At 37.6% G+C, this 144,179-nt stretch overlaps 1 protein-coding gene across 2 annotated transcripts; it reads left to right on the top strand.

Annotated features, from left to right (window-relative positions):
- Positions 1–3,512: 3,512 nt before the first annotated feature.
- Positions 3,513–45,428, top strand: PAPSS1 (3'-phosphoadenosine 5'-phosphosulfate synthase 1). Of its 2 annotated transcripts, none has more exons than XM_057379078.1 (12): positions 3,513–3,810; positions 11,268–11,382; positions 14,441–14,676; positions 16,018–16,156; positions 18,212–18,330; positions 23,045–23,158; positions 25,057–25,168; positions 28,096–28,301; positions 30,399–30,534; positions 31,921–32,189; positions 34,582–34,811; positions 42,735–45,428. In XM_057379078.1, exons 1-12 carry the CDS (start codon positions 3,751–3,753, stop codon positions 42,871–42,873), a joined length of 1,875 nt encoding a protein of 624 aa, XP_057235061.1. In that variant the 5' UTR covers positions 3,513–3,750; the 3' UTR covers positions 42,874–45,428. The 2 variants fall into 2 exon arrangements, with proteins under 2 accessions (XP_057235061.1, XP_057235060.1); XM_057379077.1 differs by lacking the exon at positions 3,513–3,810 and adding an exon at positions 3,822–3,841.
- The last annotated feature ends 98,751 nt before the right edge of the window (positions 45,429–144,179 follow it).

Consider the following 144,179-nt stretch of genomic DNA (forward strand, 5'->3'; position numbering starts at 1 on the left):
TTTTAACTGTGCCACCATGAAGATTCTAATACTTTCTTTTAAAGAAATAATTCCATTTTAATGTAATTTCCCTTTTTGAAACTAAGCCCAAAATTAGTGGATATTTTGGTGTTGTTGCTCCTGCAAGACATTAAATCCAAATTTATTACTGTCATTTTAGACAGTAGCTCTTTGACAGAAGTATTCAGCATCAAAATCAACTCAAGGATACTAAAACCTGGTGGTTCTTTCAGAGGCTGAGTAGGTCTTTTGGGGGGTTCAGACTAGCCAAAAATTTAGCTCAAGGTCTTTTAGTTCAATTCTSCCTTCGTTCTCTGAGCAAAATTTAAAATTTAGCAAGGGTACAGCCTTAGCTCCATAGGGTATTAGCTCCATAGAGAGGCATTGCAAGGRCACTGTCATGAGAAGAGTTTTTTAATTCAGCTTGGATGCAGATTAAGAAATAGCAGCAATTCATATTGACTTGAATTTCACWAAGGGCTCTCACAGAAAATTGCTTTTGAAGTTCAGAAAACACCTAACTTGGATATCAAAATCAATCCATCATGAAAGATTTCAGGAAAGTGGAATTGGAAATTACCCCTTAATAGTCCGGCAGAATTGACATATTACCTTACAAAGAATTAATGGGCAAAGAATGAATTCACCAAATCTTTGTATAAATGAACATATATTTGCTTCCTATGTTTAAAGAAAGCTTTTCTCATCTCTCTCTTTAATAGTTTGAGGAGGTTAAGAAGTTAAAGAGGAAAATATGTGGGCAGCATTGGGTGGACTTATATGTCAAACTTCTGTACAATAATATTATATTTCCATTTCCACTGGAACAGCTTTGACTAAAACTGTTTAAATGTGACCTGTGCTTGTGACATTAGCCTCTGTAAAACATGTAAAGGTTGGTTATTGTTGGATGTATTGCATTAGGAAGATCACTGCCAGCAGGTCAAGGATGTGMCTCTCTCCCTCTGCTCAGCCCTGGTGAGACACATCTGTGCTATGTCCAGTTCCAGACTCTAAAGCACAAGAAAGAGATGGAGCTCCTGGAGCAGGTCCAGCAGAGGCCACAAGGGTGAGGAGGGAACTGGAGCATCTCTTACRACCAAAGGCTGAGGGAGCTGGGCCTGTTCAACCTCGAGAAGACTCAGAGGAGATCTCATCAGAGTCTGGAGGAAGRGTGCCAAGAGGATGGAGCCAGGCTTTTCTCAGTGGTGTCAAGCAATAGGACACAAGGCAATAGGCAAAAACTGATGCACAGGAAGTTCCACTTAAATATGAACAACTTGGTTCCTGAAAGGTATCTGCCCATGGCAGGAGGCTTGGAAGTAGATGCTCTTTAAGATCCCTTCCAATCCAAGTCATTCTATGATTCTGTGATTCTATGATTCTACGGTTCTGCTTGTATGAGGAAAAATTTCTTTTCTGTGCAGGTGAATGAACAGTGAACTCCCAGGTTGCTCCAGTGAGGGCATTGTGGGGTCTCCCTCACTGGAGATACTCAAGAACTGTGTGGATGSAATCCTGTGCCATGTGCTCTAGGATGACCCTGCTTGAGCAGGGTGGCTGGTCCCATTGAACCACTGTGGTCCGTTCCAGACTTAGTGATTCTGTGATACACCTCATCCACCATGTGTGTCTTTACTATAATATTTACTGTACTATATAAGCATATATATGTATACATAATTTTAGAATGTTTGTTTAATCATAAAAGTTTTAGAAAGTGCTGTTCAGAAATGTTTTTTTATTATCTCTAAGATTATCTGTCTGACCCACTTCATGTTTCACTAGTACACAGTTTGTTCATTAGGGTTTTTTTAACAGTTTCTGGAGGGAGTCACGCAGCTCCCTGCCTTCAGTTTGTTTGGGCGGTATTGTGTATACATGCTGACCAATACAACTGCATTTTCTTCTCTAGAGGTTTTTCAAACTGTAAATACCATTGCCTAAAACCTCACCCGTATTCAACACCTTGTTTTCTCAACTTTCAAATCAGAATGCATTTCTTTAGAAAGTATAAAGCAAGACAGATCCTGTGAAGGGATGGGGCTCCTTGCTGTCAAACAGCTGACCAAGGCTAAACTCTATGCAGACCATTAAAAAAAATCCAAAGTGTTTTGTTCCTAGCCAATGTGTGAGTATTACAGAGGAGACAAATGGATCTGTAAGAAATCACTGCTGCATAGTTAAGTGGGCTGCCTTTGTTTTTGGATTTAATTAACAACTCTTGCAAACTACTGTCTTCCCATATTGTCTCTCAGACTGCAGAATGAACAGTACCAATTTATATCAATACAATCAGAATAAAATAACAGTAGAATTTTAAAAAGAATGTGACCACAGATAACACTGAGAATTACTTTAAGCCATGTAAAACAATGTTGTGCAAAGCACAGTAATAAAAATGCACCCTAGATATAACTGAATAGTCAACAGGGGGAAGCTCTCGACTCAGTGTTCCACAGCAGTGTGACTGTTGTCTTTTCATGCTTGGGACAGCATTGCATGGGAGATTTCACCCTGGCTCAGAATGCAGCCAGGGATCACCTGTTGAAGTTACTTGCAGGGCAACATGTGGTATAACATTCAAGTCAAGCCTAAATAAATAACTGCAATTTTAAAATTTCTCAATTATGTTGTATTAATTTCATCAGACCTTCAAATTGGCTGAGAGCATTTCTAACTATTTCTCTTTATTTCAGAGATATCATCTACTTTGCGTAAGGATTTTAAGCTCGTAATCAGAAAATCAATATATGCATTTAAGCCAACACCTTCGTTTCCTTGGAAGAATGTCTTTCTGTTATAGTAGAAGTAAATATTGACCCACAAAGAGGGCCTTTTTATTTCCTATTTAAATTGTCAGTGAACAAACATGCTCCAGATGCTGAATAGCCTAATGTTTTACAGTAAATGCAACTCCTGTGATTACAGCACTATTTCCACCTATAACACTTAAGTGCTAAGTACTTTCTTTCTTGAACTATTATAATGAACTAATATTTATACAGTAAACGCCACTCCTGTTAGCATGGCATCGTCTCCCCCTTGAGATTAGAACCCAACTGTTAAAGCAGTTCTGTGCTGGAAATAAGAACTCAAGAGCTTCTGGTTCTAAATTCACAGTAAGAGAAAYTTGCTAGAGCGCAGCACAGGATTAKCTTTGTTTGTTKGGGAAAWCGCTGTGACAGAATAATGCKGCARCCCCTTCGCACCTTYCCCCGGGGCCCAGCTTTCCCTGAGGGGCGTAGCARCCTCTCCCCTGCGCGTTAAGTGGAGCGGGTGGGAGCACCACACTCGAGAGAACATCTCCGCTATGTCGGCCGAGCGTAACGTTGCAGTGCAGAGTGGGTGGGCGCACATCATCAGTGAGGCTGGAAAAGATCTGCGGGATSTGGACAAGAGACAGGGACACAGCCACCGCTGGAGCCAAGACCAGGATCGGCGGCGGAAGTGCGGCCACCGCCCCCTCGCGCACGTCACGGCGCGGCGCAGGCGCGTGGCGGGGCTGCCGCGGCTCCTCTCCCCTCAGCCGCCTCCCTCTCCCCTTCCCTCCCTCCGTCCCTCCGTCCGTCCCTCCGTCCCTCCCTCCGGCCGCCGGGCCGCGGCTCCTCCCCGCACCACCTTTGGCCGAGTCGCGGGAGTGCGCAGACGGCACAGCTCTTCGGCGGCAGCGGCTTCATCCGCGCCGAGCATCAGTCGGGAAAGGCGCGTCCTCCTCCCCTTCCTCCTCTTGTCGCTGYCCCCGCGGCCATGGAGCTGCCCGAGAGCCAGTGCAAGAAAGTCAAGCTGAGCAACAGGGTGCCGAGCTGGGTGAGCGAGCGGGCGGTGCGCCGGCGGGCAGGTGGGCGTGCGGGGGCAGAGCGGAGGGGAGGAAGAAGCGGCCGAGCGCCGTGCTGATGTGGCAGCGGCAGCCGCGACGGGGGGCTCCGTGTCCGGCTCCGTGTCCCGCTCCCCGCCCGGGCCGGCAGGGATGCGGGGCGGGGGCGCTGCGCTGCGAGCCGGTCACGGAGCGGCAGCGCCGGGGCCCCGAGGGCAGCGCGGCCGGGGAGCCCCGCGGGCCGGCCCGGAGCGGCGGTGAGGGAGCGGGGAAGGGCGGGAAGCCCCTCCGGAGAGGAGCCGGCGTCTGGAGGTTTCATCCTTGCCTCTTCCGTCGGGAGCCCTCTGCTTCCAGCGTTTTGGAAGAAGGAAGGCTTAAGAATGCGATGTACAATGTGGCCATTCATAAATCTGGGTTGGCAAAAGACTGGGGTTCTTTGTATGGCGGGTGTTATGTGGAAAACTGTCGAGACGGGGCTTAAAAAAAAAAATCTAACCAAAGCCTTCATTCTTGTTCATAAAGATGGGGGAAGATCGGTTTACAGCAAAGACCGAAATGCAGCTATTTAGAAGAGACATTGCAGGCCTTTGAGAACATTTGATACCTCTGATGATGCAAGACAAGTGAAAAAAAAAAAAAAGAAAGTATGATTTCTTTCAACCCATGCTGAGTTGAAACAGGCAAGACATAAGATCGAGAAAGCATTTGATATGAATGTAAGAGTGTAAATCTGTCTTTGAAGTCTTGCTGTGAGTAGTGCAGGCCACAGTTTTCCTGATAAAAACAGCTGTTGCCTGAAAAACGGGGAAATTGGTATTATACTGTTTGATATATGTTGTGCCGGTCCAAGCCTCTTCCGATGTGTACAAGCTCAAACTTGCTTACATAAGAGAGTATAAGGAAAGTTACATTCTTTCAATTTCCACTAGGAAAAARCAAAATCGGATGTTTAGAAGATAGTGAAATAGACGATGCTGGGTGGGGTTAACAAAGTGTGTGCAAAAGTTACTCTGTATCACTTCCTTTGTCATCAGCAAAGCCAAGATAGATTTGTCCCAACCAGGGAAGTTCCTTAACAGACATTAAGTGTTTGCTGAGTTCAGTTGAGGTTGGCAACCCCCTCTATGCTACGTGGCAAGCAGAGGAAGTCTTCCGCTTCTCCTTTTTGCTTCAGAAGACCTCAACTGAAATGCTCTTTATAAACCAATAAGCTTCACCAGCTTCACTGGTGCTGATTCACATGCTCCACAGGCAAATATTCTGGCACTTCTGGCTCTGCATCTGTTCAGCTGAGRGCAAATTCAAAGCGACTTACCCTGATGGAATTGGCAGCCCCTAGAAGAGTAGGCAGTCTTGTCTTTCAGAATTTCTCTGTGGTTCCAGCACTACTCAAAATACACCTCTGCCTGTGGAAATGCCCTTGCCAAGCCCACCTCTGAGCACAGCACACTTCCCAGTTACAGAGCACAGCGTAGCCGCAGATGCTGCCATTACACTGGCTGGATAAGGAGATGTGTGGAATGCTTTCTCTAAAGTGGCTTGAATTCCTAGCACAGCTGAGCTGTTGTGACGATTGCAGGTGACTCCAGATGAGAACTTGCTCCAATTCTTGTTTCTGAGAGCATATTCAATGGAGTAATTCTGGCTTTGTTTTTTATCCAACCCCTCTGATGCCAACAAGTGAGTCCTCTCCAGCACTGGTCAATAAATTGTCTCTGCCTTTGGTCATGCTGATACTGCAGTGGGTGGCAAGCGAAGACACACTCCTTRTTGTATCTTTAGCACTGAATTGCTTGTATCCACAGTACTGCAGAAGATTCTGGGAGATTTCTGCTGCTGTGATCCTTCAAACTGTYCCAGCTTTAGAGCACCCAGGGGAGTTGGTGTAAGTGGCAGGGGAGCATGCATTTGGCAGATCAGGTGGTGCTACATACAGAGGTGTTTAAATGCCTTATTGTATTGGTATCACTGTGGCAAACTGCTTTCTGGTGGGCAGTTGTAAGGTTCCAAGTGAGAATTTTTGTTGTAGGTGGGAGAAAATGTAACGCTGGAGGCTATTTCAGAATATGGATTGGGGAATTGTTAAGTTTTTTAAAGACTGAAGGATGTTATTGCCCAGGTGTATTTTCTGGGCTTGCCATTCTTTCCCAAGCACAGTTATCCAAATCAAAGCACAGATTTTTCAAACCAGAATTTGAGAAAGTAACTAATGGAAGGTATTCCTGACAAATCTTTTGGTCCTGAAATCTCACCTAAATATGTGAGTTTAGCCTCTGTGGTAGCTGAATTTTTGTGTTATGTCTGTTTTGCTTGCTTGTATATGTATGTAGACAAGAAAAATGGGCTATGTTCCATCTGCTTGAGTTGCTGTTTGGCTATTGAGCGGAAGTTTGCAGGGGAAAAAAAGAAAACTATTGTTTGGTTATCAGTGCTGAAGAATAAATGTCATAAAAATGTGTTGTTATCAGGGTACCTGATTTATAAGAGGTAGACCGTGAGCAAGTTAACAAATGACCTAAAGATGGATATGGGAAATGGGAAAGGCTTTGAAAGTAAGGCAGCAGTTCAGAGGGGAGGGTGCATGTGTTGCTTTTGCTAGTTTGTGGGAGTTCTTAGCTTGGGGAACCAGCACACATCTTAGAGCAGAAGGATATGGAATAAGTTGCAGTTTCTTTGGTATATATGGTTTGTATGGAAACCAMATCTGTTGTTTTCTGATATTTCCAGCTTCAAGCTGTCCCAAGATGGTGCTGCAGCTTGGGGAGTCTCTGCTGGTCATGGAAAGACTTATTTCCTTCCCCAAAGGTCTTGCTTTGTGGAAACTTAAATTTGATATTGATTGTAAAAGCACAATACTTCATTGCTGCTTGGAAGTATGAGGAATAAATTCATATTATGCCAGAGTATATGCCATCTCCCTGTTAACCATAAAACAATTTAGCAAATCTCTTCCTTTGGCAGTCTTTTGATCTTGGCATTGCCACTTGGGCTTGCCTTGCATCATCTGGATGCCTGTCTGTGTCCTTGCATCAAATGTGTTTGGCACTGATAGTCTGATTTGGCTTTGTCAAAAAAAAAAAAAAAATAGATGTAACTGGACAAAACATCAAGAAAGATAAGAAAAGAAAAAAGCTCATCTATCTCAGGTAGTCTACATAGAGAAATTGACAGAGTTAGTATTTCCTTTTGGCCCCCCATGGTCTTTCTTTCTTTTGTTCCAGTAGTTCCTAGATGTCTGTAGTAATTAATTTCCTTGGTCAACTACCTGCAAAGCTAAAATTTTACCTTTATGCCAGAAAAAGTAAACAGCAGAGTTATCCTTCCTTGCTTTATCATTCCAGCTCTCTAGTGCTATCTATGCAATGATTTCTGTAATACCCCTTTTTTTTACTTCAATTCAAAGATATTTGCCTGTTAGAGCAATTTTGATTTCATGTGAGAAATGAMCCAATATAGTGGGGGAGAAGAAAGGAAGGCTATGTCAGCATACACAGCTCACATTACTGTTATAATGAAACTCAGTGGACTGAAGCATTATTTCTGTTTAATGTGGTGAAGTAGGAGGGAAAATATAAGATGCAGTGTTTCTCTACATAATGCAGAAGCAGTGTGTTGCAAAGTGGCAAACATATTTTTTTTAGGTATGCCAGATTGGAAATAACCTATAGTTTTGTTAAAAAAAACAACAGATAAACTGTGGTGATTAATGCCGTTTTTTTCATTAGCCCCTTTACAAAATGTATTTTGTCCTTTCAGCAGTGACTATTACAGTGAAAGWAATTAGGCTTAGAGTTTTAAAATAGCTTTTTCAAAGAGTACTTTCTCATCACATTGAGTTTATCTATTGCATGTTTTCTTATGTTTCATTTCTTTTAACATCATCAATACAGATCACCAAGGTGAGTGATGCTTTGATATAGTGTAAAAGAAAATGACTGTTAATTTTATCTGGTATCATTTTGGATGGCCTTTTAATTTCATCAGTTGATAGTAATCAAATTTTATGTACAAGAATTTGAAGACTGGCTAAATAATTTAAGAGCACAAAGCATTATGTGCCAGTGAGTATTTTTTTGGTGCCGCATCAATTATTTATAGTATATGTCAGGGATAGTAATTAAAAACCTGGGTTGTTGAAGATCCAATGTTCAGCTTGTTCAGCTTTTTATGCTCAGTGGTGTAGGCAAATCATATGGAAGCAAATTTTTTAATAGAGAGTGGACATAACTAGGGAANTTTTTTTTTTTTTTTTTTTTTTTTTTTTAGCAACAGAGAATGACTTGCTAAATTATTAACTTTTTAGAGCACCTCTGTAAAAAGTGGGCTTCTGTCAGAAGATTAAGGGGATTTGGGTACTGCTTTGCCCAGGATTAGTGCTCAGYTGTCTTGTTTGTGTACCTGTGTACAGATAGAAAAGGTGGGGCAGCTGGTGACCAGTGGTTTTTGTGTGCATGCAGTCTCTTTGGGCGCTTTAACCTTTAGTCTTAGATGCCTGCTTCTGAAGTACAGGTGAATTATTGTCCCTCTGCTCAACTTGCTGGCTGCTCCACTGCACTTTTGTGCCTTGTCCTCTAGCACTCAATTGGTCTTGTCCTTGCTGAGATTTCTCATGTCTGCTAAGTATTAATACTTTTTTTCATAAAARTTTTTTTTTTAATAAAAGTGTCTTTTTATCATGTTAAGAATCCCTTCAGCCTGCTTCCTCAGAGTTTCATGCGTTTTGTAAACTTAGTGTAATAACTTGATCAGTTTCATTGCTGCTTTCCTAGTTCTGGAAAAGAGAGAAAAGTGTTGTAATTTATGGAATATGGACTGGAAGAGGTCTCCTGAGATGAGATATTGACCTGCAATGTACAATTCTGATAATAGACTGTTGCCAGGGATCAAAAGYGAAGCATGTGTGGGTTTATGTCTTAATGTAAGAGAGCTTACTAAGACAGTGGCATGGGATTTGTGCTTTGAGACTRCTGTTTATCCAGTGCCTGGTACAATACAGTACAACTGGAATTAATGACAGAGAATGTAGCTATTACTGTGTTACTGTGAATGGCTGTGTACATTCATTWTACACTATATATCTTTTAATTGAAGCACTTCAATTACTAGGCTGGTTTTAATTCCACAATTTTTTCATTTGCTCACTAGGATCTCCAATTTTATGTAGTGCATAATTGTTCTTACTATAAGAAGACTATGTTTTTTGGCTTTTGCACTTTTGGTTTTCGTTAGCTGTACTGCAATGACTTTGCACACAAAACAGCTTTGTTTTAGGAGATAACATAATCATCAAGGATAGCTTCATTTTGTATGGTTATAACCTGTTYGCAGGTTTCTTCTTGATTGTCTTGGTTTAGTCTTCATTTAATTTTAGTTGCTGGACTCTCACCACTGAATTACAGAGTTATTGCATTAAAAAATTTGAACATAGGTTCTTACCTTGAGTTTCTGTTTTTATTAACTATGAACCCAGCTGTGTATAGAAGTGGGGACATACAATCACACAATTTCATMATTTCCAATTAAGTTATAGATAAACCTTGGAATAGAAGAATGATATAGCAGCAGCCCTTGAAGCCACAAGTAGATATAATTTTATGTTAATTCTACTTTGCAGTATCTCTGTCTGAAAGTGTGAACAACTCTCTGCTGGTACTCCATAGAGAAATATGCTCCTTCTTTTTATATTATATATTTTACATGTTTTCATTTTCAACTAGCACTGGTACAATGATGAAAGATAAGGTTGTGCAATATGTTTGTTGCAAGGGAAGCCAAAGCAGCATTACAGATATCACTAATCCCCTCCTTCCCCACCCCCCATCTTTTTTTTTAAAGCCTTCTGTGTGATTGTTCATGCGTTGTCTGCCAATCTTGATCTTTTGCAAAGTACATATAGCCAGATACCATTAAAGTCTAAGATGATGCCAAGATTGATCTTGCTGTGGGCTCTCTCACTTTAGATTGTGAAATGTGTCTAACAGCAGTGTCATGTTACCGAAGATATTTGTTGAGCAGGTTATTATGATGAATTGTTTTAAGGTACTTGGCAACCAATTTTATTTTAATTAAAATGATAAGAAAAAAATCCCATCTTTTAAAATCAATTCTTTAAAATGTTCTTTGAAATGGTACTTTCTTTAAACATRTAGAATCTATGATAACTGTCACTGGTCTGGATACTGATGATAGCATATATGAGGGCAGAGTGGCTTGGAGGTGTCTGCTCAACTGAGAATTGGTAGAGTCATGCATGGTTTGCAATGGAAAGGTCTCTTGAGAGTTAAAAATGAGCCAAAGAGCCAATGCCACCAAATTTGTCAGACAYGATTTKCCCTTAGCGAAGCCATGTTGGTCTCCTATTTTTCTGTGTCTTAAGATAGTTTCCAGGAGCTTCTGCTCCGTGATCTTGGTGGGCAGAGAAGTGAGACTGATRGGTTTGTAATTGCCCAGGTCTTCCTTATTTTCCTTTTTAAAAAATGGGCTTATGTTCCTCTTTTTCCAACATCACCASACTGCTGTGACTTCTGAAATATGATGGATCATGGCTTATGCACATCCTCCACCAATTCTTTCAGGAGCTGTAGCTGCATCTCATCAGGTCCCATGGACCTGTGCACCTTTAGGCTCCTTAGAGGGCCTCAAACCTGGTGTTCTCCTACCTTGAGCAATGGTTCTTCCTTCTTCCAGTCCCTGCATTTGGCTTTCTTGACTTGGATGGTGTGAATGGAGCAGTTGTCAGTGAAAACGGAGGCAGAAAATGTCCTTGACTTCCTCAGCCTTCTCCATGTCTTGGGTAACCGTGTCTCCCTTTTTCTTCTGGAGAGGGCCCACATTTTCCCTAGTCTTTTGAGTCTGCCCAGGAGTTCCTTGTTTATCTATGCAGGTTAAGAGGGGTTTTTTTTTGTTTTGTTTTGTTTTTTTTTTTTTTTTTTTTTTTTTTTTTTTTTTTTTTTTTTTTTTTTTTTTTTTTTTTTTTTTTTTACCTGATTTCCTCTTTGTTAGGATGCATCATTCCTGAGCTTGGAGGAGGTGATCCTGGAATATTCACCAGTTTTCTTGGGCCCCTCTTCCATTCAGGTTTTTATCCCATGGTACTCTACTGAGCAGATCCCTAAAATTACTTGAATAGAAGTCAAGTCAAGCAGCTTCAGTAGTTTGTCTGTCTTTTTTATATTTGATTTTTCTTAAACAAATTTTATTTGAAACCAGTAGTTGATTAACCTGTCAGTCCCAAGCGTCACTGAAGGAGCACAAGGGATATGTTTTGCCATAGGTGACTTTTCTAATTTCCCATGTCTCCCTCAGTCCATGCTGGAGCTTATGGAATTGGTATTGGTTTTACTTCCATTTTTGTCTCCAAGTCTTCCTTTGTGCCTGTGAATGAATTTGTTTGCTTTGCCAACTCACTTTTTGTCAATCAAAGACCTAAACARCTTCTCTTCTTTTACAGGGAATGCAAAGGGCAACCAATGTTACCTACCAAGCTCATCATGTCAGCAGAAATAAGAGAGGCCAAGTGGTAGGAACAAGGAGTGGTTTTCGTGGATGCACAGTCTGGTTAACAGGTACAGCCATGGATTTCTGAGGGTCCTTGTGTTTTACTTACTCTTTTGAAAAGCGACATAGCTGTGGCTCGTTTTTGTGTGCAAAGTTGAATGTTTGTGAATCTAAGACCTAGATGGAATTTTATTACTATTTTTAGGTAGACTAGCAGGAAATTGCTTTGGGACAGATAGTAACTTGAGAATGTATTTTGTTCAGTACTCCAAGAGGGTTGTTTATTTGGTACTTTCGGCTGTCTAATTCTGGTTGAGTTTTGGAGTGTACAGGGCTTTTTGTTCTCTTTGCGTGTGTGTTGCCTTTTTAAAAATTTCCCTTTTGTTTTAACCCATTCTGACTCTTTGTACTGTCCATTTTGTCTATTTAGAAATGAATTATAACTTTTTTTTTGTGAGAGTCTGTGTTTCTGAATCTTTTCTGTAAAATCCTCTTCTCTTTGGATTTGTTCTCGTCTTCTTGGTTTGAAATAACATTTCAGCACAAACCTGTGCCTTTGGAMAGAGCTTGCATGTTGAGGCAGTGCATACTGGGAGTTATTTTTGAAATCAGCTCTGTGGGTTTTGGGTTCTTTTTTTGTAACTAGAGGAGGTTTAAACATTCTGGAAGATATTGTTTCACAACAGTGAGGGACTTTTTTCCTTCTGTCTTTCAAAGTTTTGGGAAGCTTTTTGGAAGCTTTCCTTGAAAGTTTATTTTTTTGTTAAAACTGATAATAAAAAATATGGCAAAATATGTAATTTRATTGGTTTGTAAACCATTTAGAACACTGCGACACATAAGATTTTCATAGAGTATTAGAGAAAATTACTACATTGAGTAAAACTGGTTTCCACCAGTGTTAGTAAACGTGTGTGCAATATAAAGCAGTCGTTGATAACAAACTGCTGAAAGCCACTCCAAACAGATTTGATACAGTGGCCTGCTGTCATGTATTTCTTTAAGAAAAGAATGGAGCCCTTTTTCTCCCTGTTTACATCACATAACTCCAGCCTCGCTCTCAATGCTTGAATGATCTGGTGGGCTGCCTTTCTGTTTCTACTGGTAATTCATTAATCTAATATTGAAAAAAGTCATGATAAAAATGTTTTCTCARTTATCTACATGGAACATTTTCCAGTCAATGTTCTTTCTAAATAAGTGTAATCTTAATGCTCAGTTTCCTTTTTTCATGAAGGAGGGTGGTGGTAAGATATCAAGAATGTGTGTGGGAAGTTGGTTATTGAAGATGTTTGAGCAGTAATGTGAAAGAGGTGAAAAGGACTGTAGGCATTAAGCAAGCAATATTAACCATTCTAGAACTGTGGAAACATGAGTTTCAAAATTCTGATAGATACTAGAATAAAAGCTGAAATATTGGTACACTGCAAGTTTCTCTCACTTTGTCAGCACACATGGAGTGGGAGTGTATGGAAAGATATTTCAGGSATCACTTTTCATTTTTCAAGGTAACCTTTGTTTGAGAGGTCTGTTTTAACGAGTGTTGAATCAGAGGGTCCTAGTAAAGAAAACTGTGGAATGTAGCAAAAATACAGAAAACATTGCTTTCATGTGTAAAATAATACGCAATTTTGAGAATGTGAGTTATGTTAAAGACTTGTCAACTCCAYGGCAGTTTTTAAATTCATTAATGTATGTAATGACATGTTAGACACCAAATGATGTGTGAAAATCTAGTGTGTTTGAGCAAATAGCAAGCTAGATGTGGGGACGGAAATGGCAAGTCAAAAACTGCATCAATGAGAAGTAAATGATGAAGTTGCTGAAATCTTAGTTTGGACTGTCATGCCTATTTTCTGTCATGGGGGTGTACTTCATTGCTGCCAAAAGAACACTGTTCTGTTTCCTGCCTTGTGTTCCTTCTCTTGCCTTGCACATGCTGTACTGCTTGCCCAGCTCAACACTGAGCTGATTCAGCTTGGGAAATCTGACCACAGCCTCCACACACACACATACAAAAGGGAGAAAAAGTAAAAGGGAAAAAGAAAACCATAGGGAGTGGGGGGAGGCGAGTTGGCTAATAGGCACCAGAGGCAGCAGTGCAATTACTCCTTTTATTTAAGTTACCCTTAACACCCTAAGCTATCAAGGTTTCCTTTGCACTTTGTGTTTTCTTAGGATGTGCATCTGAGCATGATTGCAATCCTTTGCCATTAATGGCTTGGAAGCAATACCAGGCTGTTGTCTTGTGTGATCTTTTTTTTTTTTTTAAGTTAGAATGAATCTTAATCACCACTAATAAAACCATTTTTCTTCACCCAGGAGTGYTACTTTTTTATACTACCATTACCCCTTTCTTTCTCTCACTCAAAATGTAAATGTCATGAAATCTGAGTTTSTGTTCCATTTGCAAATTGACTTCTTGGTATAAGCAGAAGCATGTGCTCCAGATAATTTGAAATCTAGTCTGGAAAAAATTATATTTAAATGAATTTCCWAATTAAAGTGAAAGGTGGAATTTTTAGGGCCAGCAAGTCTTCTGAATTGTTTAAAGGTTTGTTGTCAAAGATTCTGAATTAGACCATAGTTTGCCAGTATGATTTTCTCTTGTTGCTAACACATGCCAGTTATTGGAGCATCACTGCTGTAAGTTTTGAGTGGGCMAGGCTGTTTTTTTCCAGTGGTGTCTAATTCAGTGCTGTTATTCTGCAAGGAGTCAGAACAGAGTATGGGTTTGGCCTGATCTCATTTCTTTTGTTAACTGAAATTCACTTCAGTGTGAGATCTTCCTCTTCTCATATAACATCTTAACTGTGTTTGGTTTCTGAATTTAGTTTGCTCAGGTAGTAACAATTGCCAGCAGCAGCAGAAGGGAAAGTGTATCACTGCTTAAGCAGCAGCAGCAGAGCTCAAGGCCAAAGTCTTACCTGCTTCAAATTGCACACTTAGGCCTTACTCTCTCATTGCCTATTGTCTGTGTGAAAGTCTCTTGGCTTACATTCCAAGTAAGCCTATCCAAAAGGCATTGCTGCTTATGCTGTCACTTTGGGATTTTCATAATACACGAGCACTAGAACTTGCCTTAACTATTTTCTATGCTTATATATTTATTATTGAATATTTTAGGTTTATCTGGTGCTGGGAAGACTACAGTGAGCATGGCACTGGAGGAGTATTTAGTATGCCATGGTATTCCATGCTACACATTGGATGGTGACAATATTCGCCAAGGCCTTAATAAGAATCTGGGTTTCACACCAGAAGATAGAGAAGAAAATGTCCGTCGTATTGCTGAAGTTGCTAAATTGTTTGCAGATGCTGGYTTGGTGTGCATTACTAGTTTCATCTCTCCTTATGCTCAGGTAAGTGTGAAAAACCTCTAGATGAAATGTAGGRAAAATACAAAATGCAAAATGTCACTCAGAACTAGTTACAGAAATTCCTTTCTGAACTTAGCCAGAATCAAATACTTACTTGTGTTTTTTTTGATGAAATTTGTGCTTTTAGAGATGATTACTCAAAACTGAAATATTAATCTTAAATGAAAAATGTTTACATTAGTTCTGTAATTGGAACTGTCCTTCAGTCTATTAGGCAGAATTATTACTCTAATACCATGAACAAGCTCAAATGATGCTCCAGGAAAGACTCTTAAAATTGAAATGTTTGGCTTGATTGGTGTAGATTCCAGTACTTTTTAAATMTGAAGATTCAGTAAAYGYTTAACTTGAAGAATCAGTTAAATTRTTTTTAAAAGCAATTTTTCCTTTAGTGATTGAAGAGTGAGAGCTTTATTTGTATCAAGTTGCTTAAGGGTAAAGTGTTTTAATTACCTGTAGGTTTTTTTAACTTTATTTTGTGTTTGGTATACAACATGACATTGTATAATAATGAAAATTAACATAAATCCATTTTCACATTGTTTTGTGGAGACTGTTTTTATCCATGCCTGAGAAACTGGAAGGGAGAGACAAAAAGGATGTGTGAGCACCCAAGTATCTTGAAGAATGACCCAGGGACTTTAAGCTTAGATGTTTCACAGCACRAGAAATGTGTTATTTCTTCAGTTAYAGTAATAATAACTTGGGGAACTCAAATCCTACAGTAAAACAGAAGTTTCTAGGTAKGAGGAAAATAACTAATAAAATAAATAGTATTTAGTAAGAGATGATTTTAGTGGATTTTGGAAGGCTTTTGTTTTTTTTCTCCGAATGAAAGTCACCAATATTGTTCCGATGCTTGGAAAGCCGTAAAAATAATACATTATTTTAAGTGCACAAGTCTTGTCAGACTAAGGAATATAGGGAAAACTGGTGCTCAGAAGAGAAGGGTATTTATATCATGACCAGCAGGTAACAACTCTTTCTGGCTGTACTCAGCTAGGCAGATATRATTCCTCAGATATATATGTATAGGCATAGAGAATTTTGCACTCTGTTGGCTGGGTTTGGTTTTGTTTCTTTCTTATAAATCAAGATAATCAAATTATCTCACATCTTCCTGACAGCTTTTACTATGTAATGTACTGTAGCCAAAGTGATGCAGCTTGCAGGACATCAATTAATAAATCACTTTTATTTTTTCAAACTTTGAAAGCTTTTTTACATTTTGCTGTCAGTTTCTTTAAAATGAACTTCAAAAGCAAAAAACAGTAATAATATGTCAGTTCAACCTTTTAGGATTTTTCTTCTGTTTTCTTTCAGGATCGTAATAATGCCAGACGAATTCATGAAGGGGCAAGTTTGCCTTTTTTTGAAGTATTTGTGGATGCTCCATTGCATGTCTGTGAGCAGAGAGATGTTAAAGGACTCTACAAGAAAGCCAGGGCTGGAGAAATTAAAGGTGAAGCTAGATGTAATCACATCCTTTCTAAATCAGTGAAACATTGGTGTAATTTGACTCCATGTTAGCAAATGTGCTCAAGTCTGAGAGTACCACCCATAAAAAAGAGCATAGATTTGGAACAGGACTGAGAAATGAATTGGAATTGACTTCTAACTCATGGAACTSACTAGTTAAGTGTGTAGGACAGTAAAAGGACAAAAATGGCTAACSTCACACAGAAAAAAACTTGAGCACATTAGAAACCACGTAATGATTGAGGATTAATCTCTATCTATTGAGTAGTTTAAAAAGAGCTTGATTCTTTCTAAATTCTTTGAAGAACTGCATTAATAAAAGTTACTAGTTTCTTCCAAAAAGTAAARCATGACCACTGTCTCCCTGTAGAAACTGTTATGAACACTTCTGAAGATAATAACTTTTAAATCATTGTTCTATTCTAGTGTCCATGAAAATTATTTCATATTCCCAGACACAGGTTAAGATTTAACTATAGCCTGCAATAAAAAAGCTTAGCTCTGCAATCATTAATTGCAAGTATTGTTTCAAGTGCTGCTTTGCTCTGTTAGATTATTGTTTGCAGAGGCTGATGCTTTGTAGCTCTGTATTTAGTAGCAAAGCAGTTTTTAAAGTAATCACTTTTGGGGGTTGAGTTTGCAGATGCTGTATGAATTCACTGTTAACCAAAAGTAATATAAAATTGAACCAGTAAGACATTCAATATGAGTGGTTGCTTGATACTTCTAGTACTACAGAATGTACCATGTGAACACCAGGAATAAATAAAGCTGAGCTMAGATTTGTTCAAAATCAAAGCAAGATGGCTTGAGCAGACATGATACAAAGATACAGTTCTGTACAGAATCCTTATTTGTGTCGTAGAACATCACTATTAGGTTATTTTACAAGCCCCGTAATGGAATTGTGTTCCTGTAGAAGACGTGAAGAAAACAGTGCCTGAGCCTTACAAGTGGGTGTAGCAGTGGCTGTATGATATGACCTATCTGATTCCTGAAGGATAAAAATTAAACAAACTTGCCAGTTCACAAGGAATATCAGCACCTCTTATCTTCCTTTTCTCTGGCAGTGATAATAGGACACTTTATTTGCCTCCTGTTCCCACTCATCCAGTAATCAGATCCTTCTAAAGTTTTGGAAAAGATCCAGCCTTTTTATCATATGGGGTACTGCATGAATTGATGTTTTTCTTAGATGAGGAACTAAACTCATTTTGAGGGTATTTAAATCTGAAGTGGAAAGTAGGCATTCTAATGTTCATATTTGCACATGTGGAGGATGCAGATATTCTGTTGTAGCCCAGCTGATATTCCTGATCCTGCAGATCTGACTTGTAGTGCTTATACTCTGCCTTTGGGCTTGATTTTTTTTCTCCTTTTTTATGCATGGGTGGTTGGAATTTCTGTGATTTAAAAGCAGATTGCAAACTAAGTAGGCCAGAGCAACTGTCGCTGGTAGCTTGCACAGTCTGTGACAGCTGTTATAACTGTAATAAACACACTCATCACTCTTACATTAGCAGCTATCTTGAGATGAATATATTAGCTAAACTAACGTAATAGGTGTTAAAATTCCTTACTTCAGAGTACTGGTCTTGGTAATATGAGTGTAAATTTACATATATACTGGCTGTTCATAATATATTTTCATATTTTATTTTTTGTTTTAAAGAGCAACAATAGCTGATAATAAAGGACAGTGGTTGGATGACTGACTCTGAGTTGATGTGCACATTTCCTCTGCCGGTGCTCTTTTCTTTATTCACAGTAAAAATCTAATAGCTTCACCAACAAAAAARTGCTATGTATATACTGTGGAATGCTGAAGTTTGAGGCAGTCAGTTAGTACAATTAGCAAAGAGTCTGATAAAGAAAAAACCTGCTGATTTCCCTAAGAAATCCTGTATTAAGGAAGCTAAAGCTCCGTGTTCTTGCCTGTTGTATTGGTTTATATATAGAACGTGTAAATGTGAACTGCGTTAAAATGGAGTAATCTTTTGGAAGGAGTCACCTAATATTTTTGTCTTACGTTCTGTAGGTTTTACTGGGATTGACTCTGAGTATGAAAAACCAGAAGCCCCAGAACTTGTGCTGAAAACTGATTCCTGTGATGTGAATGATTGTATACAACAAGTTGTAGAACTTCTTCAAGAGAGAGTAAGCAGAAATGAAGACATGTATTAGTAACATTTTCAAAGTATTTGTACCTGAATCTGAATCTATGTGCTGTGAAAAAGAAAGACATTTTTTGAGAGTTAAAGGCTTATGCATCTTTCAGTTCAAACTAGTCTTATTGTGTGTTTTCTTTTAAACCTAAACATTGCACAACATTGTTCTCCAAKTGAAGTAAGATTTGGACAAGTGGAAAATTAATTGATATCAAGGAGAGAGAGGGCAGGGAAGAGATATATATACCGGAAGGGAGAGAAGGCTGTCTCAATTGTTATGGAACGAACAGTGAATGCTGACTCATTAAAATTGGTTGCTAGCATTTTTGAGTCTGAATTTTTTTACGTTGTCTCCATAGTGTACAAATTATACTGCAGATATGAAGAGACAGGGGTGCACTTATACAGTGATTTGATCTCACTTAAATAGGGGCTGCTGTGCTTGTGTCTGCTTTCCTTTGTTTCCACTGTTTTTCTTGCACTAGTAAAAGTGGTCCTGCAATTGTTTAATGACTGGTTCAGGAAGCTGATCTTCTTGACATGGCTGAGTTGAGTTTATGGTTCATAGCTTCTGAAAAGGTAGGTCTCTTTCCTTGTTCATGCYTGCAATCTACACCATCCCTTTTGAAGTCTCCGGGTCTTCTCTTGTTGCCTGATAAGTGGATTCGGTTCACTACCCAACCTAAAAAAAACACTCCCAGCGAACCCCACATGGAAAACAAACAGACAAAAAACCTYCCAACTCAACACTAAAAGTGAAGGSAGCCRAACAATGGCTTTATCCTCTWGAAACCATACCCCCAGAATTTACTAATCCTCATGTACAAGAAATGTACTTCCTTACATTTTTTTCTATAGTCAGTGGGTAGTGGATGACATTCCAGACAACTATTTTTTTTAATTGAGATACTCTTTCAGACAATTACTCATGATTTTTTATGTGAGTTGGTTGCACTGGAAATTTAGGTTATAAACATAACTATAATTTAGTTTGAGCAAAGCTCCACCAAGTGTTGAAGTTAAAACAAGCAAAAGACCTCATCATGTAGCCTTCAAGGAGTTTATTTTAACTCTCTGTGTAAGTACAACTCTGGAGAGATTTAGTCTCTTGTATTGACATTTTAAGGAAAACACCTCATGGATGACTGGTTGCTCAGGGTTGCTTAGGAGATAAGATAGGGCAGAAAACTATAAGTTAATTCTAGATTTTGAATCCCCATCTGAATATTTTTTTGAAAGAAAAAARGAGAGCTGTGTAGGAGTCCTACCTATGGGAGGTGTCAGTTCCTGACTGTGAGGTCCCTATGTCTTCTGCTCAGAACTATTCAGTGTGTTTCATAGTTGTAGAAACCAGTGYCACATGTGCCAAAATAGTGATCCCTCAAGTCGTGCATTGGTACACAGTACTGACTGTTGGCTCTTAGCACAGTCACCTTTGTTTAAGGCACATTTAGCACTTTTTTCCTTTCTTTAAAGGTAAAAGTATCATGAATGGCAAGATATTTTAGTGAYTGCTTATCTCAATGAAATCAAGACAAGGCACATCATGTCCTTAGACCATATTAATGCAGTGCTACCTTGAGAAGATAATTCCTGTAGATTTCCTGTAGTTTGAACAAGAGGGTTTATAAGAAGGCTGAAGAAGGACTTTTTATAAGGGTATTTAGGAATAGGACAAGGCTTTAAGCTGACAGAAGGTAGTTTAGAATAGATATTAGGAAGAAATTAATTCCTTTGAGCCTGGTGAAACACTGGAGCAAGTTGCCCAGAGAAGCTTGTATGCCTCATCCCTGGAGGTGTTGAAGGCCAAGTTGGATGGGGCTCTGATCAACCTGGTCCTGTGGAAGGTGACCCTGCCCGTGGCAAGGGGTTGGTACTAGGTGATCCTTAAGGTTCCTGCCAACCCCAACCATTCTGTGCTTCTATGATTCTATGAAATAAATTGTTCAGCACTCTAAAAACATTTGTCAGCATTATGAAAACATGTGCCTGGGCTGCAGAGAATACTATCTGCATACTCTACTCTGAATAATAAGAACATAGCCAGMAGCTTGAGAGAAGCAATTCTGCAATTTTATGTTGCATTTGTAAGACTGTATCTGGATRCTTTGTCCAGGTTTGTGCCCTTCTTCACCCAGAGGAAAACAGACATTGATGTGCTTCTGTGAGTTGAGTCTGTGAGTCACCAATATGGTCAGAGGCTGCAGTATGTCACTGCACATGCACAGGGAGACGCTGAGGGGAGGTGGAGAAGAGAAGGCTAGAGTTCTTGTTGCTCTGTCATCCAAATGGGAGGTTATAGGGAAGACTGGTGAACTCTTTTCTTAGAGTTGCACAAGGGTAGGATGAAGGGCAGCAGACATGAGATGAAATTACAGGAGTTTAAAACATAGGGGGAAAAAACATTTTCTCTATAAGGATGATCAATTATTAGAATACGATGAGTGTTAGTGGATGCTCTCCCCTTAGAGATATTAAATGCTTGGTTGGCCAAGGTCCGGAGCAGCCTGCTGTAGTGGGACCAGTTTTGAGCAGGAGGCTGAACTAGATGATCTCCAGAGGCAATCAGCATCAGCAAAGAGCCCACTACCCCAGTGTGAGGAGGCACATTCCCATAGAGCATCTGTTTTATTATTTGGCCATTTTTATATGAATGCACTGAGAAATAAGAAATATTGAGGAATATTCTGTAGCTTGTCCTTTGGTAGAATTAAGCTTTTGAGTAATATTGATGCCTTCAAATGGTCACTAGATGGCTTGCTAGCCTAACATTTTCCTAATTCCTAAAATTCATGCATTTTAAAGATGCATTAATTCCTTTTGTTGATGGTTTTGTTGTTTTGTTGTTGGTTATTTTTTAATCTAAGTTGTTGTTTTAAGTACCACTTTCATGTGTGCAAATGAGTCTAGGTTTACTAATACTGTGAGTTCTCTAAATGTCAGACTCAATATTTCTAGACCTGGCTTCSAGCTGTTTACATTTGTATCATGAAGTAGGTTGTTGAGAGAAACTGCACTGTGAAACCTTTGTTTTGCCTGTTAGTGGGACACTAAAACCAGGATAACACTTGAAGAGGTCTCTTTAATAGGCATGTTTATTTTAAGCTATTATTGGTTCATAAAATTAGGACATCCTAGTCTGGTAATGAGCTAGGGTCCAGAGGGAAATCTTCTGTGAAGCAGCATAATGTGCACACCATCATTATAGTGTTCCTTACAGGAGGCAATATCTGCATTTGATTCTGGGCTTGTTGCTGTGGCAGGAGTSTGCTGCTGCTCTCCTGGGCTGTACTGCTGCTGCTCAGGCAGAGAAAACAAAAGGCAGGTTTTGCTCAACTTAGGATGTAATAAAAGCTTCCAAAACAATGCCTGATATGTAATGGACCAAGCTTTTCCTTAAAAACACCGTTTCTAAATGCTAGTTTAATTTGTCTTCTTTTGATGTGTCGTTCAGGTAATAAATTATGCAACAGCCAGTGACACTCATCACATCTTTTTACTCCCATAGTCATTTTATCTTTCACTTGTCAGCATTCTGCTGCCTTTATTTCACTTTCCATGGAGGTAGTGCCTAAGGTCTAAAAAATGCATTAAAATTCCTGAGCTAACTTGGTGTTCTCTACAAGCATACCTATTTATTCTGGCCTACATATACTGGAAAAGTAAAGATAATTTATTTATTGTTGTGATTCTGTGTATACTTTGCTGTAAGGGTGAGCTTTTTTTCTCAAAAAGTAAAGCACTACTTTACAAAGGTTTCTCAAACACTAAAAGATGTGTTATAAAAAGAACAGTCAGCCTCTTTTCACTGATTTTTTGCTACTGAACATCCCTGTAACATTTGACTGAATTTTGACATATTACACCTGACATATTACACCATTTTTTGTTGGAGGAGATTCTGCAGTTTTATCATGATGACCTCCTCTATTTTTTTTAATTATATTTTTATTTTTGTGTTGATATCTTCTAAAAAGTTTAAGGTCTTGAGTTTTGAGCATTGTGGAGTGAGAATATCTTTTTTAATACACATGTAGGAAAACGGCATTTTTTTTAAAATAAAAAATTGATGTTGGTTATAGAGCTAGATTTCAGTTCATTGCATATATATCCGCAAATGTCATAGATTATATCACATTTAAATATTCTAAGAGTGTATAGATGAAAATACTGGTGTTAGGTCATTAGCTGTAGGAAATACATTTAATTTGTACTTCTGTATAACTTTTCGGTAGAGAATGAGCTTTTATTTTAACCTTCATGTTATCATTTCTTGCGTATCTTGTATAGTGAATGACTTAAATTTATAAATGATCAGTCTCTAAATATTTTTATACTGCTTCAGCATGTGTAAAAGCATAGAGTCTTCATTTCTGCTGTAAATAACGTAGGCATTAATAAGTCATAAAAACTTCAGTCTATTCAGTAGTTAAATATTTACTAGTAAATGTAATATGGGTTACTTTAGGTCTAGAAAAAATCTCTTGTTAGAATGCTTCACTTGAGGCAATCTGCTGGTTTGAGTAACTAGCAATATGTCATGATCTTGCAACAGTGCTGGCTTTTAAATGAGTAAAAATTGCATAATGAATAAACTCTTGCTACTGTGTAGTGCAACATTAGAATTTTACTTCTTGATGTGTGTTCTATGCCCAAGAGGCATTCTGAGCAAACATTAACTTCTGTTTATTCATTTTATACAGGACATTGTACCAGTGGATGCTTCTTATGAGGTGAAAGAACTTTATGTGCCAGAAAACAAACTACAGTTGGCCAAAACTGATGCGGAGTCTCTGTTAACCTTGGAAATAAATAAGGTATTGTGCGTTCAGGAGTCTCATTGCTGAAACTGAAAGACAGTCTGATCCGTTGCTTAGTGTAAGTAAACGTAGTTGAAATACCTGTACTGGTTACAGAATACAGCTTGATATGCTGTCTCCCTCTTTCCTTGAGAGAAAGCACAGCATCTGTGTTTTCTTTGTTTGCTTACCAGAGATAATTGACTCTTCATAATTTCATGAATAGTGTCTGGTATAGTTTTACTTAGTTTATCCCTAGCTTGGAGATTAAATTTACAGTGATTTCCTCCCACAGTCCCTCCACATCCATGGATTAAACCATGCCTGGAATGTCTTGTATGAGAATTTTTTTTTTAGTTGACTTACAGAAAACATTTTATTTTGAATTGTAATTGCCTAGAAATATGGGGGAAATCGGTTACTACTTCTTGATTCTTCTTGTTTGTAAACTTCATCTGAACAACAGTAAACTTTTATATAGATACACCAAGCTCAAGCAGTTGCAAAGATATGATCAGATCTACTTTGTTTCTTTGTTTTCTGATAACAGCATACTCGTACTACTTTTCTGGTTTCCAGCAGAGACAATGTGGAAAAACCTGGATCAGCATGATTAATCCTGTTCTTATTTTGGTTAAATGCATTGTTTTTCAACTCAGATCAATTAGATAAGGCTGCTTCTGTCTGTGTTTCTGTTCTACTTCATTCATTTTTCTGAAGAACTAAGCCTAAACACAGATACAATGCATGAGTTTTTTTCAGTGGCTTTTTTACACTATTACTAGAACTTAAAGCTATGCATWTGATCTAGGAGCTGACTAAGCTCCCAGTTCAGCATCTGTGATGAGTAGACTTTGAAGGATTGGGGTGACTAAATTAAATAGTTTCAAAATTTGCCTGATCTTCTACTAGCAATGAATATTAATACTTTCTTTCACCACTTTTAACTAATTCCTTTTCACGTATGKCTGTATAAAGCTATTCATTGCTTTGTTGAGGAGTACTTAAAGTTCATCATTATTAAATTGCTGTAATGTTCCATTCTAAATTGCTCCCTRYCTAGAGAAACAAATMATTTYTTCCTCYACCCCCAWCCAGTGGCTTGTTAAATAYCAAACAAGTATATARTGTAAGCTTGGGAAGAAACTGTGTWTTGTACTTGCCTCAGTATAAATKAAACAGTAAAATAAAAATTAGTCATGCTCTTTGCACAAGAGACACTTGCACGAGCAAAGCCTGTCCTTGTCAAAAACAACCTAGTCTTAGTAATGCACACACAGAAGTAACAGAGGCCACACACCAAGTCACAGTGTGACTGAGTGCTAAGGAAGGAAATTCTGTGTAAACTGATATCTCATACCAAAATAAGTAGTAGTCCAGAGAGAATTTTACTTCTGGATTGTCTCACTAGCTGATAAAAGAAAAAAGATTTCTCATTTGTTTTAAGATTAGAACTCTCAATATTTACACCGATAATTCTGGTATTTTTTSTGGTATTTGTGTGTGTTATTCTGTTGTTTTTTCTTTTATTTTCTTTTTAACATCTTGGTTATCTTGTTTTGTTAAATAAAGGTAAATGGGATTCTCTAATTTTGTTAAGATGAACTTTATCAAGATTTGCAAATAAAGTTTGTTGTGTGTTTGTTGTTTTGGCTCTTTTAACACATGGAAATTTGATCCAGTGTAAAAACTGGAAAATAGCCAAAAATATGAAGTGTGAAACAAGTTGTTCTTTTTTCCTTACTTGTAGAAACTTTGAATTATTTGTGATTGAAACAGTAGTATTAAGAAATTTTCCATTTATACTGTCCTGCATTTTAGAATTAAATCATGATCTACTGTGATTAAAACTTGATGCCGGTAGTTAAGCAGCAGCTTTTATCTGCTCTAAGTCTATTTCTTCATTTYTTTACAAGGTGGATATGCAGTGGGTACAAGTGCTAGCAGAAGGTTGGGCAACACCCCTGAATGGCTTTATGAGAGAGAGAGAATACCTCCAGTGCCTTCACTTTGACTGTCTCCTTGATGGTAGGGTAAAACACACCATTTGTAAAACTGAGCAAACTAATCCTACTTCTAAAATATTTTTGACGCTTTGCTTCTTAGTGGTGGTGTGGTAACACATCAGGCTTGTGCACAACTTGAGTCTGTGATAAGAGAATAGAATATTATAATAGCCAATTTTAAACTTGAGTTTATTCTTTTGATACCTACCATCATATTAGGATTTGAATATTTTGTCTTTTTGCCTTTACAAATTCTATCTTTTTCAAATGTTGTAATTTTTGAAAAAAAGTTTAATTCTAAAATGCACACTTCTAATTTGTTTTGAAGAAATTGATTTTAGATTTTGGAATTGCAATTATATGCTGCTTAGCTCTATGTACCAAAAGATTTGCTCCGTATTAGTAATGAAGGAAAAGATGACAAACTAAYGGGTGCTGGAGCTGTTGCAAGTGTGAAATCAGAATTTGAGTATGTGGCTTGAGTATGAACTATTGTCTCATGTAATTGAATTACCATGAATTAGTAATTATCCTGTGATGATTTAAATGAATATCACTTAGTTAAGGTAGTGAATAAGTCATAGCATCCTCAGATTTTGGAGAAACTGGTTGTGATCCTCTGTCAGTTTTCATTTATTCTTCTTTGAAGACTCTGTTTTACTCCAGCCTTTTTCCCATCTCCACACTTCATTTTGCATTAGTCTTCTCTTGCAAGAGACCAAATAGCAGAACAAAAAGGAGTCTCTTGTCTTTCAGTCCTATGATACAGACATCTGTTGTCCTTCTTGTATTTCCTAATTCCGTTTTCTCTAAGTCTCTCGGGTGCTATCCTAGGTAGCATAATGCCATCCTGTTATTTTGGAGTATCTTAAATTTGCAGTATTATTTTGAATTGCTAGTTTTGTTTTCATTCCATTTGCCTTGTGTACATCCATCCAGGTGAAGAGTACTGTGCAGATGACAGACAATGCATTCAACTGCTAAAATAGCTTGTAGATCCTAGTTTTGTCCTGTACTTTTCATAAATTAGAATTTTTATAAGGTGTTTAAGACCTTATATAGGTGAGTCTTTCAGATATAACAATATAACAATTTTTAAAATTTCTTTTGCARTTGTTTTGAGTATCTCATCTATGCTACAAAAAATAAGAGTAATGAAAAATAACAACTTATTGATGGAAACAGTTTTTCAGTCCTAAGTTTGAACAAAGCAGTCATGTTCCCCTAGATTTCTTATTACTGATTTCCTCTTTGTAGATATCTATACAACACTCACATGTGAAAATATTTTTAGAAAAATATGATTGCCTTAAAGCTGCATTGCTACTTGCACCAATAGCAACAGTTAAGTCAAAACAACATCCTGAAATTTTCATCCTCGCTTAATATGCTAGTTCTGGATCTTACACCAGCAGTCATTTTGCAGGGCTTTGATTCTGAAGAAAGAATGGTTTATTATCTGCAGTGCATCTCATTCTTTGGGCTTTAAATGCAGTGTTCATACTGACTGACTTCTAAGCTATGGAGATCAGTGCAGGTGTGTTGATAATCTCCCTTTAAGGATTAAGTTGTCTTATCCTGACACTCATCTGTGATTTAACACACTTGCTTCACTACCTTGCCTCAGTTTATTTGTGCAGGGGCTGAAGAAAAATGTAGAAGATAGCATGGCCATGGATAAAATTCTAATAATCAGCAGGTTTGAGATCTCTTCATAGTTTGAAATATTTATTTGTTTGCAAAGCAAAATGGTTTTTAAAATTACCAATTTCAGGGTGTCAAACCACTCTCTGACTGCTACCAAACTCAATTTTATAAACTAGTTGCTTTGAAAATAACTCTGGGTCAAGACTGAACGTAGGAGATGCACAGCATGCATTATACATTTTGCATTATGAAAGAAGKGGGAATCTATTTTTCTCTTAAAATTTTCATCCAGCTTTATAATTTTTAATTTCCTAAGAAAATGAATTTCTTAATAAAAATTTATTGCTTAAATAATAGCAAAATTAGCCTTATTTTAGAGTCTTGGCAAATGCCAAAACCTTTATTGACTTTAAAGGGTCCATGACTTTTTTCCTGGAGGCCACCCAAAAGATCTGCACTGAAGCATATGCTTATTAGAATCCAAGCCTTTGTAGAAGACTTAGGATATTTACTCTGCTGGATTTTTCAAATCTCACTCTTGTAGTTAAGAAAAACAAGACTTCCAGCATCTGGCAGTGAAGTAGAGGCTTAAAAATTAGGACCACACATAACCTTAAAATTCAGCTACATTGGCTTAGTTTTAGAAGTAAAGTAGCTGGTAAACTTCCAGCTGAACAAACTGAGCAAAATGTTTGCATGACTCAGCAGTTTTTTTCTGGAAGGTAGRTGCTTGAATCTGAATACAGTTTAAGTAAACAACAAAAGTCACCTTTTGAAATAGTTGAATTATGTGTGTAAACTGCTTGGGTACTTTTGTCTGCTCCAATTGCATTGACCTTTTTCTTAGGGGCCAAAAGGATGTCTACTGAGAATCCTATTTCCTTTTTATTGATTATCCACTCTGATAGCAATCTTGCCTAATATTTTTAGGTGATCCATTTTAAGATGTTATTTGTGTATTTCTACTTTCTATATAGATTCTTCAGAAAGGTATTAATTTGAGATTCCCAAAAAGTAGTCTCGCAGTTTAAATATTTRTGTGCAGCTCTAAGTACTTGCTATTTTCAGTAATGTGTTCACTCTTTCTCAAACCTCAGTGTTTGCTCAATTTTATAGCACATGTATYTTATGGAAGCATGAGTTCATTCTAAAAGTTGCTTTAGTCCCTATTAAAAGAAGTCCTTCAAATACCTGTCATGTAAAACACTTGCAGCCTTAAAAGCAATCTGTTAATTAGGTAGATTTTCATAAGAACATTGATGACTGTTAGTAAGGATAAAGGACATTTTTTTCCCTTTGCAGGGGGAGTTATTAATCTGTCAGTGCCTATAGTGCTAACAGCTACTCAAGAAGACAAAGAAAGGCTCGATGGATGTACAGCAATTGCACTGGTGTATGAAGGTCGCCGCGTTGCCATTCTCCGTAATCCCGAATTCTACGAGCACAGGAAAGAGGAACGCTGTGCTAGGCAATGGGGAACGACATGCAAGGAACATCCCTACATCAAGGTGTGTGTTTAAAAGTTGAAAATCTAGTCCTATTCGCTGTGCTGTTATGGAGCTACAAATTAAGTGAAGTCCATGTCTGTGACTGATTTATTTTGTCAAAAAACTACTTTGAAACTAATTAAATTATCTGAGAAGAAACAAAGGTAATTTTTTTCTATGTGGCCATTGAATAGTCTGTACGTAGTGTGAAAATCTAATATCAATATGTACATATGAAAGGAATTATATGAAAGGAATTTAGAATATACTGTAGAATCTGTGCTACAGAAGAGGAAACCTTGCCCTCCAGTATGCCGTGGAAGCACATCCCTCTATGTCACCAGATGGATCATCAAAGCTCCTTAGTCAGTGGATATATGCATTGTGAAGGATAGAAAACTTCTTTTCTGCCTGCATGTGGAGCACGTGAGACCTGCCTGCTTTAGATGTTTTTGAAACTGGCCCTGTTCCTGGGRAGTTCATCATTTAACCCTCTGGGGAGTAATTTCCCATCTGCTGTGTTTGTTATATTATCTTGGCCTTGTRTATGTCATACTGAAATGTTCTAATTGTAACATACTCATCACAGTGCTGTGTTGGGTTATGCAACCTGATACAAATGTTGCATCTTAGCTCTGCAGAGCCAAAATATGTTTATTTCCCCATTTGTTTCTGTAGTGGTTTTTTTTTGTTTGAGGTATGTCTTAAAACTAGATAAAGAGAAATCAAACAAACCTCAAATTATGAGCTTGCTCTTGAAAAGGGAAAGCCTTTGAAGTATTGTACAAGTATCAGTATGACTGATACAAGATTTTCAAAGCCCTTGATGTGTTCTATGATGTTGAACATCAGATTGCCCCTTTATCAAAAGCTTAACATGGATTTAATGAATTCTAAGAAAATCTCATGCAGACAAAATTTGAAAGACTTCTTATGTAGAAGATGAGGAGCTATGTTCTTATGCCTGTACTGGGGTGTATAGTAGTAATATAAAAGCATGTGAATTTGGTGGCCCTTCTTAATTAATCAGAAATATCGGGGTACTCRAGAGTTTCTGTAGTGCGGCGGTTTCTCATCTTCGCATCATTATTACACTTTGCATCCATCTTGGTAATATGTCAAAGTCTGGCATTTTCTTCMGGAAGGGGGTGGTTACTGTGGCATGATTTAGTACCAGCAGGTCAAAGCAAAAATAAATTRAAAATTTCACACTTAATTTTCACATCTTGATTTTTGGGTTTARTATGTAGTGTCTTCTGTTATATTGACATTTGTTGTCTTCTCTAAATTGTATGAGGCTAAAAAAGTTATCAGAAATGTGTATGAAACCTGAAAGCATTTTATGATTTCATCTTTAAAAGAAAATGCAATCTTAGAAAATAAGAATTTCAGAGTATRACCATTTGTAGAGCACATTAAGCAGCTTGTCGTAATTATTTTTTGATAATGGGTGAGCTGATATTTAAAGATATAAAAAGAAGTGTAGTGACTGTCCAACATCTGTTACTTGGATAAACTGCTACCATGAAACAAATCCAAAAGATATTCTATYTCAAAGATTTTTATTTTATTCATAGATTAAAGTGAATGAGTAGTTCATCAGAACTGTTTTGTTTGTTACTTTATTGCTGACCAGAATCTTGTAAACTAGAGAGTGATACTGCAAAGGAATTTGCTTTGACCAATAATTATGAAGTGTGGAACTTCATTGTATTAATATATTGTAATTAAWTTTTTTAAATGTTCTAATTAAAATATGTATTAATGTGTACTATATAACTAAGTAAACTTTAATATACAAGGCTTTCCAGACAYTATCTTTGTCATGCAGTGTTGGTTAGAATATTGGCTATTTGCATTTCTATTATCTCAATTTAGAAAGAAAGGCATATGCCTACTGAAGGTTTGTGCATTTCTCTTACATCATGGTATGACACGTCTRGACTACGTTCCAGTGAAATTTTTTCATTTTTTTAACATTGATGCTTTCTTACGACTGCCAAATAAATTTAACTTGGAACACATTCCTTGGTGAAGGTGTGCCCCATTGCAATGCTCTAGATGCTGAGGAGAAGCTGATAACTAATCYTGACAGGGATTTTCCTTTCTTTTTCTTAGATGGTTATGGAACAAGGGAACTGGCTTGTAGGTGGAGATCTACAGGTCCTTGATCGTATTTATTGGAATGATGGACTTGATCAATACCGCCTTACTCCAGCTGAACTAAGGCAGAAATTCAAGGAAATGAATGCTGGTGAGTAAATTTTTCTTGCTTTCTTTCTTGCTGCAGAAGCTAATAGAAATGTCTGCTGCCACCACTTAGGCTGCATTGTTTCAAGGATGATTGCTTTGATAAACTTTGCATGCTCTTGTAGGTGGCATTCTTTGCTTTTAATAGTAGTAACATTTATGATCCCAGACATTGGATCACCTAAATACATAAGAGAAGCTAGTAAGGCCTGAGGTTCTGAATTTTGTCTTTCCATGCACTCTAGACATGTCACTGATGTAAGAAAATATAATKTTAAAATGTGGTAAAATGTGATTTAAATACTATCATGTTTGGCTAAAACTATGGAGATATGGTTGAATGCTGAGCTTTCATGCTCTGCTATTTTTACATCTGTTCCATGCTGYTTCTGGGCAGCAAGGCTGATGAAAGTAGTGCAAGTAGGCTGGGGCCAAGTTTATTTTCTGTTCAAGAAACAAAACAGTTTTTCTCAGAAAAGTAGTTTGTTAGGCAGGTAAGTAAGAGGTTGAGGAATACCAAAAAGTAGAAAACAAACATGCAGCTTTCACTGTGGCAGTGACTGGCAGGCAGCTGCACTTGTAAATGTGAGGAGAGAGATTAACATCAAGAATGCAAACCGCAATTGGTCCTGAGCTTCTGTCTTGGTTCTTTGTGGTCAACATATCCAGGATCTGTAGGTCTGGGGTCTGAGTCTTTCAGCTAACCTCCAAACAAACACATCCATAATATCCGAAAAATATCTGAAAAAAAAAAACCTGTTCTCTAGATTTCATTGGTTCCATATTGGAAGACCTCTCAGTTACAGTGATTTTGCTGTCTTGCAGGGTACTTTAGTTCATCTGAATTTGCAGAAGAGAGAAATCCTGGTTGTGGCATTTTCATTGAAGAGTTTGTAATATTCTGGAATGGCAGTTAGTCTTACTTTGCTCTTACCATGTGTAAAATCTACTAAACTAAGGTGAAGGAAACTTAGTAAGGAACATTAAATCCCCTTTTATTAGTTTTGTTGCAAACAGGTCCATTTGTTCTCTTGATGATATACTCAGCCTTTAAGACAGGTAGCAGAGTTTGATTTCCTCTTAGAATACAATATACTTATGCAAGTGAAAAATCCAAATAGAAGATTTTAGCTATTAGAGAAAACAAAGTAATTCTGCAGAAAATTCAGAAKTTACAGAAGCTGATTTTTTTTAGTATGGTTGTTTTTTATTAGTTTTGCTTATTAAGTACAATTATTTTGTAATAATTCCTAATTCTTTAATGACCTGTGATGGCTCTTATGCCCTTTTAATAGAGTTGAGAGGAAAGCATGTACTGAAGATTTTTCTGTAAAACTCCTGATCAAATAACTTGCTCTCCTTATATCTTTTGTCTTGTTTTCTTCCACAGATGCTGTCTTTGCATTCCAGTTACGCAACCCGGTGCACAATGGCCACGCTCTTTTAATGCAGGATACTCATAAGCAACTTTTGGAACGTGGCTACCGACGCCCAGTTTTACTCTTGCACCCACTTGGAGGCTGGACAAAGGAGGATGATGTTCCTCTCATGTGGCGCATGAAGCAGCACGCTGCTGTGCTGGAGGAGGGGATCCTGAATCCAGAAACAACAGTGGTAGCTATATTCCCTTCCCCCATGATGTATGCAGGACCAACTGAGGTAAATACAGCAAGAGTTTAAAGCAAAACAAAACAAACCCCTTTTGATAGTGCACTGAAGTATTTTGTGCTGTGTCTGATGTTTGTGTGTTGGGTTGTTTTAATAGAGAGAGAGAGAAGACTAATTTTCCTTGCAAAAGCAGATTATCAAGTCTCTATTACCAACCAAAACATTCCCTTATGAAGAACCTTCTATATTGGAGGGTTTTGCTGGAAATGGTGGGAGAAAATACTGGGTTTTAGATTCCTTTCTTTACAGTTACAAGGATATGATAATAAATTAATCCTTCCTCCTTTTTTACAGTCTTTTTCAGAAGGAATTATAAGAACTGTTAACATACCAGATAGTTGCCCCAAATATTAAGACACTTAAGTTTTATGACTGTTAAGCAAAAAGATTGTAGGTTGGAGGACTATACACATATTAAGAAAGAAACAGTCTATTTTTTGGCAAACTTAATTCAGAAGAATTGTTTCAAGGCTTTTGTATGAAATAATTCTTTGGCAACACTTTATTTAGGAGCGAGTCTTGGGTTGGAGTCCCTAGAGGTTTGTGGGAAGCAGCAGAAAGAATAAATGTTCTCATTTGAGGGCAGTTCCTCTAGGGGATATTGATTCTCCATCTTATTCCTTTTTTTTTTCCTCTCTCATCTTCCCTCCACCTTGAGTCACAGAAGTGACTCACTTCTGACCAGGCTCTGAGGTAGCTTTTCCAATAAATAGGAGATCTTAATAGTTAAGTTAAATCAGACTGATGACACTTGTTTGTTGCTGGCCAGTTGACTGATCAAATAGAGCTTGCACTGCCTTTCAGTGCAGAGAAAAAACTGCAGTCCAGATCTAGTTGAGGCGTATGTGTRAGTTACTGTAGGGAATGTCCTGCTGTTCCATACAGGCCTTTTGTGAGAATTAACAGATTATCTTCTACCTCATTCTTGTATGTGTGAGGAGAAACAAAATCCACAATCCCTATTCTGAACAGGGGAAAGTTTTTCTCCTTACCTATATGGCATTTCCAGTGACCTCAGAGTACGATCTGACAGTAATGTTTGTTCAAGTAATAAAAGAGATTCTTTCTTCAATTATTTTCCCTAGTTTATTTAAAAGTCATTGGTACTAGATCTATTTGTACAGCACAAGTGCTTTACAGAACAACAAGCAGCTGGTAATAGGGTTATCTACAAGGTGCATGTGGCCTTCCAGTCTGTAAAACTCTTAATGGACAAGTTTCATAAACATTAATTTAGCATTTTTTTGTATTTTTAACATCCTGATAAGTGCCTTGAAAGAAAAGAAACAGTTATATAATGCAAAGCTATATCAAAATGCAATAAATCCACTGCTTAGGAAAGTAAATATATTCTGAAGTAGTGTGGTTGTAYAGAAATAGACAAGAGCAGTGTGCCCYGGTGGCCAAGAAGGTTGATGGTATCCTGGGATGCATTAGGAAGASCATTGCCAGGAGGTCAAGGGAGGTGTTCCTGCCCCTTTATTCAGCCTTGGTGAGGCACATCTGGAGTGCTGTGTCCAGTTCTAGGCTCCTCAGCACAGRAGAGACCGGGAGCTCCTGGAGCAGGTCCAGCAGGGGCCACAAGGAGCATCTCTTATGAGGGGRCTGGAGCATCTCTTAGRAGGAAAGGCTGAGGGAACTGGGCCTGTTCAGCRTCGAGAAGWCACAACAGAGAGGGGAACTCATCARTGTCTATCAGTATCTGAAAGGAGGGTGACCAGAGGATGGAGCCAAGCTCTTCTYGGTGATGCACATACTAAGCTATATAGATTTTATGTGAGTGCTTTAAGGGGAAAATTCCCAGTATGAGAGCACATTGACATTTTCTGAAGTGGTGTCATCATTATTCACCTAAAGTAAAATAATAGTTATTTTAGCTTTCCTGTATAGTAGTTAAATCTTGTATTGAAAATAATGCATATAAAAATTAATTACTACCTTCAGTAGTAACTGAACTATAAAAAAAAAAGTTAAAAATGCCATAAATAGTCAGTGCTCCGAAAGCCTATTACAAGCATTCATGTGCTGTGTGTATCTAGTTTTTGTCCTTTATGTCTTAATGTTCATGCAGACTAAGTGCTAGTTCTGCTTTGAACCACATCCTTGCCACATGTACAAGTTGAAAATGCTGAGCGTGTGTGATTTTTCTTTCTGAATGTGTAGGTTGTGCAGAAGTAACTTTTGGAGCACCACTGTACAAACAAAATGGGAATAGTGCATTTTAGCTGAAAGTTTAATGGGGATCAAAATAATTATTTCTTTATTATAGTAAAATCTCACATCTGATTGAGAAAAACGTGGTAATTACAGAGTGCATGCCCATTTTGAGGGTTGCATTTTTCATCATTTTCTTCTCTTAACCATTTTCCTGTCTCTCTTGTAGGTTCAGTGGCACTGCAGATCACGGATGGTYGCAGGAGCTAACTTCTACATTGTAGGGCGAGATCCAGCAGGGATGCCACACCCTGACACTGGGAAAGATCTCTATGAGCCAACCCATGGAGCCAAAGTGCTGACAATGGCTCCAGGCCTCCGAGCACTGGAAATTGTACCCTTCAGGGTTGCAGCTTATAATAAAAAAAAGAAGTGCATGGATTATTATGACTCTGATCAGTAAGTGGTATTTTCATTTTAAGAACGTTTTGAGCAATAACTGCCTCTTACCCCTGCCCACATTAAAAAAAGTTGTTTGCAATTAAATTCATATTGCTCAAATATGGCAGCGTTTAGATGTGGTTTTAGATCAATGTAGCTTTTAGACAAATGTAGCTTGATTTCAGAATGATTTGGTTCACAGTGCATCTACCTGATCTAACTTTAGTTGCCACATGAAGACTCCTCAGGTACTGAGGTTTCTCTGATTCTGGAACATAGTGGCACAGATAGGCAAATCCAGAGAAAGATATTACTATTTATTATAATGGTAATATTAGTTTTCTGCTGCTTTGTCTTTCAAAATAAGCTTCTCAGGTGTCAGGTGTGCATCAGATTGGAGAGAAGAGAAACAATGASAGTGTGCAGCATGGAGAAGAAAGTGGACAAGATGGGGTGAAAAAYAGCTATTTTCTCTGTTAGTAATAATGCAAAATGATGCCCTAAGAATATTCTGTGTCCCGGGGTTTTCACCTGTATGGTTTCTTTTTTTTTTAATCCAATTACAGCACAGTTCATTTCACCTTCTCCATGCATATACCAATGTTATTTTTCCGTTGTGTGGGATAGGAGTCCAAAACTTAGTGTATGTGTTGCTCTTGTGACAATTAATGATATTGGGAAGATGACTTGTCATAGTTTAATCCTCTTTGTTCAGGTTACTGAAATGTACTTTTATTTTACATCAAACTGCAGTTGAAGTTGGTACTGAAATGCAAACTTCTCTGGTCAACCAACCTGTTCCAGTGCCTCACCACCTTTACAGGAATGAATTTCTTYCTAATATCTAATCTAAACCTACATTCTTTCAGTTTAAAGTCATTCCTCCTTCTCCTATCACTAYATGCCCYTGCAAAAAGTCCCTCTCCAGCTCTCCTGTAGCTTCCTTTAGGTACAGGAAGGTTCTATGAAATCTCCCCAGAGCCTTCTCTTCTACACACTTATCAACTCCAACTCTTTCACCCTGTCTGCAGGGGAGAGGTGCTCCAGCCCTCACATCAAATTTTTTGCCCTCCTCTGGACTCACTCCATCAGATCCTTGGACTTYCTTTGTTGATGTCCCTGGGTCTGGATGCAGTACTCCAGGTGGCCTGTCACAAGTGTGGAGTAGAGGGGGAGAATCATCTTCCTGAGCCTGCTGGTCATGCTTYCATGCAGGAAGATTAAAGTGAAGTAGTATAATTATTGGTGTGTCAATTCTTAATTAATTAGAATAGTAAAGGAGTAGCAATGTGACAGGCCAAAATTCAGAACACTGATTCTCTGATCATTGATATTGTACTCTTTGCAGGATAGATGTGATTTGGATCAAGGGGAGTAAAATTGTACCTCTGTCATTARCCAGTTCATATGAGGAAGAAAAACCCCAAACAACTCTTTGAGATTTTTAATGAAAACCTGTGGGAACAGATTTTGACTTCTGCCACWGGTGTAATCATTTGCACCTTTTTATCCTTTCATTGTGTCTGTGAGGCTGTGGTTTGGGGCACTTTTTTTCCTGTTTCTATAACTCCAAGGGAAAAAAGCTATGCAGCTACTGAGGTGCAGTTCTGCCCTGCTGCTGTCAGGATGTAAGACCATTTGTCCTGTCTGTCCCTAGATACTGTTTGCAGATGGACTGGAGCGGGGCAGCAATCCTCTAGATGGCAATGCAGACACATGCAGGCTCCCATTACTGCTCCTGCTTGCCAGAGACAGAACACTGTGGTAGGCTCCAGACAGAGTTAGAGCTTGGGTGGGTGCGTCTGGCTGCCTTTCAAGATAGTCTGTGTAATGCTGAAAATGTGGCAGATTCCWGGACCATGTGGTGTTTGACTCCACAAGGAGGATGGCAGGGAAGAGAGGGTTGCCTGGAAATATGAGAGGATCACTGCTGRTGGAAGGCCCTTGGATGTGAAACAGTGATGTCTGTGGAAATATTTCCTGAGCTCATTTAGTGAAAACCACAGCATGAAAATGTGGGGAGGAGGTTTGTATGCATAGAAGCATTGCTGTGATTTGTTTTAGAAAAGGGTGATTTGGTTTCTCTTGCACCKTTCTCAGTTCTTTGAGGCCTGGAGACCTGACAGCCAAGTAGGCAATTCCAGAATTTACATCACCAATGAGTGCGTGGAAGGTTAGGGCAAGTGAGTTTCCCTTGGACGGAGCTGTAGCTGAGCCATGTGTCCTAGCTGCTGGGTGTAGTTAATCTTTCCCCACATGGTCATCTCTCCTATTCTTTCAGACCTCCTGGATTCCTCTGTTTGGGGGAGGTGCTTGTGAGAAGCCTACACCTGCCCCGCCTCCAATGAATACCTCACTTCTCTGGTGCTGTGTGTAGTTCCAAGAAGTTATTGTGCTTTAAGTCTTCTGCTCCCAAAGGTGTCCCTGCAACTGTAGTTTCGTGGAGTTCATACAGAATTCAGTTTTTTTCTCACTTCCATTAGTATCCTCCAGAACATGTGCTGCCCTTGGAGTTTCAGCTGACCCAGTATCTGCTAGGGGACAGTCTGAGACAGTTTACTTTGCGTGTCAGGGCCTCGTGCTGCTGGTCAACAATGTTGAGCTGTTATGGTGCTGCGTTGGATCTGAAGTGACCTGACCCCTGTTAGTAAGAAAAGGCAGAAATATCCTGTTTGCACTCAGGATAATGGAGCATTGTCTGTGAGGAAAGGGGGTAAGAAAAGACTGATGTGAAAGCCTTTATAACAGCTGCACAACAACTGTCATTGCAGAGTAATGCACAAAGCTTAACTTGCATAAATTGTTATCCTTTAGAATATAAAGACATATGAAGAACCAATGACTTGGAATTGTACTTGTATTTTACCTCATGAAGCCAGCACAATTTTTAATTTGKTTCTTGGGCATCTTAGAAATAGGTTTAGCACCTCATGAAACTGAACTCTTGAAACATATTTTTGAAAAAAAGGTGCCTAAAACTAAGATCTAGGAAAAGGATTTGAGGAGTGCATTTGAAGTGATGTAAAGCAGCACAGGTAGAGTTAATTTAATTTTATTTTCCCTTTGCTCTAAGTGAGGATAATAAAAATACAATTGCTCTTTTTGCTTTTTGTCAAGGCAGATGGTAAGCCTAATCTAARTTTCTGTGGGAAGCTTGAGCATTTCCACTTGCATAGAATTCTGAAGTAATGCATATAAAAACTATTATGAATATTGTTACAGTCCTTATCAAACTTTTTACACTTTTAGATTTCATAGAATTTTGAAACTATTATTGAGTACGTCCACATGTGTTTTGGAAAAGTTTATAGTAAGAATCCTAGTTATAATGGAGTAATTCAAAATGAATGTCTGACCTGTAAACCACTGGTAGAGTGAAGTACAAAGGAAACAACCAAAGAACCGAGAAACCAACAAATAAACCCACTACTTCCCCGCCCCCCAGAAAAGCTTACCCAATGCTGAAATCCCTTCAGAAAAACAATTAGCRTGTTTCTTCAGCCAAAAAGGCCTTGTAAACAGTTACCAGAGACAAGTGCAAGTTGGGATTGGTGGCATAATAATAGCAGCTGGTTTTGTGAGCWGAGATTCCCAATTCTTTATGGAAGATCAGTCCTATAAAATGCAGCCACAGACTGCTGCTGAGAAAAAATTCAATTAAGGAAGGAAATTAGCCTGGCAATTAAAAAAGCCACAGCAGTGTCTGGAAATAAATAACTATTTTCTCTTCCAGAAGGAAAACCAAAGAGGACATTTTGGCTAAAAGAAACTGGTAAGTAAGGTGACTGGAGCAGATTGTTCGTGCTGTCTATAAAATGTGAATCAAGCGTGGGTATCTGTGAAGAAGGGAGATTTTAAATTTATATGGTTCGTTCCCAGGACCTTTAATACGGTTGCCATGACTGCTTTAATATTATCAAATTATACTTACAAGACAGCTCCTTCAACTAAGTACAAACTGTTCTCAAATTTGTTTGTTTGTTGAAGTGATAGTAAGAGGCTATCAAGTAAGTAATAAGCACACTTGATTGTTCTCCTTAATTTAGTTATGAGAAATATGATTTCTCCATTCCATTAGTACATAATTTAGGATACASTGAAACACTACAACAGCCCARGAAATTCAAACCCTCCTGCCAGYCAGAAAGGAATTAGTAAAGGATGCWGGTGTTGATATTAATCACATAATTGTGTTTTAATTTCACAGTYTGTTTGTGGCTGGTTGGGATTAGAACCTAGCTGGCACTAGTTTGTTCATTCAGCATCAAGGGACATTCATTCCCAAGGCATAATATAGTCTTCCTGAGGGAATTATGGTGTAAGTCATGACTTGATCCTGCAAAGGCAAGCTTAAATTCAGGAAAAAAATCCTTCTAAAAACGGTTTAAGGTTAGAATTGGACCCCAGATAAGGAGGCTGTGACTTGTCCCAGAAATTAGTCTGAAGCTGAATAGAACATCATAGTTGTTTTGAAGACAGACCAGGGTGAATAAGTAATGTTATTTTTTTTTATTTCCCTATATTAATTTAAAAACAAGGCAAAACTATGAATGAGTCTATACTCTTATCATGAGTCTTTTATTTAAGAGTCATTCCTTAAGACCTTGAGAATGCCAGACATTGCCCTCCACAGAGAATGGGAATTCCAAGAAGGTCATTCGCACARTGCTAAATACCTAACAGGAGGTCAGGGTTCCCAAGATTATGACTGATCTTTAGTGCTCCCAGATCAAAAATCTGTGTAATGTGATCTATACTTAGATTAAATTTGTAAGGAATAATTTTGAAGCAGRAAAAATATTCTCTTCARTTACTGCATTAATGTGCTRTATTGACACTTCAAAGGTGCAACACCAGAGATTTCCTGTAGGCCTGTTGCAGTTGCTTCCTACTTGCAAACTAGTGATGTCCTTGTTTTGTCACAGGAACTGTAAGGTCTGAAATCCCTGTCCTCCATAAGTAAGTCTGAAATCTCCCATCCTCCAGGAAATTTCATCATGTGTGTAGGTATTTTTTTTTTCGTACACTGTGAGGGTAGTAGAGTTCTAGGATGCTATGCCACAGAACACATACCAGTCCTCAATGAAATGTTTCAAGACTGTTTTTCTGTTGAAAATTTTTTGTTGCCTTCTTTTCCTCTTTCTTTTGGAAAATACTTTTAATTGCAGTTTTACGAAGTATTGTGTAAGTACCAGTCAAGCTCAATTGGCAGTAAAAAGTCAAGTCCACATTACAAGTATTTAGTAGCATCCARTGTGGCTAAAAGAAAGCTGATTCCAGCGGCTACTGAGTAAAATTTTCAAAGGCACTTAAATCCTGTACTCAGAAAAGGCTTGTATTAAGTTTCATTAARAGTAATTTCAAATCTGACAAGAATGGAATTTGAATGGCTTTGACATTTATATTTTATGGCATCTTTAATGGTCAAAAGTTTCCCCTTCTCATATTCCACTGAAAACCATCTTATATAGAGTAACTCCTAATATCCTCAAAATTTACTCTGAAAAAAATTACTTGATGACTCTTTTTATTATCGCCGTCTACTAAAGCAAATTACTCATACTGGTRTGTTTTATTTCAAAATGCTTGTGGGTCACATCATGACAAGTGATGACAGTACTGATACAGTCTTTCTCCTTAGCAGAAATCTCTGTTTCTGAAATTTGATTTTTACCATKAGTAAAGACAATGAGCATTAAGTGGTTATTCAAACATTCTGTTTTATGTATGAAAGTAGACTGAACCGAAAAATTGTAAATGCAGTAATTTTTAAAAAGAAAAAAATATTGTATTGTTGTGTATATATTACCAAGGTTCAATTTGAGTCACTTTAGTGATTACTAATGAAGGTATTTTTTAAATAAAGAAAACCCCTTTCAAAATAGATGTTCAAGATAATGAGAGGGCATCATTACTAGTTTTGTACTTTTTAGGGGTATTTTGAAAGCATTTCTAGAAATGCTATGAGATGTTGAGTGTCCTATGTGCTATGAAATAATCCTCACTGTTTTTCTTTAATTTTTTTAATTATTTCTGTAGATCTCCTTCGCTTCTTTTTGTGTGTACCTTACCTCTTCCTTGATATCCCCAATTCTTAGTTGCTTTTTGTGCAGCTAGGGATAAGAAGCAGCTAAAGGAGTTGTATGTGTTAATTGAAACCAACTTCTATGACATATCTAAATGTAGAGGTGTAGTACCATTATTTCACTTATAGGGCTTGGGAGGAAATTGAGTGTTTCTCTGAAAACTTAAGAGGAGGGGATAAAGCAACTTTTTTTTTTTTTTTAATGCTCTAACTTTGGAATTGCTACCACAGTGTGAAGAAAACACACACGGAGAAACTTTATAGTACTTGCTTTACTCTTCTCTTCCTGATTATCTGAAGACATGGTAYTTTTTTGACAGAATTAACCAGGCTTGTCACTTCTGCACATATATTTTGTAGAAATAGTTCTTTGCAAAGAGCTCAAGTTACTGTTAGACAGTGTTAGTGAACAGCAGACATCTCTGCTAAGGAATAAAATTTTCAAATATTATAATTAGCAGTGCCAAATTTTTCTCCCATGGAACTGCATCAACTTTAAATTTTCATTTTTGTGTGATTTATATTTTGCACGATTAAAGCACAGTAGGGTTTKKTTTTTTTTTGCCTTGTGACACTTCAGGAGCCCGCAGTCCCAAATTTAGAGCAACAAGAAAAGAGCATGTGTGACAATGCTGCTGTGTAAATGTATACAGTCCAAACCAAAAAGTTATGAGGTCTAGTGTTGTTGTGAAAGGGAACTGTGGAATGCTTTCTGCATCTTGCTAAGTTCCATATCCTACTGAGCATAAACCAATGCTTAGAGCCAAGTTTTGCCCTCTGGTGTGCACAGTTGGCTCTTGTTTCTATGTAAGGCATGTGCATCTGAGATCAATACTTGGTTTTTATTTCAAACAGACAAGTAAAGAGTGAGTAATCCATATATGTTGCAAGTTGAGCAAATGGCATAAGTAAAATTGCGTATTTAATTTAGAAATACATAATTTTTCTTTTAGAGCATTTGATGGAACTCTGGCATTCTTGTCTTGCTTTTACTCTTTCAGTCCTGTGAGGAGTAATTTAATTTGTGTAGCTTTTGCTGTTTAGGACCACATACCTGAAAGGTAATATTAATTTAGATTCTTATGTTAAACAATGGTAAACAATCCTGATCTGTGTTCWATATTGCATTTGTACAACTGAATTCTACTTTTTAGGGAAAATATCTGTAGGGGTAGATGTTTGTATTATTCCTSTTCTTTTCTTTTTATTTTGAGGTGTACATATGCCACGTTATTGGTATGCATATGTGTGTATACACGTGCTCAGTGTCTCGCAATGGCACAGCTGTGAAGCTTGCCTCTGGATACTAGGCTTTTACTATTTTCCAAAGAGTCTCTCACTAAGATTTTGTGTAATGAAYTTTTACACATTCTCTAGTGGCACTGGAATGGCCTTCTTGACCCAGTACAGAAACATTCAACCWCTTCATCAGGATGGTGTCTTGCTCTGGCAAGGCAAGGTGTAAATCAGGATGGCTGCTGTTGCTTTGGCAGAGGGCTCAGATAGTAGGTATAGTAATGGTTTTCCCTCAAGAGGAGTTTGTTTCCTCACAGAGAACAAGCCAGGCTTAATGGAATCACACACTGAATTCAGTACGCAGGGGCTGAGTTGGACCAATCTGCTAAAACCTCAGGAGTTACCAACGCTAAATATTGTAGAGRATGTATATTCTTGAGATTTACTGGCATTGCTGGCTAGATGTCTGAAATAGCAGTGGCTATACAGCATTGTACTCCCAAGAAGAAATGTTTTAAGTAGCAAGAAAATAGAAGGAATATTAACAACTTTGCCTGTTTCTAAAGTATGTTCTCTCCCCCCACCCCCACCCTCCCTTTGCCTCCCTCCTACTGTCTCAGCCATGAAGACTTTGATTTTATATCGGGGACCCGCATGCGCAAGCTGGCTCGGGAAGGACAGAACCCACCGGAAGGCTTCATGGCTCCGAAGGCTTGGACTGTGCTGACAGAATACTACAAATCCTTGGAGAAGGCTTAGACCTCTTATTAACTGCAGATCAACCTTTGACGCCTGATTTATTTACGAGAAGGGGACCACACAGTCACCATTCATGTTGCTTTGTTGTGGTGTCTGTCAGGAAGTTCTCTGAAAACAGACTCTTTCTTCCTAACTTAGCATCATTCTTTGCCTGCCCTTATGGGTTCTATTATGTCCTGGCACCTAACTAGCTGCTGGTTTTAATGTCTTCTCTTTTATTACAGTTAATATTCTTGCTGTAGGATTTTTAACTCTTGTATTTTTTTATATTTTATTGCCTCTGTCCTGAGTTTTGCAGCTGTTAAATAGATGCAGCTTTTTCATATGTTATTTAAGCTGCTGGGTAGTGTCTGGTTTTTGTAGTTCATAGGAGAAAATGTAACGGTTAGTCCCTTAACTATGGATAGATTATCTATAAATCAAAAGAGTAAAGAATGTTTCAAAACATCTGTAAAAGTGCCCTCATCTTTATCTCATCATTATCATCTCCAGAAGCACTTAAAATTTATTTCTGACTATATGTAATCAAAAAGCAGATTTTTTTTTATGTAGCATTATTAAAATTTTGCTTTCTTTGTTTAATTTTTGAGTTTGAGTTCTATGGTGATTCTCTTCTGTTGTGGACCTGTAAAGATGGACAAGTAATGAATAAAAGAAAATAYCTAGTTTTCACATTGAATTGTTAACAAATTCACATATTGTTTTTGTAAAYGCTTGCTGCCATAGGTGTCAGTATGTTTTATTTCATTTAATGTAACTTGTTGGTTTTTTGATTCCAGATATCCTTGATCAGCCTACTACAACTTTTTTAAAAGCATGACARACCAAGCGTAAATTCATGTTTAATTATTACAAGAAAAATAAAGAAAAACCTTAGATCTTGGCATTTACTGTGGTAAAAATGCTTAGTTCAGATATTAATTTTCCATTTATTTTTCAAAGCCTCCAAAGAGTAATCTTCTCGTTAGTCARCTTTGTTTGTTTTAAAGGCAAAGCACGTGTTCTTTTAGGATTCTCCCAAAGTCCTGAAGAAATGTAAAAAATGAGAAGCAAAACCCTTCTTCAAGTGTAAGGTAACACCAGCCTGTTGTTATATTTTCAAGGATTTGCAGGTAATCAGTGGGACAGTCATAACCTTTCTTAGGTAGAAACAACCTCATATTCTTGTCACAGAAACTTATCTTGTTAAACAGTGTATAGAGGAAAAACCAGCTCAAAACTGTTTTTAGAACGGTGATGCTGGATGAAGCATGTGTCCATCTAGATGTTTTGGATGCCAGGAAGGTGGTGTGAAGGAATCTGTGTAATGAATGGGATGAATGCTACTTGCAGTCTTTTTGCATGTTCACAGTAGCATTTAAGACAAATTCTTTGAGACTGACTTCCTCTTTTCTTACTCTGTCTCTGAAGAGATATAGAATATATCTTTTAGTGGGATTCTTTCCTCTAGAAAGAATAGACAGTAAGGTGGAATTGGGAAAAAACAAGTGGCTTGTGTATCACCCAATCACAACAGTTACTTGAGACTGTGTTTTGGTAGTGCCARGCTTATTTCTTCAGAATCACTGAACAGATTTTCTTCAAGCTTGGCTTTCTTTTTAGATTGTATCAATATAGGATGTACAAAATTCAGAAGACAGAGYCCATTCCTCTGCGTGCAGCTGTTTATACAAAACTTCAAGTTTAACATGAAGATGAACTAGACTTGTCAGCTGCTAAAATGGAATTTGCTGATGGAAGTTGCAGTTTGGACTCTTTCCTGTCAGGTTTGATTCTTTTGCTAGCTGMGATGAAAGATAAAAATTATTTTGACAGAATAGAAAATGCAGGTGAATGTCTACAGAGGTTAATATTTTTAAAATGCTATATGAAGCCTGGAAAAGAAGTGGGAGTGATGAATGTGAATCATCCCGTGAAGTTAATTTAGAAGTAGGAATGCCTTCAAGCAAGTGATGACAAGTGGATCTAGTTTTCTAGACTTAACCCATTTTGTTGTTATCTTGCTTCTGCAAAGCATTTTTTTGCAGGACTCTGTATTGAAGAAGCTGCAAGCTTTTCTAACTTAAAGCCACAGCATTCCCAGCATAATGCTAATTGGAAACAGGAGCATCTGATCAATTTGTGAGCAGGACTTGCTTTATAGAACAGCATTTTCTGAGCAGTGACCTCAGGAACATGTCATGCAACAGAAGAAATGTCATCCATGGACCACTATGTGATCCAATATGAGGACAGGACCTAACATTTGATCAATGTAAGCCAGACCTAATTTTGCAGCTGGAAAAATAAAAAGCTACATTGTCTCACTCCTTCATTTCCTAAAACATCTTTTTTAAACTGGTAAAATACTGGTATGTACATGAGTCATGAATCTAAGCATTTGTATAGGTGGGTTGTTACAAAGAGCAATAAAATCAAACTWCCAAGCACATAGTCTTTCCAGAGACTGTTTAACAGTCAAGAGGAGTTTTACTCTGTTCATTAGGATGAGAAATGTCAAAAAGTGTTCCCCCTGCATCATATTGTCTACCTCTACATTGATCAACCTTATAAATGGTTCTTTACCYTKTACWRYWGTAMARGGTATTTTATGGCAATTAACCTGTAATTTTTGTATAGTCTCARGATGATTATTCACTTCTAGAGGATCATTCTRTTGTATTGGGCATGTGATATATGGAAGTAGTAACATCCTTGATCTGTATGGCTGATACAAACACAGTTTTTCAAATTACAAGATGAACGAGGCAGGTGGAGATTACCAAAYCCTAATCCTTGGAGTTAAATAAATGATACTAAATTACTGCATCTCCAAGGTGAAATAATTCCTGCAGTACCCATGAGCAATTTAAGAAAATGGRAGCTTTTTGTGAAAGATTTCATGGTTGAGAATTCATTTTTTCCTTCGTGAGTTCCTTTATGCATTTTTTTTTACTAACATGAATATTCAGGATAACTTTACAAACAAGGATCTACATGTTGTGATGTAAAAATAGCAGATAAATGCTAAGGATGCTGACTTCTGTCTGATTTTTTTCTTTCAATAGGGAATCTGAGCACTAGCAACTCAGTGATCAGAGATGGAAAATGGAGAATGTAGACTAGATCAAAGGTAATTTTTTAGATGCAGTTTGGAGGTAATCAAGCTTCTGTATCTGGAATAATGCAGCAGAAATCAGGAGTGGGAGGAAATGAGAGGCTGTCCCGGCATAGTGGTTGTGGAAATAGAACAAGGCTACAATGACCTGTGTAGCCAATACTGTAACTTGCCTCAGTTTGAACCTCTCTTCCATTTCATATTTACTTAATTTTAAAAAATTTTGAAAGTGGGTCATTCAGAGTGTTAAACTTATTGTCTTCCCATGCTAGGAAAATAATAGAAGTTACTTCGAACATCCTAAACAAATATTAAGTAGTCCAGATTCTTTTCCCTTCCCAACAATTTAAAGGTGCTAACCAGTGTATTACACCCTTTCCCTGGAGGTGCTGACAGTGTGTGTGTGACTTTCAGCTTTTCTTTTATCTCTACTCATGAACCTTTAAGTTGTTGTGCTAGGCATTGTAGGAACGTGGAAAAAACCTCTCATCTCTGCTTTCCTGTGAGTCAGATATCTAACTGCATTTATGGCACCATCTCTTAAAGACAGAGAAAGGAAAAACTAATCCTTCACTTAATATGGGACAATTGATAGGCAAAAATGATGGAAACTGGATCTTCATTTAACTTTGCATGTACRTCTGTTTATCCTTTGCATATATGCCTATAGGAATGAGATTCGCTGTGGTGTTAGAACATTAGTAAGAAATGTGTGGAGATGATATTCTACTCAAACCAGACACAGAATCCCTTCATCACCCATAAAAAGCCAAGGACTTCAGCCTGGAGTGAGTTGGCCAAATTAAATGCTGSAATGAAAGCAACTGATAGCTCAGAATAAGTATTTTGTTTGTCTTTAGGATTGGTCTTGGAAACTTGCTTACCAAAATTCTTGATTTAGATGCTATTGAAGAGAGGGAGTGACTCTGGTTCCATTTTTTTTTTTTTTTTTCATGCTTAGTTTTTTTACAGATGGAACTGAGAGGCTAGATTGCTRAGGGGAAATTTAAAGCCTCCAGTGGCCAATTTGATGGATATGAGAGTTCCTTGCCAGCAGCCGAAAAAGTGCCAGGTAAACATGTGATTTAAAGGAAGACTGTGCAGACATTCTGCTCGTTTGTGTTGATTTTACCTTGAAGAAAGCCTGAGGGCTGGAATACCAGTGCCTCTTTTAAATTAGCTTTTTCATTCACAAAAAACTTTTTGATTAGGAATATAGCTGGATTTTTACTAGGCTTTTGAAGTGTCCATTGAAGGGTTTTCTTTGTTTCTCTGGCAAGCTCTGTGTCTGTTCTTGTGGAATTAATTTTTTTTAACCTGCATCCCTTTTCATTATTTAGACTTTATTAAAATCACTTTTTTTTTCCTTCTTGATGGAGGTTATATATGCTCATGAGCCAGAATCATGCGTTCAGTATTTCCAGAGCTGTTTGCCCTAGAAACCTCATCTTGATATAATTTTGAAGATGAGGGGGCAAGTCAACTACACTGAAAGCTAGAAAACACAGCTTTAAAGTCACATCTGGAATCCTTAGACTGTTAGTGGCTCCAGCTTATAACAGAGAATACAGAGATTTTATATGCCATAAAACTGAAGTAGCCTTGGATTCAGTATAAGAGTAGTCACCCGACTGTCACGTTAAAATCCATCTACACAATGCTTTGAAGTATGATTGTAGTCAGAATGATACCTGTCTATGTATAAAATGAGAGAAAAAAACCAGTTTCAGTATAAAGTTTAGTGGACTGGAAGTAGTGCCCAAATCTTGATTTTATCCTCTGCAAGCAAAGCTGTTTTGTCTGTGGAGTCCTACATTCATCACTCTAAATTTCATCATATGAGAAGAATACAAGCATTTTGGCCATATCTATCTATTTTGCTCTCATAACAGCAGTTATGATGCACATAAAAAAAAMCCTTCAGTCTAAGCTGTGAGTTGGGTTTTTTTCTGAACACCTGCAGATCTCCAGGGTTTCTACCCAGATGACTTTTGTCTGAATTGTTGTGGTTGAAAGCGATAATTTTTGTAAAGATTGACAGTAAAGTTCATTGCAATAATTGTGATGAGACAGATGAGAGACACCAGTATCCGTGTGTTAATATTCTCAGAACAGAGTTAATACATTTTGTTCATTATGAAACTTGACATTTTTTTCAGGACAAACCCACTCTAACATGGAAACATTTCTTTGATTTCAACAGTGCTCCTCGGAGAATGAGAAATTATTTAGGCTTTTGTTTTATTAATTTGGTTTCATCAACAGCTTTCTCAAAGACTTAAGTGGAAGCAGGAGAAACTCCTTCACCCTTAAATATTGGACTCAAATGCTGCCTGCTGTAGAATGGAAAACTGCAGTTGATTAGTCAATGGAAGGTTATTTGCAGGATTGCTCATGTGTCATTGAGTTCTGCCTTGTTTATAGTTCATCTACGACCTGTGAAAAACAATATTTTAATGATTTGATTCAATTGTTTCCAGACAATGAAGACAATTATGAGACAAGTTCATGTTTAACTTTCCACTAGGAAAAAGTTTAGTGTTATTACTGCATCCTAGTTTAAATATAAACTGTCTCAAAGATACAGAGTTGTAGTTATATGAGCAAAAATTTCCTATGATACTATGTGACAGCCGAGCAATAAACATACCGTCAGAGCCAAGATCATAAGTACAGTGCAAAATGCTAAAAGTATTATTGACACTTCTTCATAGAGACAGATATTTATAACTCCTTTGTTCCTAATTTCTTCAAGGAAAAATAGTGCTTTCTGGAAACGGAAAATGTGTGTTCCTTACTTGGTAGCTGGGGACGTTCAGAATAGCAGTGATTCTTTATAGTTTTTCTGATTTACTCTGAGTATTTTTAAATACATGGACACTTCTGAGGTCTGCCAAGAAATGGATTTGCAAAGAGCATTTAGGTTCYAAAGCTTTTCTTTGTAAACACTCTTGGCTATTTTGCTTATTATAGTTTGACCATTTTCTCCTCTGTACAAAGAAGTCATCATGCAAACATCAATCTTATGTAGAGATTGATGAGTTTTCATCAACTATTAAAATTACTCTAGCTCTTTTCTTTTTCATATTAGCCTTTGGTTCAGGGATTAATTTGTGTTATGAGGATTTCTTGTCAAATACTTTATGGGGTGGAGAAAAGTGTCTTTAAATAAAGTGATGTAGTGGTGGAGAATTTCAGGATAACCTAATTCAAGCATGGACAATAAAACCCCACATCTTGTAATAAATGGTTTAACCCCAGCTGGCAGCTGATCCCCACACAGGTGCTCACTCCCTGCATATCCGGATGGGGGAGAGGATCAGAAGGGTAAAAGTGAGAAAATCCATGCACTGAGATAAAGRCAGTTTAATAGCTAAAGCAAAAGCCTCACACACAACTAAAGAAAACAAGGAATTCATTCACTTCTTCTTATGGGCAGGCAGGTCTTCAGCCATCCCCAGGAAAGCAAGTCTCCATCCTGTCYAGTGGCTTCTTGATAAGAGAAATGCCATCACTCTGAATGGAAACCTCCTTCCTTTTTCTTCCCCCAGCTCTTTAGGCTAAGCATGCTGCCGTATGGAATGGGACATCCTTTGGATCTGTTGGGGTCAGCTGTTCTGGCTGTGTCTGCTYACAGCTTTTTGAGCACCCCCAGCCTCCCTGCCGGTGGAGTGATATGAGAGGCAGAAAAGGCCTTGACACTTACAGAGTAAAGCACTGCTCAGCAATAAGTAAAACATCTCTCTGTTACCAGAGCTCTGTTTTCAGCACAAATCCAAACATAGCTCCATACTAGCCACTGTGAAGAAAATTAACTCTATGCCAGCCAAAATCACCACAACTTTAAAAGAATGTTATGCCTTTTCTAGAATCACAGTTAAGGTTCAAATGCAAATTTAAAGCATGTTCTGCCTAAAAGAAGTGCAGAAAGAAATCATAGGAACCTGGATTCCTTTTGGTTGAAAGGGACCTTAAAGAGCACCTAATTTCAACTCTTACCATGTGCAGGGACACCACCCAAGATATCAGATTGCTTGAAGTCCCATCCAACTGACCTTGAACACTTCCAAGGATGGGGCATCCACAACTTTGGGCAATCTGTCCCAGTGCCTCACCACCCTCACTGTGAAGAACTTCTTCCTAATATCTAACCTRAATATATTCTCTTTTAATTTTAAACCATGCTCATGTAAAAAATCACTTTCTCTATTTTCTGTAAATACTGAAAGGTGACAATAAGGTCCCCCTGGAGCCTTCTCTTCTTCAGACTGAACACCCCCAATTCTTTCAGCCTCTCTGCAGAGGAGAGGCTCCCATCCTCTAATCATCTTGGTGGGTCCCCTYTGGACTTATTCCAAGAGGCCCACATCTGTGCTGGGGTTTCCAGATGTAGATGCAGTACTCCAGGGCAGAGGAGAGGGGAAGGATCACCCCCTTGACCTGCTACCTTCTTTTGATGCAGCCCAGGATACTGTTGGCTTTCTGGGCTGTGAGCACACATTGCTAGCTCRTGTCCAGCTTTCCATCTACCAGAATCCCCAAGTCCTTCTCCACAGGGCTGCTCTCAATTTCTTCTCSCCATCTGGACTCGTGTCTGGGATTGCCCCAATCCAGGTACAGTRTTTTACACTTGGTCTTGTTGAACCTCACGTGCTTCTCATGGGCCMACTTCTGCAGCTTGTCCAYGTCCCCCAGGATGTCATCCTTCTGCTGTGTCTGCTGCACTGCGCAGTTCGTGTCATCTACAAACCTGCTAGGCTGGCCTCAATCTCACTGTGCATTGTTAAAGATATTACATAGCACCAGTCCCAAGACTCCTGAAGGACACCACTCGTTACCGGCCTCCATACAGAGCCATTAAATACAACATGAATGAACGTTCTTCAGTCAGTAGTTTTTTGGGAAAAAAAAAGCAGCTCCCTTTTCACATTTTTAATGTGCTTGAAAAATTAAACAAAAATGTCCTCATTTATGCAAAGGTCCCCCCTTGATAGGAGACCAATGTGTTTTCTCTCTCTTATTCAACCAGTTGCATTGTCTTTGGTTTGAGGTTTGAGGATTTGCTCAATGAAAATTGGCAAAGAACTGAAAATCGTGGTYGATCTAGACCAATCCTGCATTAGACTGTTTCAAGTGAGCAAACTCACATTTTCATTTGTATGCAATAACTCCTCATTTGAGATTTTCCTGCATAAAAATGTAAGTAATGAAAGAAAATTCAGCCTCTTTATGCATTCTTGGTTTGATCATTATCCTACATGTCTGTGGACCTTGAAGCTAGTTCTAAGGAAGTAGGTTCTTTTCCATGTTGACTTTCTGACTTTAAATGTGGAAGACTTCTTTGATGTTCATCAGTGTGAATTTGAAAATAGATCTGTCTGCCTCTGGAGAAATAAAACTGACTGTATATTGAGAGCCWCCCAAGCTTCTCTCTTTCAGTCTACAACAGAGCATTGGACTACACAGAGCTTTTATTTTGATAGAAAAGGAGTAAGCCACTATTTTTTAAAAATGTGACACAATTGGGTTTTCCAAAGAAACAGACTTATCTTAACAAGCCAAATAAAGAAAAAAATGTGGCTTACAAAATGATCAGTACAAATTAAAGAAGGTCTGCCCACTAAAACCCAGATTTTTGTGACTGCGTATACTCCCCAGGGAGACTACCACTAATGTCAAGAATTCCAGAATTGAAGAGGATCTTTTTTTCAGTATGAATTTATTACGCATTTCATGATTCCTRTGGAATTTTCAATGTCTGCTCCATGTCCATGTGCAATTTTAATAAAACATCATATTCACATGAAATCGTAACAATGTGCATTCTCCTCTTGAACATTTGTCTTCCTTTTCTCATAAAATGCTATCATTTTTCAGGCTGAAAATTTTCTTGGCTTGGATGTTCTGAGGGAAACCTCAGTTTAAAAGGGAACTCATGCAGTTTACGATTTCATCAGTCAGCTGTGCAAACTGAGAGAAAGAACTGGAGAGTGTTSTCTGACAATGGAATTTCTAATGTTGTTCAGGGTCAATAGCATACAGTCTTCTTTAGTTTGTTTTATTTGCAGACTGTTACAGATATGTAGGGTGTTTTTTCTTGTTTGGGGGCTTTTGTTTAAGTAAACATTGGTCAGCCTGTTATCTTTTAGTGGAAGTCTGTGAGCCTTTCTGGGAAGCACAGCTCACATTTMAAACCATTGCTCTAGAAGAACAGTTAACAAGTCTTCTTTTAGTTTGTCTATATAAAATTGCAAAATACAAATGCATTCAAAGAAGCAAGAATAAATAAAAGAAAAAAAAAATGGAGTAGGCAGTATTTGAAGGGATAGCATGTTCCTCTTTAGGCCAAACTCCATTTTACCTCTGCCACATACAAGAATGTTGCTGGTATATATTGACTTTTTGCATTTGCACAAATGCTGGTAAGAGCCAAGTGAAAGCTAAGATAGCAACTCTGAGCCCATCAAGCCTTGGCAAACATCTGAAGGAAAGACACTTCTTATCCTCTAGTTAAAGAGTTGGAGTAAAGAGGAACCTTGAACTCTGGGATTGGATCTCTTGTACACTACTTACCAAGCTGGAGACAGAGCAAATATCACTATTTGTCTGGCAGCATGTTCATCTAGAATAGTCTTATCTACACAACATGTTGAGCCTTGTCTGTGTATCATATAGAGTATTAATGTTCTTTTATTTGCCTTTCTCTTTAGAAAAGCAGGCATTGTCTGCCACGTGTTTGTGCCTTAAGCTTGGCTGCTTTGAGATTATTGGTCTTGGACCTCATGGCTTTCACCTTTCATACTTTGGGTTTACCTGGACTGTAGTTATCACCATGGGGTGCTAGGAGCTGGCTGTCTTTGGGCTCAGCTGCTTCCTAACTGGCAGATGCTGAATCTCTCTCACAGCCAGAATTTTTGGGTTTCCTGAGCATGCTTTTCAGTGAGCTTTGCTATTTTTATTATTTCTGGAGCATGTTTTTGTGGTCTGTGGTTTTGGGCATGTTTCCCCCTCTCCCTCATATATGTGGAGCTGAAAACAACAGTTAATGTGGTATAAACCAGTGTCCTGCTTCACCATCTCTCTCTGCTTCTGCTGCTGCTTTTTATGTCACAGCTTCCATCAACAACCTACTTGCTGAGAAGCAGTGAAAGCACACAATATCCAGTAATATCTCAAATACTGGTATATTACAAATGCTAYTAAAGTTGCAAATACAAAATGCCATGTCATAAGAGCTACTCCCAAAAACACCAATAAGCCTTTTCTTCCTCATGAGAGCTGTGAAGATTGGGAGAGCTTCAGCTCCAGATATCCTGGGATATTTCCATATTTGGCAGAAACTGCTCTTTTGATGTAGCCAGGTAGTGAAGACACTTGCAGTGCTTGTGACTGCTCTGCTTCCATATGTTTCTAGCTCTAGTTATAAAAGCTTCTGTCTGTGGAACACCAAGTGGCGTGGGTGAAACCTGCTGAAAGAACTTGTGCCTGATCTGGAACACTGCATTTCTTCGTAGTTTTTTTTTCTTGCCATGTTATATTCACTTTGTTAGTACAGTCAGAATGATTTCTCCTCAAAAATGAATAAACATAGTACAAGCTCAAAGTGACATGGAAGCAGCAGAACTGAAGAAAGTGAGGAACTCTGAATTATCTTTTTCTTTAAATGTCTCTTGATAATACTACCTTCATCTTTTGGCCTCATCTTTACATTTTTCTAGATTTTGTTCTCTCTAATGCTTCCCTGATGGGCAATATAGATTAAAGAGATTAAACATTATTTGCTACTAACCTGACATAAAGGCCACGATTCCCCATTATTTCAAGGTAAGATGATAAATAACCTTGGTAAAGGAAAACCTTTTTGTCTGCAGTATGACGTAATTAAGGTGTGTCTGGTAGCACTTCACTTGCAGTGTTCACAGAATTGTTCTAACACTATCTGTGGTGCTGATGCACAACCTGGGAAATAGTCAAAAATACTTTATTTTTACAGGCTTCATTGGAAATAAAGAGCAAAAGAAAAGCCCATTCTTCACCAAGCAGAAGTATGCCAATCCTTGCAGTGAGTTCATGGGATGGGAGAACATCAAAATTTCAAATCGATGCAGACAAAATACTAAAGGAATTTAGTCTTGATCTTGATCAGATTTCTTTGTTAAGTAACTGATTGCATACAAGCTGAAAGATTAGGTTTGTTCAAGGAATTGAGTATCGCCATTTTTTATTCTTAAACTGATTTTTCAGTTATCCAGGRGCTGCTAAATTTGTTTTAATTAATAGCATTTCTAAATTGAAGTAGGACAGAAAAGTGTACTTGTAAATAAATTTCTCAATAAATTTCTCAATGTTTCAGATTTTTCCTTTGTCTCTGGTACCATGACTGTTTTCAACCCAGCCTGAAAATATAACACTTAATCTGCACATTGGTGACTATTACACATGAGCATGTCTCTGGGCTCTGTCAGAGCCTCTCTGTGGGCCAGTTGTCCTCGCACTAATTAGAAGATGTCATTCCCAGTGGGCTARCAGCATATCTGCCCTTAACACTCAGGCTCTGGGATTAATTTAATGGGTGAAGTGCAAAATGCTACATAGATTTCTTTGAAAACAGGCTACTATGGGAACAGCTGTTTTAGCATGTTCTTGCCTTCATAGACATTCAAGCCATTTGAACTTCCTTTCTGTGGCAGTCCRTGCTGGCAGATGCTCTCTTACATTCAGAGGTGAGTTTTGTCCCTGGAAAAGTAATTTTGTAAGTGCAAAGAGAGGGCATTGTAGTGTCACTGCAGGAGTCAGTACTTGATCTTTTCCTGACACTGCTGAGCATGCYGTATTGTCTTGTATGTTAGACTGACTTAACTGGAAGATTAGAATGTTGTGGAAAACTTAGTGTTTGCTGAGGTATTTCTTTTCCCTTTTCTGTCTTGTTTTGTAAAATTGAACATTCTCTGTAAGTACATGCAGTGGAATATAACTCTTCCCTTTGCAGAATTCTGCTGAGTAAGCAGGACTGTATTGGTCTTCCTCAAAATTAAATACCAGCCAGACCTGCTGATCATATGTGACATGCTTATTTGCATTTGCTCTGATCTTTTGCCCAARTGAAAAAGCAGGAACTGAATAGGATTTAATTATGGCCTTATTTAAGCTTTGTTTTATGGAGATAGTCATGGAGTGTGTATATTCATCTGAGCAGAACTTTTGAAACATGGTCCTTTCTCCTCTCCATTTACTCTTCTTAAAAAGGAGATATCGGATGTGTACTTTTTTGTTTGATATCCTTCTGTTTTGTGTGATTTCCTTTTGACAGATGCATACATTTAGTACAATGACATTAGGGTACTTCTGTCACAAAGAAAATAATGAATTAAATTAATAAATTTTTTCTCATTGTAAGTCCTAAGCAAAAATATTTGCATTTAAGTTTTTAGGGTATGTAGTGTGACAGGGTTCTATTCCATCAAAGCATGAGGAGGATAATATTAGATTCAATTCATCTTTCTGTAGTTTGTTACTGCTTTTCATTGCTTCTCAGAAGAATTTGCCAAATCTAACTTCTGTCACTTTTGGTTTATTGGTTTCTCTGGATTTCTACTATATTATAGTTTTCACCCATGAACCAAACTGCTTTACTGGCTTAATCATTTCAGTTAACATTAAAACCAGAYGTAAATGTTCAGCCATTTTTAGATGCAATTTATTTTTCAAACTAAGTTTGCATTTTTTTTTCATGTTGTGGTGTTTTACATATTTACTAGAAATGTGCACTAGACTAGCTGGTCTKATAGGTGAGCGAGGTGTAGTCAGTGTGGTGAAATCATGTTACTAGATGAGTTTTATCCTAACTTATACTCAAGAGGTGAGTTTGTTACTGATGCTTTTTGGCTTGCATAATTGGTTCTGTAGAGTTCTAGTGCTAATGGTTATTTATTAGGAATCCCATAATGAGAAATACAAGAGACCTTTTAAAATAAAAGCTCTGCCTGTAAGACAAAGTTTATATATATATATATATGGAGTGACAATTAAGCAGCATTTTTTTAAATGTTTTTCACATTCAGTGGATACCAAGGTATTTTAAAGTGTTTGTGTGTACATGTAGAGACATAGAGAGGGAGGGAGAGATGGGAAAAGAGAGAGTGTCTTAACCACAACATATGTTTCTCTGGAGATTCATTTGTTTTCTTCACTGACAAAGCCACTTGATTATCCCTTTTGGGATTGCAGGCTAATACAACTATGGAAAAATGAGCTGGATGCCATATTGCTTAATCAGCCAAGTGGTTGGCTAGTCTAGTTATTTTGTGCAGAGGACTAATGCCATCGCCTCTGGCAGAAATAATAAAATATGAATTTTCAGATCTTGTTGTTCTTTGCTAACAGTTGGGGAAAAGATATTTGCTAGACAACTTAGCTTGGAGTATTCAAAACTGGCGGCATGAAAATTAGTGACCAAGGACAAACAGTATCTTTTCCAAGGTTAGAATGTTTCTTACATATTAAGGGATTATGCAGAATATTGTTTTAAGCACTTTCAGGTTATTCACTTCAACTGTCAAAGTTACTTTGACAAACCCCCTWGGCCTCTTAATATGGCCACCAAAGAGCAAAGTCAGTATTTGACACATAAGGGAAAATTTTTAGAATTCAGGATAGCATTGTCCCTGCTCAGGGGAGCACATTGCAATAGTTTGTTTTAGCTTCATGGTGCATGTACAATGACATAGAGAGAATGGGTAATATCACTGAGAAAAGCTTTCCTACTAAGCCAAAAGTAAAAAAAAAAACCAAACTTTTGCCACTGTAAGATTTTATTATTGCTCAGGCTTTCATAAAGACTTCAAGCAAAGCTTTTAACACTTTTCTCTTCTACATAGAAGAATCCAGATATGAATTAGCTTGATATTCACTGAGTGTATAGTAAGGAAAACATATACACTTGTTATAATTAATTTTGGTGTCATTAAAGAGATTAATTCTAGTCTAATACACAGAGGAATTCTGCAGGAATTTATCCACTGAAAGGGTTGTCAAGCATTGAAATGGGCTGCCCAAGGAAGTRGTGGAGTCACCATTCCTGGAAGTGTTTGATAAACAACAGGATGTGGCACTTACTCCWGTGGTTTAGTTGACATGATGGTGTTCAGTCAAAAGTCRGACTTGATGATCTTGGAGGTTTTTTCCAACCTTAATGATTCTGTGATTCTATAATTGACTTTCCAAGTACATGTATCTTTGTCTTATGCTTAGAAATGGAAAATATTGAAGACATTGTGTCCCAGTTGATACAAGGGTATTTTCCTCCATGTCCAGTTTTTTAACTGAGTTGYAGCACAAATGAATGTTCAGGATTTCATAGGGCTGGATTGCTCTTTTCTCATATGCTAGACAATACATCGGCAATATTAATGAGAAATGTTTTATGCCAGGAAATGGTAGTAAAGGAGGAAATGAGAGACTGATATGAAAGAAAACTCATGAATATATGCATTTGTGCATACAAAAAAAAGCCTGTTCTATTGTTATGTTATATAAATGCCATGAATTTAAAATTATCTATTAACTGAAATGGAAGGTCATTATGAAAAGTCACGTAGAATAGTCTGTAACTTCTTGAAAAAGAATTCAATGTGGTTTCCAGGATTAGTTTATTTTAGGATCCCATTAACACCTCTGAATAAACCCATCCATGACTTTTCAATCATCTTTTTGCTGTTACTRTTCTGTCAATCACATTTGACTCTCTGATTTGATCTTTTTGTGCTTTGTTCTGATGTGTTCTTATGATTGTGTGTTCAGGACTATTGTGGTTAGGACCTACRAAGCTTGTTATTTTGCGCAAACTAACTATGAACTGAAATAAAGCATTCTGTACTTGACTATGTGCTAGCATTTAATGTCCTTGACTTTATTTAATGCTTTAGACTRTTAGAACATGTCCTTTGAATACATTATTTTTGCAACTATCTCATTTATTTTGATTTTTATCTATGTGTTAAACTTTGGAGTTAGATAATTTCAGAGTGAACCTTATTTGTTTAGCAATGATAAACAGAACACTTTTGGACCAAGGTATAGCACAACAGATGGTTGTTAGAAGGAAGCCTATTCTTTTTTATCTTTAAGAAAAATGGTAAAATCTACTCTTGGAAAGAAAGCCAATAAAGGCTTGCTCACCACTTGAGCAGAAAATACACACTGATGGAAGCAGACACTGCTCTTCTGACTTTATGGGAGCATTACAAACAGACACTTTTGGACTCRGCTCAAAAAATTGTAGTGATGTGACTCCTTGAAGGTTCAAGTGGAGAACAGGCCTTTTAGCCTGATCTTTGCATAACAGATTCATATATGCTGGGTATATGGATTATCCTACATAAAAGGTCTTCATCAGTTTTTACCATATGGTTAAAACATATATACATATTTTTGCTGTTACGTTCAGGCACTGTGAGGCAGCTGGTATTAATGAATAAAAATAGCCAGCAAAGTCCTGGCATGTGGTTGCTAGAAGGAACAATTTATAGCCAAGAGTCTTGTAGCGTACTAAAAAGGAGAAAAAAGGAACAACCCCAAAACACATGACCTCTGAAAGTATGTATGAACTGTAAGTTTCATCTGCATTTTRGGCACCTGTATTGCTCAAGGCAACAGAATATGGAACTGATTAAAAGATATTAATTCTATTTCTATTGCTAAAAATTACAGGAAGGCAATTGAAGAGTGTGGTGTTTTGGGTTTATTTTTAAAACACCATTGTTGTAGTTTGTCTTTTAGTTGATATTAGTACAAGACATTTGTAGCTTCATGAAGAGCTTGGGAGAGATAAATTTCTCAGAATAGATGAAATGTAACTTACAAAGTGAGCCTTGGAGGGTGGTCTTACTGTAATGCAAAATTATGTGTTTTAGTAATTTATTTCATAACCCTGGTTTAGATTTTTCCCTTCTAAAAAAATKAAGCTGACCTTTCTGCTCCACTAAGCAATGACAAAATGTAAGATTTTATGCTTCAGAAAATGACTCTTTGGTACCCCTTGGCATTTAGTAACTGATAATTACTAAGTTCAGTGAGGTTCATCTGCAGTGACAAAGGTTTATCCTGTTGGAATTTTTTTTTGTCTCTTTGGTTTTTTTGCCTCATCAGGACTATTGTTCAAATAGTGGAATGCTCAATGTGRCATGCAAATACTATACAGTATGAACAATAAAAGCTGTTACAGGGTTCTTGCGCAAAAAACATTGCAACTTTATTTGCAGAGTGACTATATTGGCTGCTGCAGTACTTAATTGTTATAAACAGGCACCAAGAACAGCAGTAGGATGGGGTGTGGGATTCTGTTGCTCCACAGAACTATGAAAATTTGCATTAGATTCTATCATAGGTTAGCTCACAGAGAAAAACACAGAAAAATATCMAATTGAGATCCAATTTAAAACTGGCAAACATTTTATGGAAATACGTTTTAAATGCTCCATCATTCATTCAATTCATTCAAAATGAAACTGAGTAATGCTCAAGTTATGTTACAGTTGTGAAGGAACAGAGATCTTGATCTAGAGAGAAACACAGCACCAGCATTGGTCAAAGAAATTAAAATGAGAAATAGGGATGTATTTTTGTAGTTAGCATGGTTAYATGTTGAAACAGATTACCTAGCAATTTGATGTTTTCTTTTTCTCTTATTTCATAAGAAGGCCATAAGCCTTTGAAAGGATCTTCAGATCAAACAAGGCATGACACAGGAGAATCCAGGTGAAATACTGTAGATAAGAGGAGGAGCTGTACAAAGGCACATAGTTGATCCRCAGGAAGGCCTCTACAGAATATATCCTTCACTACTATAATTTGTCCTGAATGAGAAATTCCCAGATTGCATTTGTCACTCTGACTGCAGTGACAAAGGAACAARACTTGCAGTAACATTGAGATGGGATCAAATTTTTCTTCCCTATAAGGCTGAGGGGAGCATAAGCAGGATACTGATGTAAAAAGTGCAACAACTTATTTCCTGATTATGCATCTATGAACTCCAGGAAATCCAATAGGGGTAAATGCCTGGTGGTTTTGTGGCTTCGTTACAGAAAAACTCTTGGAATATGGAAATCATAAAGAGCAGGCAGGCAGTCAATTCTAGTGAAAAATCATTTCATGGTTTAAACTACTAAACTGTGTTTTAGCTCTTTTTCATTCAAAAGATAATGCTGCTCACCATTGTTAAGTTTGAATTTTTGTTACCTACCGTTGGTAATATCTTGTTGGATGTTTGAAAATGTGCAYATTATTAAACACTAATATCCGTTCCACATTTCTGTTTGGCAAGTGTGAAATGCACTGGTATGGATGGTTCTAATGCACTGCTTTGGCTTTGTGTTTGAACGCTATCACCTGTATTTTTTGCTGATTTCCAGTGACTACTGTCAGCAACCATTTGCTGTGAATATCAGAGGAACAAGAGAATCTAGGAGAGGCATATTTTAATTTTCAGCAGGAAATGCATGAAGATGGAAGGTACTTCTAGTTTGGATGTTTACCTAATCCTAACAGAAAACATAATTGGAAAAAAAAAACCCACAGAAATCCTTTAGGACAATTAGTCTTTCTTGTAACAAAATATTAATACAAGCCWTGAATGAAAAGTTCAAGGTTATTGTAGTTTGTAAAGCTGGAAATAAACATCTGTGATAGTAAAGTCCTTTAAAACCTCTTAAAAYCTTACGTGTTTATACATAGAATTGTAGCATTTTTGCTAGGCAAATTCAATTCTGAAGCTCCCACATATGAGGCATTTCTAATTTTACCCAGCTGAAATTTATCATGTCAGCTGCCAGCCTGGATTGCTGTGTTGTTTTGTTGATCGGAGAGGGTTGGAACTTTCATTTTCGGAAAATTCTTGCTTATAAACTGCATCTTATTCTTCATTGTGACGAAAAGAAAAGATAAAAACCTTCAAGTGTTTCATATCAAGTAGTGTTAATCTCCTCTTAACATAMCCCTCTTACTAATGTTTTTTATGTGCATGACAACTTGTAGTATACAGAGTTTTCAAAAGGAAATCGTTGATTCACTCACAGAGGCCAGTGGTGCGAACTCACAAACAGGGAGTGGAGCAATCCTGTCACAGAGAAGCAAACTGCTGGAAATTGCTTGTTGTGCAAGTTCTTACCTCTACTCCCTCATGGTAAGTTACTTCTCTTTCAAAGGAATAACCTGAGTTAAGTGTGCACATCCATTGGTCTTTTGGAATAGTAGAGTTGCTGTAACCACGTGGTCCAGCTCCTACCAAGGGTACTGTTATCTGGTGATAGGAAAACGTGTGAAAAGTAAACATTTATATTAAAATCCTGGGATTTATGTGTTCTGTTATGCAGTGTGATATTATTACAGAGAGCAGTAGCACTATAAAGTAGGTGCAAGACAGAGATGAGTAATAAAAGAACTCCTTTCCCTGCCATGGTCAGAATACCTTTCCTGACTGATCAAAGCAAAAGCTTTTTTTTGCATTGCAAACCTTATTTACAAGGAATTTAAGTATTTCCATAGCTAACCTAGCACTGTAATTTGAATAAATCCACAGTTACGGCCCTTTATCAAAATCCCCAGAGTTCTGAAGAATGGATTTAGATGTGTCCATTAGAACAGTTGTCTCACACACAAATWGATACCAACTGTACTGGATGGAATACTATAGATGTTTAAGTGTGCTGTTAATTCTGAAAAACAAACTTTTTTTGCTATAGAATACCCTCKGTCATCTTAAAAATGTGAAGTCTTAGGACACGTACAAACAAAATGTCTACATTAAAATATATAAAAGAAAATAAATCTATACAAACGCTCTCTAAAAGTCCAGATAAACTACTGCATGCTTGATGTACAAGAGCTTAGTAGACCTCTTTTCTGTATTCAGTGTACTGGRAAATGCATTCAGATGTGTGAGATATCATACCTATTGATGCTTTTAAATTGACTGAAATGAAGACAACTTCTTAAAATCTTACTGTAAAAAGTGTGCTGTTATTGCATCCCATTATTGAGTGTGATGAGAATTACAGAGATCTCAGTGGCTGTTTTATTRCTGGCATGCATTGCACGTGCCTGCAGAAATGTGCACTGTGCTTTAGAGTGAACTGGGAAGCAGTTTGCTTCCAGACCTTACAGCCTTTCAGAATCATACAAGAAGAAACATTGCAAGATAAGAAAATGTAATGGTAATAAGGCATCCTGTGATGAAAAACAAATGCAGAATACATTTCAGATTTATAAACTTATTGAATTCCTCTATTCTCTTTCCATGCCTGAAAGAAAACTGTACTGTCATTTACCCTCAGAACACAGCCTGAGGAGGTGATTTGATTAATCTTGATAAGCAATGGTAGGTACAGTTAAGGGAGGAGRTCAAAGGTTCACATGAACACCGCCTGGCTACATTTGTTTTACTACAAGTATCATAGTTTTTTATGCTAGTTAACTCTGAGAGGACTTATTTATCTATGACATGCAAAATTAAATAAGTGAACACAGGCATGTAAATGTTCAACATGTAACATTAAAATGTTTAAAAAATACATTGTAAAGGCTGCTTAAATTTTTTGATAAATAATAGAGACTTCATTTTTTTTTTTTTTTTTTTTTTTTTTTTTTTTTTTTTTTTTTTATTAGTATAATGAGATCAGCATAGTCTTTTCCCCAGAAGGCCTTTCTGTCAAAAGAGTTTCTTTATAAATTCCTCCTGTGTCTTGGTATTATGTAAGCTAAAAGTCCCTTGGCTATAATAAATATTGGTTAGCTGACCTTTTAAATCAACATTTTAAATAGTTTTGTTTCAGCCCAAAGTTATTTGTAAATGAAAYGAATGAAATGATTGTCTTTATTTATTACTCACATTGAGTCAATTCAATTTTCCATAGAAATATGATTATTAAGACATGACATTGAACTGAAAGTAAAGACATCTAATTCATTACTCATCATGCAAGTTTATGGTAGAATAGCCCCAATAACTTGTTCAGGAGTGCTGTATGTATTCTAAAGGCATTTTAAGACTCTGAATCTTTGCCCAGTCATCTTTCCACAATTTAAGGCCAGATATCAGCTTTTCAGGAAGAGGACTGATATGATTCTAAGACCCTACTAAAGAAAAGCAATATGATCTTTCACAAAAATGCCTACTTAAAATGATTGGGGTTTTTTTATTTGGTTGGTTGCTGTTTTTTTGGTTTTTTGCTTTTTTTTTTTTTTTTTTTTTGCTTTAAGGTTGAGTGACAGCTGTGCCAAAGAAGGACCTGAGGTTCCTCGGAAATACAAAGGAAGACATAAAACAAGTGTGGCCATGCACGTGGAACCAGCCCATGGGGGGGCCACCAGTATTATTAGAGAACTGGAGCACATGAAGCACAAGAGTAGAGTGGGAGAGCAGGCTTTGTTCAGCCTTTGGGAAGGCTAAAGGGACACTTTGTGTCTGTCTACAGCTGTCTGATGGGAGGGTTTAGAGAAGAAAAGCACTTCTTCTAGGTGCATAGCAAGAACTAAGGCAACAGACATAAGTGGCAACAAATAGAGTTGTTATTAAAAAAAATAATATTCGCAGGAAGGGGTAGTCAAACATTTAAAATAGTTGCTCAGAGAKGAGTTGAAATATCCATTCTTGGGGATATTAAAAATTTAACTGGACAAGGTGCTGAGTAACCTGCTTCGAACAGGGACTTGAATCAGATGAACTTCAGAGGTTTCTTYTATCAATCCTGGGGGAGAAAAGGGAAGAACAAAAGGTTTTATTTAGAAAAAAAATCTTATGGCTCTGATGAAAATTGTGTGTTGTGAGGGTAAAACTGACCCATAGAAGAATATCTCTGGATTTGAGAAATATATCTTAAAAAAAAAACCCAGATAAACATTCCCCCCCCCCCAACCCCTCAATCCTATAGTTCAAAAACGTTATTTATCTTTGTACTCCATCACCTTCCTCAGCTGTAGGGACATCTGTTCCGTGGGAGTAACCATCTCTTCATTAATTTATAGCTACGGATGGCAAAAAAGGGGAAAAAAGAAGAAAAAGTGAACTTCAGGGAAAGCTTAGGAAAAATACTGTTTTCTTGATTGTTTTCTCATTGTAGCTTTTCTCACACTTCCTTCTTGCAAACTGTAAGAAAATGCTTTGTGGCCAAAGATTGCCTTAGACCTCCTATGATTTCCATTAAATGAACTCGCATGCTTTTAAGATCAAGGCAGGGTGTTACTACAATAAAATTAATAAAAAATAAGATAAACATAAAAAGAGAGTAATCAAGTTTTTGAGTAAAGTAAATGAAATGTGGCTGGTAAGAAGAGGCATGACAGATTTAATGATTTCCCTGCTCCCACTCCCTCTTAGTTCTTCTGTCTGCTTTATTTTTACAGGCTTGTCCCCACCATTGTCAATTCAGTGACTCTGTCCCCTATATGAAGCCTTGTGCTGCAACTCTGCCCAGCTGCATCTTGTAGTCCCTCTGGTCTTCTTTCACTAATCTCGCTTTGTGCCTGCCAAGCACAGTCTTTTACACCCCTCCTCAAGCTGTCCACCTAATTTTTTAGAAGAACAATGAAATGTAGAAAAAATAGAAGAAAATAATAATCTTGCCTGTCACACAAGGTTTAGGCATAAATCTAGTCTCTCTTGTTATGAGCTTCTTCAGTGAAGAAAAGCTTGCAAGAGGGCATTGTACAGTTCCCAGGGAGAAAGAAAAAGGACATTAAACTATCATCTTGATTTGTGGGCAGAAAAAAGAGCCTGGATTTGAGGAAGATTTACTTGTGCTGTAGGACAACTGAGTTTCTAGTTTCTAGAACCTGTAAGTCAAGAGGTAATGGACATTTTGCTACTTCTATTCCACAATAAGCTCACCATATTTGAGAAATAACTCCTTTCACCTGTATTCTTATTTTACAGGAAAGGGAACATCAAGTGTATTTTGTACCAGAGCCCAACTCTGTTGAACAACTGTATGCACATTGTTTTATTATTGTATTTTCTCTTAGCCTTTTTTTATTATTCTATTGTTCCCATATGTGTTCATTTCAAATAAATATCTACCAGCTTTCCTTGTAGCAATCAGAAACCAGTAATGAGCTGTTACATAGCAGCTGTGTCAGTTTACTACCAGTTTTCAACTAAACTCTCTGCCCTTCTTGCTCTTCTTGTATCTATTCCAGAGCAGCACTGGAGATTTTGCTCTGAAGATGAACTCAAGGGTTGCTAAAACACTCAATACCATGCAGAATCAACTTTATGAATATATCCAAGATGGACCTTTGCTAAAGGGTCCTCAAAATGTCAATTATGGACACATAGATTTCACAAAATAGCCAAAAGCTTAGGTCTTGTGCAGGTTCATGCTACARAACAACAGGTAAAATCAGAATCATCACAGCCAGGATGATTGTGCCGGATTAGGATATGCTTTTCTTTTCCACTTCTGCCTGATGCTTTGAATGTCATAAATGTTCTCCTTGTTGAGCTGCCTTTGACCAACTGCTGTCATGCCTGTGCTTTTTTCACTGCCACYTTCTTCTCATCCCACAGACAGCTGAACAAGTTGCATGCCAGAAACTCAATGGGAGCTGGAAAGMGCATGAAAGTGTCCTTCTGGCTTTRTGTCAATATCTTTGCCAGATCTTGATGTTGGRTGGAGCCTGGAAAGTATTCACATAGAAAAACAAATGAGAAAATACCATTAATAGTACTAATTTGGTTTTTAACAAACTTGAGACCATCTTAAAACTTAGAGAAACCTTCTACAGTGGTTTATTTGTTTGATGTGGGCAGTCATTGATAATGAGTATAATTTTTTTATTTTTGGCACAGGAAATACAAAGTCTGGAACTCACTTCTTGTACTTTTAAATGCTTGAAGTATTCTGGATCAGAGGCTTTAGTTAAAAAACAAATTAACAGCTCAGAAACACCTCTTCAACCTCCACTTGCCCCACAAAACTAAAGTTGCAAAACAAAAGAGCCCCAAACTTTGACTCCAATTGCTGGGGAGGAATACTGCAACTTGGGGGAAAAAAAGTACATCTGTATCCTAACACTCCCATTTCCTTCTTGTCTCAGTGTTTTTGGTACTCTGCTCTTATTCTAAACATAGTAATTTCAATTCCAAAAGAAGGGCTCTTATGTCTAAGAGCTAGACTGCATCTTGGAAGAACGGTGGTGCCATTGGCACACCTCTACTGTTGCTTTTGCTGCCTCCTTCCATGTGATCTGGAGCAAGGCACTGTGGCCTGATGTTCAGAGGAGTCCAGCTGAGCGGGTCACAGCTTTTCCACAGGCTGCAGACCTCATGATTCTCTGTTCTACCGCAGCTCTTGCTTCTGCCTTGTTGGTGAATCCTCCCTTCACAGGAATGACTCCTCCTGGTTTCATTGTTCCTRGCCTTGCATTGTCTACCTGTTGATTCTCTCTCTAGAAGGAATATTTTCCTCTCTAKTTAAATGTTTTCTTTGTAAGCCAAACACCACTTTCCTGTAGCTGTTAGTGAACGGTRTAATACAAATAATCATATCTTAATGGAGTTGAATTAAAATACATCTCTCTTAAAGTTGATGAAGAGCATAAATGACTGCTACTTTTGACTCCTCAATGGATAACTTTTCCAGACTCTATTTCATTAAATTTCCAAGGCTATCAAGTGTGCGCTAGCATCAAATATGTGAGTACCTACAAAGAGGTCTTCACTGACTTGTGTTGAATTCTGRGCCTCATATTAAAGTAGAGAAAACCATAAACAACATGATGGAAATTCAGAGATGTCTGCAAAAGTATCACTGTGTGGCAATGCAATGAGGATGACCAGAACAAAACAAAAACCCTGCCATACAAACACATTTAAAAGTAGTAAATGGTTCTTAACATTCCTTAACGGTTGAACAGAATGACTGAGAAATAAAAAAACAAAAAAAAAGATTTACTGATGCTGCATAGCAAACAGTTGAAGGTCAGAATTAATCCCAGATACTTTACTTTCTAATCTATACTTTGCTTTCTAATCTGTTGGCATAATGCTTATTACTTCACAGTATTAATAAAGGACATGAAGAGTAGATTAAAGGATCAGAAGTTCATCAGATACTGAAGGGCTCTTCAAAAATTTGACAACATTATCTATGGCCCCAGAATGCCATAGTTAGTGTTGTCAGTGTTTGAGACAAGTCAGGTAACACCCACTAGTTTTTAACTTGATATGGATCCTAACAGCAGTAATATAATCCTGCTTTCTCAGACAAAATTTTCACTGCAGTTTCTTTTAGTGAAGACCAGAGGATAGGACATATTTTGTGATTAAACTCAACACTAAAAAAATCTCCTCCCCTAATCTCTGACATTGCCTTCAGAGTTGTTTCTAACATGTTTTCCTCYTAATAATATGCTTGCAACAGAATGGCAACTTTGGTTGGATAGTTCATTGTRTTCATGAAAGATTAAATCAGAGCATGGACCTCACTGAATTGTTTTGTATCCCTGGCAATTCAGCAAATAATAATMTTTTTTTAAAATTCAGTCCCAATYTGAACTGYTGGAGTACTTTTTGTTGGAATGGACTTTGCATAAAGACACTCAGCTAGCCAACAGTGCATTGTACTTTAAAAAAGTCTGTCAGTGGTTTATGTTTTAAAAATATTGTAAAAATAATCTTTATCTGCAGTCAACAGGACTGCACGCAGACGTATCACAAGAAAAAGATTGCCAAACAATCAGCTGAAGCAGGAGGTTCCAATTTTTCAGAGCTTTAAGGGCTCCTGGTAGAGAGGGAAGCTGTGCTACCTAAATGTTGACAAGTACAAGATAAGCAACCTTTCCACTTGTTGCAATGTTGTTGGTTTAATTACCCTCCAGTGTCTAATTGTGATCCCCCCTTGGGGAGCCAGTACTAAAGATACAAGTTTAAGTCAGGCTCTTCTACTTTTTAAGTAATTGCCTGTTTTGGCAGAAAAAATAGGACCTGGCTTAAAAGGGGTGAAAACTATAACAGCAGTAAAACTCAAAAGAAACATGTCTTTAAACCAGTGTCCWAATCTATAGTCAACAAAATTCTGAAAGCAAGTACCTCTTTGCAAAGTGTGCTGAAACTACTCAGGCATTAAACAATTATATATTGTTTGTATAATAGAAAACTAAGCAGAGCTTCTTGATAGCTGCTTTAATACACTAAGCAAAGTGAAAGTAATCTATAATAGGGTTTGAAAAATGCAGATTCCTATTAACATTAATTCTGCTTGATGTCATGTGGGATTGGGGTAGATTCTGTAACATTTTGATGTTTTTTTCTTTTTCCAGTGATGTAATCATATGGGGAAATGTTACCTATCTGGTAAAGTGGTGATAATTTCCTACTCTTGGACATGAAGAAGTTGATCTTGTTACACAAGAAAAAAAACAATGCAATCACTTTGGATAGATATTTAAATATTTACCATTGAGGGTGACATTACATTCATGGTAATAATACATTATTTTTRTAATAACAATAATACATCATTATTTTCTCTCTGCCCTTGAAAAATACTTCTGATATTTCTTGCAGTTCCAGTTTCCAAGTTTTCACTCTCAGTTTTTGAAAAGATCTTTTAATCGTGCCCTACTCTAATATTTTAATTATTATTGGTTTTTTGTCACTATAATACTTTATCTCCCATTTATTTAGTTTTTTCACTTTATTTTTCTAGTAGTGTAGTTGTAAAGGGCACAGTATAAAAACGTATTGTTAGTGGCTATTGTTAACTAAGAGCAGAGGACCTACCACCTCTTTGGTCCTTGACGTGATGCAACTTTATGCCATGCTTTCATGCTTTACTCTCAGAGAAAGATGTCTTTGGGCACTGAGCTCAAGCTGTTTGTTTTGCTTTTTTTTGTTTTGTTTTTCTACAACTCCTAATGCCATAGRGCCATGTTCTCAACAGCTCTTCCAGGCACTATTGCAATATACTTACATAATAATATTAACTCTCTTTGACAATACATACTTCTTCAGTTGACTGTTGGTGTTATCAATTATTTTTTCTACAACTGTACTGAGTTAGCTTCCATCTCCCTTCCCCTTCCATATGTACAAATCTTTTGTAAATGGTTTTTCTTTTTTGAATATTCAGAATACATCCCTGATCAGCATATTATTTCATATTTGTTATTGTTTTGTAGCAAATTAAAAGATAAATAGATTATTAAGTATAAAATTGAGATATAAAACATTCTTATCCACTGTGACACTTTATGTGGCTGTATTTTTATTTTTCTTTGCTCCCTTGWAAACCTGATTGCAACGATAGAGACTTGCTTAGAATGTCATTTAAATTGGAGGTTATGTGCCTGAAAGAAAACCTTACTCTCTTATAATAATGGAACAAGCTGCATCAAATCCAGGCTTGTGAAGTCTGTACCATGCAAGTAATACACAACAAAATTTTTCTCAGCATAATCACAGAGCAGATTACTCATCTTAGTCAACAGGGCCAGTGTGTCTTTATTATTTGCTGTAAACCATAATGGAGCTCATGAAAATGTGCCTGTGAAGCCTCCGAAGCTGAGGAATATCAGCAGCTGAAAGTGTTCTGTGGAGCAGTGTTCTGAGCTGCTTGCTGGGYTCTTGTACTGTTTCCTTGCCATGTGTCTGACCTCTTTGGAGACAGGGGCTCAATGGGCAGTTGATGTGACCCATGGTTCTGTTCTTACATTCTACCAGAGTCTACCAGAGCACATTTGTCCCCCACAAGCTGTCCGTGGGTCTCTGTTCCACCATGGACCGCCATGGGCTGCAGAGGAATCCCAGCTCCAGCATTTGRAGCACCTCCTGCCTCTCCCGCACTGACCTTGGTGTCTTCAGGGCTGTTCCTCTCACATATTCTCACTCCTTYCTTTGACTGCAATTACTTCAGTGCAGTAACTTTTGTTTCCTTTTTTTTTCCGTGCATTATCCCAGAAGTGCTGCCACTATCACTGGCATGGCTCAGCTGTACCAGCAGTGARTCTGTCTTGGAGCCTGCTGGTGTTGGCTGTCAGACTTGTGGGAAGCCKCTGGCAAGTTTTCACAGAATCCAACCCTGTACTCCTCTGTTTCCCTCTACCCTCCATTAACAAAACCTTGCCAAGCAAACACAACACAGMATTTCAGAGGAAAGGATAATTTGAAGGTAAGTGAAGTATGGAATTAAGAACAAAATGTGTTTACCAAATACAGGTCACAGCCAACTAATCTGGTGTTTTTTAAAATTATAATAGCTGCCAATGCATCACACTTGAATACTAATAACAATCTTCCCAAAGTCAAATACTGAAATTTAGAAGACATCAGACAGAGTTGAATCAGCTCCAGAGCTTGTTTGACAATAATCATGCAGTTCTTTCTGTTTGTCATTAACAAAGATGTCAGGACAGCTTGCTCTTTTGCTGCTGTTGGTTTCATTGGCGTTCTAGTGTTACGYTAATAAAACCCTTTGTCAGCAGATGCAAATTAGATCTCATTTAGCAACAGCAAAATTTTTGACAAACTTTTTWTTTTYYCCCCATGCAGAGTTACATTTTTAGTGCTGAGTGAAAAACACAGGAAGAACATAGATACAAATTTCTTAATGCAAATCTGCAATGCTGTTTTTGCTGACTTTTTTCCTCCCTCCTGCTTTCATGTCCAGCCAGGTATGTACTATTAATGTAAGACTCTAATTTTCTACACATTCTTAGAAAAATTAGACAGGATCTGAGGAATAAAAAGTTTGATGCTGTAATTTGACTAAGGTCAGTTGGAAAGAAAATGCAAATGAATCTAAACAAAATACAGGATCTTCCTGCAGTAAAAGTCCAAATTAATTGCTTAGGTCCTTACTAAATGTCGTGAGACAGGCTTGGAATATTGCATTTTATGTTAAAAAAACAAACAAAACTTCCCTCTTTTATATAAGAAATGAAATTTGACTTATTATGTTCATAAGGGCACAACATTACTGATATTTGAGACTGGAATTCTATGGAACAGAAGGAAATTATGGCTGGGCTTGGATACAGCTGTGTAGCTGTCACATGCTACCTGGAATTCTTCATTAGCTGGAGTAGTAAAGGCTTTTACTTTGAGGAAGAATGTCTTATTACTGTATCACTGTGAAGTACTTAGTTGTAAGTAATTTATTAAAGCAAAAATGTTCMCCAGCATGGGTTCAATATAATATGTAGAAAACCGTCATAGATTAACTTTTCTATAAATGATGGCATCGTTAAAAGGATAATAATTCTTCCTAAATGTCAGAAACTGAGCTAATAATAATAAGAAGAAACATATAAAATGAAGAGGGGGATTCCAATCACATCTCCTTTCACTTCATCCAGGCAGGAATRAAAAACAGGCACCATATCTCACTTTCATTTGATTAATTTCATAAGCTGCTTTGTGCTGAAAACACAGGKTGTATCCTTTGGAAGACCACCAGAATTATGCTAATGTGTTTCTGTTCACAGAGTATGAAGTTAAAAGGTAACAGGCTCAAAAGGGAATATTAGAGAAGAAGAAAAATTGCAAGGATTCCCACAAATCCTGTTTGAATGCACTGACATCCTAACACAACTCAGGCCACAGGTTGAAAAAAATTATGCCAAAAAAGGGAAATGAGCTACAAATTAAATTGCTAGCTAACCTTTTCTATTTTATGTTGGTAAATCTGYCCACTCTGGAGATTTAAAAAAAAAGCTAGAAAGTAGGAATATCTTTAAACCTCAGACAAGTTCCTTAATTAGGATGTACTTTAGTTGGTGTATGTTTAATCAGAAATGACACCTCCATGTTTGTTTTTTTCGTGTCAGATATCAGAACTTTTGGATAAAAAAAAAAATTAAAAGCAGGTCCTGCAGTAGGAGTAGATTTCTGTGTTCCTTAAGATTCTTATGTTTTAAGTACCTACAGGGAATGCTTTTCATTAGTTGAAGAATGAAAGAAGCAAATGTTATTCTGCATGCCCATGTTTGTCGTTTGTTGATAAGCAGTCAAAAAGTCAATGTGACCCATATGTCCAAACAATGTGCTGCTGGACATATTTTTCCTAATGCACTGCAAATGAGATCATGTGTTGTATCAATAGCATATGCATTTATTCTCTTATATTTTCCTTTGTAGAAAATTATAAAATGATATTTGGCACAGTAATGTAAGAGGTTTTCTTTCTTTATTTGTCTTTTGCATGAAAGGCAGAGGTAATGTGATTGGTCCCCTTCCATCCAGCTATTTTCAGCAAGGTGAATGAGAAATGATCATTGTKGATTATTATCCTGGTTCATATTCTAGGCCACCTGTGAAAATGGAAGCAAATGGTGGATGGCAGAAGGGATGTTTTCAGTGTRGTTGTGTCTGTGGTGTCACACAATAAAGGAGTCCTCAGCACTGGTGAGGCCACACCTMAAGGGCTGTGTCAAATTCTGGGTCACAAGGAAGGTAGTGAGGTGCTGGAGTGGGTTCAGAGAAAGAAAACAGAGCTGGAAAAGGGTCTGGAGCACAAGTCCTGTGAGGAGCAGCTGAGGGAGATTGGGTTTTTCAACCTGGGGAAAGGGAGGCTCGGGGAGATCTCATCACTCTCTACAACGGCCTGAATGGAGACTGTAGCTGGATGGGTTTGGTCTGTTCTTCCATATAACAAGGGATAGAACAAGAGGAAATGGCTCCAAGTTGCACTGGGGAAGGTTTAGGTTGAATATCAGGAAAAATTTATTTTCTGAAAGGTGGTCAAACACTGGAACAGGCTGCCTAGGGATGTGGTGGAGTCACTCTTTCTGGGGGTGTTTAAAAGACATTCCAATATGGCACTTAAGGAGATGATTTAGTGGTGGACTCGGCAGTGTTAGGTTTACAGTTGGACTTGATKACCTGATTGTATGATCAGACACAGCCATCTGATTAGGATACTTAAATTTAATTTTACTTCAGGAATTTTATATCAAACCTTTTAATTAGGTCTTAACATCAGTTAGAACAAGGAACTTTTAATTCCTGAACAAAGTTTGATGGGCATTGTTCAGCATTGCCTTCTGACACTTTCTGTTATTACACAGATATATGTAAATGTGTGCCTATAYTTCAGTATATTGATAAGATGTCCCCAGTGTTTTGCAAAACTTGAAAATGAAAATCCATCATCAGTGGCAGGGACGGGCATGATTGAAGGTCAGCAAGTCATTCACATGGTCAGCAGCTTTCACACTAACTCTGAGAAAACAGAGTAGGATGGAGCAAAATCTTAGAGAACAGGGGCTAGAAATACTGTATGATGTGCTAAAATTGGCCAAAAGTGTTGATGCATCTCTTAGCTGAGTTCTGCTTTGGAGTAGGAAAGAAAAAAAAGATGCTTTTAGTTTGGCTTATGCCTTTATGAACAATTCTGAAAAATGTAGAGAAAACATGGATACCAAAAGTGGATGAGGTACTCCCTTGTGCTTTGCTCCATGGAAAGATGAGATCTTGTCTCTCCTCATCCCTTGCATTCCCTTCTTAATACATCTRAAAGACATGACAGTTTTTTAAGTCACGGCATAGCTCTGAGAAGTTGGTTTTCATTAATTCCCTTTGTTCCTGATTGTTGGTCCCTGTTTTGCAGGTATGGCCTGCATGTCCTATTCCCAAATGCATCACTTCATATTTCCCACAAAAGAAATTAATATAATCTGAAAGGATGCAGGTTACTAGGAAATTCAGGTATGTTTGTCTTGAAAGCCTGTCATCCTTGTAAATGCTGTATTTTACTGTACCTACTGACATCATCGCTRAGGACTTCTGGAGTGTGTAGACACTCGAGCGACACTTAATACTGCAGAACCCACATGAATAACACAGTTTGATGTTTTTTTCTAATACTGACACTAACCCTTTGGTTTTAAGCCTTCTAAGGCTCCTTTCTCTTGCTCAAGATTTAAACTGAATGTGATGTGGAATGAAGTCAGAGGTGTTGTAAGAGTCTGTATCTGTTTCATCTGCAGTTACATTTTCCCCAATGTGAAGGAATTCTTTGTGTCTTTCTTAGGACTATTCCTTTCTGAAACACTTTTAACTGGTGTTTKTTACCTTTGTAAATTCAGTAGCTCTCGACTGTACACAAGCGTATTAAGACAGCCTGCAAGGAGGGACTATGAAGAAAAAAGCACTTTTTTAGAGGTCTTAGATTCACTATCAAGGATTCTGAGAGACATTGTAGAATATACATGTATATGAAAATTAAAAAAGGCAGAGGACTACTGTTAGCTCTGTGTTAAGTTAATCCACATAAGTTTATCTTTAATTCCTTAGAGTCCTCTCAAGATATCTGGCTTACTGGTACCTTTTCTTCTTCTCACTCTGTATACTCCATAGTGAATGAAGTCTTCAGGGATTTTTTTTGCCTTAATCAAGATCTCAATATTAATTTAAAAAATAAGTATAACTTTACCATCTATTGAAGGACTCATTAGAAATACTTTTTTCTTTTTAATTCTTAAATGTTGCTTCACATTATTCCTGATTTCTGAAGTAGTGGATGATAAAAAGGCAACAGTCTAAACTGATGACAGTTTTGTTACATCCATTTTTTAAACACTTTACTCCTTTATTTTGTTCTTTGCTTATGGCAGAAAAATGTCCTTTACAGTTTACATTAATAATTTTGCTTCCAAAAGCTGCAGTTTTGATATGGTGGTTCAATAGTTTCACAAGTTTCTATCAGTACTATTTTGATAGAATATTACCAACTGTATTTTTCTTCTGCTTGTATACTCTTAGCTTTCAAGTCTCAGTTGAAGATGCTTGGTTTTCCTTTCTTGCTTCTGATTTCCTGTTTTAATTTCTTATGACTTTATAAGTAGTGCAAAATGTTGGGAAATATTAGTATATACTCCCAARACATAATATTGTGATTTTCTGCATGGTTAAATGGCCTGTTTAATTATTTTCTAAAGAAAAATATCTTAATTTTTTGTTAGGTTAAATGACAAAATTTAACTGAGAACTCAAAAATCCCTCCCATTTAATCCAACCAGATATTAAGTTTTCAACTTCTCAGCGATGTCTGAATAGTCACTAAATGCACCATACTTGATAAATTTGCCCATTATGACAGTGAAATAAGATCAGATATTTGTAGATTTGGGTTGTTTCCTCTTYTCCCCTTTCTAGATCTTTTTCTCTTCCTTATTGTCTCATTGAAATGTTTGCAACCTCTTTATTTTGTGGCCTTTTACTACCAGAACACTACTCTTTCAGATTTGCACTCCTGGTTGTGCACTTTCCAATCTTTTTTGTGCCTGAACTCTGCTAAGGTTTGAGCTAATGGAAGCTGCTGAAAATAGAATGTTCTTAGGCTAAGGACAGCATAGGAAATGTAATGTGCAGCCCAGGCAGAAGGGATTAATGTGGCAAGAATAGAACTGTAAGAGGGAGACAGAGGGAAAAGAAAGGCGAGAAAGACGATGCAGCTAAATGCCTTCTCTAGGTGTGCCTTCACCAGGTCTAGGTAGAATTCTGTCTGGCATAAGCTTCTGGACCTGTGTTCATTCAGCTGTGGGAAAAACATAGAAACGTGGATGAAATAACAATAATAAAGAATGCCATGCATTCTTTAGAGACAAAGAGAGATAAAGAGGAGAGATAAATGGGCCTCCTTCTGCAGTGGAGCAATGATGTGCTTTGCTTGTCCCATACGTTACACAGGTTGGACCTCACAAAGGTTGCTTTATCATTCTTGACTATAGTTGTCATTTTATACAATTGCTTTTTATTTACACAAAAAAAAAGTGTGGCTCTAGGAGATCAGATGAACTCCATAATGTAGGCCCTTAGTTTAATGCAGTGATAAAAATGTGCCATGAGCCATATTTGAGCAGTGAAACAACATTCCAACAAAGAATGGTAGGAAAAAAAGAAAAGCATCTATTCTGCCAGTTTTTTACTGCTGGTATTCAATCTGTTTGCAGTAGACATGTTAACAGTGGCAGCACTGTGACTTTTCTCAGTTCAGATCCCACATGAACTTATGAAAGAAACATTGATTTTGTTGCAGTTGCTCTAAACGTTGTGTTTTTATTGTTGGAATATATTGGTTAAACAGAGTGTAGCACTCTTTGTGGCCATCTGTTTTTTAAATGTCTGCTCTGGAGATATCAATATATAAATAGAAAGTAGTATCCTTGTTAACTAAACATAAAAACCAAATTCAAAYGCCAAAACTTATTTCTGTTTTCTTCCTGTGAGTGAATCTGTTATGCCTCGTGTAACACAGAGAGATAGACTTTATCTGTATGATTGTATTGCAGATAAGTAATTGATTATGCAGCCACCATGCAGTCTCTGTCAGGTTGTTGCAATCCAATMATGGAAAAATTCTTTGCCTCAATCCTCATGAATAATTCTCTTTTAGGTATTTGAATGGAAGGGTTGCACCTTAAAAAGAGTAATCATGATGTCTCAGATTAGCTGCAGTTGCACTGTCTTGTMTTTTTGGTTTAGCTTTGGAGGGGCTGAACATGAAAGTTTTTGATTTCCCAAAGTGACTGGACATTCTGAATGCCTTGCTAAGTCTGAAGTTTCCAGTGTGTTTGAATTTTCRGACAATCAAGTCCATGTAATTTCTGTTACACATTGCAAACACACTGAAGAAATCAAAATTGGAAAGAGTTTTCCACCTTTCTCCGGCATTTTGGGTAAAGAAAATTAATTTTTTAGGGTTTTATTTTATTTCTTCTTCTTTTTTTTTAATATAACTATGGTTACATTTTCACGTTACAGTGTGAAAAAGCTATTGGTGCTAATGAGTGTTCTTCCCAGAAAAGGTGGAGAGGGAAAATCTCTGGGTGAAGAAGGCTTAGTCTGAACCACAACATTCTGAAACAATGAAGAATGAATTCCGGCATCTATCTCTGACAATGAGTTTGGTTGTGAATTTATTTTTCCTAATCTTTACGCCAGGTACTTTTAGAAATYGCTAATAAATCCCTGTTGCTCCTGCTCAGTCTCTGACTAGTTGAGCAGGATATGCATTCAAGGGAATGGAAAATGAGTTGGAATGCTAGTGGTTTTATGTTTTAAATTAAACACAGATCATACAGAATACATAAGTAATTCAAATGGTRCATATTCATTTGTATCTATAAATAACCTTGAAAAATAGTTGTTTCCAGTTTTATTTGGATATTCTTCCAAAATGTTTGTCTTGTGAATATGTGAAGGAACAGATCTTCATTTTGTTATGGAACCTTAAGCTTCTTAATTGTGAAAAAACCTAATTTGTATAGAATGAAGGAGGTTTTCTGTATGCTATCCACAATAAAATTGGAAGGAGATCTTATTAAAATTGTCTCAAGCAAAACAATTTATTACAATCATGAAAGTACTATTGGTGCRCCCAAAAGGAATAAAATTTTAGAGACATGTCCTGGCTATTTTCACCAGCTACAGAGTTCAGRAGGAGGCTATTGTAATAGTTTCTTTTTGTTTGGAAGACAAAGAAAAAGACGATAAGCTTTATTATTACTGTTGTTATTATCATTATCATTGATCTTATGAGAGGYTGTGAAAAAGCTATGTTAAGCCTAAAAAGTGTTGATATTTTCTTTCAAGAGGATGAAATACAACCAGAAGTGGTCTTTTTTTTTAAGATGTTAATGGATTTCTATGGAACARTGCAAGCACCTCCAAATATCTGTTTTAATTTATTGCATATTTAATATTACTGGAAAATGAAAGAAAGTGTCTGTGAAATCTACATAAAGTTAATGTGAGGTTATGAGAATTGCATTGTGTTCCTTTCACAATAAGTTTCAGTCTTCCAGCTGTTCATTTTTATGGTCCAGTGAAAATCTAGTTTTTTTAGGTCAAAACTAGTCTCAGTTGCTTTCAGTCCACTTTTACTGTACATGSAACACCTCAAGGTCAAACCAATCACTACCACAAACTGCAGTGAGAACGAGATGAGTTTTTGTGTCTGCTGTTATGAATCCCTTCTTCCAGCCTGCTTCCACTTGGTGTAACAATAGTCTCCATGTCTGAGTCAATAAACGAACATATAAAAATATGACAAAATTAGATGATAAAGGCACGTCTGCTTTATGTAACATTTCTTCTTTAGATCTTCAGAGCCTTCTGCATTTGCTTACTGGGATAATACTCTCTTTGTCTATGGTTAATTTTATCATCTTGGTTAAGAATAAAAAGAGTAACAAACTCCAGACTAGTAACAYTTTAAATGAGCCAGCAGTGAACAATTAGAGTAAGATCACAGGAATACAGGGGATTTCTGTAGCTCAAGCCACTACAGTTTTAATAAAAATAGATTAATGYAATTTTTGGTCAGAATAAATTGATGCTGCTACTTTGAAGTCAACAGATTTAGACCTTTTAGCTTAATACTGGAGTATTAAATCATTGCTTCTGCCACCTCTGCTGTTCCCAGGTGCACTTTTSTCCCACAGGCAAGAGAGAAGTTGATGAGAAGACAGTTTTAGGGATTTTGGGTGCTGACCAGCCTACTGTGCTTTCAGGTGACGTGATTAGTGAGTTAATTAATAGCTATACTCCCTCTTCTGGGATCTTGTTCAGGTTTTGAGACAAAAGTAAATTTTGACTATTGAGCTGGGCTTTCCCCATGCCAGACCAGGCTTCCCTGTGGTCCATTTCCTACTTAGCGATCACATTTACTTTGTGTTTATGTGTGTAACATTCCTTACTGAAGCTATGTAGTATCATGCCCCAAATGTCTCAGCATGGCAAAATAGTAGGAAATGAAAAGATTGTAGTTGTTGGGGTTTTTTTTATTATTATTTTTTTTTAATTTAATGCTTATAGCTGAGAAATCTGAGGTAAATGTTATGTTACCACTAGGCTAGGAGGTCAACCTGTTTCCATCAAACTGCTGTTTGCAATGTTAAATGAGCCATTGTTCAACTCCCAGGACAGACAGGCAGTTTAAAGATAAAGCTGTCATCCACCTTCTGTCCCCTAATGCAGTGTGTTACAAAAACAAATGCACATGTGGGCAAGATTTCTAACCATGAACAAGAGGAAGTGTATTTCAATGTAATTAGAATTAATCAAATCTGACAAAACTGTGTAGACCCCTAGAACTAAAGTGACTGCAGCTGTGTTGTCTGCATTGCACTTTGCCTTGTATTTCATGGGTACACATGACAATAGGTAACAAAGTTTGTTTAATTTATCCTGGTAACACTGAGTGCATAAGAGTTAATAATGTGATGATGAGTGAATCTCAAAATATCCAGAGATTTGTTCTAGTTTGGACAGCAGTAAAAAGTGCAGATGATGATCTGAATACACTGGATCTCTCCGACTGGGGACCCCAGTACAGGAGAATTTTGGCCACTGTGAGAATTAATTTTGAACTGAATGGAGCAGTGCCCAAGGCAGCTGAAACCAAATGGTAGCAATCAGCAGCAAAGACAGTGAGAGCAAAACACAAAAGCTACATAAGCAATGTAGCCAGATCCATTTTTATTGAACTCTGGCATATTTTTTTTATTGGCTCTGAAATCTCTTGGCAGGTACATCAAGATATCCAACCAGTTTGAGCAGAGATTTACTCTTCATCTCTTTGAAAATTGCTTTATGGCTGCTGTTAAGGGTGTTCAGCAGAAACCTGTATCTTCAAACTGAATCCAAAGCCAAATCCTGATCTATCCTACCCATACAAGTTCCACCAGAGCAGGCTGGCTCCAGACATCATGCTCCCTTCAATGTTTGAAGGCACCAAAGGAGAGTAATCTGCTGTCCAGTGTGGAAGTCAAATGCTGGGGTGGAGATTTGTAGAGACATTTSTCTTGGCTGTAGAGCAAACAAAGTTGCCATAACCAGTTTGAAATACTGGAACAGTGAAGTTACAGAATGAGAGACAAGGAGCTTAACTACAGATTTCCAGATTTTTTTACATTTAAGGGATGTGTATTTTAATKAACAATGTATTCTAAACCCTAATTATGTCTTACCTAAGCATTTTTGTAAACAAATGCCTTTATTTTTACTAGAATGCCACTTTGGCACTAAAATGGCAAAAATTACTAAATAGTTTACACTTCTAGATGTAGTAAGACCTTWATTGTGTCAGAAGTTAATGTAGGGTTGACACCACTCTGGAGAAGGCTGTCAAGAGCCTGAAACTTCAGTGAGCGTGTTTCATGCCTAACTAGTGAGCCTTTWAACTTTTTTGGCAGAACATGGGCTTAAAAAAAGACTAAAATAGATTTCATCTGGGATATCTACAATGACCATCCATTGAAGAAACCCTTACTAGTGCTGTGATATTCAAGAAAATCTGTGTTTTTTAGATATGGTAGTTTCTCTATAATGAAAATTAGGACCAGAGGTTCATTAAAAATCTGATTTGCCAGTATAAATCTCTGSTGGCAAAATTCTTCAGCCTAAAAGATGTTAATCCCTGGGTGAATTAGATTTATTTGTAAGTGTCAAGTGAAATGATCAACCCCTTCTTGTTTTTATTACAGAACTGTAAAACTTGCCAGATGCTGCTGATGAGGGGTGGTTTATGAGGATGCTTGTCAATGGCCCGAGGTAGCATAGAAGTGCAAGGTCAAGGARGTCATTTTTTGAATGTGCAATGTGATATTTTGTGTTTCACATTTAAGGGAGACAATGTGGGAGGGTATTTTAAGCCCCACCTTTTTCTCCTGATAGTTCTGGGTTATTTTGTTTAAAAGCAAATTTATTTGTGGGGGTGTTTTTTGTTGTTGTTGGTTGTTTTGTTTTGTTTGAGACAATGAACAATGATTATTTGAAACATGTCCTTGGTCTTCTTCAACACCAACTACACACCACATGACACTGGAGGACGAATACAAGTCTAGGAAAACAGGGCAGCAGGATAACTTCTGTRTGTCTGTAATTTCAGACAATATTTTCCCTGTCATACTTTCCTAGCTGGCAGAGGCACTCAAGCTGTTGGCAGTGGTGGTTGATGCTCACTGGGAAAGAAGAGTTTGTGTCTATGGGTTCAGATCCTTCTGATCACACCCACTGCTCAGCAGATACTAAACATGGGATAAATGTCCTGCAAGTTTGTAAAAAAATGTAGAACTTGGGCTAATTTCATAAACTTCATGCAGTGCATTTGGTTTTAGTCACTTAAATYATCTGTGATTCTTGGGGGAAACAAAAAATCAGTGACAGGTTTACAAGCTGAGCTGCAGGTTATATGATGTAATTTACTTCCATAATGGAAAGTTAACAAAAACATGAAAAATTCACATGCGGCATGGCAAAGACTGTAATTTTCACCAGTTGTGTCAGGGAAGCTCTTGAGCTCTGTGCCAGTCATTCCACATATATCCAAATTATTAACTTTATTGGAAATAGCCCTTAGTACCCATTGAGGTATTGTTTGCATAGGAATTTTTTAATCTCTGAATTCTTCAGACTTTGAATAGGAAAGAGGGGGGAGAAAGAAGAAAGAGAGAGAGTATAACTTTCAAACAGTATCCCCCCAACTCCAAACTGTCTAATTTGTCAGTGTCTTAGAGTTTAAAAATTGTTTTTCTGATTGTTTTATGATAAATATCATCCTGTGGTAGACAGATATTTTAAATGGAAAGGCATCTTTCCTTTTCTCCATTACAGGAATCCAGTGCTGGGGTTGTGGTTTAAGGGAAACTCTTACCTTTTGCCTATGGAATTATTGGCATGACCTCCTTATAAAATGTTGGAAAGGGGTTTTACAGCTGTTCCATCAAGGGATTTTTCTGGTCCCTCCACTTTAGGGGAGGAAGTGAGGTTACTCAGAGAACTTGATGACTGCAGTGGAGGAGCTGGTGGAGAAAGTCCTTATCCAGTTGATCTGGCACATGCATCAGCAGTAAAGGATGCAAATGAGCCATTCCAAGAAGAAATGATAAATTTGGCAGCATTCATGTGATTACTCTCAATGAAGGGAAAAGACATCAGAAAAGCAGAGAAATTTCATTTATTCTTATGACTTACATAAAAATCTTCTAGTTCCGTTAATTTAAATACAATAAAAAAAGAGCAAGTTTCTTAATTATGTACCCTTTAGCTATGTAAATCCAATACCTATATTTTAGTCAGTTCTTATATTTAATTTAGTGATATTACATATAGAAAAATTAATCTGTGTTATGTTAAAAAGGGGAAAATTGTTCTTTACCTCATTCTTTATRGTGTACACTGACACAGTTTAATGAGAGTAAAGGAAGTTATCCAAGGAATTAAATTTGGGTCTACATACAAAACCAGAGAGGCTGATCTGTGACATGAATTTCAGAGCTATGCTTTAGAACATCATTTATATGCATCTGCATGAACGAGAATTTTTATTTCCAAGTGGTTGGTTTTATGTCCACTGACTGTTCATAGTTTTTCCACTCACCTGGGTACTTCTTTTGGAAGATGGCATGAAATTTATACTGATTTCTACTAATTCTACTAAATCTTCTAATTTCATGAAGATGTTGGTTATTTCCAGAAAGCTGATGTGTATTTCTGAAAATATGAGACAGATAACGTCACTCTTGGAGGAACCTGCATTTTTTCTGCCAGTAAAGTAAAAGATACCACATCTTGCTTCAGAAATAGCACTTATACTTTTTTTCTTTCTCTTTGCAGGTACCTGCACTATATGTTTGTGTTTTATTAATTTGCCTTTATTGTGTGGCTGTGCTTTTCCTATATACTGTACATAGAAARTATATCTTAATTTAAAGCTGAATATAGCAATTTCTTTTTGTCTGAGCTTTGATGTTCTCAACTTTGCGTGGGATCTGAAAAGGAGGACAAATGTTATTTTATGAGAATCTCTGGTCTCAGGTCAGAAAYCAGAATCATCTCTAGACTGCAGAATTTCTCTTTAAATTCTGGCARCTMTGTAACAATTTCATATTGCAGCATSATTCAAATMCTGGCACTGGAAATAAACAACTAACATTTTAGTAAAAATGGTCACATGGAAACTTACTGCAATTCTGATTACTTTAAACAATCTGTATTTGCTAGAGTCAAAGGAGGTCTGAACTATGCATGTTCAAACATTGAAGCAAATTAGCAATATCATTAATTCAAAAATCTCTTGTTAGAGGGCTTTATTTTACCACATTCARCTGAACTGATGCAGATGGATATGTGATTTCTACTGAAGTATGATCCTCATGTGAGCTGAGTTTTAACCTGATTGTGTGTTTATCATGTGACAGTGTTGCAGAACAAGTTCAGTTAGTTCACAGATAACTAAAGTTATAAGTAGTAGTAGTAGTAGTAGTAGTAGTAGTAGTAGTAGTAGTAGTAGTAGGCCAAACATAATTTTAAAGGATTATATTCCTCTTACATGTTCAACAAGAAAAATTCTGAAATAATATTCAAATATATGTATGTTCAATACCTGTTCAGTAAATTTCTGCTTTTTTTCTACCTTGCCTTCACAAAAAGCTCACCAAAGAATCATTGGAAAACTACATTTTTGTTATCTAAAATTACTGGGCAAGGTTCTGTTTGTTTGTTATGGTTATTTAAACCATACAAACAGAATGAACAGGACATAAAATTGGAGTATTTACTTGACACTTTTTACATTATTTTTAGGAGAGGAATATGTTCAGTTGTAGCTTTTGAAGATAAAACAAAAGGCTGATATTAAAAACTGTGTTTRTCCAGTAAACCTGTCTGCAACCTGAAGGAAAGGTAAGACYAGCCACAAGCATCTATCTTARTGGAATTTTAACAGGCTTTAGATCAAAATCCCATTGTATTCATTGGCAATTTTACTTTGTCTAGTATGATCCTGAGGCCTTTATACCTGAGGTTAAGGAAATTGGATTTCTGTCCCACATTATTCTTGGCCACTGCAACGCACTGTGTGCTGCTGCAAAAATAAAATCTGAAGAGGAATCCCCCCAAAGTTTTGGTGAATCCATTTCATAAATCATGTACAAAGGGAAAAAAAGTCCCTTAAGCCAAAGGGAAGGGATGGGGACTGTGTGGGTTCATCTGGTCAGAGTCATGTAAAACTCTGTTTGCTTTCCATTTTGCATATGYTCTATGTGTTGAAATGACATCATTCCCTGCAAAGTTAGGAACACTGTGCACACATAACCAYGAGTTTGTATGAGATGCAGTGAATATCCCATGAGAGAAGGAACRTGACATAATTTAAGGTTGGAACCTGGAGTGATTTATGAAAGTCATTGTCTTACTGATTTAGATACTTTCCATATGTTGTAAAAACTCTGTTTTGTGTTGTATGTGTCAAATGTGTAGCAAATTAGTTTCAATACAACTTTCTTYCTTTAAAATGTTTTCGTTTTAAAATGTTGATGTGTCTTTTATCTCTAGTTGTGATATGCTATATTTTTATTGAGAGAACACTGTAAAGTAAAAGATTTTGAGTGACTTTGTTAAAGTTTGGTGTGGTAGACAATAAACCTGGAAGTGCTTTTGATGTTAAAGCATCCTATTGCACTGGATTTATGGCTTGACTTCTATATCRTGCTTTGCTGACATGGAGCATGCCCTGTATCATGCTTGAAGCCCTGCCCTAGTATGGAAGGAAGAAAAGAATTTTTCTCTTACCAGGTGTAGCCCATTATAATTCTACCTCATTTTATTTTGGAAATTATTTGAAGATGGATCTAATTACAATTAAATTATGTGATGGGAACATGATTTCTAAAAATACATTACTGCCTGAGGCATTAAGAGACTCAATTTAAATTTACCATAATATATAAAATACTTTTATTGCAGGGAGACTTTATTCTGGTGGTTGCTTAGTAAGTGAACGGACATTTATTAATCAAATAAATCAACACTATCCATGGCAATTTGCCCTAGAAGTACCTGCTGAGGAGAGAGGGATGAACAAAACATGAGGAAAAAATTATGTGGTTTTTGCTGTGCCTTTCTGCTTGCAATTTTCTAGGATTTATTCATTGTCCAGTATTATTCACCAAACAGTGTCTACAGAGTTGTTCACCTTGTAGCTTGTTCAGAAGCAATTTGTTGCAAGTATTCAACATATACTTCAAACAAAGATTATTTGTCATTAATYTGGGGGTCAGTTTTTTTCTTTGTGCGTGATCTCTTACTCAAAAAAGTAATGACAAATGAGGCTCTGAAGTGTTACTGTGATAAAACTTAATAATGACATTAATTATTAAATCCCTTTAGCTTGGCTTTAGACCCTTCATAATGATCTCCATAAATTTCAGTGGTATTCAGACTAAGCTTTGATGTATTTTTGTCAACATTGCCATTTGGCAGAGACACTTTAAAATACATTAGACACACTTTCTGTACTCCTTTGTTAGCAATCTGTTTTGGTGGCTTTGTCTGTTAGGAAAGCTTTCACTAAGGTGTCCATGGAAAGTGAATTGTAAAGGAGACACAAATCCATCTGAAACAATTGATTCAAATACCATTAGAAATTGTGAGCTTTCTTTTCTTGCAACTGCCAAGCAGGGTGTATGATTTTAGACCTTCTTCCACCTACCTGTCTTGTAAGGCTTTTAAATATGAAGTTGTGTGAAATAGCATAAACCAGACTCATCAGTACCAAGAGATCATTTTGGAATTGTTTAAAATGTTTTTTTCAAAAACGTGAAACATCATCAGTGCTAAAAACCAGTGATTTGGTCCCTTGATTAAATGGATCAAAAAGAAGCATCCAGCTGGAGGAACAACTGCACTTYTTTGGTTTCTTTCTTTGCTGTGGAGCCATGAAGATGGGGAGAGTGAGGCAGGATGGGCTGAGCTTGCCTTGAATGGCACAGTAGCAATCCTTTGGACATTCTTTATTGTATTCTCTTATTGTATTGTATCCTCTTATTGCACTCTTATTGTATCAGTCCCCCGTGGTTCTCCAGACCCCCTCGCGGTGTGAGCTTGCTGCTGGGAGGGCAGAACAAATGTGGCTGTAAAGCTTTAACATCTGCAGTAGCCATGAGTGGTTTGCTGGAWGAGCTCCCCAGCAGGTAGGACAGCCTGTTCCTCTGTCTGACATCTTTAACCGGAGCCACTGCTGCTCACCCCCTGAGGCTTGCTGATGGATCTTTTGGGGCTTGGGAAAAGCTAGTCAGACAAATAAACATTTTCGTCAGAGCTCAAAAAGCTCGAAAGACAAACAACTCTTTCTTGAGGCAGCTGTGGAAGCTGCTTCTACATGCATAAGATATAAGGCAAATTTGCTAGGCAGAATGAAAYTTAACCACTGRCAGGGGAYTGGAACAAGGTGCATGGGATTMTTCYACTTTCAGGAGAGTATCTGAGGTGTAAACATGTAGTGAGGGGACAGAATGCTAACTCTAAGTGGGAAGCAGTCTTTAGTCAGTGCTTGTGCTCAGGCCTGTTTGCCAGAGATTAAAGAGTTATGAGCATGTCAAATAGCCAGTTCAAAATGAGTCTAAGGTTCCTTCTTCCATGTTTATCTGGGCACTTAAAACAATTTATCATCAACTGCTTTCTTCTGCTTGTGGAAGCACTGAAAATCCCATTCCAGTCTGCTTATTCTCTGTACTGGCAATCACTTCCAATTTTCTCTTCATGGATGATATGCTTAACTAGAGAAATGGGAACCTGCACATTGTCTTCTAAGTGGAGTCCTACCAAGGCAAAGACTGCACCTCTTGTTGGCACTGCTTTGAACTTACCTTCGGCCCAATGTTTTTGTGTTAACACTAGCCCTCTGTAACTCCTCTCTTTTTCATTGAGGCACACAAGCATTAGTTTTCCTGACTCTGTAATGAATCTTATTCAGTGGCTTCATTCAGATTCTCAGCAGAAAAAAGTGAGAATCAAATGCATTCCCAGCATGGAATAATTTCAGTTGTCTCAGCTGAAGTGACTGCTAACTGATTTTTCTTGAAGGTGCTCTGTTCATTCAKGAACCTGGTGGTCCTTTTTTGAATACCTTTGCTTTGACGCTTTGTTCCTGAAGGGAAAGTAATGAGTGTTGTGCAGGCACTCAGAATGTCATCTTTTCCAGCTCCAGGCCCATGTTCCTGCATTCAGGGGCAGAAGTTGCGTTTCGCCCCTGCCCGGTGCCCCTGTCCCGCTCCCGGGCTCGCGTTGCCCCGCGGCCGCAGCAGATGGCGCCCCAGCCCCTGGAATTCGCCTTTTTCCAGGCGCCAGCGGGATTTGCACCGCAGCCTCTGCCCACTCCGGGGAACGTGTCCTGGTACCATCAGTGTCTTTTAATACGAGTGGTTTAAAATCGGAGTGAGAGTCCACAAAACGAGAGAGTCCGGGAATAAATAATAATAATAATAAAAAAAGGTAGTTTTAGCATCAATGAAGTCAGATTGGATACAAGGACTATTATTTACTTGGAATGTCTATAATCCAGGAAAAGATGTGATTACTATTCTTAATGGCCTATTCTTAGCAGAGAGCCCTTTCCAGTATAGAGGAACTGCGTACCTAACAAATACATTCAATTACAACAACAACAACAAAAAAAAAAAAATACACAGATGTGATGGAAATACGCACAAGGAAATAACTAAATTAYGGATGAGCAGTAGTAGTTGTTGCTTTCCACACATAAAAAACAATGCCATTATTGAATTATAGCATGCTTTTTTTATGGTCCCTATACATTTTTTTCCTTTCAGGAATGGTGATCAGTTGTCCTGTGCCAAGCAGAAAAAGCTTTCAGGAGCACGCTGCTAACTTTTCAGTTCAGTCTACCAACAGTATGACTTCATGTTACACTGTTTATCAGAACACAAAGATTTTGGCAATGATTTTATACTGGCTGCCTATTCTATTGACTAAAACAGAGTTAGGCAGCTCAGATATTTAGGGCCCTAGCACATGATTTGCAGCATTAATAACACAGACCTGATAGGCTTTGGCTCTCTGTGCAGTTAATGGAGAAAGTAGATGCAACTCCCCAGGCACAGGACACTGTGCAGCATGCATGGCTATTTCACAAACATTTTTTGGGTAGTAATTTTTTGTTCTTTGAACTAACAGTCACTGCRTCCCAGTGCTTGATAATCCTCTTCCATCTCTTTAATAAAGATGTTCCCTAGTAACTGGTGGGAAGCCAGTCAATGGTAATAGAGAAGCCCTGAAGGAATAAATCAGACATCTCCATGACAAGCGGCAAAGAGAAAAGACAATCTGTCTTTCTGKGTCTAAAAAATATAATTTGCAAGCAAAGTCAATGACAAAAGCACTGACAGGATCGTTCATCAAATGTCTGTCATGGTGCTGTCCTGAGTATTTACAGAGCACTGTAGTCACGCACTCTGTGGACTTGGAAACAAAGGAAACTGGGCAGACTCTAAGTGCTGTAAAGATATCAAAAATGAAGTGACTCCTCTGATATTAGCCATAATAACAAAGAGGATTTCAGCTAAAAATTTACAGTGCATTGTAGGATTATTCTTGCAAATCAGGATACAAAATGTTGTTCGAAAGAATTATGTTTGACCAGGATTTGTGTGAGGGTGTATTTTTTTCTATGCCAAAGAGATTTTTACCTATGATTTAGCTGTCATTTCTGTCACAAGTGCTGGTTTCTAGGAGAAATGGGTGGTGGAAACACACTGAGTAGTAAGAGAGTTTCTACTGATGGGTGACAGAGCTGAATTCAGTCAGGAGTCTGACTTATAGGCAACCTGTCTGCAAAAATATTTCTTCTTTTTACTTGATTCTCCTGAGAACCATGTAAGGCCATTACATGCTCATCATCATAAAGTCTGGGGTTTTTTTTTCCAGAAAGATATGAGATATCTGGTATATGGTATATGGTCTATGATCTATGGTCTATGGTATATGGTCAAGCATGTTTTACAAGGTTTGCTTTGTCTGGCACTTCTGTTCCATGTATTTTAGATTGGAGACACAGAACTACCTTTTTGTATCTAACCTTTCCACACTTACCCTTAGGACACGCTCTCACCTGTGTTGTCTCTCATGACTTGGAATGGAGGCAGCCTGCTATCAAGACATTGAGCAGTGTACCCAAAGGGATACAATCTGAACCCCAATTTCCTGGCTGCATTGTTGRCAAATATATGTTCATGACCTTGCCAGTCCATTGAAAACAAATTACAACTTATCATTTTCCTTTTAGAGGAAAAGGAATCGATAACTTTTGCTTTTCCTTTTCTGTATTTTAGAGAATGAGCTTAATACCTTTTCCTGGCTTTCTTTCAATGGTAGGCACCAGGCTTGATTCTCCCCAGCTTATCATTCTGCATAGATACTACCCTTTTTCCTGAGAAGCTGCAATATTTTAACATGTCAGAAACAGTGGCATTTAAAATCTATTAGTCAAAAAAATAAATAATGGATGACTCTACTAGCTTTGCTCAGAGCTCCTGTTCAAAAGCACTTCACCCAGAGCCATTATATTGAATTAATGGTGTAAATATAATTGTAGAATATACAACCCTCAAAATTAACTCAAACAAATAAAYGGTATTGTATATGTTCTATTACTTAAAGGATACAGAATAACAAAACTCCACCCAGACCCCCAAATTAGTCCCTGTTGTTTGTTATCAGTGCACATCATCAGTCAAGAAAGGCTTCAGCATACAGACGATCAGAAGTGTTAGTAAATTCCAACTTAAACATGAAGTCTGGTCCAAGGAAAAAATAATATTCTATGGTGTACAGTTGAAATTTTGAGCCTACCACAAATCCCAGGAGCTCACATTCCCAAGACAAATGCTCTCCAGCAAATACCAAACAAAAATAACGTTTCAACAGAAGATGTCTCTGGAGTGTAGAAAAATACCAGCTCTCTTAGGACAGTCATGCAGGAGAAAGTTAGTAAAAAGTCATCATAAACTCCAGCTTCTTCTGTGAACTCAGCCAATAACCATCAGGCCTGGGTGGTGGCAAGAAGAACAAGATTATTTTCATTTTCTCTATGTGACAAATTCCTCTGTTCTCCAGATTAAATGAAATAAATCCCTCCACTGCATCTGGTGCAATAAAATTATTCTACTACCCCCATTCTAGTCCAGATGAGGCAATCAGAAATGAACACTTTTCCCTTACAGCTGCTGCTGCTCCTTTTGATCAAAATTGCTCTGTGTTCTTAGTGACTGTAAATCTGAAAGAGGAAGTGTTTTTAGGAGACAGAATAGACATGCATCAACCCTCTTTGGTAAGCATTCAAGGCTTTCTGTACTCTGGGGATTGCAAAGAAAGCTCTCTGCATACTTCAAGGTCCCAGATGTTGTTCTTTATTAATAGGATTTTCCACATCAAAATCTCCAAGCATATCATGGATAATATTCAGCCCAAATGAATTCATAAGTAAGAGTTCAAACAATGCAAAATCCAGGACTTTTTCTGAGAATCTTAATAGATCTCACATTACTAGGCTGTTACCAGCCCAATCCAGAAAGGAATGAATAATGCTCAAACCATTAAGCCATTAGGGTTTTTGAGGAAATGGAAAGCATCCTTCCTATCTAAGAAATCAATTCCACAGAAATTGTTCCATTGTCAAACACTCTGGGAAAGCAAGTCCATTAGTTTGTTGCGGTTTTTTAAAGTTAGCAGGGTTTCATGAAGGCAGTTTCTTTTTTTAACTGTGCAGTATTAAGCACAGCATTTCAACATAAATTGAAAAACAGGATGCATTCATGGCAAGTGCTGTCACACAGGCTGCATTCCCAAATGGGACCATTCTTATTTCCAAACAATTGGTGGCTGTGAAATCTCACTACCTGCAGCAATAATACAMGCTGTTTACCTGGCTCTCTGCCATCTCAAAGCATCCAACAAGGATACTGGGTGCATTGTATGTGGGAATGGAGGTAGGATCACAAATTGGCAGGAGTCTGGAAAGATGAAGATGAGGAGAYATTGCTCATTATATAGTGAGGATAGTGGATTTCATGAAGTCCCAGCTTAGAAGGAAATTTTAAAACATATTTGTTATATCTCTGGTTTATCACAGGAGATTCACTTCACCTAAATATCCCTTTTCAAGACCAACCACTTTGTATAAAGAATTTGAGACCAAGCAGGAGATGAATTCAAGGCAGAAAAGAACTGAATTGAGGCTCCTGTAGTGACAGTAACCCAAGTGAGCACTGTAATCCTCAGTGATCTGTGAGGCAGAACTTTTCCCACAGCCTTTCACAGTCCAGCCTGAGGGGGCAAATGATTTTATGACATCAAGATTAGTGACTATGCTGGTACCAAGAATTCAATTGATGTAAATTTCCATTTCAGTCTGTAAGATCTAGTGTGTTTTGCATCTTTGCCATGTGCTCATAGATTTCTTGGCTAATACTGACCACTAGAAAATTCTTTYTCTGCATATGACTCTTGGGATACCAACACTTAAATCAGGCAGTACAAATGTCATTTTGTTAGAAACTACTAGTTTTTGAACAGCCTAGGATGTTGTGGAGGGGAGATGAACACTTATAATAGATCCAACTTCATCCAGTTTCACATCTGCCATATCGCTGGCGGAAGAATAAATTGTTGGGTTTGTCATTATCTTTATTTTATTACCTTTAACTCAAACTGTGATAAAGTAAAATGCAAACAGAATGTTTGAAACAGACAGTACAGTTATTTTTTTTTAATGTAGATAGAAGAATTTAAGAAAATCTCAAGAGTTTTGTACCAACAGAAAACCTGTACCAACATAAAACCTGTAGAGTGTCTCTGATTGGAACAAATTGATATAGKTAGTCAGCAAATCTCTCATCTCAGAAAAGAGCCCTTCCTGATGGGATTCATAACTAATATTATTTTTCTGAAAGTTCATTTAGATGCATTGTGCACATTCAGTCTCCTCTCAGTTCTCTCTCAGACAAAGGAAATTGTCTCTAACTTATYCAGGGAGCAGTTCTGAAATTGCCTCCATTAAACACAGCCCCAGTTTTTGGAGGTGTGAATGCTTTGACTGKCTCTGCATCTCCTTCTATACCTGACTGACCTACATAACATTCTCTGGCTATGATTTTCTGGCTTGGCTGAAGTGGTTTTCTGAAGGTGCAATATTATAATCAGGCAGTTAAATGGTGAGGGCTTTGGGAAGACCAACACTCCGTATTTTTTTCTGAAACAGAAAGTGAAAATAGAGCTGTCCCTAAGAAAATTCCCTGTTYACCTCAAGGRATCAGGTTTACCTGATCCAATGTCWGGTCTCYTGCAGTATTCCAYATCTGGTGCTTTTGAAGAAGATGGAAAACCCTCCTATGCTATGGAAYATCTGGCCAAATAGATATATTTGTRTSAYTGTGTAACTTAGGACAGTGACGTTACAAACTCACTGAAGGTTGTAGAAGGCTGTGCAATGCTCCCCAGGGGTGGAAGTGTAGAGAGTCAGAAAGTGAGACAGAAGTTTCTGCTGAAATCTGGGTTTTGAGAAGCCTCAAACTTAAAAGGAAGACACAGAACTTGGTCTAATGCCTCTCAGTGAAATGTTCCGTCTCACCTGCTGCAATCTGTGTTAGCTGGGAGACAGTACTTTCCATCTTTGARTAGAACTTTTAAGTTAGGTAAAATRATTGGTAATCTCATTCAYTAGTAGAAGCCTTTCAAGTTTCTACTTGCAAAGTATTATTTTCCTGACATTATTCTTTGGAACTTCAAGACTTCAAACATGCGTTTCAGATGGGAAGAGGATTTCTAATTCTAAGGTCAAAAATACCAGCCAATTTCCCTATGATTTTCAGGGTTAGAGATTTTGGGCTTGAGATTCAAACAACTACAAAAAGACAATTTCATTCCAAATTTTAGGCCTCTTTAAAATTCTTCAGTATTTCTGTTAAGTCTTGTGGATCTGGACAATTTTACACTTACATATACTGTTACTGGAGGAATAAAACAGTGTATTTAATATGAGAGCTATATTTTTGATCCCTTTCTACTCTATTTAATTTGATGCAAAGTATTTTGGCTCAGAATAATGGAATGACATGATTTTTTTTTTTGTTTGTTTATCAGAAAGATTAAGTAAAGGCACAGTTAACAACAAATGCACTTAAATATATAAACAAATTCTTTGGTATTCAATATCACAAACTTACTTAAATGTAAGGAAAGGCTATAAGAAAAGAGGCTAGACTAGAAATAATACCTCAATTTAAGTCATTTATGATACTTTTCTATGTTTTTTCATTTCTTTCTCCCAAACAATGTCCATTAATAACTATTATGTCRAAATCTTTAAGGACATACATTACTATCAATACATTTAATGGGGGATTTCTCATCCCTCTTATCAGTTTTATGTCACAACTCCTGTGCCTAAAGGAAAATGTATAAACATCAGATTTTCAAGAACACAAACCTTCATGACTAGCTTTGATCCTCTGAACACTCCAATAGTTCTTACAGAATGAATGTATTTGGTAGCAAAACCAGGTAGAAGACATAGTTCTGTGCATGCAAAAGAAGGAAAGCTGACCTAAAATCATAACTGGCAATAATTTTGASTGTTTTCAAGTCATTAAAACATTCCATTTACATATTTAAATTTAAATGTTTTAAGTGTCTTCATATATTTTCTCGCCTGCCTTGAGAACAGACTCGTGGAGAAGAAAGCACAAGAAGTAATAAAATAGCTAAATGTTTATGACTTTTATCATTTCACTGTGGAATTGCATTCTTCATATTTCCAGCTTGAAGGATTAGTTTAAAGCAAAATCATGTACTAGTATTTCCTACTAGCACTTGTGAATAACTATAACTATGAACAATGATAGTTTTTTAAATTACACTGATGACATATGAAGTGCATATCAATAAGTATAGATTTTCCTATCAAAAAATCCCAGCTAACTTTTTCTAATTGGGTCTGTTCCAGTTTCACTGTCAAAAATATCCATAACTGGTGCCTTGTATTCTATAACAACCCACCTGCCCCGCAAGCAACAAAACCTCTTAAGAATTGTTTAGCTAYGGATTTTGTTTTAATACCTCATCTATCTCATGCTGTCTATCTGAAAATCATGCTGTTAGTTTCTTACCCCTATGGTTTTACAGTTAACCTCTAGTGATTAGATCTATTTCATAATCAGTCTTACGTCTAGCATTCCAAGGAGTTTCCTCCCTTTTCAAGGAGTGATTTATGCCTGTACTTTCCAGGGAGTAAAGGCTGTACCTTCCTTTTCCTGCTGTTCCAGAAACTGGAAAATTTCTGCTTGTTTCTACTCTACCATTCCTCAGGGTTTGGGGTTCTTTCTTTTTTTTGTTTTGTTTTGTTTTGGTTTGGTTTTTTTTTTGTTTTGTTTTGTTTTTTTTTTAACTTATTTTACTAATTTTACTTAATTTTCAATTATGACACAAATATTATTTCAACCTACAACTTTTACTGGATTTTCTTCCCTTTTCCACTGAGGTGAAGGGAAGGGAGGTTGAGTGAGTGGCTGCATGGTGCTCACTTTCTACCTGGACTTAAACTATGACAGGCAGGTAGACCAGGAACTAAGGTTACCTTGTTCAAAGCATTTGCTAGATTTTAGGATTATGGAGACTGTGTGCCAATTCTGATTAATGAATGTGGTAAACTGGATATAAATTGAGGTGTGTGTATTTGCTTTGTTACATTTAATACAAATGAGCGTTTGTATTTATGGAGATCTATGCAGATTATGGAGAGAAAGAATAATAGAGCTCTCATCCTGTATGATATATAGACTTTGAACATTGAAGGAATGAGGCAAAAATGATGTAGTTATCTTGGACTGTACTGTAAGACAGAGTTTCTGTCTCTGGAAAAACTTTGGCATCTTTAGCTGAGAAAACTTTACATCAGTTATGTTATTCACAGAGTGTAAAATATATGGTTTAAACAATTTAAATTAATGCAAAAAATGTCAAAATCCCCAAAGGAAATCTTTTTATTACAATCAACACAATCAAGATTTCAAGGAAAAAAAAAATGTACAACTGGCTGAAACATCAATTTACAAAAGAAYAAAATATCCTGCAAAGTGTACTGTTAAAAAACTGTTTTGAGACAGCATGACATTTTGTGAATGCAGCTTATTTTTTGCCTGAAAATAGAAAAGTAGCCATTATATAATGCTTCTTTGTCTGGTTCAGGCAAAATGTCAATGAAAAGATGAAAAGCCCCAAGAAAGCCGGGCTCAGCTTAAATTTTATGCCCCTGTGTGGTGTCCCGTATTAATAATAATGATCTGTAGTTAAATAACTTTGCATTCTTGTAAACTGGGCTAGGAGGACACATATAATTAATGGTAATGTCTGCCCAGGAACAGTTTTGGGGAAACCATTAAGAATGATAGATAACATTGAAAATATGGAARGAAGATAATGACTCCTTAATTGGTGAGCAGTTGCATATCTGTAAGAACCTAACTTGTCCTCACTGCTWAATRTGAGAGTATTGCTCAAGTATTTGTGTGTCTGGGAAAAAAATTTGTCATTTTCCAGAAATGACACTGGAGGAAGAATGTGCTCTGTTTTACTGTCAAAGAGTTTTAACCYGAAGGCATTTGCAATTTCAGTGTGATCCAAAAGGCAAAGTCACTCCCAATGTTAATTGAGACTCAACAARTGTAATTTTTATGTCAGAAGATCCTTTAGGGTAAGGGGATCTTTATTGCTTGTAAGTTGCCATAAACAAATGAATATGYAGGCTGGTACAAGAAACTTTAATCTGTGACAAAAGAGAGTGGTTTCTCCACTGCAGGTGATGTTTCAGTGGTTGAATCTAAGCCTTATTATTGCACAAAGAGGAAAAGTGGATCAGACATAATTAATTTTCATTTCTTCCTTTCTTTTTTGCATTACTTTGTATTTCTGCAAACCTTGTTAATTATATTTTACTTTATTTCAGATCATCTGGGTGAGTCCTGGAGATGCTTCTGCAGCGACAGGCAGTCAGAGACCTACATCAGGAARATATTTCCCCCTTTGATTTTTTGAGGCAGTGAAGGATGGGGTAGGGAGGGGTTTATGTGAGGACAACATTGCTGAAGGCAGCAGATGGAGKCAAAGTGCAATAAAAATCCTGTTCTGTTGTACTTCAGTATCCTTTCCAGGGGCATCCCTGACTATTTGCTGCAGGCAACTTCTGAATGCTTTGTAGAAGAAAATTGCAGCTTGTGTCAGTGGCCAAAGACAAATGGAAGACTGGAACTGAAGTGTTTTTCTTGGCTAAGGAAAAAGAATGGCCTCTGAATTGGCTTGAGGTACCTGCTCTCRACTCACACCTCTCAGAAGTACGTACTGAGAATGTGCTGAAAGCAGGACATGGCCAGGGCTGTAAAAATTTCAGGTCACTGCTGCCCTCTTTCCCATGACCTGACTGTGGAAGAAGAAGCTGGCTGCTCCACATGTGGAGAGATTTCAGGGGCGCTGGCTGTTCYTGGGAATGTTGCTGGAGCACATAGTCCTGAACATGAAAACTAGGAAAATATAGGCTAATCTGTGCAATCCTTGTATTTAGAGGATATTATATATGGCAAAACATATAATTGAAAATGCCTTCTAAACGTCTTCATAGACTTTAGATTTTACCCAGATACTAAGAAAAGAGCATTGGAGCAATTCAAATGTACTTTTTTCATTATTATTTTGGTCAGAACATCTAAAGAGCAAAGGAAACAGAGGTTTCTCGGCCTAGCCAGAGGAAGAAGAGTTGTCATCATTCTCCTTTTGCCAAATAGCTCACAGGGTAAGGAATGCTTTGAAGATCCTGTCTCCTGCAAATGTGATGTAACCAGCAGGCTGAAGTAGGCCAACCAGATTAGAAACTTCTCTGAGAAAGTGTCAAGGTTTCTGTAGTGCACGAGGGGTGTGATACCTGCTTGTAGGTAATTCTGGAGAGAGTATCCTCCTGGACTGACCTCCTTAAACACTTTGCTCAATCTTCTCCCTCTCTTAAGAGCTGCCAGAACTCGTAGGCTTGAGTTAGAAAGGTGGGGGAAGAGGTGAAAATACCCTAGTCTGAACACAGAAAGAATCTCTAAAAGGTTTACAAGACGGTGACCAGGTGTCTTTGCAGGTCAGGCTGGATGGGTTTCAGCTGGGTGGAGGTGTTTCCCATCTTCTTCCAGGACTTCCAGCTGCAGCAGAGCAGTGCAGTGCAGTGCGGGAGGTTGAGCTGTGAGGAGAGGCTTCACCTGTGTGTCAGGAGAAGTTTGTTGGTTTCTACTGTTGCTTTCATCCCCTGTGATTCCTGTGGGGTGGTGGAAGGGTGGCTGTTTCTCTTTGTGCCAATGAACTGAATGAAGCAGCTCTCCTTAAGGCTTGCTGTCCAACAGGACAGCACAAAGATGGGCTGAAGTCCAAAATCCTAAACCTGGATTTTGCTATGCATTTCTGAAGTTCAGGTTTTGTCCTCTTACATCTGTGTAAATTATCTGGGCCTTTTCAATGTTTGGATATGACACAAAGAGGAAGTTAGCCAGACATTACAATTTMTTTCCTTTCTCACCCCGTCTTTAGACATTTTTAAAGTGATTGATTGGAAGGAGTATAAAGAGGATGCATTATTATTTAACTGTGCTGCAACAAATAATTGATGTTTTTWAACTTTTATTTCATTCAGACTSGTTTGGAGTTCTCTAGCCTAGTTTATTTTTGATTGTAGAAATTCATTTCAGTTAAATCATTCTATTATCAGCAGGATCTGCCCACATTTGGTTATACYAAATAGCTCTAGAAACCACAGTGTTTTTTCCAATTGCTTTGAATCAAAGTTGCATTAACAAAAAAAACTTTTGCTGAGATTGTCCTGGATCTTATTAAAGCAGAAAAGTTGTATTAAGGAGTCTTTAATGTGTAGCTATGAAGCTGTGCTGCTCACAACTTTATCTTAGATTTGAGAAAACTCTTCTAATTCTCTAGTTTTCCACTTAGAGTCTTGTTCATGCTCATGACTTGGAAGCTTCTATCTGTTCTTTTCTTTTGCCACTTTCTTGATTAACAGTGTCATTTAGTTCCTTTGGTGCTTTACAAAATCTTATCTTYTGGCAGGTAAAGCTAACAGGTCAGAAATGAGAAAAATCTGTCTTATTTTTTCAAACAGCTGCATTTATGTTGTTGATACATCTGCTTTTACTGAATGGCTTCATACTGCTAYGTAAGACATGTTACATTCATTTTATGAATCCTTCATGGATTTTGTCTGATCTTGTAATTGTATATGCCATCAAACATTGAGGGGGTCTTGAGGAGAAGGGAGAAGTTGCAGGGTTGTAAAATTGGGGTGGTCTTTAGGTTTTTTAATGCTGTTATGCTGTTTTGTGAATTACTCCAAAAGTAGAAAGGGAAGTACACATTGATTCAAGGTTGTTTTCTGTACAGCTCTTCAAGACAGARTTGGTAAAATACCTCAAAGCCAATGAGAAGGTTCTCTGAATGACACTAAAAAGTGTTTTAAATCTGTGCATAACACTACAGTCCTGTACATGGCAATATGTGTAAAGGTGATAAAAGCATTCTGTAGATTTACAAGGGTATTTTTCATGTCCTGAATCCTTCTGCCCCTGTCAGTAATTGCATTCAAGTATTGTGATGGATTTACAGGACTCCATCTCATCTCGGGAATAGCAGCCAGATGTCAGAAGGCATAACATCCCCATGGTTGTGTATTTATTAGTGTATATTCTTCTACAGTATTTCTGTCATTCTCAGTAAACAAGTGTATTTTCTATGGTCTGATCTTCACAAGTCTCACCTCTTTTATTTGTGTATCAGATTAGTTCCTGTGTGAGAATACATACTGTAAGTATGTACTCCTAACTTGCAACCCATGTGTTTTTCTGTTGGTGGTCCTAATGTTGGAAATGCAGAAAATTTTTTACTGCTTCGTGTCACTGCAGATCATATCCCGTATCTCTGGAAATGATTCCTCCTCTTTATTTTGTTGGTTCCTGCTTTAATTGGCTAAAGTACCCAATTAATACACTGTGATATTTTTAAAAATTTATTCCAGGTGAGAAATAAATAACATTTCATCTCTTTGAGACTGCATCTGTAGTGTATTAGTGTGTCAATAGATTGAATTCAGGATSTTGTCATTCAAAAATTATTATAAAGTACTTCAAGTTGTCTTCTCTTTATGGACTTCTGCYTCAGCATAAATAATTTTTGACGTAGTGCTGAGCACCTGGGTTGGTGCTCAGCGAAAGCGACATATTAAATGGCAAGTGTCTAAAATAACTTGCTTTAAAATATATATTTTATACTCTTTATTACTAAGTACAATCCTCTTATCTCTGGTTATTCCTTTTAAAATGGGTTTCAGGCTGGGAAAAGGCCTAAGAATCATCATTCTCTGTACTTCAYGACATTCATAGCACTGGCTCTGTCTCAGGCTGGCAGTGTAATGCAGCCTATTACCCTGAAATTAAATTCTGCCCTCTTGCAAAACCGTCCTGTATCATGCTGGAAAATGTGTTACTGCAGAAGAAATACATGAAGTGCAATTTTCTCTGGTAATCTTAACATTTCTAAGAGATGATCAATTCAGATGTAGGAAGCAGAAATCCCTGTGTTCAAGGAAATGAACTGGGGTGTGGGAGTGTTTCTTGTGCCCCCCATCACGTAAAGGATGTGTTGTGGTTTTACTGGGAGTGGTTGAAACAGCGACTTTTCACCAGTGAGCGGGGTCTGAGTCTGAATGGACAGCTGTTATGAGAACACACATGGCCCATGCAGAGCACTGCTCTTCAGTTTTGTCCTTTGTTAAAAAGATCAAAATGTCTATTTCTTAGTTTTAAAATCAAATATTTCTTAGTTTAAAAATACACCTATTTCCTTTGCTAGTTTGCACAAAGTTCATATTAATTTGAGAACTTATATCCATTTTGCTCTGAATCCACCTGTTTCCTGCGCTGACTTTCCCACATGAAGCATCTGGAACCAGATTTGGATTTGTTACATGGAAATTCCAGGGAGGGCTAAGAACTTAGACTTGGATAAAAGAGAATTATAACTGGAAAAAGTGGAACTGAAAAATTCTAGCCAAAATTTTTTTGGCAAAATAAAAGGGGTCCTAGTGGCAGGGGAAAAAAGTTCTGGTAATGAGATATGTATTTTACTGTTTCTCCTGATTAAATCCTTTTACTGACGTTTTTCTTTATTTAAATAATAGTTTTAAAAATATGTTTGGAAGAATTCTTGTATGACTGGGGATACACTGACCTGAGTTTCAACCTTGGTCTGAAATTTTATGTTTAGGAAATCATCAATTAAAATAAATGACAATAGCAGTTAAATTATCACTTAATTTGTAGGTATTTAGGAGTTCCAGATTGGTCCAATTGTTCAGTGTTGCTTACCATCCATTCTCACAGTGAATATGCAGTTATTTATGCATGTAAGAACTTTGCAAAGTTAGCTCATGAGAGTTCACTAATTGTACATGTTCAATGCTTGTGTTAATTTTCAGAGCATTGCCTCAGTACTTGAGAAAGGAACTGAACTGTTCAATATTTCCTTAAATGTTTTTGGGAGAGGGTGTAACCAGTATACACTATCAGTAACACTCTGATGCAGTCTCTACAAAGGATTTTTGTTTGTTTTGGCTGTCTGACCTGGCTTTTCTGAAGAACTCTACACCTCACATGTATTAATTATCTAGATGCTGAAGTGAGAAATTGGTCCTGCATTTCAAGAAGAATCCTTTTCCCATTAAAAAAAAAAAAAAAAAAAAACCAAAAAAAAACCCCAACAGAAAACAAAACAAAAAAAAAAATAGAAGTTGCCTGCAGTTAAACATCAGTAGTATGATCTTTCTGAAGATTTGGTTCAGGAAAACAAAAGAAAAAATAGTAGCTGTCATGGCAATAACAGGATTGACTTTTATAGTAAGGAAAAACCAGTTTTTGTGTCCACATTCTGTGGGCTGTATTTTTCTTTTTCCTCTCAGTGTCATGACTCGCATGCTACATGCTGTAAGCAATCCAGCCTCACTAACAAACCACATTTTGGGATTGGTCTTGGAGTTTCATCTTCAATGTCATGTACAATAGGAACCGGGGAATAAAGCACGCTAATCTCCAGCTGAATTTGGCATCTCTTCCTCAAAAATCCTTTTATTTTCCTTTGGACCCCCATAAAAGTCAAGTTTATATAATAATGAACTCCAGGATGGAGCTGGAGCTCATTTACTATTTGAATAGTACAAAACCTTTCATAATAGGTTGACATTATTCAATCTGCAGAGAAACGGAACTGGTATTAAACTGCTTTTTCTTTCGTAAATACTTCAGTTATTTGTTACCAAGAGAAGAAGAGATTAAAGTAGAAATTGTTCATCTTTCCTATTCACATTTCCAGGATTTTTATTCCACTTGTCTCTAGCTACTGTGTGCAATTACTGTGCAGGCTGCCAGGAAGAGAGACATAAGGAAATGGCATGAGCTTCAATTAACAGATTGAATGGAAAGTATTACAAAGAAAACATTTCCTGGTCATCCTTATTCAGTGAACACAGGTGTGATTAGGGACTGGGGCACCCATTCTGCTGCCTGTTGTAAGCTGTATTGATTTGGAACAACCTGCTTAGGGTAAGAAATAACCGTTTACAAATTTTAGCCCACCTATGAAATGCAAAGCAGCCAGCCTGGAACTCCTGGATTTACCATGCTCTAATAAATGACACACAGCATTTTGTAATAAATTCTTTCCAGATTACTGTCTTCTATAGTTCAATTAAATCACTTATCCTTTGTTTATTTTTTTTTTAAAGTATTACATAATTTCATAAAACAAGAATATTCCATTTGTATTTTTCAATAAACTGTTTTAATCTGCAGTATACAATATCATTAGATTTACATCTTTTTCAGTGAAAGAAGTAATCTGTACATAATTTTCCTGTTCTAAGAGTCCCTGCATCAAATAACCTAAATTACTGAAGATCCACTACCACTTCTAATTATTTATTTAATTCCTCTGGCTAATCCATGTTTGTTGGAGTACCTGCTATTCCACTTCGTTAGAATACCACCCCAAATGTGTGCAAATGGCAAAATTCCAGTTTTGTTGGAAACATTCTCTTAGCATCACCTTTATTCCTCTAGTGCTTTCATTATTCTATAACAAACAGCTCACACAAGGGATGCACCTTGGCTCTCTCTTATGATGCCTGGTCCCTGGTGAACAGTTACAGGTCCATTTTGCTCTTCAATCTACCTAATTGCCAGTTATAATGAAAATGAATTTAAACTAGTAATGATTCATCCAAAATTTCTTTAGTGAAATAAAGACAATGCAACAGCTCAATTCCAAAAATTTTCTTTGTCCTTGCAGCTATTGTTTTTACTCTATTTCCTTTTTTCAAACAATATTGTATCTGCAAATATGACATTTCAGGAAGATCCAGGAAGCACTGACTCCTCACTTACTAAAAAGTCTCTGCCTTTCCTTTAATAAGTGGTATACTGTCTTCAGAACAAAATCTGCTTGGATTTGTACACATCAGAAGGTATAGTAACAAAAAGCCAAGAACAAATGTGGATGCTTCCCTGAGTGAGAAGAATGAGTTATCTGATGTTTTCTTTCTCTTATCTCTTGGGACCTGAATATTATTGTTCCCAAATCTGTGTTCCTCTCTTTGGTTATTGCAACAGTAATTGTTCAGCAACTGAACTGGGGACTGCTTATCATGTCCATGGATTTTGGGGTTTTGCTTTGCTTTTGGAGATCCTTTCTGAGTTTGGTGCTAGTTTGAGGGAAATGTGTGAAACAAATAATTTACTAGAGATGGATCTGAAAAGAAAAAATCTTGTATGTATTCTTAAGGGCTAGAAGTGATATTTGCCTTTCTACTGCTTAGGACCACATCTAGTCAAGTGTATTGGAAAAATTCTTGTAAAGATAAACTTTATGATTTGTTCAGATTTATGTTCTGAAATAAATGGCCTCATTTTGGTCAGTTCCAGGCCTGTATCTGTAACATTTTTTTGAAAACAGACCTGCTTAGTCTCCATTAATGAGGAACAATGTGGGGAGAAATAAGCAAGCAAGTTGTTTGGATTGGGGAGTAGAAACAAGACATGGCACAAGAAGCAGAAATCACAGGGCATCACAAGCCTGATTGGCTGAGCTCTAGGAAACAGTAGAAAATGGAGACTTTACTGAAATGGCCATATTTGTGGTAGATTAATAAAATGTAGTATAGGACTGAAGAACAAGCACTATAGCTTGTAACTAAACCCACTGGCTTGCCTACTTATGATTTTAGAGTAGCCCAAATTGTAGTTGAATAGCTCAGGTAAAATAGAACATGGTCTTGCACCCTCTTTAGACATTAATCTGAGTGTAATTCTTCACAGTTTATCTTCTTGGTACCTTACACTTTGTGGTTTTCAGTAGTTTGATTTATTAATTTGTGTTCTGCTTATCTGTATGTCAGATGATTAACCACTTTACAAGGAAAATAACACAAGTAGAATCGGTTTTAGCAACCTACCCAAGTAAAAGTTTTCACTGTTATCCTGATTCTGTGTTACTGACTTGAATCCACAGCAGCACGTGCAGTGTTCTGAAGGGGAGCTGCTTGAGGTTTTTGTTTTGCGAAGTTCAGTGGCATTTGTTTGCTAAGATCTGTGAATTCCACCAGCTGACTGAATAATTTTCTTTTCCACGTCTTTTCCATAGATATTCACAATTCTTCTGGCTCTTCGGGAATGCATCAGGCATTTCATCCTTCACAGAGTTTAGAAAATTCTTGTGTATGATGGCTGTTCTAAATATACAGAATTTGGGGGCACTGTCCTGTCTCGACTGTGGTATAGTTGCAAAAATTGGTTGCAAACAGAAGGTTTATTTTTGGTTTTGAGAGCATGTTGAAATGGTATGCATGCTTACAAGTGATGCCTAAAGATGGCTCCACACAGTTTTTGTTCCAGCCAGAACTCACACATCCTCTGATAAAGCGCTGGCTCCTGGCAGTGGGGAATTTGTGAGAGCTGGGGTTAGCTGCTGAAGTGAGATGTAAAGGTCCAGCATTTTCTTCTCAGCCTCTCCTCGAACTTTTACAAAACCATCTGTTGCAATAATACACACAGTTATTTCACAATTATCAGATTCTGCCCAGAACTCTGTTCTCCACCTACGAATGAAGCAGGGAGCGCAAGTCAGGCCTTGCTTTGCTCTTTGTGCAAGGCATTTATTGCATGGTGTTCTGGGACACTGAAAGGCAGACTTGGCCCTAGCTCCTTCTGTTTCATTTTTTCTGAACCTGAGAAATATTTTATACCTCCTAGGCATTAGATCAAAACCCCTTATCCAAATTTTTCAAGTATTAGCAGCTGAGGAACAAGCATGTCTTCCCTGTTTGAGGGGGATTTAATTTCATTCAGTTTTCCATTGAATGTTTGTGCTGTTCTTGTATCTTTGAACATCCTATTTCAGCTGAATTTGCTTCACATAATTTATTAGCCTGATTCTTTGTTTAGTTGCCCTGTGGAAGAGGGTCAGCAAACACAATTGTAATGGCTCCCGAGGATTTTCTTTGACTGTTGAATAGTTCCAGAGTGGCACAAACCATTCTTTCATCCCTTGAGTTCTCTGACTCTGTGTGTTTCCAGTGTACAAGGAGCACAGTTCTATTACTTCTGGGATTCAGCTATTCTGTTTTCTGGAGCAACTTTATTCCATAGCAGATTTCTGCTTTTAATTAAGCATTTACAGCTTACACATAAAAGAGGATTAATTGCCTGTCCTTTCCTTTCCATTTACACTTCCTAATGGGTGTATATCCAGCATAATAAGCTGACAGTATGTTTCTTCAATTGAATTCAGTGACAGAGACCACCAGGCAGAGAGTAGTTGTACCATACAGAGTAGCAAAATTTAATTTCTGAAGGATTGGAGAAAAATAAAACATGGAACAAGCACAGGCATAAATGGATTAATGAATTAATGATCAAATACTGGGCATTTCCCATTTTCCAGAGAATTATAACACGGTGTAGCAGCATTCCACACATGTATTAATTACTTGTACTAGTTGGTCTAGGGGCATCAAGATGTCGCTGTAGGCTGTTTAGAGTGCAGCTGTGATTTAAAATGTAAGTTATATGATAGAATGTTTAAGGGTGAAGTATCATATGGAAAATATTAAAGGCTTTTATAGAAACCTACAGTGCTGCATCATTTAGAATAATTCTTTGAGCTAGTTATCTCATGGAAAAAATTACTCATGCAAGTAAAAGAAATTAGAATGGAAAGGCTAGAATTGTTTCCTTAGACAAGAGGGGAAAAGTTGCCATAAAACAGCAAAAAACGGTTTCAGAGAGAGTAGTGCAGCAAGGGCACATTCATGACAATTCAAGCAAGCAAATTCAAAACTGATGAAAAGAAATAGCAACAGAATGTGTGGTTAGACTGGAAACTCCACCATAATAAGGCAAGGAAATCAGGAATTGAGCGAGAGTCAAAAAAGGAATGGAATGTTTTATATAGATGAAAAATTAATTTTCTGAACTGGTTTTAGTAACTGTAAAAGTTCTGTTTGTTCTGTTCCCTGTTCCAGAGATTATTTTCAATTTTGTATGAAAGAGAAAATGGATGAAAAGATGCTGGGAGCATGAACCCTGACTGGGACACAGCACTGCTATCTATGTGCTGGCTATTGTTTATTCTTTTTGTATGTCATCTTTCTGGATGTCTTCTTCACGCAGCAGAGATCCAGATTAAAAGGGTGGCTGGATTGCACTTTTTTTCATATTAGTTCCTAATTTAGGTGTTTTGACACTTTGCTGGGGGTGGGAAGTAAAAGTTTGAATCCTCCCAGTCTAGTGACTGTATATAAGGAAAGTTTCCTCATTTGTTTGGTAATTTCACTGACATTTTCTCTCTTTCGTAGTAGGCAGAAAGCACTCCTCTCTATAGAAAATATTTCAAATCTGTAAAAGTCTCTGAAACTCTTATCTTTTGCAGCAGGAGTGGACTTCAGGTTTGTGAATGAAAGGCCTCTCTACTGTTGTTTCAAATACCTGAGTACAAGAGAGGAATAAACAAATCAGAGTGTTAGAAGTTGCTAAGTTTCGATTCTGTCTTAGGGCTGAGACAGAGGAGCAGAGGCTGCAGATGGTACCTGTGGGTGTCTGGAGCTGTTATTTCATGAGCAGACACTAATCCCATAAACTTGTACTCGGGGTTTTGGACCAACCTGCTCTGTGAGGTGCTGGTGACTGTAAATGTTAGGGTACTGCTCAACTGGATTTTGGGTTCAATACTCCATTTCAAAGTCACCTGCTAGGTATAAATTGCAGTAAAACTGGATTTAGCATTTTGTTCTTCATATACTGTGACATTAAAACCACATATGAAACCAAAGCCATAAATTGATTGTTTCCTCTTAATCAAAATCAAAATAAGGTGAAATCCTTGAGATGGGATCTGATCCAACTTTCAGCATATGTACTGACAGTCTTTCATTGATTTCAGAAACTGTTTTAGGACCTAAGGATACAGGAATAAGAGAAAAATCACACTGACATTTTTCAAATTAAAAATGGAATAAAAATTCATACTTTAATATTTTTAATCTCCTTGCAACAAAAGCGATTATAGAGTTGAATGATCTCAATAGATGCTTGTTAGGCTTTGTGCAGCACAGACGAGGCAGCAATGAAAAGAGCAGCAATGAAAAGTGAATCTCAATTCACTCTACCTTATTGCATTTTCCTAGAACATTTCTTTTTTTTTGAAGTTAGCTTTAAGCTATGAGGAATATAGCTTCTAGCTATAAAATGCCTTCAATCAAGCACTTTAGTTTACAACAGTGATGTCTTTTATGTAATCACCTTTCTCACTGAGCTAACAGTTTTCTCATACAATGGTATTCCTTCACGGCTGGGATTGTACTTCAAGAATATGTAAAAATACTGGAGACAGAGAAAAGGAACCAAGTGTCAGATTAATCAAACAGCAATGTGAATAAAGTAAGAGCTCCTTTTGGGAGTTTGCACATTTCTGCAGCCTCAGGGCTGCAGGATACATTTCTGTCAGCACTGTTTATGTGAAAAATAGCATTGACATAATGTAATTGGTACAGCAGTGCAGCAGCTACACAGTTGGGTGTGATCACTTAATCTTAAGAAACAAAATGGAAAACTTGAGATATTTTATTTGGACAATCTTGTTATATATGAGACACTGATTTTTTTTTTTTTTCATATAGACCTTGGTGTCTGTGATCAGCACTCAAAATTACCTGCATGTTGTGAGCCTCTGTCTGGCAATGGACACATCGCAGGTTTATCAAGAGCAGGGTGGGTGACTTTGTGCCCAAGATTTGTAGTCAGATTTCATTCTAAATGTTCTTCGACTTAGCAGGAAACTAAGTGGGGGAAAAAAATCCCCACACCAAAATTCTACTCTTTGTTTCAGAATGTTCAGAAAGTAATGCTATCTTGATGATGAAAGTCAATTCTGGATTTCTGTTTCAAATTTAAATGTTAGTGAAGAAAGTGGTATGTTCAAAGATGGGAAAAAAGGAGCAGGATTGTTGTTCTTTTGTGTTTTTTTAATTAATCATCTGACTAACAACTTTTGTTTTTCTTCATATGCCCTAAAAAAGATGTTTTTCACTTTTTTTCCTATATTCCATGAGTTTTTTGTCTGATTGGTTTTGGAGTTTTTCTTTGTTAATTCTGTTTGGTTGTTGTTTTTTTGGTGGGTTGACTTTTTAACTTCTTGTTTTCTTTTAATTGGCCCTTTATATATCATTATATATAATATGGTATAAAACTTGGCCCATGTAAATAATGTTGGCAGTCAGAAAACCATCTCTTTTCAGAAGAGCAATTTATCTAGCAATTTATTATTATTGTATTTACATTTTTGAAGTAACCAGTTGCAGCTGGTTCCTAAACAGCAAGACTTGGAGCTTGAAAAACTCTAGGTGTAAATAATGCATCTTATTGCTCATCTGTCACTCTTTTAATATATTTCTAATCCTCCTTCATAATGTGGATTATGAGGTGTAGTTTATCACTGCAAAGACATGATTCCCAGTCTTCCCTTCTTCAAATATTCTCTCAACACCAAAAGATCTGGTGGTGAACTGTATCATCTTTATCATTCAAAGTGTATTCCTTTGCCTTATGTTCCTTGCCTTATGTTCCTTATAAAACATTTAATTTATTTTACACCTCCTTCTCCACTCATCTTTATAAAAGTGAGCTCTTATTCATCTTTATAAAAGTGAGCTCTGCCCCAAATAGCTTTCCCACTGTCTCAGATTAAAAAAAAAGAAAAAGCATTTTCTTTTTTTTTTTTTTAACTGGTGTTGTCTTTTTCTCCCATAGAGTGAAAAATAAGAATATCACATTTCTAAAGTTTTGTATTTTTAGGGGAATTTCTGAAAAATCACAGAAATTTTTCTTTCAGAGTCTCCTTTTACTAAAATTTATCCCTTGTCATTACAGAAGCAGTCTAGAGATAGTGAGAATATATGTATGTAGTCATACTTTTTGACAATTACATTGATCTTATTGAGTACCCATGTAATTCTTAGCTGGCAAAAAGGGGCATATGAGCTACTCTTTTCTTTTCACAGTGCCACATCCATACATGTCCTCACCTTTACCTGCATTCTGCTATTTTTGGGCCAGTCCTGTTTCACTAATTTCACTCATTATTTGGCCAGCTGTTGAGGGATTAGGGAGACAGGATTTTTTGTCAACTATGTTTTATTTTTGTTTATGGGAAGCACATGTGTCATACAGATTTGTTAATGCATTACTTATATTTTTAAAAAATGGCAGGCCCATTATATTTACAATAGACTGTAAATGCTGGAAATATGTTTTTAATATACAACAAAAAAATATGACATTAGAAATTCATATTTCTTTCACGTGAGTGCTCGAGGAGCTGAATGGACACTCTATACATCAGGATTCATCACTATCCACATTCCAGTGTCCCAGCCAGGCACATGTGCCTGATTTGGCTGTTTCCTGGAGGTGAAGCTGAGGGAGGTGTATCCAGCTGGATGTCACACTGGCATTGACAGAGCTGGGCACCTACAGACATGTATCACTTTCTATTTAGATGAATATCGTGCACTATACCTTTAAAACATTCTTTGTGTGTGTTTGTCTCCATGCAGACTGTGATTTTTCACTGTTCCTTTTGGAATCTGGTCCACTGTTTACTTTGCTCAAAGCATATACAAATGCTGTCTTGTTCTGTTAGGAAGAAGCAGAAAAGGCACAATAGCTCAGTTTATCCTAAGCCTTTCAAGGCTTGCATCAGGAGAAGGGTGGTCCATTTTTTAGTAAATAATATGCAAATGTTGCCTTTTTTTTCAATTTGCTGTCTATTTAAGTACAAGACATGGTTTTTTAGGCATTTGTTCTCTGATTTGAAATTGCTGAGCCAACATTTCAAGCAAAAGCTTTTGACTTATAAGTTGTTTCCAAATAATTTATTTAAATTGTCTTTCAGTATTCATTATTTATGAATTGCTGTTAATTCATGCCCACATGGATAAAGCTTTCAAAAACTTTGGGAAGGAAATCAGTGGCATTTCTCAAGGCTGTGCAAGCATTTCTGGGCTGAACACATATGAGTACTCATTACTTTGATAATTTTGCAGAATCTGTGTTCATCCAGTGTGCTCTCATTGACTTCATGGAGTTATAGGACTTAAATTTTTTGAAAATCTCTTTTGAATGTGTTTCTGATGCTGCTTACCAGGGCTTAGCCACATTCCCTGCAGACCAGGGATACCTTGTGGAAGATAGCTGTTGAGATGGAAATAGCTTGTGACAACAGGCTCAGAAAGCCAAGGTTTTTCTGCTTCCTATCTGCAGGCAGGAGTTTTGAAGTAATGGAAAATTAATAAAGGCAGAACAAAGAAGCCAGATGTTGTAAGAGGAGATTCAGAAAATACTTTCGGCAGGAGAGAAGATAGAGGCATGTTCATATGATGGGAGGTGGTTTTGTTGACCAAGGTCAAAGACACAGCTAAAGTGGGCTGAAGCAGCTCTCTCATTCTGAGAACTAATTCTAAAATATTTGAGATGGTTTCACATCATCTGGGGACTTTCTCAAACACAGTGAGCTAAAACAAATGGAGTTTTAATCTTGTGTGGAGCCAGTTTGGATGTCTGACTCGCTATGTGTGCAGTGCCCTCCAAATAAGTAAATGGGACAGAGGAGAATAATTCAGATTCTCATGCAGGCACAGGGTTATAGAAAAATGTTAGCTTAAATTATGAAGTTGTCTCAAGGAGCTTCCTCAGGTGGATCTCAGGAAAGAATCCATGCCCCAGAGCTGTTGATAATTTCATCAGTCCAGAGTTTGGTGACTTTTGTGTAACCTGGTGATCGGCCTAATGTCACAGAGGTTGTAGCACTGTCAGCTCTACATCATGTTTTATCCAAAACCACTTACATTTAAATGCAGCTAGGGGTCAACTCAGTAAGATCTTCCACCCCTAGCCCAAGCTGATAACAGGTCTAGCACTGTGGAAAATACTTTCAAAATTATTGTCTTCTTATGCCAATTTAAGTTGTTTAATCACTGAATAGAGTATAAGTTTTAGATAATTCTTTAGGGAAGACAATGCAGTTTTGGATCTTCAAGCTGGTAACATCTATCAGAGGTGCCATGGATCTTGCAAGACATTTTACTTTGACATATTACTTTGACATATTCAACTATTACTATCCAAGTCATCCATGTCTATTGGCCAAACCTTTTCATTAGGTGAAAAACGTTTGCTTATATGATTGACTGGTGCCTGAATAATTTGTTTTTCCAAAATAAGACAGCTTCAGAAACTACTGAGATTAACACAGTAAAGGTTTGTKATTGAATAGCAGCTGTGAGAATGCTTAATGAAGATAAAAGGAGCAGTGTAATGGCATGACTTTCCCATCTCAGGTATAATTGACAGTGTATTTATCAAGTAAATAAATCTGCAGCTAAATAATTCCCTGATAAAACTGTAGTATCTGTGTAAATTCTGCGTATTTATAGAGATTGTGACATGAGAAGAGTTTTTGCCAGACAATATTAATGTATTGAATTGTGGGAATTAATTAATGTATTGAACTCTGCGAATGCTGTGCTTTTTACATGTGAGAGAATTGTTTTAAGTCAACAAATTATTTTTCTCATGCACATTGCAGAATACAGAAATGTTTCTTTCAGGCATTTATTTGGGCTTTGATATGAAAGGGAAAGGAGATTTCAAAGAACCATTCATCTCTTTATATAATTTGATCCATTTATTGTGGGATAAATTTCTTTAGTGTCAGGATATGTCATTTATTATAATCACAACTATTTAATACTCTAAACACTTTAAAAGCTCTTTTTCTCTTAAAAGATACTTGAAAAAATTGAGTTTGGCAATAATATTTTGAAATCTACTTTTTCTTACTAAAGTAATTTTCAGTGTAGATAAGAACTTGCTGTTTACTGCTCCTGTGCTATTAATTCATTATTTCAAACTGTTCTCTCACATTCTCTTAGCTTGTTCTGAACTGAAAGGGCAGTGTACGTAGAGCTCTAGCCCATCTCCCAGACCATTCAATAACCAATAGCATCAAATGAAAGTAACCTTGAAATTATTGCTTATTTTAGAAGTTAATAGGAGATAGAGCTGCTAACATGTGAAATTATAACATGAAGAATGTTAGAGGACCTGTTTTCTGTTAACCCCATGCTGTCTGAAATTAATTACATGATTACTTAAAAGCTTGTGGACTATTGTGTTAGCAGTAGAAAGTCACATCTATCATTCCTTTTGGGCTAATGGCAGATATACCAGTTTGTGTTTTTTATATAATCTACTGGTTTGATATAAGTTGTGTTAACAATATTATTTTAATATATATTTATTGACCAGTAATACAAGATATATAATGACAGCAGAACTCTTACCATGTTTTACTGAGGATAACAGAAGCCTGCATAGAAGGGATTTATTGCAATGATTTAATAATATTTTTGTTTATGCTAAAATTGCTGTATGTGGAATACAGAAATTTCTATCCTTCTGTTCCATGACACCGAATTAATATAAGAAATCTGCTGCTTGGAGCTTATAATAACTAAATTTATTTGCCTATCCTCCTCGATAATTCTTGTAACAATGAAATTATGGTGAAATCACATTTCTCACTCTTTTCTACTTGCAAAGGAATTTGGGAAAATTGCTCTCTAAAAAGTGGCAGGCTATTTTTAAAATACTTTTATGGGAAATATTGGTCTTTTGGTTTGGGATCTGCAGCTGATAGGTTCTATACTGAACTGATGGTTTTGACGGATCCTGGATAGAAACTGGCTTTAGTCAGTGCCCTCAACTATTATAAAAATGGTATGAATTCAGATAAACTCTCTGTATTTTTGTTTATATTCACCTTTAAATCATGTTTGAATATGTGTAAAAGAAAGGAAATGAGAGGAGAAGATGGAAACAAACCATCACTTCTCTAATTCTCTGGGCTCATGAGTCTTAGGTAAAAGTGAAAAGGAAAGATATTCATAACAGAGAATCTGATTAAAAGGTCTGGTTTAGATTGCAGTGTAAGCAGGAAATGATGAATCTTGGCAGAGTCTCAACTGTGAAACAAAGCAGTGAAGAAAGCTGGTGCTGATGCTTTGGATAGACAGGAGAAAAAGAGGACTCGGAAAATAGGAAATTACAGACATATTTCATTTTGGCAGAGCTAGAGAAATTGGTTATTATTACCACCATTGTATGAACAGTTACTTATTATTTGTCCTGAAGAAAAACAGGGGAGGGTTAATTCTCTAACTGATAGTCTGAAAATAAAACCAGTGGCTTGGGTATTGAGTGCTAGCATAAAATATATCTAGACTTCTTGTTCTCTTTCTGGACAAACTTAATTTTAAGAAGAAATTCACAAACCCGTAATTAGAAGAAGTTCAGCACAGACGTTGGGATCACAGTAGATAAGTTCAGCAGTTGATATGTCTAGTCCTAATTAATCCTCATCCCTAACATCAGAGGGACACTCAATCAACTTTTGACTTTATTGATGGTTATATAGTGTTGGTTTGTTTTCTGCTTTTAATAGAAAATGAGGTAGTATGCAGATTTTTCTTTTAATTATTATACAGTGTTCCTGTAATGTAGGGAAATTATAGATTTTCTCAAGAGGATAATCGGTGACTCCCCACATCTTCAAGCCAGCTCCATTGCTTGCTGGAACTAAAGGAAGAACTGAAACGTTCTGAAATGACAGAGTTATAATACTCTAAGAATATTTATTTTTTATGTTATCACATATGAAGATCTAAATTTTTTCTATTCAAAATCAGCTGATGGGAAATGTTGTGAAGCTGGTTTTAGAACAGTAAGCTCCTTGCCTAATGACCTGATGGAAAATGAGGGACACTGGAAACGTACCTGAAAATATAACTGTAAAATATTTATTCTTTTGATGATGTTTCCTACTGATAAAGGTTCTCATTGTTTTTGAATGTGATCTTGTCTGAAGTGCTTCTTTTAATATTTACTGAATTAATGTGGCTTAGTTTTATCAGTCATTTCACACACCTTGTGCAACAGATTTAGTGCTTTTTGACTTATTTGAACTAAAATCCCCTTACTTTATATAGGAAAGAGTATTTTCAGTGAAATATTTTATGTCCAGTAGCTATGATTTCCTTCCTGCTTGCAGAGATGACATTTGTTGACATCTGCACTTTGTGGAAACCACAATCTTTCATCTTTCTGTGAAATATGAGGATGAATGGTTCTACTGCATTGTGCAGGAGTGCTGGTTTGGGATAAATCTCTGAAATGCATGGAACTTCTGTTTTTGTTTTCTTGATAAACTGTGTTCTTGACTTTAGATTAAGTAGTTCCTTCAGTCTTGGAAAATCCAAGTACAGTAAGGAAGGTTTTCAAGGAATTATAAATGCACTTTTGGAAGTGGTACTCTTTCTGATGGCCACATTAGAATTTCCCTAGTAAACCATAAACACGATGTGTGTGCACACTGGAAAATAAGTTTAGAATAAGTGCTGGAAATTTTAAAGGAGAGGAATTGGGATTTTTGATTCATGTGAGATGAACATTGAATGAATATTGGTAAAGTCCATCTTCATCAGCAGTCTCTCAAATATTAAATCCTCATCTGTTACCCTAGATGCAAGCACCCTGTAGATCTGCAGAACAGACCTGAGCTGTACATCCTGGAGCGTCTTTGGTTGTGTCAGCATCACAGATGGCCAAAATGCTTTCAGCAATGGAGTTATCAGACTTTCATTTCTCCTTGTTTATATTTAATGGAGAAATTCCTGTTAAAAATACAGAAATTTCTGCTAATTTCTTAGCCATTTCTTCCATTTCTGTGCTGGCCAATATGATCCTTCTAAAGGAAAAAGTGACCTTGTCTACTCTAAAGAGCTCTTTGTGGCTGACCACCACCTTTTTATCTCTCTCAGTCCCCACCCAAAGTTGGTACATAGCAGGAATGTCTCCTGTAGTCACAAAATGAGTCTGGTAAGATTTAATGAGGCATTTAACTATTTTCTTCTTCTGAATTGTTTCTGCCTGCTCTTGTAGAATTACTGTAAAGAAAATCAATTCTCTAGAACTTAGGGACTTTATAATCCTTAGGAAGTTTTCTGCTCTTGTTAGCTGAAATCTTTGTATTGATGCAAGCTTAATAGGAATTTTGGAGGGCATACCCTTGAATATAGTGATACTTGGGAGCAACTGATCACTGTGTTCCCACTCTTGTCTTAATGGTGTTGCCTTGAGCTCTGTTACAGCAGTATCTGACTGATTCTTTAAAAAATAAAGGTCTTAAATTCAAATGAAACCAAGCCAGCTCTTTATGAGTCTCTCAGAGGATTTATGGCTTTATGTGGAACCCTTAAACTATGTCTTTGAGAAGCAGCTGCATTTGCCACACTTAGAAATCATTCCTGTAATTTCCCTGCTCATGCCAAGCTAAAATAAAACACCTCTGGTGCTCCCTCTGAAACTTTCCACTCCGGATAAGGCCAATAAGTATTTTTGGAAATGTTTCTTAGAAAGGTTGGTATAATTAGACTTGCTTTCTTTTCCCCCATCTGTTTATTTATACGGCAAAAGACACTTTTTCTACCCTGATCTGAAAGAGCAATATTCCATCTGGCCTCAGAGTCAGCATTCACCCCTTTCCTCAGCCTAGGCTTGAGAAACTGTCTTGTAATGCTTGTGAAAAACTACCCTATTCATCTCTCTGCTTCTAAATAGCTACTTTAAAGTACTGGTTTGACTATTTGCTTTCTTTATGTTTTTGGATGTTTTCACAAAATCTTACTTGTTTTGTATCAGAAGATGTGTCATGGTCCTGGCTGATTTCCCTAAGGTGATGTGAGTGTTATATACTATTATTATTATAGATGGCTGACAGTAGATCTTCCTTTCCTCCAAAATTGGGTCCAAAACCAGAGAAATTATCAATCAGACCTTAACTTTTAGTGCTCTTCATCTTCTGCATGCCTGGGAGTATTCTGTACTCCCCACATTTTCACTCAGCATTTGTACTTTGCACTGCTCTGCAGAATTCCCTCATTTTCTTCTACAGGCCTCGAAATAACTTTTAATAGAAGGGATTAAATGATTGAGATAGTGAGCAATGTAGTGCTAAAACAGTGTTGCTGAAATGGTGACTGGAGCTTGGTAGAAGTCAATGCATTTCTCATGTAGCTTTGATTGCTCTAAAATTGCTTCTACATTTTTGGAAAAGTGACTGGCCAATCGTTTTCTCCACACCTAGTCAAAGAAAAGAAAAATGAATAAGAAAAATAGGGACTGGAGAGTAGAGGAAATACCAATGGAAAAATAAAGGACTCTGCTCCTAACTTGAAAGCTGCCTAAACTTAAGATTCTAGGCAAAAGGATTTCTAGAAATGGTGTTTTGTATAGTAAATGAGAAATACTTACCATATTTCAGTTTTCCTGGGAAATTGTATGGAAAGAGGTGGTCGGCTGTATTTTGGATCCAAGTAGATGTTTTTCCACATATGTTTAATCCCAGCAATTTGAAATAATTGCACTTGGTAGGAGATGCAAAGAAAATTCAGCTCTTTGATTTGATGCCTTTGTATGGATAGAAGTGTCTAATGTTGCACGGGTCTGAGTAGTTTGGATAAAGAATCCAATCTGTGAAATCTGAGATTGAATCCCATATTTTTGGCAGACGTTAGAAAATTCTCCAACTAAAATACCTAGGTGTATTTGACTTGCCCTGAGCAATGCAAAGCCACATCAGACACTAATTTTTCTGTCCCCTTCTGCAACTATAAGAATTCCTCACTGTCATTTTCTCCCCCTTGTTACCTGCACTGCTTCCCCCTCTCCTCCCTATCTCCAATTTCTCATTTTTGCTTTCTCTTTGCAGAATGAAGCATCACTGTAATGAGTAGTGTGAGCATTTGGGCTTGTTTTACTGAAATCTCACAGCCACTGCTGAGCAGGAGGTTCTTCAAAAGCTGAATTCCACTTCTATTCTTCCAGGTCTGTCTTTGCTTATCTTTCATGGCAATGCATCATTCTTCCACATTAGTCTTATCTGGTTTATACTGAGAGAGAATTAATAACACAGTGACTTACCTATGTTCTTTGAAGTGGCATAATTTAAAAAAAAAAATTAAACAACCGAAGACTGATTTTGGTTAGTGTTCTATGGTTGAAGTCATGCTCAAGATCTCAGTAAATCTTACTGAGCTAAGTCTCTTTGACTTATTTACCTTTGTAGTTGTGGCTTTGTTCTCCTCTTTGGTGAGCTATTTTCCACATTGCGCACTCCCTTGTCTTGGCAGATGCATCCATTTGGGAAGATGCTCTCTGTTACGATTACAGCAGCTGCTCTGCAGATACCTATTTGTCCTGGCCAAAGCGAAATCACCAGCCATGAGTGAGTAGCATCAAGCCTGCTTGTTTTATGGACAACATGAAGCTCTTTCACATTCATTGGTCATACAAATGATGGATAGACCTCATTATTTTAAAAGAACTATTGTACTGTAACATTTCCAGATGTTTTCCAATGGAAGCTGTGTTATTACTACAGGGAAGTATCAATCAGTAAGTAACCCATGTCACTCGCTGCCCTTCTGCACAATCACAGCGTTCAGATCTTGTGGTTTGGCTCCACTCTCAAAGGGATCATCAATTCCAATGGATTATTGTTCTGTGTGTTACGCTGCAGAGGGACAGTCTGAGCACACGTATGATCAGCCTTCTACGGGCTAAGTGCAATCAACTGCGATCAATTCTCAGGTGTAAAGTCAACAGGCAAAGCTGAAATGCTGCACAAATATTTTGAATGAGCTGGTAGAGGAATTTGACCATCTGCTATTCAACCTTTGCTCCACTGTTATGCTACAAGGGACTCTGCTCTTCCTTTCACGAAGTGACTGTGGTGCTTACAACTAAAGAATGTTTGCAGCAGTCTGTCTTATTTACCAACACTGCCTTCAAAACTGTGATGGTAATTGCAATGTAAGAGCCAGACAGTCCTGTGTCAGTCAGGAAAAAGCACAGATGCATTGATTCTCAGTGTGAGAACCTGAGGCTTGGAGGGGTTTTACTGTCTGTGGCCCTCCCAAATTCATATGGATTTCTAGTTTTCAATTAGCTGAAATAAAATCAACTAAAACTGTCACTTTGGAAGCTTTTGTTCCAGAGCATGTGAAAGTCTGTAAAACCAAACCTGTAAACATTGTAATATCAAACCTAAGTGGCATTGTCCAAATTAATTCAAACCAAGGATTAGCAGCCCTTACAATTTCTATACTAAATTATGTGACATGTAGTAAAACTGTTTTTTAACACTCAGTCTTTGGAATTTTTTTTCAAAAGCAGATTTAGAAAGAAGCTTTGAAAATTTTTCAAAGTTTGTGGTATGTTGAAGGAAAAATTCAGTCTCTGGCATAAATGAAAATTGACATCTTAATTTTCTAGCTATTTTGAGGTCCAAGCTTAAGAATAAAAGAAATTAAACAGGCTATGGTGAAAAAAATCAGATTCATTTTAGCAGTTCTGTTCAGAAGGACCTGGCCCATGAATCTGCAGCTCTTGGAATTTTCGGCCCACCAAAATTATTTTTAGGAGGGGTATCTGCAAGGCCCCACAAAGGTTATTAGCAGAGATGTTTCCAGGCTTCTTCTGCTCTGATGTTCAATGCCAGCTCCAATAGCTCCCGTGCTCTACAAGCTGCAGTGATGCCTGAGCAACCACTGCTGGTAATTATCAATAAATCTGTATTTTTTGATGCTTTGCAGTCTTCATTCACCCCTTGACTGTGCTGGGGATTTGCTCAGACTTCAGCTACTCTGTCTTTGAAGGATACAGGGTAAAATAAGTGTGCCCATTCAGTATGTCTTGAGTCATCAGGTGAGAAGCAAGTATTGGTTTGTCATGAGGCAAAGAACCTTGGCAGAAACTTTGGATGTGTTCTGAATCCAGATTGTGGGTTGGGCAAGGACATCTGCCCCCAAAATAGTATTTGATAACTAGTAAGACTTGTAGAAAAGACTTTTTGAATATATATGGATTTTTATGTTGCCTCTGAGGTCTCTAACCCAAGGAATCTATTGCTGTAATTCCTGTAATTGCTGAATTAGATTAAATTAATGAAAAATTAAATCGAAAACTATGCTAAAACATTTTCTAACAAGTTTTTATTTCTGTGCATGGGATTTAAGCTGCATATTTTCATGCTTAATACTTAGCAGCTTATTTGGTCAATTGGTCTTGTATGTATTTATTGAACTTTGCTGGCATAACTTTACTTGCTAATGCAGTTTCTGACTAGAAACAGCTTTTTCATAATTTTCTTTTTTAATGCAGTTTTGTCAAATTTCCAAATGTCTGATATTAATAGAGTGATTGTATTTACACAAGCTTTTGGAAAGCCTATTTTCAATATTGATCTGTTTTCCTTTATAAGATGAAACCTAGATGTAGTTTGGAGGATGCCAACAAGCAGAAGAATGACAAGCTCAGTGTGGTGTCCAAGTGTAGTAGACAAATATCACATCAATAAGGAATAAACTTGGATGGGATTGGGTACAAGGGCCCAGGAGGCTGTGCCTGTAGCTGGAGGATGACATACCCTAAATCTGTAAAGACTGAAGTAGTGGAGCAATGGGGAAAGTAGAATATTTTGTCTTCCAGAATTGTTGTCTCTTCCATGTTGATTCTGGGTCGCTGATGGTACAGGTCACGTTCCTTTGTGTGCTAAGCCCTCATGACTGATGTTATATTGATTTATTCAGTGGAAAAATGACTCTTCTGTCTTGTCTGTCCTTGGCCAATCTTTGTCAGCCTGTCATTGCACTTGACTGTCAAATTCAGTATTTGTTTCATGAAGTTTTCACAGAGGCGTGTGAAATTTTGTTGCCCATGCTGAGGATGGTGAGTTAATGTGTGAGTACATGGATATTTGGACTATATAAAGTATTAATGTGGGAAATTTGAGTTCTTCTTCATTGCTTTTTACTATTTACCTAAAAGGGGTTCAATTTCTTCTGTGTAGGGAAATGAATTCRCAACATTCAGAAGTGAAATGGGTGAGATGACCTTACCTATGTCTGTCTGCATGATAAAAACAACATCTGGTACACTCGTTTTTCTGGATGAGGCCAACTTTAGGAAAACTGAATGATGTTATGAAGGCTGAACTCCATAAGAGGAATTTTCATTAACAATAATCCCTGAACAAATATTTGTATATGGACACAAACTACTTCAAACTCCATATAAACATTCCTTTTCATTAGACCTTTTCCTTTCTGTATTTCCTTTGAACTTAATCAGTTTAGAATTGTGTTTCCTCTGAGCCAACTGGGGACAAATCCTGATATCATTTACATTGGTTTACTAATATTACTTAGAAAAACTCGATGCATTACATTTCTTTTGCAAGGAGCATTTTCCTATGGTACTTCACTACTTCCAGAGTCGCCGAATACCTACACACAAGCAGCCCAATTAACTATTCAGATATGCCAGAACTTGACAATGTTTTAGCTTGACAAAACCAGTGTGGGCTGTTTCTCAGAAATCATACTGATTTACAAAGTGCTTTTATTTTACCTAAGCTGGTTCAGGTTTCTGTAAGGAATCTCTTTGTTGTAGCCTTGTAGTGAGTTATCTGACTTCACTTGACTCTTTTGAAGGCTTTTACTGTTTTTTATTTTTGAAGGTGCTCTGTGGTTTCTGTTCAGAAAGCAAAGAATTTTAACTTTGCTTCCACTAGAACCTCTATGGTTCTGCCCCTGGTTTTCTATATTAACTTCTGTATCCCCATCCTGTCACAATCCCTTTGGTCCTTGACAGTGGCGATATCTTTTCTTTCAGGCATGCTGACCTCTCTCATTCCCTTTGAAGCACTTAAGATCATATCCAAGAGCTGCATTCCAGCTGTGGCGCCTTCTGAGGTACTGAATATATTAAGATAAAAAGAAATAAGCCCAGCTATATTAATAAGAAGCTGAAATGTTTATGCAGGCATGAGCTTTGAGAAATTAGATACCCAAAAATAAGACTTTAATAGGAATGATGAAGTAACTAAACTGAAAGTATAAAGAGTGATGCTCCTTTTTCAGCACGTTCTGGTCCAGTCAATGGTCATATAGCATTTATTATTACTGTAAGTGTTTTAATATCTAAGTGAAAAATACTTCTCTTAGAGACCATAATGTGAAAAAATTTTAAAATTCTGTAGAAGTCCTTGATTTGTTTTTTAAGTTTAGTAAAGCAGTTGTAACTAACACCTATTCTCATATCTTGTGTGCCTTATGCTTCAGTATAAAAACCTATGTGGGGATAATTTACATAATCATAAAACAAACACAAGAGGATTTTCATTTTCCAATTTGAGCATTACAAAGTCTATACCCTGCTCAGAATCATGGCTGGCTGCAAAATTGATAGGTTTATGGGATCAAGAAAGAGTAAAAATGAGTAGTGGTTAAATAAGACGGCAAATCCAATTTTAGGGTCCCCAGTATAGGCTCAAATATGTTATTGGTAGGCATTATAATGGATAAAACTGACCCAGAATAGTTCTACTAGTTGAAATGTGCTTGGAGAGGGTAACTCTGCCCTGGTGGGTTTAATTTCCTGGCAGAATAGGTGAGATCATAGAGATCACAGGATCTTTGGGCCGGTTATTGCTGACTTGTGTGTTCAAAGAGAGCTTGAGACTGAAAACTGCCCATGGCCCTGTTTTTTTTCTGTGGCATCCTGGATGGCTAACAGGAGGCTCACACACTTCCTCCAGACCATGGTAGCACTCAGAACCCTTTTTCTCAAGGCTGCATAGAAAGCAGTGATTTCTTTCTCCAGCATAGATAAACTCATTAAACAATGAGGAATGCTTCTGTGCCAGGACTGGCTGCCTTCTTTGGCCAGCTCAGAAGGCACTGCCTTTAAGCACACATTTCCTCTATCTTATGAAATTGAAGTCAAAGATGGTGTTTTTCTGACTCACATCAGAAGAAAGTTATATATACCTAAAGCTCCAGTTTGGGAATAATTCTGTTTTAAACCAACGCGATCAAATACTGTCTTTAAAGTTATGCACATGTCCAAGTGCTTCAGTGCACTGAAAGCTTTCAACATTTCTAAAAACATTTAGTTGGAACAGTTTTTAAATTACTGGTGTTTAGTTTCTGTTATTAAAATTGGAACAGTTGTATTTTCATCATGGCAGGAATGAACGGAGACCAGAAACAGCGGCTCCTCTGAAATTAGTTTGGGATGATACACAGAGCAGTGGAACATGCCAAAGTCATATTCCAACTCTATTTTACTTGAGGGGAAGACAGTTTTCACTGCTGATACTCAGGAAAGTAAACCACATCTGATATAGATTACTAATTAGATTTTATTTTTCCCCTAACAGTTTTTCTGGGAGGTCAAGGAATTAGAGAATTTGTTAAGAAGACTTCCTTCTATGGAAGGATCATGAATATAAAAGAACAGGCAAGATCCCTATTGCCTATTGGTCAGTAGGTACCTGTGTGTCATGTCAGCTTCAGGGGGTATGAGCAATGCAAATGGCCTGAAAACTTGTGAGAGTTTTCCCATAAATGGAATATTAGTAAACAGATGAGGAAGGCAAAAAGAAAACATTAAACTTAGTGAGAAATAGGTTTACATATCACAAAACAAGTTTGTAAGGTTTTTGTCTGAGGGATGTATAAGAAACTTCTCTTCATTTTTATTTAAAGTTTTCTTTTGACCACAAAGGATTTTTTTCTTTATGTGCTATGCAAGAATGAAGACCTTAGACTTCAGATGTTGCCTTCTTTATTTCATTAATGTTAATACAGGAAATAAAGAAAGATCACAAAAAACACTATGTCTCATTATCAGGATGTTTCTTTTGATTCTGAACATGCCAGCAAAGCATGCTTGATCCAGCAACATCAAAAGATGAAGCCATTTGTGCTCAGTTGGTTTGCCTCAGATATTTTTTTCTTCAAGGCAGAAGGTTTAACTTTTCTTCTTAAACTCCAAACCATGAGACTGCAAATGTACATCTCTTATTGCATCTGTATTTTATGGGAATATCTTACTTGAAGCACAACAGATGGACTCATTTTAGCCAAGACTCAGAACCTTCAAATGTTGCAGTATTAATATATGGATGCATAGGCCCATATTTTTATTACTGAGAGGCAGAGGCTGTTGTTTTAGTGCTTCTATACCACAAAAAATAGCCAACAAAAGAAGGTTTGCAGCAATATTTTTATTTTTTAATAACAAAAATGATTACGTGAGGAATAGTTGCTGAATCAATTATTTACTGTTTTCTATATGGTTACTAATTTTATCTGACTGACCATGCAGATCACTTAAATTTGTTTTGGTGATTCTAGCTGTGTCAAAAATTCCCTGCTGGGTTTGAGCCAATGCACACTCCTCCAATATTAAAACACAGAATATTATAACACATATATTAAACTTAGAAACATATTCTAACTAGCACATTTTAAATTACAGCAATACCTATATTTTACTTCAGACCATGAGCCAGTGGCTGTGTTTCAAGTATCCAGAGAGCAGTCTTGATGGTATTGCAGATGAAATAAAGCAGATTTTGGCATAGGTGGTATAACAGACTTTGTGCAGACTTCAGTGAGCTGGCACAATTTGCTGAATTTAACCATCCACACTCTACTGAAAGATGCACTGCAGGCTAAGTGGATGGCATATACTCTGCTAAGATGCATGTTTTATCACAGTGTGAGAAAATACATTATCTGCAACTGTAATAATACCAAAAATACTGGAATTTTTAGTTGAATGGTTTTGACCCATGATAAAGCTTACAACCCCTCTGACAGGATGACTGCACCTAGCTGCAAGTCAGTGTGAATGGTGCAGGGAGACACCTGAGAGTTAGTTAAACATGATGAAGTGATGTTCTATTTATTTTGCCAGTTTGGAAGGTATATATTTCACCTCTTGAAAGTTTTTCCATAACATTCCACATTTGATGACAAATGCAAGGTGACATTTGGAAGGCTCTTTCTATTGTTTCATGCTTACCAGTGTGCTTGAAATGGATCAAGGTTGTAAATGAGTTCCAGAAAGCCAAGAGGGTTTCCATCACACTCAGTATCAAAATGCGGATCTATACTCAACAAGAAATGCAATAATGGAGCAGTCTGTGGGACTGGGGAGTGTGGGGGATTGGGAATAGGAAATGTACCCTCTTGTTCACCTTCTAAAATCCAGACCAGGTGAGCAGCAGCTAATAGATTTTCCTGCTAGTCAGCTCCTGGGTGGCCTTTGTGAGGAGAGAGCTGCAGGGTGGGAATGCTCAGGTTGAAGTTTGGAGGATCCAGGGGATCTCAGACACGCTGGGCGCTCCTCTGTGGGTGCACCAGGAGGGCCAGGGGGGTTCTGTAGGAACGGGAACTGCTGCACTGCACCCACCTTGGCAGGAATGGTGTGTGAGGAGCAGCCAACCTTTCAGTCTCCCATCCAGCTTGTGTGGGCTACAGGTGCTGGCARAGAAAGTGGAGAGAGGATTCCCAGCAGCACCAGAGTATCCTACTTGCCAATCCATCCCATGGAAATCCTGAGTGTGAAGCCAAAGAATGCAGGGGGCAGATAGAAATGAGGGTATGGGGGAGCAGCACTTTTTTGGCTTCCCATCTCAGCTCTCCAAGTTGTCTTTCTCCCAAATTCCTGCTTCGTATCCACTGCTCCTTTCTTTTTTTTTTTTTTTTTTTTTTTTTTTTTTTTTTTTTTTTTTTTTTTTTTTTTTTTTTTTTTTTTTTTTTTTTTTTTTTTTTTTTTTTTNTTTTTTTTTTTTTTTTTTTTTTTTTTTTGTTTTTCTCAGAGTGCTTCTCATACTGATAATTTGCATTTATTCCAGTTGAATACCCTTCACTGAAGAGAGATGCCTCTCAGGCTCTGAAATGTTTACCCTGTCTCAGGGTTGTTTAAGTGCCAGCTGAGAAGGGACTCAGCTGACATTTAAATGTAGCTGTATTATAGAGTCAAATTCAAGTATACTAATTGATTCAATTAGCTGGTATTGTAAAAAAATTGTGCCACCATTTTTACATCTCAGCCATGTGTATTAGTTTCCCCAATTCTTCTGTGAAGTAGCTGAAGATTTCCATCTCAGTACATGGTTTCGTGTCCCTCCGGATATTCATTTGCCACCTTTCTTGTCAGGGAGTGACAAAAGAACGTTTTTCAGGCCATTTCTTCTTCCCTTGATTAAAACTCTTTACAGAAACTGTGTGAAATTACTCGAATCAACGTCTGAAATGCTAATGCTTTAACATGAGCTACAGTCTGAAAACTGAGGTAAATTTGTCTGTTTGGTAAATTCAAAGCATGATTTTGACTCCAGGGGGTCAGTACAGACAAATGCCACCAACTGAATCTCTTATTTAAGGACTTATTAAGGACTTGGGATCTTAAACCAACACTTGTTACAACACTATGCTGATATGTTTTAGTTGTTAATAGGATTATTATAGAATTATTAATTCCCTCTTTCAGTGGTTCAGTGGTTGTCTTGCTCTGATTTAAATGTACTTTTCAGAAGCCAACTCTATTACAGGGAGCTTGGGAACATTTATACAGTTCATTTATACAGTTTTTTTGTGGGGACACCCTGAGCTAAATAAACATCAAAAATTTAAGTTCATGGGGTTTTGAGTGATCATGGATTACTCTTTGATTCTACATGAAATTGCATTAAGTTTACATGATCAGGTGGCTGGGACAGTCAACCACACAAGATCTGATGTCTTGACATTTTGAATTTATCAGGGTCAAACTGTGAATTGAAACTTTTTGAGGGGGCTGAGGAAGGTTTGCATGTGTGGGAAGTAATAAAATCACTTCTCCAGAGAAGTGACCAAAGAAAATGTTTGCCTGAGCCCACAGGCTGTCTTGCCTAGCTGTGCTTGCTAAAAATTGTACAGATCTCTTGATATTTTATGATACAAAGTAACCAATTATTTTTTTTTTCTGTTTATACATTGTACTTTTTCTACTTTTTTTCCCCCTCAATCTGAAATGTCTTGATAAGAAGCAGTAAATGTAAGTTGGGGTCACAAACTCGTAATATGTTGGCAGTAGATAGCAGTGTGAGAGCAAATTTGAAAGAAAGTGTTAAGCTTTAAAGGTCTGCAGTTTGACAGGCTGTTATCTTTTATCCTTCCAGCACAAATCTTTATGCTGACTTCTCTTGTATCCCTTCATTCCCTGAGGGAGCTCCAGTTCGTTCACATGTTGCTGGACAGGAGACAAAGAAGATCTGTTGGCCACATGCGGAGCAGATGCTCAGGGGAGGAGGGGGAGTTTTCCAGCGCTGTTTCTGTGAATTGTGATATCCACTGCTGCTGTCTCGCTCCCTGTGGAAGCGCTGCTCCCCTCTCCAGAGCTGCTCTTGGGGATTTTTCCTTCTTGGAGACAGCCCACCCAAGTGAGCCACCCCTCATTTCTGACATTTGCGTATCAGAAATACTCTTGGAGGGTGTCACCTGCTTCCATACCTCCTTTTTTTTAAGAAGAAACAGTAAAATAGATGTGATTGATGCCACAAGAAAGGAAAATGGTCTTTGCAGTTTTTCCATCACCCTTTGCAAAGATCTTTAAAGGAGTTACCTGCCAGGGTGGTCAAACACCGGTTGGATTGGCTGTGGTGACTTCAGTCCTTGGAGTAACAGCACTGAAGATGTGCTGGCATGGTGAAATTACTTTGAGGTACAAACTCTCAGTCAGTTGTGCTCAATTTTTATCCTGTTGTTTCCAACAGCACATGGAAGTGCAGCAAAAGAGAATGAAGAAAAGAATTTGCTCTCTTTAATCAATATTTCTATTAATATATAGTATATAATAATTGACTAAAACAGCAAATACACATTCTGCTACAGCTCACCAGAGGATGAAAAATGAATTAAAATTGAAAATATAGCCTGCTGCTGTACATCACTGTTCCCCAGGCTCTGCAATTGTGTCTGACCAGCAGAACAAGCAATCATGCTTCAAACCAGCCTTGTAGGAGACTGCTGCAGAGTTGTGTGATGACTGAATGGCTTTATTACAGTGCAATAAGGCTCAAATGCCACTTGCAGAAACCAAACTTTGGGACCCCTGGTTAGAACAGGGATTTAGGGACTTGAAAAGGCACTTGAAGGTGCCTTTTCATACAGGACAAGTATTTCAAGTAGGGAAATATTTGTGCAAATTTCCTAGGAAAGAGAGGTGTTCACCCAAACATAGAAAATAAAGGAAAAAAACCCTAGACATCTGGCCTTGACAGAAAACAGAAATGTCATTGTGACATGTTAGAACCTGGCTAAACTGGGGACTGCAAAAACTTGTCACCCAGCCTGGGAAATGGTCCAGGCTTCTTCCTCTCTCTCTGAGGAAAGCCGTGCAGAGCTGCATTTTCTGATGTGTGCAAACAGAAACAATAGGTCAATGAGTTTATTTTGTTCTCAAGGAGTGATGGAATGTGTTCTGGCTCCTCTAAACCATTTGGGTTTGTGAATGCCCTGGGACAGCTGAGCCAGGCTAAAGCAGATGAAGCTTTGCCTTGAAATGATTTAGTTGCAGTATATGATTCTGTTCAGGTGACTGAGACTGGAAAAAACCCCAACATTCAGAATCTACTTTGAATGATAAGCTTCTTTAGTTATCGTCACAATTTTCACTCACTTTAGGTGAAATTGTTCTCCTTCTTTGTTGCTGAACCAGGTAGCAGTTAAATTAGGGGGGTTATGACCTTTCCTAAATAGTTTACGAAAATGTTATTGCAAATGGAGCTGATAACAAGCAAAAAAAACCTCAATAATCTGCATCAGGGAAAAAAACCCAAAAAACTGTAATATAACAATCACCTCAAAGTTTAGTAAAATAAAGTGGTGGGAAACTCAAATTTTGTAGAACATAAAGGATCGCCATGCTATGGAAATGTGTACATGTCTGAGTTATGCATTTTCTGGAACATATTTTTATAAAACCAATAACATGGTCAAGTGTCTTTACTCTTATGGTTTCTTGGGGCTACTTCCAGTTTATAGAGATTAGTCCAGTGAATGTCCCAAGTTTCTTATTTTTTTTATTCACACTTTACACTGTAGTTTAGATTTAACTACCCCTGGCCAGTTTTAGAAGACATTCTCATTACTCTCTTGCTGCTTCCTTATATTATTACTCTATTAAGTATCATAGTGAGTTCAATTTTTGAGAACAATAACCTGCAAATACAGGGTTTTTTCTTAGTCTGGCCTCCTGTTTAAATGCACATTAATTTGCTTTTTTTTTTTTTTTTTTTTTAAACACAGTAGAATTATTAGTTGTGCCATCTGATTTCAAAGTAAAAGTTCCTTAGGTACAGAGGCTACCTTTGAATCTTTGAACTGGCAAGCACAGAACTTACCCAGTTTTAATCACATCAGCTGGATTTCGGCCAAATCTCTCAGAGCTTAGAGTTCCTGTGTTTAAGCATCTCAGTTGTGATTCCAGGATCAACTTAATATGGTCCAGAATGGTCTTGCATTTAAGTACCAGCTAGTTCTGGTTAGAAGGGATCACCTAGACCTTCCCTCAGTTCAGCTGCTTGTCTGGGGGGATGAGGCTCCCAGCTCTGCTAACCTAATGAAAATAGGCAAGTTGCACAGCTGTGGCTCATATAGAAGGATACTGAAATGCCAATACTTTTGCAGGATGTTTTTTGAACTTCATGTTAGTCTAAGCTTCTCTCCCTTTTCCTGTGCTCCTGCAGCTGGATATTAATATATATTAAAATTTAGGATTACTCTAAAAGTTATTTTTGAGTGCAATGTGAATACATATTGCTTAGAGGAGACTTGGTATTCTCATGCCTTTGGTATTACTACTTTATCTATCTCRACTTTAAAAAAAAAAGGGGGGAAGGAAGAAAGGTTCCTCTGACCCTGAAATTCCAGATGCCTGAGATTAAAAGAAAGAACTGGGTTATCCCATAATCTATACTGGCACTATAGCTGCTAAGTAATTTAATGTGAGTGCTGTGGAAATGATGATGTATGCCATCAATTGCTGTGAGCACAGCTGTGTTTCATCAATCTCTGCTTCCCATGAGAGACAGAACTATCAATGACTTTTACACATTTGATGTCAGCCTTTGGGTAGGTCTGAGGTTTAATTATTTTATGGAGTTTTGCTTCAGATGTTCTTTGGTCCCCATGTTTCTTATGATTTTTATTCAGTAGCAAGCGAGCTACACTTTAATAGCTAACAAAGAAAAATCTCAAAAAAAAATCTGCTTTTAACTGGAACTGAGGTAGAAAGTAACAATAACACACTTTGTGACTGACTTTGCTGTTCTGTCTTTCATCAGATGACAATTAAATCAGTTCCCTTCCTGACTGACAAGGTCTCCCAAGTGTGGGCTCCTCAGCCATTGCACCACTCTAGACAAAATTTTGCTTGGCTGCGAGCTGCCACTTCTCCAATTTTTTTCCTCTCTCTGCTATTTTCTCCTTCTTATCTTATCCCAAGAGGTGTTACTTTATTTCCAGTTCTTTTTGCCTTGACACCATATTAAATTAATTTCCAGTGAAAATTCTCTATTCCATAGTGAAAATTCTCCTAATCCTCACTTCAGACTGTGGGGAGAAGTTCCCTCAAGCTGCAGCTCACTGACAGCCAGTAGTCCCAGTGCCAAGGTTCTCATGGTGCTTCACTAAATTGACAGAAAAACTGAAAGCAGGATGGTTCTGAGGTTGCTACATTTTGTGTTTGTAGCAGACACAAAAGGGAGTTGTGATTTACTGTGACTGCATTCAGTCAGGACATGGGGGCAAAAAGCAGGATTCCAATCACTGTGGGGCACTGGATGCAACACTGCCCTGCTCCCACATTTCTGGTTTCATTCAGGAGCTGCTGCCAGGCTGTGCTGCATGCACAGTGTCCTATGGAGTGTTCCACTGGAACCCTTCTTATCTGCATCAGGCAGGGATTTATCCTTGCTGGATGATTTAAAGCATTTCATATACTTGCATATATTGCTTTATTGCAGCTCTGTTTACCGGCTTCTCATACGTAAGGAAATCAAACTCTCATACACTTCTTGCAACACCTTTGCAATTCATATCAATTCATATCTCAAACACCTTTGCAATTCATATCACAAACATAACATCACTTCAGACCAAGTCAAATATGGCCCTCCTGTGTTTTATTTACATCTGCCTCTTGGAACAAAAGTAGGAATGTTCATTTACACTTCTTCGTGTTTAGGCTTTATATTAGACTGCATAAACATTATGAGATCTCCACAAGTCAGAGAAAAGGAGAAAACTGTGTTCATAAGGTTTTTTGGTTTTTTTTTTTTTTTTCTCAATTTCAATATTAAAGATTCTTGCCCAGAGATGTTTATTCAGGAAAAAAAGTTTAATATTTTGATTGCATTTAGGCATATTTAACATTACTGCAAATGGGGAAAAAAAATCTCAGTTCTTCTATCTTGGTAAAAATTTTTAATATTAATTCTACTGTTTCAGCAGAATGATGTTTCTCAGCTCTGGGTTTTTTTTTTTTTTTTNTTTTTATCAGTTTTGTCTTAATATCTCTCTCCCTCTTAGTCCAGAAGCATCTAGTTTTCTCTACTATTTAAATGAAGAGTGTTTTCATTTCTAAGCACATTGGATACTGGGCTGTATTGTTCAAAATGTTCTAGTGCAAACCTGACGTGCAGTTCTGGTGTGATGATACAAACTGATGGGATCTGTGTGCAAACACAGATAATTCATTGTTGCCTTCAAAACTGAGCTAAGAGAGTGTTACAACGTGGGTAACTCCACAAAGAACATCTTACTCGACAGTTGTGATGTTTTAGCGTTTTGGTGAGATGTATGAGAATGGAGGTGGATTTTTTAGTAATAGCATCACATTTTGTAACGTGAATTATAGACTTGGAAAGAGGCAGAAAAGGCAATAATCAATATTTGGGTGGGGTTTTTTTGGGTATTGCTGGGCTTTGGTCCAAATACTAGGTATTTTTTACCAAGCTCTTTGTAAATATGGCCCTCCAAAACAATTTCTTCTGCTTGTCTTCTGCTAGAGCATAGATACACATCTCCCCAAGTAAGCCCAGAAAGAGACATAGAAATCTCTGTAATATACTAGGATTTGACTTGCAAGGAGAAGTGAGTTATTAAAAGAAATAGAAGAGAAATGAAAGAAAACCTATGCCTTTAATGAACAGAATAAAGGAGAAAAGAGAAGGTTGATTTAATCTATTGATTTGCTGTGAAGTAAAAGAACAGATGTTTTTTGTTAGGTCCCTGGATAAAATTCAGTAGGCGCCACTAATACTTAGGGACTGGTGACTTCTGATAAGATTGAAAATTGATGTCTGCTCCATTGTTACCAAATGGAGACAGCAGGTTATGCTGCTTTAGGTGACTCATTTCAGAGTACTCTAACACAGAAAAAACATCTCGTTTTCCTAGACTGAGACACAAACAAGAAATGTTTTGCCAGCAGTTTCCAGCTCCAAAAACATGTCAGCCATGAAGAGTTTAATACTTACGGTAGGCAGTGGAGCACATAAAGCCCCTTTGTTGTAGGTCTGAATCCCTCTGGGTGCCTAGAAAAAGGATAGATTATCTTTATTTGCCTGATTTCTGTTTGTCAATCACCTCTTTGAATGTCTAATCCAATAATTTTCTACAGAGGTGCTCAGGGAGATGTGATTACACTGTAGAGGTGTTGGAAGCAAGTCCATTTCAACATTGGCCCAGCTTATCTGACTGCCTCTCTTTCGACAGATCCAAACATTAAACAGATCACATTTAATGGAAGTTCAAAGGCTTCCCCAAAAGGTTCAGAATTCTCTGTGATCAAGGAAGAAAAGAAAGTTTCTTGTTTGCCTTCTTGGAAACCACTCAAAGCAATGTAATTCTGGAATTCTGATTGTCTCGTAGCGCTGTTTGAGACACCTGTGCAAAGTTTGCTGAGGTCAGGGTGTAGATGTTCCCAGGTGTCTGGCCAATTTTCAGGCAAGGAGAGCAGGAAATCCATGAAGAATGCCCTTTGAATGCACAAAAAAGCACATACATGATGTGTGTGTGTAACACATGCACATGTCTGTATATACATACATGTATGTTTATATGTCAGGCAAAGGATTTGAATTCTTGCTTTCAGTGTGAAATTCACCTCACGTACTGCAGTASTGCTGGATCTTTCTGCAAAGTGACTGGAATCTATTCTTCACTCTTCTCTTGCAAGGAAGGCTAGAAGGTCTTCCTCCTCACCCTTCCTGAGGTTTTTGGCATGGGGCTTTTATGTATTTAAATGCATGCACACTCCCACTGTATTTGTTGTCATGCCTTGCTGCTTTTTCTGTGTCTCCCTAAAGGTGCTGTAAGCTGCACAGAGAAGCATTTAAAATAACATTTTCGGTTTTAATATTTTTTTTTTTTTTTTTTTTTTTTTTTTTTTTTTTTTTTTTTTGATGAACTGACTTCTAAGTGTGTGCTTGGACTTTTTGGGTTTTGCAGTTTAGCTATTTTGCAGTAGCAGGTGCCCTGAAAGGGCAAACAATTTGAATTTTGGTATCATACACAGAAGGTCGCTCTGGCAAATGTGGGACTCGCCTGCAGGATGTGGGGTGTAAAACACTGTACTTGGACTCCAGCCTGGGGCAGATTAGTTCCTACTTAGGGGTGAAATTTGTAGAGAAGACAGAAAACCTATAAAGAGCTCTAAGACTCTTAATGAGACACTTATGGAGCATAAAATGACGTACTCTTTTAAAGATTCAGAGAAAGCGAGAAAGCATTTGAGAAAGAGCATGGCATAGTTTTGGTGTGATGTCTTAGGTATGAGCTAGTCAATGCTGTTTATAAATCTCTCCATTTTAATGCATCAGGTCAAAAATTATATTGACCTTTAGAACATTGCTAACTAGCTGAAATGAGTCTCAAATATAATCCAGCTGATGTGTAGTAAGCATTACAGACTTGGAGTGAAGTCAGATGAATGGAAACATAATTTAACTTTCCAAGTTTCTTTTCCTTTTAAAGTACTTTAAATGTCTGATTGTAACAGATTCAGTACAGAGTGGTTGACTTTCAGCTGTTAGGCAGATCCACATCTCAAAAGAGGTTTTCCTGAGAATCACTGAGAACTGAGCAATGTTCCCTGCTCATCTTGAGAAAGCTGTAGCATTTTTAGTGGCTGCATGATCAACTTTATGTAGAGAAAGATATTTGTAACCTCCTACAATTCTAACTGTGGTCTTGCCCATACTACACATAATCCCATGCTCAAATTTAAGGCATTCAGTTGTCCTGATGAAGTCAATGCAATTAGTAAAGGAATTATCCACATGCTCAGTATTAAAATAAAAAGTGTTCTGACATTCTGAAGGACAAAAAGAATTCAAAATCTTCTAGTCAGGCTTTTTGCACAATTCAGGCTGTGGATCATTAATCTGTGTTTTTTTTATAGTATTTTGGGATCTGTTTGGGATCATAGTATATGTATTATTTAAGAATATCTAATGTTGAATTAAAGGTTTCCAGTGATGGACAGTCAATGACAGCTATGCAGCATCTGGTTGAATGGTTTCCCTTCATCCAGAAACTTAGAAAAAAATACACTTCTGATTTCTAACCTCAGTTTTTACAGATTCAGCCACAAATTCTTGTATTTTATCTTCTTGGCTTCAATAGCCTTTATCCTTTTTATCTCAAACAGGCATGCAAGAACATCAACCTATTCCTCTCTAATTTTCCTTTTGAAGAAAGCAAATTGGCTGAATTGAGAGGCCTTGAATAATTCCTCTTTTGTTAGCCTGTTCCAATTTTGTTACATTTCAAATGTGTTTGGTACCTCTTTTAAATTGAGAGCCTTGTCTGGGGAGAGAACTTTCTGACAAGCAGCAATGTCTGATGCTCAGAAGCGTGAGCAGTTTGGTTCAGATAAGGACACGGAACTGCAGCCTGGTAAACAAACCTCATTCCAAATTCCTCGTGCTATTTCAAATATGTAGTAAACGTCTAGACTCTGCACGAGAAAAGCTCCCTGATGTTGCAGCAGAGATGCAATAGCAGATATGGAAATAGGGAACAAAAATATGTGGGAACGACAGCAGTGGTGCCCAGAATCTTGTGCTTGTTTCTAGCAGGGAGAGCAGCCCTGTGGTGCGAGGCTGAAGTCCTTTTGGCGCCTGTGTTCACACTCAGCATCTGAAGCCACACCACATCTCACAAGGCTGGGTGCTCTGCCGGCAGCAAGCTGAAACACAAACAGAGTAGCTTTAAGTGTTAGCTGGAAATTCATTGGAATGGCACACACTAATCTGAGAGTGCTCGTTTACAGCTGAAATCGGCGTCAGCAAAATAGCTTTACACGGAGGATACAGTCAGTCAAACGACTTGGCTTTGGTCTAAGACTAATCTAGGACAAACTGCAGCAGTATCGAACTTCTGGCATCAGTTTTCCACATATAGAAGCCTTTCCCACCTGTTCTGTCTTTAATGTTTGTCCCCCGGAATCCAGGTCAACCATCAGCGTCAGGTTTGCACGAGGACCTTGCTGAGCTGACTCAGGTTTCCCGCCAGGAATAAGGAACACATTCAGGCGAGTGTCTTGAAGGATATTGACACGGCTGATGGTTCGAACCGGGGGCTCTGCCGGCTTCCATGGGTATCCGTGCATTGTGTTGGCTGTCACTGTCCCCGCAGGGATGGCGGTGTCCCCGCCCGAGGCGCTGCCGTTCCCGCGGTCCCCGCCAGGTGGCGCTGCTGGACGCGCTCCTGCACGGCGGGATCCGCTCCCAGCGCCGGGAGCGCGCAGCTCCTGCTCTGATCCCGCTGGAATCGCCCCCGGCACACGGCACAGGGATCGCCTCCCTCTGCCTAAAGACAGGCAGCGTCCCCCTGCAGATGGGAAAACCGGAGAGATACATTCCTGCCGAATGGAATCAGTGGGAGCCACCGGCGTTGTGAGGATGCCGGCTGCCAGCATCCCCAGGGCTGGAGAAAAGTTTGGGGAGAATCAGGGAAAGGTGCCTGCCAAGCTGATTCCTTGGACTGGCCAAAGCCAGGAAATCTCTTCTCTCTGGTGTCCAGTGGCAGGACTCGAGGGGATGGCCTGAAGATGTGTCAGGGGAGGTTGAGTTTGGAATCAGGAAAAGGCTCCTCATCCAGAGGGTTGTTAGGCACCGGAACAGGCTCCCCAGGGAAGCTGTCACTGCACCAGCCTGACAGAGTTCCAGAAGTGTTTGGGCAATGCTCTCAGGCACGTGGGTTGTGATTCTTGTGAAGGACCAGGAGTTGGATATAATGATCTTTGTGGGTCACTTCCAGTACAGGTTATTCTATGATTCTATGAATGAAGAGTGAGGAAATCAGAGATCTGATCCTCATAAGATTGAGGTGTTTGCTTTTTTGAGTGATGTAAAATTGTAAATTTAGTGTTCAAATAAGTATTTACAGGAAAAAAAAGGTATAAATATAGCAACCATTAATTACTTTCAGCCTGTTTGCTTGGAAGTTGTTCTGTGCGTGTACATTCCATGGTTTTGCATGGCTCTGCCACCTCAAGTCCGTGTGGGAACACAGACATGGAATTGCAATACATGATGTGGAGTTAACAGATGAACTTTAGACTTTCACATTTCCTTCATTTCATGGTCAAAAAGTGATTGGTATAAAAAACTGTTGTATTGTTTCAGCAAAATCTTAGCTCTTACAATGTTTTTATTAATAAAATGTAATTTATGGTGACTTGTGCATCTAATCATGAAAGAGTAAGCACTAGAACTTAACCATGGAGTTGGTTAGCTTACTATTTGGTTTAGAAAAGTACATTATCATATGATTTTTGTTGGGATGTAGCAGAAATCTGTTTCTATTGAATAGAGATACATTTCACATTTGAATTATAGTAACCTGTTGGCACTCATTTTTCTCAAAGCTTTTCATCCATTGTTTTAACCCTTGGTCCATTCCCTTATTTTTCGGAAAACATCTTCGCAAAAAAGCCTTGGGCCTCTGAAAAATCCCAAATCAAAAAATAAACTAACAACCCAAAACAAAACCAAAATATTCCCAAATAACAACATGTGAATTTTTGGCTAATTTTACTGAAGTAATACTTGGTTAATATTATTGGGAGTAACACAGACTAAAATATTAGGAAATAGTTACATTTTTGCAGCATGAAAACAAGGGCTTTTCTTCTTCTTTTTTCTCCCTGTAGGGTAATGGTATTAAATGTGCAAAGTCGCAGCCCAGGCTAGGTGCCTCTGCAACGAGGATTCTCATCAGCAGGGCTAAAAAAGGTAAAATTTAAAAAGCAGTAGCTGCAGCCACATGGGATCATTATCAAGCAGGAATTTTACACAGGCAATCTCCTGACACCCACTGTCCTCCAGAACAAGTGTCCACAGGGCCAAGCTTTCAAAATAAGCTCAAAACTCCTGTTCATTGATTTATAGGTCTGGCTGAAGGGCATATTGAATGTTTGTCTTGCAGTCTTTCTTTGAGGGCTCAATAGACATAATTTCAAAACACATTAATACATTTGAACTTAAAAATCAACAGTAATTAGCCATAGAATCTTAAGCGAAGAACATCCTTAGATACATGCTTTGGTTTTTCTAATATGAACAAACAAAATTTTATTTTAAGCTGTTTAATCCATTTAATTAAAAATAATTAGACAAAAGGGGCACCTGACTATTCTGGTATGGTTTTTGTATCCACAATCCATCATTGATTGTGATTGATTGAAACTGGCAATTTCTGGCTATCCCTGAATGTCGCCCTCTCTGAAGCCATTTATTTTACACTGGTCTTGGTAAGCAAGATGATACATTTCTTTTGAGCATGTACTTTAAATTAGTTACAGCTCACACTCAGAAGAGGAATATTTGTAACTGACCTTTTTTGTTTTCTGATTTTTTTTTTTCATGATTTGTGAGGCTTTGATTGAAGACTTCCATTTTTGCATTTGTATGTGATTAATTCAATAGTCAGTCTGCAGGAGGGTGTCAAGTAAAATACTTAGTGTCTTTTCTCAGAGACCAGGTGTTGTGCTGGAAAAAGCACCACAAGAACAAGAATTAGAAGAGATTTTGATCCTGGTGGAGATTTTTAAATTATAAATTCTGCAGGCAGTCTGGGAAGAAGCTCTTCATGCAAGGGTGAAGGCAGTCACCAGGGTCAGTCTCTGATCCGTGGCTGCTGATGACCATCTCTGTCATCCTGAGCTGAAGCTGCTGATCCAAGTTTATGTTTTTATGCTCTTTGGTTGCTACTGCACAGAGCTTTGAAGTATCACAACTTGAAACACCACAGAGCTCTTCTCTGCCAGCCCGGATTACTGATGGGAAAGGGATCAAATAAAACCAATTTAGATGCTGCAGTTAGCAATGCTGACATCATCACCAGTCCCTTTTCAATTCCTCTCTCAGCTTTGAATCTCTTTTGCTTTATTATTTGGAAATGGCATTAAATGCTGATGAGGCAGCATATATTTCAAGTTTAAAGACCTGTCTGTCATTCTTAGGCAATCAAACAATTTTTTGGGTACAGGTACTTGACATTAACTGCTCGTGATATGATGCCTGATCACATCCAGGAAGATATTTCAATATTGCTGCATTCCTGCTCTAGGGAGTTGTACAAAATGCAGTATATCTTTTATTCCCTGCCTGTAATTGGATTGTTAACTGAGTTTTTAGAGCTTTAGGAGACTTTGTGCATCTGAACAGAATCTTAATGTTTGTGTGTTCTTCAAAATGAATGGTGTCATGGCTTTAAGATTTTGAATTTCAATCTCGTAGAAGCTGAGGTGATAGAGGCTCAGTGATTTGGATCCTTTTTCAGATTCTCAGCTGTAGTTTGTTTTTGATCCAAATTGCATTTCTTGCACTGAAGAGAAATAGCTGATGATCACAGAAAGTTCACAGAAAAACGCTGTGTAAGAAGACAAATATCTTCATGAGCATAGTGAGGGTGCAGAGGTCTGTTAGTGCACATGGTTTGCTAAACCTGTTCCATTTCCCAATCCTGTGCCATCTGTACAAGGGTTAGTGCGCAGCAACTCTGACAATATCTGCTGGAAATATTTATTATCCTGCCTTCACCCAAAACATATTTTGAGCTGCACAAACACATTTTTTTAAGATCTGAGATGAAAATGGATGAAAATATATTAGCATGAAACAGATTCTCTAGCCCATTTGTCAATTTTTCAATCAAATATCGGATATCAAGTTAAGAAATTGTGGGGTTTAAGCACAGAACTACGTCTTGGGATTATTGCTGCCTGATTTTCTGAAAGAGTAGCACTATTTCTTGGAAATTAACAGTAGGATAAATGATCATAATATTTCTTAGGTCATGCCATATCTGATTTGCTGGTCTGTACATATCACTGTGAGACTATAGGAGAATAAGTTCAGTCCAGGTACATTCACATCATATCTTCTATTCAGTTTAAGACTTCAAGATTTTGTTTAGCTTCCTCCTACTCAGAGATATTTTTGATTGTGAAGAACATTTTTCATAGTGTCTATAAAACTGGCTTTGCTTGGTGATTTCTCTAATGACTGTTACAATACCTCCTTTGGCAGTCTCCTATGAGAGAGAGAACTTCAATAAAAATGCACTGTTTAAACACCTTCATTAAGACAATAGGACAATTTTATTTAAAAATACCTATCCCAAAGAAGATTTTAATCAAGATAACAAAAAGCACAAAAAAAAAATTAACTAAGTGCAAATTTTATCTGCAACTAATTTTGAATAATTTGGGAATATATTGCTTCAGAAATCACCTCATCCCTTCAGTGGAGCGACTGTGTTTTTTAGGTATGCCTGAAAAGACCAAAAGCCATTTTGGATGTGGAGAGGAGGATTGCAGAGATCATCACACCCATCAGCACTGGGTTCTTCTTGTTTTATGTTACAGCTATGTAATGTTTAAATAAAAATAAATTAAGTGTTAAGTAGAAAGTCTTCCTGCCCTGGTGTGAATAACAACATACTCCTGGCATGACAATATAGCAGTTTTGAGCTCTGTGCTGGAGATGATCTCATAGTTGGTTTAATCAAAAATCGAATCTATGCTGCTTAGAGGGCCCTAGCTTTGGAAATTGAATCTTTTATCGTTTTGCCAAGAAATTTCTTTGGTGTCCTTTGGGTCACATTGCAAGGGTCATTTTGTTGTGCTAGGGTTTTCTAAGTGAGAAATCACACAGAGTTTTTGTTGTGGGGCCTCAGAAGGCTTTTCTCACACAGGCTGGGATGAATTAGGGAAATGAGTGAACTAGTGTCACATCCTACATGCCTACTTTGTCCACTGGCTGGCTGTGTGTTTTGATAAATGAGATCAAAATTGTATTTATTCAGTCTGGATACTTTTACTTTTCTTTAAAGAGTTAACAAGTCCTTGGTAGATATTTTTTTTTTTTTTTATAGTATTGGAAAACCACTTAAGAATCCACAAAGTCAAAAGCTTGCTTATAAAAATCTCTAGTTCCTTAATTTGAGTGCTTGTAAGTCCCAAATGCTGTTGTTTTAGAACAACTGCTGTTAACGAGCAGGCTTTTCTAATCAGTTTTTAATGGAATATTGAAACATGAAAAATAAACTGTAGTTACATCAGTTTTATTAATTCTTAAAACTTTTTTATACTTCACTTTTCAAGTAATTTTCTATTTCCTGTGTTTTCAAATAAGTGGATTATATTGTATTAAGAAAAGGCTGGTACTGCTGTCTAGAAGCAACCCCTTTTAGATGAGAAGAGAAAGATACCTGATGTGTTTGATGTGGAAATCTCTGTCACACTGTGTTATCTAGAAATAAGAATGGAAAGTCAGTGAGATCCAGCAGTTACTACCAAAGCAAATGGAAGAAGCAGGAAAGGGAGAATCCTGATCACTGCCAGACACAGTGTATTGAAGGAATTAAAAACATCCCCAGGTGTCATAGAAAATCCCCTCACTTGAATCCAAATCCTATTTGCATTGTGTTCAATAGCAAAACTCCAACACAACAACACGCTTTGTTGGACCTTATCAGCGCCTGATTTCACAGCCTGTGAAGATGAAYCCCCTTCCTTAGACAGGTTTTCATGCATTTCTCCGTGACCTCAAACCTTCTCATACAGCTTTATGAAACAGCAAATAGATATTTATTGTGCAAATGYTAATGTAAGACAACTGTAAAAGCAGTCTGTACGAAATGTTTTATTTTGCTGAGCTCTGCAGGTGGGTTTGGTGTTACACGAGTCACGATTTTGTCACACGGCRATTTGGCAGATTCATGGTGCCCTGAGAACTGTGATGACAAACCCTCTCACTGCTTCACTCYCCTTCCAGCAGCTGGGGCTCTGTCCAAGACTTGATAACCCAGTTACCCCACAAAGTGATACAAAACCCCTTCTGATTTAATGCAAGAGGATGTTCTTCTGTCAATTAGCAGAAGTTAAAGGTCTGTAGGTTCTTTATCCAAGCAGACACTTAGGGGTTCTCTTATCTCTGAGCATGCAGCTCATGCAGCCCCATTGTCTTCCCTGGAATTCGGTGCTGGTGCATATCTCCAAAGCTTATTGGTGCTTTCAGGAGGTGAAAATTAAAACCAGCCATTCAAACAAACTGTGCTCAATTCCATTTTCATGAGATTCTTTATTCCCTTTGAGTGTTTCTTCCTGTGTGTTGCCTGTGTCTCCTGATAGCCATGAACTGTAATTCACTTTGAGAGAGTTGGGAGTATCATTTCATCTCTTGGGCATACCATTTCCCTTGAGTGCCATGATAGGAATGTATTAATATCTCTTTTATATGCCAGAGGAATGTGGAATATGCACACTGGCAGCATGTTTGGAGCCCAAGGGAGRGCAAGTGAGGAGAGAGGCTGGGCTGATGGAAATGCTCTTCCCTGCAGCGGGAGGGAGCGGTGGAATTTGCAGCGCCACRCTTCCATACGGAGCCTCTCCTGTGTTTGGCTGGTGGTATCCCTACACAATGTTATATCAGCTGTTCCCAGCCCCTCACCGACACCGCCCTCGCTGGTGTGACCTTGGGTCAACCCTGGGTGAAATGCAATGAACTGGATAGCACAGCTTCTTCCTGAGCTTCCAGGGTACAGTAACAGGCGTGAAWACAAGGAGGCAGGAAAGGCAACACAGATATGTGTCACGCCTCTTTGTTTCTTTAATTTTAGCTGTCATTCGTGCTTTCATGTTTGGATTTCTCTGGTATTGCTTGAAGCCCCATGAGTTGTTACAAGTTCTCACTAATTAAGGARATGATATATATTTCTGGTAATTATTTTAGATTCCTTGCTTTGTGTGGTCTAGTGGGGGGTGGACTTTATCAGCTGTATGCTCTTTCATGTGCTTTCTATTTTCTCTAAATAAAAAAAAAAAAAAATATTAATATGCCTTTTGCATTCCTTACATCACTGTGTGGAATGCTGGGTTTTTTAAACAGGAGTATTTCACRACATTATCAGTATTGTTATGAAAACTAGCTGTTGTCTTCATTGTCCTTGTAGCCCTTTTCCACTCAGAGTATTTATTTAATTCATGCAATAAAGTTATAAATCAAGCCATTGGAAAGAATACTGCAAATACCTAACTGAGGGCAGGTTCCTTGTGTGTGTGTGTGTGTATTTCCAGTTAGTGAGCCATAGATGAGAACTCCTTGAATACTGTGTTTCCTCTAGTCTGTCTCCCCTGGTGGCTTATGAAAATGTCAAGGAAGACAGTATTAAAAGACTTGTTCTGTTCAAACTGTGTGACATCTACTGCCTCTCCACTGGGCATGTATCCTGTTACAAGAGGAGATTGGTTTATGTGACATGTACTTATGTCTAACTTAATCTATATCTGTAAAACACTAATGTTTACATTTAGTGGCATTACATCCCTCAGTTTTCAAGCTTAAGCCTCCTACTTTGAACTTCCTGTCTCACAGTATTTCTTCTAGCTCTCAGTGCTTGCTTTTCATTCCTGTTCAAGTATTGTGATGAAGTAGTGTTCTACCTTTCATATTTCTGGGTTGTGAGATTTGTTTGTTTGTTTTGATAGGAATCTAATTTGTCACGTTAAATTTGAATTTGTATTTGTGATACTTGATCTTGCTGGAGYGTATCCCTGTTATTTTTTGAATGTTTTTATCAGTAATAATCAGTAATAATTCAGACCCTGAAGTCCTTGCTAACATAGGCCTAATCCCACTGGGGTTCTTGGTCATTTCCCTTGGAAAATGAACAAGCAATTACTGTCAGGACCTCTTTCTTCAGACGGTAGCTCAATGGGCATTTGTACAGAATATTRTTCAGGTTGCTAATCCCAAGTTTCKCTCCCCACCCAAGTCAGAGAACTGTCTGTAATTACTGCTCCATAAAGGGCTTAGCCAGCTGTGGGATGCTGAACACTCAAAAATCCCATTAATTTGASAGGGAATTGTTGATCTTGCCCTTTCTCTGGATGGGGCTGTATATGTTTCTAGCTAGATTGCTCCAGAGACCTGACAGTGAGTCTGGAGGGCATTTTCCTAGGYTGTTACTCAAATTTCTGCTTGCAAATATGCAGAATATTCCCAAAGGACAAAATGTTGTTGGTAACACGACACGCCCTCCCACCCACCCCAGAGAATAATGTCTATTAAACCCTTTTTAATTAGTTATGGTATTATAGATCCTGAGCAGTGCATATTCTCAAACCGTTGTGAAGCCACTGTCCCGTCCCATTTCTCCCTAAGARGCCTTTGATGCTCTTGGTCCTATTCCGTGGCTCACCAGTGCTATTCAAGTCATTATTTAGGCTTTGCAAAACCTGCCCTCAGGCTCTCAACTTCTTTGAACATGCCTCAGCTTTTCCAGTCTCTGAGTCCTTTCTTCATACTCTGTACCATGGAAGACTGTTGTGAAACACATTTTCTGCATTCTTAYCCCTCCGAGGGCTTCCATATTGAAATGTTCTCCAAACTGCTTTATTTGAGGATAAAGCTCAAAAGTTCTGAAAGCTCTGATTTTATAGACTTGAGGGAAAAACCAAGGAGGACCTTAAAGGGGATCATCTGCAGAGTTTTTCTAAACAGCAGGCTTTTGGAATGGTTTACTGAAAAATAAGTTTTTAAGCTAAATATTTGTTTTACAAGAGAGTCTTGCAACAATTGCAATAACTCATTGAAAAATAATCTGTTTCCATTGTTATCTTATTTTGGGCTTTTAGAAAAATACATTGGAGATATTTTTTTCTGAAAAAAAACCTGACTTTCTGAACAGCTTCTACTGACTTGATTAGCCTAATATTGAGGCAAGAGTCAGAAGAGGAGAGTGGCATTTTAGGGAAGAAAAACWTTGGGTGCTGAAACCTTCCTGTAATTTTAGTGTGAAGAGAGGTGAGGCAAGGATGGTTAGGAAGAAGAGCTTGAAATTTGACTTGTTTCAGSCACAGAAGGCTGAAATGTGAGGGAGCTGTCTTCAGCTGGAATGTTGTTAGAAAGACATGGATTTAACTTAATTGGAACAAAGAATAGAGGACTGAGTTAGCTCTTCAGTAGTAAAATTAAAGTGCATTTCATGTTTATACTTCGTGTTTATTTTCTTCTTGACATTTCCCTCCCTTCACAAAACAAAATTAAATACAGTGGATGAAAGCAGAATTCACCTTAAAATCTGATTTGATGGATCTTCTGAATGAAAAGCATTTGGGTTGCTGGTCCCTTTCCCCCTACATATGCAGCAATACAGGATGCATGAGTATAAATGTCAGGCAGCTGGGAGCTGTTTGTTTTTGGAGAACTGGAAGCTCTTTGAAAGCTGCAGGAGTAGATATGTTTCTGAAGTTTTATTTCATTGTTTAGCTTTCTGTCATCCAGAAGTGCAGTGTTTACTTAAACGTTATACAAGCTCAGTGTTGTAAATTAACAAGTACTGTTGTAAATTAGGAGTCTTGGCTTTAAACTGCTGGACTTAATGTTGTAATTGAAAACATCTCTACAAACACTCAGCTGGTGAGCCCTAGCTTTATAGAAATACCTTGGTTTCAGAATGTGACGTTCTCAGGCAGGTCTGAAAGTATGCTGAACTAAACCTGAGGAGAACATTTGAATCTTTTGATCAAATGAAATCTGCCACRCAAATCTGAGAAATCCATGCAATCTAGGGTTTGATGTCCATTCCTTGTGGCAGAGCTCCTATGTAGCTCCATGTGCCTTGTTATTAAATGTGTGCACAGTGCCAACAATTAGATTTTAATCTACATGGTTTAATTAAGGCTGTCTTTTCTTTCTGAAGGAAAGTTTTCCACGTTGGTATTCACGTTTGACCTCTCATTTTCTCCATCATGCTGCATGTAAATACAGTCACATTAAGAGATGGAAGCTCAGGGCAAGAGAGAGGAAAATGTTGGTGGTAAGGTAGCTCTATCCCTAAATAAGAGTTAAGCAATCCCAGAGAAATGCTTTTTGCAGTTGAAATGTGATGGAATAGAAGGAACACAAGTCAGTACACTAACACTTTCAAAGAGTATAACTGCAGGGAGAATCAAATAGGTAAGAAGAGACAAAGCAAAGCTGGGAATGTCTTAATAGGTAGGGAAGACTTCAATGTGCACTCTTCATACTGTGATCTGTTCTGACTCCCATTTAAAAAGAATGTATACATTTTATCCATATGTGATGGAGTTATTTATTTAAGAGGGCAGCAGAGCATGAACAACAGGAGTGGAAATGATTGAGCAGTAACAGGACGAACATTTACCATATGGAGATCTTACTTCCAAATTG

Source organism: Malurus melanocephalus, unplaced genomic scaffold (genome assembly GCF_030028575.1).
Source record: "Malurus melanocephalus ecotype Western Australia unplaced genomic scaffold, MMel_1.1 scaffold_386, whole genome shotgun sequence".
Taxonomy (NCBI): Eukaryota; Metazoa; Chordata; class Aves; order Passeriformes; family Maluridae; genus Malurus; species Malurus melanocephalus.